This window comes from Pholis gunnellus (assembly GCF_910591455.1).
Source record: "Pholis gunnellus genome assembly, chromosome: 9".
Taxonomy (NCBI): domain Eukaryota; kingdom Metazoa; phylum Chordata; class Actinopteri; order Perciformes; family Pholidae; genus Pholis; species Pholis gunnellus.
Window position 1 is genome coordinate 24,820 of NC_136535.1, and position 144,179 is coordinate 168,998.

The 144,179-nt window shown below is 40.7% G+C and overlaps 2 protein-coding genes across 2 annotated transcripts; one reads left to right on the forward strand and one right to left on the reverse strand.

The window, feature by feature from the left end:
- Positions 1–25,661: 25,661 nt before the first annotated feature.
- Positions 25,662–89,134, forward strand: myo7aa (myosin VIIAa; the record flags this gene model as incomplete). The annotated part of the gene is made up of 47 exons (XM_079165603.1): positions 25,662–25,787; positions 28,494–28,678; positions 28,913–29,034; positions 30,034–30,176; positions 30,913–31,026; positions 31,866–31,934; positions 32,093–32,177; positions 32,604–32,680; positions 33,991–34,110; positions 34,359–34,501; positions 34,759–34,969; positions 36,227–36,362; positions 36,689–36,795; positions 40,126–40,263; positions 42,206–42,364; positions 46,629–46,721; positions 49,603–49,697; positions 49,870–49,954; positions 50,081–50,299; positions 50,844–50,951; positions 51,409–51,618; positions 53,534–53,740; positions 54,041–54,217; positions 54,874–54,963; positions 55,070–55,197; positions 55,724–55,850; positions 56,144–56,263; positions 57,040–57,213; positions 59,586–59,813; positions 65,827–65,994; positions 66,788–66,905; positions 67,733–67,859; positions 68,402–68,571; positions 69,295–69,485; positions 70,564–70,688; positions 71,079–71,225; positions 76,868–77,050; positions 77,297–77,452; positions 78,036–78,141; positions 78,242–78,355; positions 78,503–78,590; positions 78,996–79,102; positions 79,310–79,495; positions 81,537–81,653; positions 87,855–87,938; positions 88,164–88,283; positions 89,042–89,134. Exons 1-47 carry the CDS (start codon positions 25,677–25,679, stop codon positions 89,132–89,134), a joined length of 6,381 nt encoding a protein of 2,126 aa, XP_079021729.1. The 5' UTR covers positions 25,662–25,676.
- An 8,837-nt stretch (positions 89,135–97,971) lies between these two features.
- On the reverse strand, positions 97,972–121,319 carry gdpd4a (glycerophosphodiester phosphodiesterase domain containing 4a; the record flags this gene model as incomplete). The annotated part of the gene is made up of 16 exons (XM_079166512.1): positions 97,972–98,078; positions 99,382–99,461; positions 100,605–100,687; positions 102,413–102,560; positions 105,654–105,811; positions 105,974–106,192; positions 106,815–106,965; positions 108,381–108,463; positions 108,568–108,713; positions 116,841–116,934; positions 117,069–117,167; positions 117,289–117,348; positions 118,520–118,613; positions 119,724–119,827; positions 120,303–120,408; positions 121,258–121,319. The coding sequence occupies 16 exons, from the start codon at positions 121,317–121,319 to the stop codon at positions 97,972–97,974; spliced, it is 1,794 nt and encodes a 597-aa protein (XP_079022638.1).
- Between the last annotated feature and the right edge of the window lie 22,860 nt (positions 121,320–144,179).

Consider the following 144,179-nt stretch of genomic DNA (forward strand, 5'->3'; position numbering starts at 1 on the left):
GTGAAAAAGCAGCAGTGTCCTCTGCGATATGGAGAGAGAAGTGAAAAAGCTTACAGCACCTGGTATTCCCACGCGGTCTCCCATCCAAGTACTAACCAGGCGCGACTCTGCTTAGCTTCCGAGATCTGACGAGATCGGGATTAACTAGAGAGGTGTGGCCGTAGGCAAGTTTGTCTCCAACACATAGTCCTTTAAAAGCTGTTAACATTTGCAGTCTTTTTTTGTCAATTGAGGACATGTTCATGTTTAAGGAATCTCATTTTATGTTCAAAGGGAACCAGATTGAAACAAATTAAGCAGTTTTTTGAATGGTCAAGAGAGTAGGATAAATGGTGAATTTAACTTTACTTTTCTTCACAGAGAACTCTAACCTGATTCTCACATATTTCTCAAGTGAAAAAGCAGCAGTGTCCTCTGCGATATGGAGAGAGAAGTGAAAAAGCTTACAGCACCTGGTATTTCCAGGCGGTCTCCCATCCAAGTACTAACCAGGCCTGACTCTGCTTAGCTTCCGAGATCTGATGAGATCGGGCTTAAGTAGAGAGGTTTGGCCGTAGGCAAGTTTGTCTCCAACACATAGTCTTTTAAAAGCTGTTAACATTTGCAGTCTTTTTTTGTCGACACGTTCATGTTTAAGGAATCTCATTTTATGTTCAAAGGGAACCAGAAATAAACAAATTAAGCAGTTTTTTGAATGGTCAAGAGAGTAGGATAAATGGTGAATTTAACTTTACTTTTCTTCACAGAGAACTCTGACCTGCTTCTCACATATTTCTCAAGTGAAAAAGCAGCAGTGTCCTCTGCGATATGGAGAGAGAAGTGAAAAAGCTTACAGCACCTGGTATTCCCACGCGGTCTCCCATCCAAGTACGAACCAGGCGCTACTCTGCTTAGCTTCCGAGATCTGACGAGATCGGGATTAACTAGAGAGGTGTGGCCGTAGGCAAGTTTGTCTCCAACACATAGTCCTTTAAAAGCTGTTAACATTTGCAGTCTTTTTTTGTCAATTGACGACACGTTCATGTTTAAGGAATCTCATTTTATGTTCAAAGGGAACCAGATTGAAACAAATTAAGCAGTTTTTTGAATGGTCAAGAGAGTAGGATAAATGGTGAATTTAACTTTACTTTTCTTCACAGAGAACTCTGACCTGCTTCTCACATATTTCTCAAGTGAAAAAGCAGCAGTGTCCTCTGCGATATGGAGAGAGAAGTGAAAAAGCTTACAGCACCTGGTATTCCCACGCGGTCTCCCATCCAAGTACTAACCAGGCGCTACTCTGCTTAGCTTCCGAGATCTGACGAGATCGGGATTAACTAGAGAGGTGTGGCCGTAGGCAAGTTTGTCTCCAACACATAGTCCTTTAAAAGCTGTTAACATTTGCAGTCTTTTTTTGTCGACACGTTCATGTTTAAGGAATCTCATTTTATGTTCAAAGGGAACCAGAAATAAACAAATTAAGTAGTTTTTTGAATGGTCAAGAGAGTAGGATAAATGGTGAATTTAACTTTACTTTTCTTCACAGAGAACTCTGACCTTTTCTCACATATTTCTCAAGTGAAAAAGCAGCAGTGTGCTCTGCGATATGGAGAGAGAAGTGAAAAAGCTTACAGCACCTGGTATTCCTAGGGTGTCTCCCATCCAAGTACTAACCAGGCCCGACTCTGCTTAGCTTCCGAGATCGGACGAGATCGGGCTTAACTAGAGAGGTGTGGCCGTAGGCAAGTTTGTCTCCAACACATAGTCCTTTAAAAGCTGTTAAAATTTGCAGTCTTTTTTTGTCAATTGAGGACACGTTCATGTTTAACAAATCTCATTTTATGTTCAAAAGGAACCAGATTTAAACAAATTAAGCAGTTTTTTGAATGGTCAAGAGAGTAGGATAAATGGTGAATTTAACTTTACTTTTCTTCACAGAGAACTCTAACCTGCTTCTCACATATTTCTCAAGTGAAAAAGCAGCAGTGTCCTCTGCGATATGGAGAGAGAAGTGAAAAAGCTTACAGCAATTGGTATTCCCAGGCGGTCTCTGTCACATAAGTGATGAGTGAGACAGGCAGAAGGACAGTCATTTGTACTAAGTGAGTGAGTGAGACAGGCCTACAGACTGTTATGTACTGAGTGAGTGAGTGAAATATAACTGTCACATATCTGATGAGTGAGACAGGCAGAAGGACAGTCATTTGTACTGAGTGAGTGAGTTAGATAGGCATACAGACAGTGTTATGTACTGAGTGAGTGAGACAGAGAGATAGACACAGAGACAGTCATACAGTTAGGTGGAGTGAGTGAGGCAGGCAGGCAGACAGTTAGATGGAGTGAGTGAGTGTGTGAGACAGGCAAAAAGACGTTTTTATGTACTGAGTGAGTGAGTGAAATATAACTGTCACATATGTGATGAGTGAGACAGGCAGACAGACAGTCATTTGTACTGAGTGAGTGCATGAAATATAACTGTCACATAAGTGATTGAGTGAGACAGGCATACAGACAGTGTTATGTACTGAGTGAGTGAGACAGGGAGATAGACACAGAGACAGTCATACAGTTTGGTGGAGTGAGTGAGGCAGGCAGACAGACAGTTATATGTACTGAGTTAGTGAGAGACAGGTAGACAGTTAGATGGAGTGAGGTGTTATTGAACCATCAACATTTTTAAAATAGACCTTGTAGTTACAGACTTGTAGTGTCTTTAGTATCGTTTACAATTTTCGAGAAGAGGCCTAAAAAAAGGCTTAGGAGCTACGGTTATGGGGGTTCAGAGGATTTGTTTGAGAGGTTTTTCGTAGTTTCATCTACATTTAAAGCCTGCAGGCACACAGGTGTTTCTAATCAGCAATGTTGATAAATACACAGACTCAAAGACACACGCGCACATACACTTCTCTCCCTCTATGCGTCTCTCTCATTCAGTCATTCAGGTCTTGGATACTTTTAGAGGACCCCCCCCCCCACACACACACACTTATTCTAATGATACTAATACTTCTACTACTTATAATACTTCTACTACAACTACAGCACAAAAATTCATTTTCTAGTTAAGCTTTTTCCACATTTTTTTTTAATGGGTTTCTCTGGAGAATATTTTCAAATCCTCTGAAACGTTTTCAACTTTCAAATCCTTCTACTTCCTCGTACTTTCAGCTATAGACACCATTTCAACTTTAAAATGTTGAGCTGCAGGGTTAGTCGGTCATTTAAATATAACTGTCACATATGTGATGAGTGAGACAGGCATACAGACAGTGTTGTGTACTGAGTGAGTGAGACAGAGAGATAGACACAGAGACAGTCATACAGTTAGGTGGAGTGAGTGAGGCAGGCAGGCAGACAGACAGTTATATGTACTGAGTGAGTGAGTGAGACAGGCATACAGACGGTTTTATGTGGAGTGAGTGAGTGAAATATAACTGTCACATATGTGATGAGTGAGATAGGCAGAAGGACAGTCATTTGTACTGAGTGAGTGAATGAGACAGGCAACAAGACAGTTTTATATACTGAGTGAGTGAGACAGAGGGATAGACACAGAGACAGTCATACAGTTAGGTGGAGTGAGTGAGTGAGACAGGCAGACAGTTATATGTACTGAGTGAGTGAGTGAGTGAGACAGGCATACAGATGGTTTTATATACTGAGTGAGTGAGTGAAATATAACTGTCACATATGTGATGAGTGAGACAGGCAGATAGACAGTGTTATGTACTGAGTGAGTGAGACAGAGCGATAGATACAGAGACAGTCATACAGTTAGGTGGAGTGAGTGAGGCAGGCAGGCATACAGATGGTGTTATGTACTGAGTGAGTGAGACAGAGAGATATACACGGAGACAGTCATACAGTTAGGTGGAGTAAGTGAGGCAGGCAGGCATACAGACAGTGTTATGTACTCAGTGAGTGAGACAGAAAGATAGACACAGAGACAGTCATACAGTTAGATGGAGTGAGTGAGTGAGACAGGCAGACAGTTATATGTACTGAGTGAGTGAAATATAACTGTCAAATATTTGATGAGTGAGATAGGCAGACAGACAGTCATTTGTACTGAGTGAGTGAGTGAGACAGGCAGACAGTTAGATGGAGTGAGTAAGTTAGACAGGGAGACAGTTATATGTACTGATTGAGTGAGACAGGCAGACAGTTAGGTTGAGTGATTGAGTGAGACAGGCAGACAGTTATATGTACTGAGTGAGTGAGTAAAATATAATTGTCGCATATGTGATGAGTTAGACAGGCACACAGACAGTCATTTGTGTTGAGTGAGTGAAATATAACTGTCACATATATGATGAGTGAGACAGGCTGTCTGTCTGTCAGAGTATTTTAGAGAAAAGGATGCGAACCAGTTTAACAAGTACAGGTTTAATCCAGCTAATCTGTTCACATTCAGATTTTATATTGAGAGGTATCTAATGTACTTAGTTTAACCTTAGTTTAACTTAGAGACACCTGGCTCTCTATAAAGAGACCCAGGTGTCTCTTTATAGCTGGAGACACCTGGGTCCGGTGTCTCCAGCTATAAAGCTCTGCCTTCCTGGCAACATGGTCTCCTCTCCCTTTTCACTACGGGGGAAGCATCGAGGGGACACACTCTTCGCCACCGTGCCGATATTGCTGTTTATATCGAGACAAGCTTCGACTGCCTGAACACAAAACCCAAACTGATCCATACAGAATTTAACTAACACACTAACAGCAGGAACAGCCCATACACAGCTAACATCACTGCAGCCCCGTCCCTCTCACTGCCTAACCAGAACTAGGTAAGCTCCCCCCTAGTCTTCAGGTGCTACTTGTGGTGGGTACTTACGCACTAAAACCCGCAGACCTGGTAAAGCAACAATGAACTGGCCACCCACCTGCAGCCTCGGACGAGACAACTGCTCTAACCACTTTCATCACCACACTATCAGATACTCCCTGAAGAGTCCTCGAGGTGATGACTGTGTGGGTCAAGGACGGAATGTGCACCTCTAGAAGTCTGGCTCCCACCACCGGGTATAACTCACTTCACTTGTGTATAGTGGTGTTATATACATACTTACAGTATATATCTATATATATATTATGTATATATGTATGTATGTATATATATATATATTATATATGTAAATATATATGATATATACGTATATATAGACATGTATTTGTATATTATGATGTATTTATTTATTTATTTAATAATAATAATAATAACAATTTTATAGATTAAGCTGAATAATAGACAGTACACGCAAATAATGAAGTGAAGTGTTCAATATTTGCTTTAAGCATATATGTGTTAATATTTGGTTACAGTGTATTATAACATTGCATTGCTATTTGAGAAAATGGGTTTCAGTAAAACGGTGTCACAAATTGTCTAATATCTTTGATAACTTTGTGTAAGTGAAAGTTTAGAACAGCAATATTTATAATCGAGAGGAACAAGATGAGGCCAAGAAAATCAAGCCATGTTATAATACATAATCTGAGGAATATTACAAATAGTGGATTTTAAATTATATTTTACACGAACATTTTGTTTATTTTGTTGTTGTTTTATGTGTTTTTTGTAAAGCACTTTTTAATGCTGGTTTTAAGTAGTGAGGCAGCTCAGCCTTCACTGAAGAGTCAATGTAGTTCCTCACTCTCACCACTTGATCTCGCTGTCTCTCTATTCTCATTTAGTGCTGTACCTTTATAATGAACGTGAACATTATTACACAGTGTACCCTGAGAGACGAGAACGTTTTTTAATTGAAATAGCTCTCTGCGACATAGAGGCTGAGTGGGCTGGTTATAGTGGGACATACAGGTTGAGTGGACTGGTTATACTGGGACAGAGAGACTTATATAGTGGACTGGTTATACTGGGACAGAGAGGCTGAGTGGACTGGTTATACTGGGACAGAGAGGCTGAGTGGACTGGTTATACTGGGACAGAGAGGTTGAGTGGACTGATTATACTGGGACATAGAGGCTGAGTGGACTGGTTATACTGGGACAGAGAGGCTGAGTGGACTGATTATAATGGGACATAGAGGCTGAGTGGACTGGTTATACTGGGACATAGAGGCTGAGTGGACTGGTTATACTGGGACATAGAGGCTGAGTGGACTGGTTATACTGGGACATAGAGGCTGAGTGGACTGATTATAGTGGGACATAGAGGCTGAGTGGACTGGTTATAGTGGGACATAGAGGCTGAGTGGACTGGTTATACTGGGAAATAGAGGCTGAGTGGACTGGTTATACTGGGAGATAGAGACTGAGTGAACTGGTTATACTGGAACATAGAGGCTGAGTGGACTGGTTATACTGGGAAATAGAGGCTGAGTGGACTGGTTATACTGGGACATAGAGGCTGAGTGGACTGGTTATACTGGGACATAGAGGCTGAGTGGACTGGTTATACTGGGACATAGAGGCTGAGTGGACTGATTATAGTGGGACATAGAGGCTGAGTGGACTGGTTATAGTGGGACATAGAGGCTGAGTGGACTGGTTATACTGGGACATAGAGGCTGAGTGGACTGGTTATAGTGGGACATAGAGGCTGAGTGGACTGTTATAGTGGGACATAGAGGCTGAGTGGACTGGTTATACTGGGACATAGAGGCTGAGTGGACTGATTATAATGGGACATAGAGGCTGAGTGGACTGGTTATACTGGGAGATAGAGGCTGAGTGGACTGGTTATACTGGGACATAGAGGCTGAGTGGACTGATTATAATGGGACATAGAGGCTGAGTGGACTGGTTATACTGGGAGATAGAGACTGAGTGAACTGGTTATACTGGAACATAGAGGCTGAGTGGACTGGTTATACTGGGAAATAGAGGCTGAGTGGACTGGTTATACTGGGACATAGAGGCTGAGTGGACTGGTTATACTGGGACATAGAGGCTGAGTGGACTGGTTATACTGGGACAGAGAGGTTGAGTGGACTGATTATAATGGGACAGAGAGGTTGAGTGGACTGGTTATACTGGGACAGAGAGGCTGAGTGGACTGGTTATACTGGGACATAGAAGCTGAGTGGACTGGTTATACTGGAACATAGAGACTGAGTGGGCTGGTTATAGTGGGACAGAGAGGTTGAGTGGACTGGTTATACTGGGACAGAGAGGCTGAGTGGACTGGTTATACTGGGACTTAGAAGCTGAGTGGACTGGTTATACTGGGACTTAGATGGAAGCCAATCAGAGCAGACTAGGCTTTTTAGGAGGCGAGGCTTAAAGAAACAAGCGCTAAAACGGAGCGTTTCAGACAAAGGGTGATTACAGGTTTATTCAGACAGACAGTATGAGAAAAATCTGTTTTTGAACATTAAAGCATGTAAACATGTTTTAGTAGAAATCCAAAATACAAGTATGTAGCTGAAAATGAGTCAGCTTTAAAGTATGAAAAGTAAAGTAAAATGTTCCTTGTCAGTATTTTACTATTATATATAATGTTTTTGCATTAATATAACTGCAGCATTGTGTATGTTAAATTTTACTGCTGTAGATGTTTTTAACTCCTTTATATCCTGTTGGTTAGTTTAATCTAAAGCAATGCATCATATTCTACGAGATCATCACACGTTTGTAGCATCTGTCCTGTATAACATTGGTTAAAAGTGAAAGTAAATACAAGAACATCAAATTCAGTATTTGTGCTAGAGTAAATGTACTCTATGTACACCACTGGACTGTGTGCGGCAATGTGTCTAATTACAACCTCCTCTGTTGTCTTCATCACCCCCCACTGACTCTCTCTCTCTGTAACAGGGATCAGTGGCAGTGAATGAGCTGCTTGCTGTGTCACCATTAATACCAACAAGAAAAGGGGGAGGTGGGGAGGAGGAGGAGGGAGTCATTTACTCCCACCTCTGTACACCTTCACAGGAATGAGTGAGGGGAGAGAAGGAGGAAAGAACAGAAGAAGAGAATAAGAAGTAAGGAGTGAAACAAAGAGGCAAGGGATCTTCGAGAGAGAGAAGAAGAGGAAGTCACACTTATGAGAGAGAAAAGAGAGAAAGAAGAGGAGATAAACATATGCAGGTCTGAGGTTGGAGAGAAAATAGAGATGAAGGTATCCCTCTTTTTCTTACAGCTCCTCTTGTAGTGGGATTAACTGTCGTTCTCTATGCCGGTTCTTCATCCCTCCATCTGCAGAGGAGGACGTCTTTGGTGAGACCAAAAGTGGAAATCAGGAAGGACGGAAGGCCGAGAGGACGAGAAGAGTTCAGCTCACACTAAAGGGTAAGGACAAACAGTCAGTAGATTTATAGAGGCGCGGTGGCTTTATGCATAATCTCCTTACTGTGTCTGTGTGTGTGTTGAAGGGTATGGTGTATTTTTGCTCTGTGGTCCAGACATATTAGCAGTTAAATATTAGAGGTTTCTCTGGAAGTGTGTAGTGATATGTCAACAATGCAGAGAACAGAGATACAACACACCTTCAACTGATTGCTGTTAGTGATTCAACACTTACTCAAGCAGAAGCAGCACTTAGTATTGCTCGTGTTAATAATAGAAGTTTGCATTATTGTAAGGGATGTGTGTCCATATAATGTAAACACCTGTTTTCCAATCAAAAGTCTGTCGCTTTAAGATTATGACTTGCTTTCTTGATGGGTATCATATTCTGCGACGCTAATAATTCATGAATGAACTGCTTCCAGTTTGTGGCTAATAATAAATTACACTACATGTAACCTCCGGTTCTGCCGAGCGAATCCAATGCTGAAGTATCTTAAAACTTGCATTCTCTCTACTGACCAGCAGGGGACGACTCCTCTGGTTGCATGTACAGTAAGTCACAAAATAAGTCACATTGTATGTCTCTACTTCTCTCTTGATTTATTACCTCAGTAAACATTGTAAACATGAGTTTATGGTCTCAATCTCTAGTTTCAAGTCTTCTTCAATACAGCATGATGTTCATTTAGTAAATTATGGTCCATTTAGAGTCAAATAGACCATAAAGCAGGGTATGCTTTAGGGCGGGCTTACTGTGATTGACAGGTCGCTGCCGCTCCCAGAGACGTATCCGTATCTCTACGTCACTCCTCCACATTCCAAATATGGTCACTTCTGTTCATTGGTTGCGAAAAAACAACAATGCGACCACCGTAATCCAAGATAGCGACTGCAAAATTGCTAAACTCGAGGCTTCTAACAGCCATCCACAAACCAATGAGTGACATCACCATGACTACGTCCACTTCTTATAAACAGTCTATGGTTAATGCCCAACAAGGGGTTCCTCATCAGGAATGAATGGACAACGTGGAGGCCAGAACCATCAAACGTACCACAGAGGTCCAATGAGCTGAAGATCTCAGATGTAGTCTATTGGTTTAGTTTATTAGGAGATACACTGTATTGTGTACCTGTGCTGGTCTGAAGAACATTTTATTGATGGTAGGTTCTCAAAGACATCAATTAATAATCTATTTTTCTACTGATTCTAGTGAGGAAAATAACAAGTTCTCCAAATTTAATGACAGATACATTTTTAACTCCAGAACGGCCCGTTTGGGCATTTTTTTGATCGGACACTACGATCAACAAGACAATAAATGTAACATTTTGATCGTACGTAGGTTTAGGCACGAAAACAATTTGTTTAGTAGTTTGGTATCAGATGATTTGCTTAACTACACTTTCATAATTACTTTTTTTAATTAAACTTTCAGGCTTTTTGATTTTATAATAGGTACAAGGGGTATGAAAATCACACATTTCACAGCAGAAGAAACAGCAACAGTATTGTCTCTGGCAGTTATAATAATTATTATTATTAAAGCTGAATTCATTGATTTTTTTTGGCCTGTGGGTGTAATGGATACAGGTCTGATACTGTCGCTTTAATTGAAACGGTGTGAATGTTTTAGCCAACAGTTGCTTATTTAGACACGGAGAAACAATTGCGATGAAGTCGTGTCAAGTGTAAATGTAATATTCGTTCGTCTTTTAGCTCCGTTTGGGTCTCCATCAACTCCTGATAGAAATATCAGGCTCTTTAGCTGCTAATGTCCCAAAGTCATAGGTAACAAATGTTCCTATTTTAACCCAAACCATGATCTATTTTAAAAAAACTAACCAAGTAGTTTTGTTTTCTAAAGACCAATTAGTTCTGTTTCTCAACAATAACCACATGTTCAAAACTATGACCTTTGGTCACATGTTTATAACTGCCATCATGCAACTGCTTCACAAAGCTAAATAAAACGGTATACTATAGTTTATCTTAATCTTCTCTCACAAACGTTTCTATTTTTCCACTTATCATCCACATTAATTTCATTTTATTTGCCCATATTCCACAAACTTCCAGAAACCAGAAAGTTACTTGTAATCAATTGCCTTTTGTGTACGATATTAGTCCACAGCTGTCCCATTAGAGGGTTTCACTCTGCCAGTCTGCCTCTCCCAGTGGGGGTGGGGTGAGTGGGCAGAGTTAGATTTGGGCTCACAGATTGCGACTTGTAGTGTGGAACATATTGTTCGGGCTAATCAATGAATGTGTTATAAAGTGTGTGTGTGTGTATGCCAGTGGGCTTTCACATTCGCTTCAAGCAGCAATTGGCCAGTTGAAGGTGAGAAAAGAGCCGGGGTTTGAACCCCTCTGTCAACATTGTTGTTTTTTATCCTTTACACATTATTTCTGTCACTATTAATGTGTACGAACAAGTGAAACACTATGAACGGCTTCCAGGAGAGTCTTTAATCTACAGGTATAAAATCTGATATGTATGACAACACACGCACGCACGCACACATACACACACACACACACACACACACACACACACACACACACACACACAGAGGCCATGGCTGCACACAACCTTTGTCCCAGACCTCTGCTGGGGTAATTGGATGCTGAAATATTTATAGGGATTGATTTTGTGTGTGTGTGTGTGTGTGTGAGACAGAGAGAGGCACGTTTGTATTCACGTGTTTGCATTATTTGTGTGTATTTGCGTGCATGTGGTGGTCACTGTTTCAGTTTTTATTATTATTAGACCTTTTTATGACATTTCTTTTCTTTACTGGAGGCTCAACAGAGTGGGAGAGAGAAAGAGAGAGAGTTAGACGCAGCAGGAGATTTCAAGCTAAAATTAAATTCCCTTCTCGGGAGGGTGTTTGTTAAACTATGCTCTGAAATCAGTTGCGCTGGACTTAATGGTATATTTCTGTTAAGAGGAACACCACACTAAATAACTGCAATCAATTTTGCACTGTGCACATGATCTCATAGATTCTTGTTGGTTTATGATGTTAATACAGCAAAATCAAAACAAAAGATTTTGAGCATTTCTAAATTGTTTAAAGTGAGGAGTAAACTATTTTTATGTCCCTTTTATACTTTTGGGGATATATACAAAATGTAATTCTATTCCAATAATCAAATCAAATCAACTTTTATTGACACATGTACACAGCACAGCACATACAGTGAATTTAGCCTCTTTATTTAACCCATCCTAGTATATATCCTAGGAGCAATGGGCAGCTATTACTATACAGCGCCTGGGGAGAAGTGCCTTACTCAAGGGCACCTCGGCAGTACCAAGGAGGCAAATTGGCACCCTGCCAGCTTCCACGCTCCGTATATGGTCCGTGTGGGGAATTGAAGCAGTGACCCTCTATGATAGTGCGAGGAAGGGTGGATGTGACAAATAAATAAAGGACTTTGGTCCACGAGACTTTTGAGTCACTGGTCATGTAATTCGTTGTTCACTGGGTTTGTTGCCTAAACCTGACTTCCTGTGAAGACGGAAGTTTATTTTGAAAAGTATGTAACCAGCGTATATTGACATGCCGTTGCTGACACGTCCAAAACTGATGCTAGAGGGGTATATACAGTGGCAAACCGCCTAAGATTATAGTTTATACTCGCTGTAGTGAAAATGACGTAATCACGGACTTCGTCGTGCACCTCCGAATTTTTATAACTTGGCTCGCGCGATCATTTGACTGTCACAAATAGTTCACAGATAAAAACACTATTTACATGTCTAGACATTATACGAAGAAGGCCAATTCACATTCATTTTGCAGCCAAATCAAATTGTTTGTAGGATATTCAATCATCGTTTCTTCATAATGCATTTAATACTTTACTTTTTTATTAACAGGGATTCTACAAAGGCAATAAAGTAGTCCATGAATATGAGATATGAGTTTACAGATTTTTACAGAATTACAATTCCTCCTCGTCATTGTGGAGGTTGGTGTATGGCTTTTTCGCCAGTTACACCTACAGTCTCTGGGCATATCTCTGAGTTACACATGTTGTCTTTTTCGTTCTTCAAAGAACTACAGTAATAAAGGTTGTTTAATGTCAGTGTTTTGTGACATAATCTTATGGTGGCTGGTGTGTGACAGAGCACCAAACCTGACATTTAAACATCAGCACTTCAAATGGTGTGGTGGTTGGTTGTGTACTGAGAGAAAAGTTCCAGCATGTCTTTATAAGAAACCGTTTGAAGCCAGGTGAAAGCCCTCTGAAAGCCAGCTGTCACTGCTGCCAGGTGTCAAAGGTCAAATGGTCCAATTAAAGCTGGATAATGAGAGAGTAAATAATTTACTGTGGTTAATCCTCATGTACACGCACATGCATTTTGTCACATTGATGAGGATCTGTTGACTGCAATTATTGATTGACCTCATTGACCTCTCAAAGAGAAGCCGAACAAAACATCTAATGAGGTTGAGGTGTCACGGCTGCCATGTGTCAGAAAAGTCAAAGGATCAAACTAAAGCTTCATTAAGGGAGGTTGAATAATTTACTAGGAGACACACACACACACACACACACACACACACACACACACTATAGTGGCTAGAAAGGGTCACGGAGGACGATGTACGATGTGTGATGTGTGATCAGTACAACTCTCAGCCATGTAAACCCACGTGCCTTATCTTTATCTGCAACTGTGCAGAAATGCAGTGTTTAAACAAAATGATTATACATGCAAAGAAAAAGCTGCTTTATTTTGTTTTATTTGAATGTCAACGTCATGAATGAACGCTACAGTCCAATATTCAATAACAGGGTGTTATTTGCCAGGAGCATGGGCGAGCCCCCCCCCCCATATATCTATATTTCTCTGCCGAGTTATTTTTATTCTGATGATTAATGCTACTAAAAATATGTTTAACCTATATCTAAGTATAGCGCAGCAGCATGAGATGCTATAACCTATTTCTTTTTGTGTTGGCAGCATGTTGTGCAACTGCATCTTGTGATTACTAAATAGTGAAGTTAATAAATAAGTGTTTTGGCTCGCCTGGCCAAGCGGCGCTATCTGAAAAGCGGTGCTACTGAAAGGAGTATTTAATTCTGGCATGTTAAATTAGCATTTAACGTTTTGTTTTGTTATGATCGTATCCCCTATGAGGAAAGGACAAGGAAAAAACTGTGAAAATATTGAGTCACTTAATTAATTACATCAAAAAAATCAATTAAAATGTTCCTGCAAATGCAGTGGTTTGAGGTTCCGTTTGATTAACGATCACAAGTCCACTCCAACAGCTGCAAAACATCATAGTCTATATAGGTATAGGCCCCACTGTGGTTTGTGATTTATTTTCAGGAATAACAACGTTTCAAAAACATTGTAATAGTGCTGTGTCAGTAAGACTGCCCCGAATATTTTGAACTTTCATCCATGACCTTGTCATTCGAATTCTTATTTAAACATTTGAATGCTGCTCACGGTTGCTCTTTCTTGGACTTTTGTTCCTTTCATGTCTTTTATGTGTGTGTGTGTGTGTGTGTGTGTCTGTGTGTGTGTGTGTTACCTACAGCGCTTTACATGGATCCGATTAGCAGACTCGGCACAACTATTTAATTTACTCTGAAACCAAGAGCATTTTAACAAGCCCCGTTTTTATGTGTCTGCTGCTCCTTTGAACATGTTTATAGGTAAAACAACACCTGAGTGTGTGTGTGTGTGTGTGTGTGTGTGTATGCCTCTTCTCACACACAAGAAAAGAAAAAAAGTAGGGAGTCCTGGTCATCCCTACTTTTTTTCTTTTCTTTTCTTATTGTTGAATTTATATATATTGTTGCTGCATGCAATTGAATGTAAGATGTGAAAGTCTTCCTGTAGGAGTACACAGTAATTAATGATCTTTAAGAATTGATTCATTCTCTCCGTCTTTCTCAGCGTTCACAGGTGACTGCTGATGTCCAATCATAAGGACACAAACTGGAACCATGGTCATTCTACAGCAGGTAAACACACACACACACACACACACACACACACGTTGACACATAGTTGAACTTTTTCTTAAGCATGCCCACTGGTCATTAGGAATCAGCTGCTCATTATGCTGCATTGTTTCCACCGAACCATCTTTGTAGTCAAACACACGCGTGCACACACACTCATACGTAAACAGGAAGCTGAGTGCATTTGCATGTGTGTGCACTTGTGTGTGTATGCATTTGTGTGTGTGTGCAAGCATGCGTTGACTTCAATGCGTTGCTGAACTTGTCAGCCTTTCTGATCGACTAATCAGCTCTGACAGCGCTCCCCCGCTGTGGAGCCCCAAATGGGACGAGCCAATAGAACAAGCAAACACACACACACACACACACACACAGATCAGCCCCTCACCCCTCTATGTGGATGTTCATCACACACACTCTGACCTCTATCCAAACTGTTCAGGTGTAATCAAACTCTGCTGCCACCGGATCACACAAAGGATTATTTATTGTTTTTGTACGAGAGAAGAAGAAGAAGAAGACAACGATTGTGGATGATATTTGATATTCTCTTTTGTGGCTCATTTTGGAATTTAGCTTGAAAAAGTTAAGCATTTTCTTTTACAAAATGAAAGATTGTCTAAATATGCTCCTGCTCCATTTCTAACGGTTTCCTCTTCATTTAGATTGTTTTGACCGCCGAGCCATAGACATTCTGCATTGGAAGTCTAACGTATTTTAGGATGTCTCAGTGGATCTTTAAAAATATATAGATAACAACTATGCTTGGGAGACCAGTTGTTCCCAATTTACAACATAACATCGACCGATCGACACATCAGAACAAGAAAGAAGAGTTCATTGTTATAGTCGGTGGCCGATCTTAACTAGATGTGGTAACCATGGCAATGAAAATGAACAGGAAGGGATCTGATTGGCCGCTGGAGGACTGGGACGACAAATTACGCCGTCTCAGCTTCAGATACACCACCCTCATCCAGGTAAAAGAATGTAGCTGATTTCATTTTTTGAAAACTTTACAAACACAAAGTATCGGGGCACTCGGGTAGATTTAGACTCGGAGACGACCCCATACTAATGTAGAATGTAAAGTCACCACAGATCCTCGTGCACAGGGTTTTTGATTTGTTTGGGATCCAGTCATACTTATCTTACAACACTTACAACATGTCTTTGGGCTTTTAATAGAACAAGTTTAAACTCTACATGACAAACACGTAAGGAGTGCAGTGTTTGTTTCATTTGTCACCTAACCTCAGTACCGAAACTACGATCTTTTCCTAAACCTAACTAATTACTTTTGTTGCGTAACAACTAAGTTGTTTCCTGTGATGACGGAAGTTTATTTTGGAAAGACTATGTATATCACGAGCAAAAATGGACGTGTGTTGCTGGACTTTCATAGGAAAACGCATACAAATTTAGGAGTTACTTTTTGTAAGACATCATACGAACTGTTGTATGAGGATACGTTGCACACTCAAACACAAAAATGTTAGTTTTTGGGAATACGCCACTGGGCTTGAGCAAGGCATTGGAGTCGATCCCCACACCAGTACCACAGTATGGAACTTTTCACTTGTTATACTGCAGTGAATTGATGAACTGATTGTTTGTCTGGTTTGTTGGAAGACCCCTTTACACCTTGCATTCAAATGTGTATAATGTGAGTGTATAAAGTTGTGATTGATCCTGATTACATTCACACCTGGTCTTAATATGGGTCTCAAGTGTCCACTGGTTCCATTGCTTCCTAAACGGCTTAGTTGTGATATGAATTGCAAAGTATCCATTGTATACTTTCATCAGACCAAATTGAAACCAGATACTTGGTCTCACTCCATCCAAGAGTGCCTTCAATATCTGTTGTGACAATTTGCTTGCTGTGTTTTTTGTTGCTTGTAGCTTAGCTTGCTAACTGGCTATCGGTTGCTTCCTTGTTGGTTTGCAACAGTCGCGCGCAGTTGCGTAACTTTCGCCCACGTAGTTGTTGCTGGTTTGACCTATCGGATCACACTCCGTCCTCAATGCGTTGGGGGTGCATTTACACCTGTACTGTCACGTGGTCCAGCACTGTCCAAAAAGCATTTTATTGCAAAGTGTAAAGGGCCTGGAAGGTGATGAGCCAGAGTTCATGATGGGTTTACAGCAGGCACATTTGAAGTTAAAATCAGAAACTGAAGCTTTAGTTTGCTTTGTTTGTTGAGTTCAAAACAATACAGCAAAAAAAAATAGAATCCACTGAGATGGTGCATTTTTTCATTTCGAAGATCTGCACTGTGGTTTGTTTCAGCTTGTGGTTTTAATAGTGGAACTGAGAGTGCTACCATACCAACAATAATGTTCACACTCACTTTGTTGCACTTGTACAACTTTCAACCCATTAATCCTCCATCCTAACGTTTTTTGAATTAAAAAATATTATAAATGAATTAATGGCATTTAAATGATGCATTTATATCTTTAATTAGTATTCAAAGCAACAACCATGCATCCATCCATAAGGTTATATAAAAAAGTAAAGAAATAAATACAAATTAAATATCATGTTAATCAATGACTTTGGGAGACACTGCATGATACTTTAGTCGTTGTTGTTTTTTCGTATTCACAACAAATCTTATGCCAAGTGATTATACCGACTGTACTTTCAATTACTTTGGAAAACATTTTTTTAAAATATTTCCACAAAGCCTGTTTGTTAGTTGTTTATCTGTTTTGGTTAGTGTTCAGTGCCACGTTAAGTTCCACTGCGATGGAGTGCTGGTATTCATTCATTCAGCAGCTCTCTCTCATTTACTGGACAACCACAATGAGAACTGATGTGTGTGTGTGTGTGTGTGTGTGTGTGTGTGTGTGTGTGTGTGTGTGTGTGTGTGTGTGTGTGTGTGTGTGTGTATTTGATTTTAAACAATCAGTAACAGTAGACTATATGGGGCTGCATAAATAACCAAGTAGCTTTACTCAACTATTTTTAAGTACAATTCCGAGGTAATTGTATGTTAATTAAGTATGCGTTCTTGAATAACTGCAGAGAACTAAGAGTTTTCTAAGTGGTGATTCAGAAAGTGTCATAAACCAGCAGAGGGCAGACCCATACCTGAAGAAGACCTCTGAGCTGCAGTCTGCAGTGGTGAGCTGTGGTCTGCAGTCAGTGTACACTTATATAACTTGTACTGAAGGTAGTACACATCAAGAGTCACGAGATACAAAGCTGCAGTTAGAGAGACTTTAGACTGAGCTGAAATGATAGAATCATGAGCCTTGTGTTGTTTTATTGCAGTATATTTTTTACTGGAGTAAAAGATCTGAATCTCCCACCACTATTTCTTTAATAATAATATTTTCCCAGCATTCTTGCTGTAGCTACTGGCTTTGTCCCTTTGCCATCTCCTGTGCAGGCCAAATAGAGACAAAATGTTAATGTTAATTGTCCACTGAAGCGGGGAGGGAGGGAGCTGGTCTCTCTGTGTTTTATGGGCGAGTTCATTCGGCGACAGAGAACCTTTGACTTATCAAAACGATCAATCTAAATGCAAATGAGGTAAAGATGGAAGTGCCGTTATCAATCACATGGCCTTTTAATAGCTGTCTTGTGTCCCCTTGTCTTAAAACGCTCCTAACTCTAAAGTAATTGGATAATCTGCAGTGTTTCCCACAGGATTTTGTGAGACCAGGGAGGGTGAACCTCGGAGGGTGTATAGGTTCACGCTCCCCCGGTAATTAATGGGGTACACTGATCTGAGTTCCAGTGTCCCATAAAGGTCTAAATGTCCCTTTAGAAGTCGTTTTAGTCTTATAGGAACTAATATTTGGAAACACGCCGCTGCACAATGTGTAATAAGTTTTTTAAGTGGTGATAAAAAGTCATAAAGACCGGCAGACCCGTACGAGAAAAAGACCTCTCAGCTGCAGACAATATTGTACTACAAAGCTGCTCTTAGCGAGACTTGAGACTGACCTGAAATGACAGAATCTTATTTCCTGCTTCTTTCTACTTCTGCTCCACTACACTTATCTGACTCTTGTTACTTTGAAGAGTCACATTTTTCACACCAAGCGCATCTGCCTCTGAAAAAGGGCGATTTGTTTAAACTACACAGCAGTGTATGAAGAATTAGTAGCATCAATATGGCAGGGGGATATGGCTTAAATCATTGTCATGATATTTATACGACCATTTTCCAGTAATAATATAAGTCATGATATCAGCAAATGTGTACAGAGTCACAAAAAAAAATAATGTGATTTATTTTTAATGGAATCAATTGTGTTCTGCATTACACACACAATGCATAACAACATTGTTTTGGTTATACATAGGACACAAACAGTGGTGTCCTTGGTGAAAGTCCTGTGCTTGTTTCACCCAACCACCCCTCTTTGGAGCTATATAGTAACTTTCAGCTCGTTGTTTTGAATTCCTGGCATACAACTTTACTATTTTAATTCACTCTCACTTCTCTCATGGTGTTGATTTTCGGCCACAGCAGGCCGCTGTTTTCAGAGACAGAGCTTTATAAAACCCACTGTACTCCACCTGTTCGGCAGCAAACAGCAGACAGCAGTTAGAGACTAGCTGGTGAACGTAGCGGAGCATTTAGATGCTAAAGAGGCCAAAAACAGAGTGAAGAGTGAATGTTGGACTTACAATGTCCAAGGGGCCATTAACATGACTTTGAATGACTGATAATATTGTTCCATATCTGCTGAATGTGTAAATAGGTAACTCTTTGATAACATGTCAACTTAAAAAAAAGGATTTCACATCAGTGTAAAAAAAATCTTCTCCAGGCTGGCAGTTATACATTTAACATTTCCAGTTAATTTGGGAGAAACAGGAGAAAAACTGGGTAATTACAAAAACACGAAACCAAAACCACTTTCAAAGAAGATATATTTGTATTAGTGATAATAGATGTGTAACAGGGACTTATTGAGAGTGATGGGGAAAACATGCCACAAATGCCCCCAAGTGGATTTGAACTGGGAACATCATGGTTCACGGTCGGCGTCTTAACCTGAAACCACTATTTCTGTCTGTCCTCAGTGTGGTTTGCAACCTTTCCACACAGGAGTGACATTAGCAGGCGTAAGTAAATACCCAGCTCATGTCTGGCCTGAATTATTTACCTGAAGAAAGAGATGATGAGCACCCACGCACCCATCCACCGCAGCCAACATGGACATTACATCACTGCCGTCCTGCTAACACTACACCGACGCCTTGGCTCGTCTCGGTCACGTTTGTCCAAAGCACAGAGTGCGTGCTGTTATAGTAGTAGTTGTAGCCATGGTGAAATCCTTTTCTCTGAATCTGTCCTGTAAAAAACCTTTATGTTCACATGTTTAGCAACATGATATAAGAGGTCTAGGAGTTACAATATTGGTAGGGGAGTTTATTGAACAGGCTTGGGTTCATTCATTATTACAGACTTCCATTCAAAACCCACACTATATGGTTGTGTTATAGCTCGTTTCTGCTATGCAAGGATAAATACATGACAGTGCAGTAGGAACCCACATTATTTCTACAAAGAGTAAAGATATATGTAAAGAGAGATTCTTACTTTTAATTTCAAAGTATTGATACCAGCCATCATTGAAAGACATCATCTTTGATTTTCAGAGCAAATATTTTGAGGGAGAAACATATTTAGATATTTTTAAAACTTCCAACGATGCATGGAAAGCATATAACATTTCATGCATGATGGCTTCCCCCAAAACCTGCTAGCCGTAAGCCTGGGAGCTGAAAACAAACCACTCAGTGGGTCATGAATTACTGCGGCCGTCTCCGGGCTTCATCGATCTTCAAACCACTTGTCTATTCACTTTTTTCACTCATTATTTTTAGAGTTTGTAATGTAACCCCCAGATTGGAGCGGTATTGGAGCGGTCAAAGGTCAAGTGTTAGATCAAAACTAGCACTATCATAACTGTATGGCTTTGAGGTGCCATACAGGCATATTTCGCTGTCAAAGGCCTCAAGAATTTTTTTGCCGAAATCTAGCATGTCCACCCGGGCGTCGTGTTTCCTTCACATCGTCTTGCTCAACAGAAACACAAGTCAATCATCACCTTATTGAGTTGAATTGGCTAACATGTTAGCAATCATATCCAGTAGACACAGAGGAACATCATTTATTTGGAGTTGTGCCCACCAGATAAATATAAAGTAAGATGTCTTCTGTTAGTTTTGGTCTCCACTAAGTCCTGAGAAAATGATAGCTGCTAAATAAATAGTGAACCCAAAACAGCAATGGTAAGAAAACCACCAACACATAAGACTGACACTTACTAACAGTCAACATTGGTTTATTTTAGGCATGACAACGATCGTTCCATATCCTTAATTTATTGTAACCATGACAACAAAGGTCTCCTAACATTAACAACTAAGACCTCCTTACACCTCACAACCTTAGTGCAACCCAAATCTTCCCTGTGTCTCAATTCCATGCTACACACTGATTCTAATGGGGTTGAGTGTGTGGTGTGTTCACACTAGAAAAGTGACAACATAAAGTATACTCAAACCCCATAGAATGCATACTAAATAAGTTGATTTACACTATTCTCCCACAATGCAATGCACAGAGGAAATGGAGGAGCTGTTCACGGCTTAGATAAATTGTCGGTGATGGTGAAACAGTTCCCAAGAAAATAAGTATTCAGTTCTTGGGAAAAACATGTTGCTGTCTCTTTGTAAAGTTGAATTGCCTGTAGCTTCCGAAGTTTCAAGTATTGTCTTATTTTCTTATTATAAAATGTCAAATATATAGATATTTTTGTGCACTAATGTATGTAGTACATAGGCCTACTTCATAGTATGTAGCATGGATTTCGGACAAGGCAAGGCAATATAATCAATATATCATATTTCAGCAACAAGGCAATTTAAAGCACTTTACATAAAATATCAAAAGCATAAAGACAAAGTGCAAAAGAAAGACACTATAAAAGTACATTAAATACTGGACTGGGAATTTGTAACATTTTTTAATAATTGTGTTAAGACTGAGGATCTAACTGAACTCTGTCATCTTACCTCACATAAGCACAGGAAAAGCACTTTAAACCGAAGTCAACACCAAAGTGCAGTGTTGTGGGATGGAGAAAGAGATAGAGGAAAAGACATACAGAGGCACAGACACCAAACAGATCCTCTGTGTTAAATAATTCAACATGTGGTTTCTGATAGTTGGCCCTGCTCGCCCCTGTTTGCTGTGTCACAAGCTGTGTGTGTGTGTGTGTGTGTGTGTGTGTGTGTGTGTGTGTGTGCGTGTGACACAGGTGCTTGGTGGTGTAATGTCAGGTGGCTCAGTTTGCCAGATGGAGTATTTACTTAATTAAACCGACATATATGTAACACACACTCAAAAACCATTCATCACACACACACACACACACAACCCGTAGTGACCAACTCGTCTCATGCTACACACAGCTAGCATTCTTACCGTCTCTCTCTCTTCTTTCCGAAGAGGAAGGGAGAGAAACAAAGACAAAAGACAGCAGCATGCTAACACCATCCCAATGACAATGCTAGCACACTGATGTAACACAGGTATAATGTTAACCATGTTCGGTGTTGTTAGTTTAGCGTGTTAACATGCTAACATTTGCTAATTTGCAGTAAACAAAAAGGACGGCTGAGGCTGATGGGAATGTCACTAGTTTTGCTGGTATTTTGTCCAAAATTCAATACGGGACAACACATAGTTTTGGCAAGATTATTATACTGGATTAAAGGTCAGGGGATCAAAGTTATTACAGTTCATCCTCAGGGGACCACGAATGTGTGAACCAAATGTCACAGCAATCCATCCAACAGTTAAAAAAATCTAAATCTGTTGGTAGTGATGGAAAAGCTGTCAGACAAATGGAGTAAAATATACAATATTTGCATCTGAGATGTAGTGAGGTATAAGTATAAGTTGCATTAAAGGGAAATACTAAAGAAGTACAAGTACCGCGGAAGTGTTCTTTCTACTTCCTAGTACTGTAGGCCTATTTGAGTAAAAAAAGTTCCAACACTTCCTGCTGGTGACGCCCGAGGAAAGTAGATAGTAGAAATGTGTCCTCTGGGACCTGAACGTCAAGATGATCTAATAGTTGACAAAGATATTTCAGTCTTGACCAAAGTGTGGACAAACACACACACTGTGGAAGCAGCTCATCAGGCATTTCATATTTTCTACCTCACCATTGGTCAGGAAAAATGACAGCATAATTACAATTTGTTGAAATGCCTAAAATAAAAACATATATTTACAATTTATTACATGACAAGAATATTTAGTGGTTGTGTGAGTTATGACTCAGAAGTAGAGTGACGTTTTTTAGCGCTGTAAACCGAGGAGGTCAGGGCGAATTAATTGCGCGGTGTTCACCATTTTTGTAATTTGTTCTTGAATATATGCTGACCCCTGGTCGCCCCGCTTTGATAAGTGGCTGACACCTAGAAACGTCCCAAACGCAGCAAAATGAATACAAAAGTGAAGGCAGAGGGCAGGGTCTCAGATTCAGACACCGCCACACACTTCTAGTGAGTCATGATTAAGAGGGATAATTTTTATATGAGCCTATACATTTTCTTTCTGGCTATTGTTCCTTTAAACATTATAATTCACAAAATGCTACAAATAATTACATAGACAGACCATCTTGTGATGGGATCACACTAGCCACACTAGCCACATGGCTCTAGGCATAGTGATCTCGATCTGTCTGTCAGTCTAACATACCGATGTTGAATACACTTATTGTAAGTCGCTTTGGATAAAAGCGTCTGCTAAATGACTGTAATGTAATGTAATGTAATATCGTAAATATCTCAACCATTGGATGGATTACCATGAAATGTTGTACATTCATAACCCCCTCAGGAGAAGGTAACGCAAGGTTCTAAACTTTTAGTTTTATTAGATTGCATTAGTAGTATACTAATATTGTCCTGAATGTTTCTCAGTCTGAAAATACAAACAATTTACCCTGCATAACTTGCAGAATTGACATTGCAGTAAGAGTCTGCGGTGTATCTATCTGTACAGAAATCCAACACCGTACGTAGGACACACCTGAGGAGGAAGTGACATCTTATTGCCATTGGTGACAGGGGAGGTTGTGGGAGGGAGGAGGGGTTTCATAAAGTGTGATAGAGAGAGAGAGAGGGAGAGAGAGAGAGAGAGAGAGAGAGAGAGAGAGAGCAGGTCCATTGTCCCAAAAAATGTTGCTGCATTGGAAACTTTAGAGTGATCTGAAAATCAGCAGAAAGGCTAGATGTTGTTAGATGTTTTTAAATGGATTATCTTCAAAGTGGACCAGGAATATACTGAGAGAGATGGGGCTGGAGGTCACAAACCAGGATGTTTGACCCTGTGAGACTATAAGACGTCTGATATTGGACCTTTTTCTTTAAGATGTGATGAATTTAAGCTGTTGAACTATGTCAGCTTTATGAGTTTTACGTGGATATTTGGAAATTGCTCACCCCGTGTGTAGGAAGCGATCATACAGATCAATTCACACACTTTTCCACCTGTGCTTGTGGATATATTTTTTTTCACGTCAGTGTGGACTAGAAGTCTGCTCACATCAGATACCGCTGTCAGTGTGGGAGAGTTTGTTCTGTGCATGCGAAGATGTACAAGCGCCGGGAATATGTGGAACTTTATGAGAAGGATCTGGCCAAATGGGCGCTGCTACGCAACGTCAACACTGTGATGAAACACAGCACGCTGATGCCGGTACGCATACGCAACTGTGTGTGTGTGTGTGAGAGAGAGAGAGAGAGAGCGAGAGAGAGAGAGTGTTTAAGTTTCATGAGTCATAATTGTATGTCTGCTCTCTGTTTCATGCATCAAATATTAATTATATTCCTCTGCGGCCTTGTTGTGAAAGCTTTGTGTGTGTGTGTGTGTGTGTGTGTGTGTGTGTGTGTGTGTGTGTGTGTGTGTGTGTGAGAGAGAGACATGCTGTCTTATCTAATATTGCAGAACCATGTGCTAACATAATTATGCATGAATCACAAGAATGTGGTTTTCTGTTTTGAATCTGTTCGGAGTTACAAATCATAATTGTATATCTGAAAACTGTGTTTAAGTCTTCAATGTACCTGCACACCCGCGTGTGTGTTATTAAAAAAACGTGGCACAAGGGTAACAATTTGTGGCCATGTTTGCGAGCAACAAAAGCAAACTCTATCTCTATTGCACCTTCAAGGAAAAGGTATATATAATAAATAAATATTAAACCAATGGACCTGTGAACAAAGTACTTATAAATAGCCCCACTTCATTCTGCTTCCACATTAAAGTGATTAATGCATCTTATATTAATGCAATTATAATCCAATATTATAATGTATATTATTCTGAAATGAGTCATTCTGCTTGATAAGTACTTGCTGAAAGTGTGACACTCAAAAGTTTGACTGTATTTAAACACCTCTGATGTAGTAACCCTTCTCTTCTGTCTCGACTGTCTTCTGGTTAGATGTCCTACCGGTCCACCTTGGCAAATTCCTGGTACACATTTTGTGTTTTGTACTTTCCAGAAGCTTCTAGTCCAGGCTGGACTGTCTGCCTGGACCAGGAGATCATCCGGGGTTAATTTCACAGTTTTCAGACTGCACCATTTATGTCAAATACTAGAAAGAATTCACTAACCCTGCTGGGTCTTAATGTAACGGCTTAAATAAACAGAGTAGAGGAAGTAAAGGTAAGTAAGACAGTAAGATGAAATGATCTAACCCACTCTGACTTGAGTTAAAAGGGTTCAAATGTCTCCAGACTGCATTAAGCCTGGTCTAGGTGCAGTGTGAAAACGGTTATGATTCAGTTATTGAAACAAATAAACATGGATTCTAATCATGGGTCTGATCAACTTGCATGTCGTACTAAAGGCACCGTTCATTTCCGGTTCTGATTTATCATGCGGTCTTCCTCATTGCTCTTATTCTAACCTTGATTTAAAATTTTGATTCTGTTATTTGTTTTTTTTCCCAGTGATTCAACTCATTTATAATCCCAATCCTAATCCTGAGTTTGAGTTTGATTTTAGATTTTTTTTTTTCAGGGCGACTATGTCTGGTTGGACTTGAAGACTGGTCGGGAGTTTGAGGTGCCGGTAGGTGCGGTGGTCAAACTCTGTGACTCAGGACAGATCCAGGTGCTGGATGACGAAGGAAATGTAAGCGCTGAAACACTCTTTTTTGCTACATTCAGGAGTTTATTTTTTCTGTCTGTGGGAGCATGCAATACTGTAATGCTCCCTATATATACTACTGCAACTGTACTGTATATAGTGCACTATGATAAACCCTCGCCATTCTATTTAATCGTCCCGAATGTGTGTGTGAAATGTACACACCCCTTCCCTTTTCTCCCCCCTCCCCCCCTAGGAGCACTGGATCTCCCCCCAGAATGCCACCAACATCAAGCCAATGCATCCCACCTCCATCCACGGTGTGGAGGACATGATCCGCCTGGGAGACCTCAACGAAGCTGGCATCCTCCGCAACCTGCTTATCAGATACAGAGAAAAGCTCATATATGTGAGTAGTACTGCAGTACTGTTCTAATACTACTGCTGCACACTGATACTGGTCGACTACAACCTGCCAATCAGTAACAGAGAAAAACTCACCAGTCCACCATGAACCCATTTCCACCAGTTATTAACATGCCTCATCTCGGTAATGATATGTGCTGTGTGTTGTTAACCGTAAATATTTTAATACGACATACATTCTGGCAGAGCAGTAGAATTGGTAGAGTTACTGTACTATAGGTGACCTGTTTTTTTAACTTTAAAGTATGTCCAATTTGTACAGATTTCATTTGATATGCGATCACATGGCATTCAGAACACATGTACACCTGCAACAACATGTCATCCAGATACGGATATCAAATCAACACCAGGTGTAAATCTGAGTTATACAGCTCATTTCACCTGAAGAAATGGTAAATACACTGCTGGATTGCTTACTGGTGAAGTTATTGGTAGTAGTTGGAAATGAAAATATTAGTTTTCAGGCTTTCTCCAACGAAACTCATCGAATATAAAAAACAAAAAAACAATCATTCAGAAAAAAAATATATAGGGATAAAATATATCATATATAAAATATAACTAGTATATTCCTGTCAACAGGAATGTAGTTAGTTTATATACATGATGTGAACAGCTAGTAAAACAGTAAGTGTACAAAGGTAAAGTAACAATATAAAGGTAAATCTTGAATAGTTTCTAAAACTAGAAGTGACCTTAGTCCATTCATAATTACCATCACACCAACACTGCTCCTACATTATCTTTATACCTCTTTAAGGACTAGAGCTTTTTAAACCTTTCTCCAGGGCTTATACCTGCTTATTATTGTCGTCTGCTGGTGGCTGTTTTCCTGCCTCTTCATCTCTTCTCTCTGGCCCTACTCCTTCTCCTCTACCTTTTCCCCGTTTCCTCTGAAGACAAACTGTGGTGGCAGGGTAAGTCCGCTCCCGCACGTCAAGCATGGCAGGAGACAGATCCGACCTCAGCTAAAAAGAATGCGCCTAACACGTGTATTTAGTGCACAAACACCTGCACGGCCTCAGAAACAGCAACATGCAGTGTATTTCCTACCGAACTGCATCTGCAAACTTCACACATGTTGCACGTTTTGAATGTTTCATGTCAGCGGTGTTCTGTCTCATAAATTCCTAAAGCCTCTTAAACTTGAAAGTCATTTTATTTGACTTTGCTCTGCACAAACATTGCATCTACATGTTTGTGATCAGTGACCTCCATCGTCACTTATGGCTTACAGCAAAAACTAAATGGGCTCGCAGGGAAAAGGAGCAATGTTTCTGAATCGCTGAAGCTGTGGTGGTGTCATGTTTTACGGTGCTGGTTCTCCCAGAGCTCCAGCCTGGATGCTGCATGTTGATTTTGTTTCCAACATGGCCGCCTGCTCTCTCGTAGCGAACACTGATACGTCCTCATTGTCATCCCTCACCACCTGAGCTACGACACCCTTCCTCCAAGTCTCTCCCCTGACCCTGCTGTGTGAGCAGACAGCACAGAATCTCATGTGTTTGATGCATGTATGATTTATTTGACTTGATGTTCATTCCAAGAATAAAACCATTTAAAACATGCATACAACTGTGCATGCTACTCCAAGTTTGAAGCCCTCGGAACAGGAAGTACATCATTATTTTTATTTCTTTCTTTATTCATTTATTTACTCACAGGGACAATACAAATACAAATTGTCACAGGTGTAATGTATACTGGGGCTGAAGCTAATTTTCAGCCGTTGTCTCCTCGTAGACTTTTAAATTCAGGTGAAAACAAACAAATGAATGAAGTTCTTAAAGCAACAAAACCGATTGAGTGCATGTGTCTCTGTGTATGCATTGACATATATCAAAATAGATAGAGTGTTACTGACATTTTAATTTATTCAAAATGAGTTTGACCAATACTGATCTATGATACCTGTTCATCAGCTGCAGGGATCAACATTATTCAACATCCACGAACCACTGAATGTTTGGCAGTGGCGGAAAGTAACTAAGTACATTTAATGTTCTTAACTACCTAACTTAAGGTGTTTGTACTTTACTTGAGTATTTCCACTTTATAGTTATACTCCACTGCATTTAAGAGGTAAATATAGTACATTTTACTCCACCATATTTATCTGACCGTAGTTACTTGGCATATTTTGCTGAACATTTGTCAAACAAAACACAAGATTATATTCTGAAACACGGTTCATTCTTCAGTGAAACGAATATCAGGAACTGAGTTTTATTTTCGCACACAGCGCAAGTGTATTAGAAATATTTGCAGACGGTTTTTAATGAAAATCAAGTTGTTTGGACAAACACATTAGAACATTACACTGCACGATAAGGTTGTAAGGACCCAATTATCAACATTATCTATAAAGTTAGATGGTTTTCACAGATTAAATTGCCCAACACCCTGTTAAAGTACTTTAAAAATCCACCTCTGCCAAAAACAACAAAAATGCAGCTCACACATTAATGCATCAGTGATAATATATGTACGGTTTATTATTCTGGCAGAAATCTGGCTAAAACATTGTTGGAAACCATCTTTTTTACAGCCTTTGTAGGTTTAAGGATGGGAATACTTCCACAACGCTGCTGTCCAGTATGTCTTACAGATCATCGGCATGAAATGGCTCAAAGTTGTCTGCATCATCGACCTTAAATCAGCTCATCCTCTTCCTCTCTGTGTGCAGACGTACACCGGCTCCATCCTGGTAGCCGTCAACCCGTACCAGGTGCTGCCCATCTACACGGCCGACCAGATCCGCCTCTACACCAACAAGAAGATCGGTGAAATGCCGCCCCACATCTTTGCCATCGCTGACAACTGTTACTTTAACATGCAGAGGAACAACCGCGACCAGTGCTGCATCATCAGGTAGGAGGGAGTTCAGGTTCAATTCATTTCTCATCTCTAGTATTTCGAATATTTCCCACATTGAGATATTTCCTGATTTATGAGGCAAACTTATGAAACAGATTTGACTGGTGCATATAAAAAGTTAGTTTGGTATGTTGTAGAAAACAGGAAAAATCTGTTTGTTAAAATTAAGGCATTGAGAAAAGTGCAGGTACCAAGGATATGTGTGTGTGTGTGTGTGTGACTTGTTAGTGGTGAGTCCGGAGCGGGGAAGACAGAAAGCACCAAACTGATCCTGCAGTTCCTGGCAGCCATCAGCGGTCAACACTCCTGGATAGAACAGCAAGTACTGGAGGCTAACCCTATACTAGAAGGTAGGAACACACGCACACTTAGGTCTACTTAGGTTGAACTCTGGGACAAGATGATAAAATGTTGAGGTCACCTAGTGATGTGTGCATACCATCTATATTTACAGGTGTACTTTATATCTGAGCAGGTGATAGAAATATGTTACCTGTCGATCCCTCTCTCCATGGGGACGAGAGACGGATGCAGGCCTTATTTACACTCTGATCCAGCACAGTGTGAAATGCCTCAGCTAAAAGAAAAACAACATCACACCAAGCTACATGCATCTATGTCTCAGTTTCCTCTTAAACTCTTTAGGTTAAAGAGTTTACACATTAACATCAGGCAGCAACCTCCGGTTCTGAAAAGTGAAGCCGATCAGGGATCTTAAACTTTCATTCTCTCTACTGGCCATCAGGGGGCGATCCTCTGATAATATAGAAGTCTATTATTATTATTACCTCAGTAAACATGAGTTTATGGTCTCAATCTCTAGTTTCAAGTCTTCTTCAATACAGCATGATGTTCATTTAGTAAATGATGGTCAGTTTAGAGTCAAATAGACCATAAAGCAGAGCATGCTTTAGGACGGGACTACCTTGTGATTGGCAGGTTGCTACCAGAGCCGTGCATCTCTATGTCAATCCTCCAAAGTCCAAATACTATGGTAACTAACGGTCACTGGTTGCAAAAAAAATCAAAGATGGTGACGGCCAAAATCAAAGAGGATAATGGCTACAAACCAGTGGGTGACATAATGACAACTACGTCCACTTCTTATGTTTAGTCTATGATTTACACACAAGTAAGAAAGGATAGAGGACAGAGTCTCAACTGTATCTTAAACACAAAGTGTCAAGTTGTTTTTTACAGGTCTTGATATGGTATTAAAATGTATGTTCCTTTGAAAATTTTATTTTATATGAAACCCCATGAAAACCCAAATACACACAGAAGTACATACCTGCAGCTGAGTTATCCTTGCATCCATATGACATCATCTTCACTGGTTTATCTTCCAGCCTTTGGCAATGCTAAAACCATCCGCAACGACAACTCGTCTCGTTTTGGGAAATACATCGACATCCATTTCAACAAGAGAGGAGCCATAGAGGGAGCTAAGATAGAGCAATACCTGCTGGAGAAATCCAGAGTCTGTCGACAGGTACGGCACACAATGATAACGCCTGTCCACCTGCTCACACTAAACTCCTCAGGATCCAAATAACCTAAACATTCTGACAACATGGCAAAAACTTTTTCCAGCCCAATTTTCTGCTTAAATGTCCCTTTGTGGTTCATTTAATTAGAGGATGCCTTTATTCAATGTTTATTTCAGACTCTTGAGTCCATATAGCAAAAAAACACACAAATACAATTTAGACATTGACATGCTAACATTAGCATGCTAAAGTTAAGATGCTAAGGTGAGTGTGCTAACCTTTGCACACTTTGAAAACAAACTGTGAGGATTATTTAATAATCTTTCTGCATGTTATAAAGTAGCAAACAAAGAATTGTTTTTTCTAATCAGCAATATCTAGATACAAATACACAAACGTAGAATTATTTACTATATTTTGATTGTCTTTTATGCTCTCATTTCTTCCATTTCTCTCTTTACATATCATGTTATATTGTTTGTGTGTATACGTACATAATATTTTATACTATAATATATTAGTATATAATCATACTTATACCTCTGAAGCCAGATTTACAAAAAATAATTACAGTATTGTATTGTATATATTGTATATTTCTTTTTTTTAATGTCATCTCATATTTTTTCATTTTCTTATTTTATTTTGACTTCATTCAAATCGTTATGTATCTGCGTTTTTCCCTCTCAGCCTATGTCTGTGCTGCTGTAATGTGAATTTAATGTTCACTCTCTGCAGGCCCACGATGAGAGGAACTACCACGTCTTCTACTGCATGCTGAAGGGCATGACTGCAGAGGAGAAGAGGAAACTGGGTCTGAGCAAGGCCACCGACTACACCTACCTGACCATGGTGAGTACCTCCATCCTCGTGTGAGCTCTGCCGGTCATGTCGTTAGCAAACGGTTAGCTGCTGCAGCAGTTGAGACTTTGACCTTTTGCAGTGAACGGTCACTTGAGTATCAGGACATTGAAACGCTCAGCTTCACCCTTAAACACTGACAAAACAGAGATGATGGGATAAGAAGTTGGAATACTTCCACTGAGACCAGTACTTAGACGGAACTGTTTTTGGAGAACATTGTGAAAACTCTAATAAGGTTATGAGTGACATCTTTAAGAATAATCTTAAGATAGAGCTGCAGCCTCTGAAACCAAAAGCTAACTGTAAGTAAAACCTTCAGAGTTTTTTGAGAGACCGCTGAAAAGAGGCACAAACGGTGTGTAATGTCAACTTACATGCAGACAGTTTTGGCTTTAACAATGAAAGTGAGAAAAACATTAAAAAGTTGGGGAATAGCTCTGAACATTGGAACAGGAATCTAAACAAATGGGGGGAGGGGGGACAAGATGGGAATCACTGTTTGGAAAAATACAGGAAAAGTCAGGAAAAACCACATGAACTTTCTGTTCCTTTATAAGAGCTTTGAGGAGAAACGTCCTCCTTAAAAACTAACCAAACGGATGATGTGATGAGAAGTTGGATACTTCTTCCAGCTCTACCACAAGTTTGATAACAGAGAAGGTTTCAGGGATGTAAATCGTGTTATGTTTTGTCCTTTACTGTCAAACAGCAAGGAAACAAACAGCTATAACTGAAATATAAAAGGACAAAATACTCAATACAATTGGATGATATTTAATATTTGATCGCCACAAACTGAGTCCCTCTTTCTCTCTGTTTCTCTGCAGGGTAAATGTACAGTTTGTGATGGCCGAGACGACATGAAAGAGTACTCCAACATCCGCTCTGCAATGAAGGTACTTATTTAAACCACACACTGATCATAGTACAGCAAAGAGACATTAGCTCCAGGTGTAACTTTAGCGCTTTCGTAGCTACTTAAAGTCAAATAATACTCTTAAAAAGCTTGGATTTGAAAGAAACTGAAAATGATTGCATGTGCTTTGTTCTGCAGGTGCTGATGTTCACAGACAAAGAGAACTGGGAGATTTCTAAACTGCTGGCTGCTATATTACACATGGGGAACCTCAGATATGAAGGTAAAGTCAAAAGGATTCTTGGTGAATTTTACAACACAGTGTATGAGTTTGTTGCTGCTCTGGTATGTTTCCCTGTTCAGTCTTCCAGTTTCTTGCGTTGAATACCAGTAGACACTATTCAGGACTGGAAAAAGATTTACAAGAAAACGATTCATCTATATTTTAATCCACAGTTAATATTGTCCTAAAACGACACAGTCAAATTTGTAGTAAGTAGGTAGTAGTAAGTTCTTTTTGTAGTAAAGATCTAAAAACAATCAAAAAGTATCAGATATCTATTACAAAGGAAATAAAATATATTTTGGTTGATGCAACACAGAGGTTTACAAAGCATTTCCAGTTTTTGTTATTCTAGCATTATTATGGTATGGCAGTATAACCGTCCCCAACATTGAGTGAGCCGCTTGTTGACCTTTGGCCCTGCAGCTCGTACCTACGACAACCTGGATGCCTGCGAGGTCGTCCGGAGCCCTCACCTCACCACTGCTGCCACGCTGCTGGAGGTGACACACACACACACACACACACATACACACACATGTGGCTGTCAATCTGTTTCAGTAATGGCAGGTTCGTCCATATGCGCTGCAGTATGTAAGTGGGTGGTTTGGACCAGTGTTTTTCAACCTTTTCTGAGCCGCGGCACACTTTTTACATTAAAAAGATCCCGCGGCACACCAACAACCAAAAACGTTATAAAATGACACCTTTTAGCATAATACAGCATATATGTCAAAGCATGGAGTCAAACTCAATCTCAGAGAGGGCCAAAACTAAAAATTGGGACTACGTTGAGGGCCAAATAAAGTCACCATTTAATAAACAGTTTAGGTAGGCTACATTATTTTATGCATACGTACCAGAGCCAGATGTTTGGCATATTTTCTTGGCTGCCAGTTCATTAATATCTGGGGTTGGGTTCTGTGGAAACCCTCAGTGTGGAGTGAAGGTGTGCATCAGTGAGACGACTCCTGTGTGGGTTTTTGTTCATCTTCATCACAGAGAAAAGCTGCTCACACAGGTATGTGCTTCCAAACATGCAGAGCATTTGAGCAGCATGTACAGTAGGTGGAGTTAAGGCATCGTTTCGTAGCTTGGAAACTGTGCAGCGCCCACAGAGTCAAACTTGTGTGTGTGTCATTACGCTGGAGGTCTATCAGCTCCATTTGGATGTGCACAGGTGCTCTTTCCACTTCAACTGCAAACGGATTGCTGAGCAGTTCAAATTTAAATTATATATAATATAAATATAATATATACATATGATTCAAGGGCCTCTGGGTTTGTACTTTTGAGGCCCAGCTACTTTTCAATACTGGCAAATCAAAAACCTTCGGAAAATACCTGTGACCTCAGGTCAGCTAACATTTTGATTAAAAGCAATTTTGTGCACCTTTACAATCAATATCCAGAAATTGTATCTTTCATTTTAGCATGACTTCTAGAGGATGACTTGAGGTTGAATTATCTAACCATTAAACAAAAACTAAAGAGATGGCTTTAAGCAAACCAAACCTGCAATCACAAGTACTCATATTACCTCATCTTTTGCAAATCTGCTACTTTTGTAATGTATTTATGTATTTTATTGTATTGTATAGTATTGCGTTGTATTGTGCTTTACAGTACAGTGTTGTACTATAGTGTTGTAATGTTGAAGCGTACTGATATTAGGTCACTACATTGTAATAACTTGCTTGGGACTACAAATAAACTAAAATGATGATGAATGTGCACTGTCCCTGGTAAATAAATAAATAATACTGTCATACTGAAGGAGATGAAACAGTTGTGTGTGTATGTGTATGTTCAGGTGGATGGTAAGGACCTGATGAACTGTCTGACCAGCCGAACTCTGATCACCAGAGGAGAGACCGTCTCCACCCCACTGAGCATGGAACAAGCTCTGGACGTACGGGACGCTTTCGTTAAGGTGAAACACTTGATCATTAAAACAATTTTTAGTCATCTTTTCTTCACACATGACCTTAAATATAAGGCGAAAAATAAGATCCGTTAATGGAACAGTTTGAAAACATTTGTAGGGATGTGAATTTTAATTTAAAAAATACTCCAACTACTTCATAGTGCTACTTGAGGTCCAACACTCTGCAGGTCTTTAAAGTATTACGTGTGTGTGTGTGTGTGTGTGTGTGTGTGTGTGTGTGTGTGCGTGTGCAGGGAATTTACGGCCGCTTGTTTGTTTGGATCGTGGAGAAGATCAACGCGGCCATTTACAAGCCGATGCCCTCACAGCCCAAAGTTCTCAGACGCTCCATCGGACTGCTGGACATCTTCGGCTTTGAGAACTTCACTGTCAACAGGTACAGCACGCCCCCAAAGACCAGCATCCAGACCTGACACAGACAGGACAGTAACATTTTTGCATTAGATCTAGATTGATTTTTGTTGGGACCAGTTGTGTATCAACTTGAAAAGAAGCTGTTTGTCAAACTGGCCTCTTACAATGTTAATAAATGTCAAGTTATACTTATTCCTCTCACTCGCGCTTATTCCTGACTTGAAGAGCCACCGAGTGTAAAGTAATTCTCTCGTCGCTTCTCGCCCCTCTGTCCCGCAGCTTTGAGCAGCTGTGCATCAACTTCGCCAATGAGAACCTGCAGCAGTTCTTCGTCCGGCACGTCTTCAAGCTGGAGCAGGAGGAGTACAACCTGGAGAACATCAACTGGCAGCACATCGAGTTCACCGATAACCAGGACGCCCTGGACATGATCGCCATCAAACCCATGAACATCATCTCGCTCATCGACGAGGAGAGCCGCTTCCCCAAGGTACGCGTGCTCGGTTGGTTGGATGGTGGGACGCAGATAAGCGACCAACCGAGTACCCCACCGCTCTCTCCTTCCTTTTTCGAGACTGCAAAAACGTGAGCTGCTGAGTTTAAATCGCCTCGCTCAGAGGCCGTCCTCACCATAATAACACTACTTTAGGAGCAAGGGAGGTCAGACTGCAGCTGGCGGTACCACGGTTTTGCACTTTGCGGCTCACGTTAGTTTCACAAGCGTGTGTGAGAACTACGGTGGACTTGAGGTCACTCAGAAACATAAAAGGCCTCTCTTTAAGAGCCAGTGTTTGGTTTGTCCCTTCTGGGCTACTGTAGCATGGCGGAGGACTCAGTGAAGTAAACCTGCTCCCTATGTGGATATGAAGGACTCATTCTTAGTTTCAGGTGATACGCTTCAGAAAACAAAGTTATGAATAGTTATGAATATTATATTTCAATCTGCCAATAGATCCCCTGAAATGCCACACGCTGGCCCTTTAAGTAAATGTACAAAAGTATTAGCACCAAAATCCACTGTGGATTATTTTTGGTCCATTTACAGGCACTGTTATTTAACAAACTCATTTTAGAGGAATAATCAGATTGACTTCAAATCTAGTCAGTATCTTCTAAACACCTTTGCGATGAAAGTTTTAGATTTCATGGAAACAGCGTTGAGAAAAAGCAGAGAATTTACATGATTCACCATCACTTGATGGTGAATCTTGTAAATTCTTACTTTAGCTTTGTGTGCTGCTTATATATTTTTTAATGTTTATTGTTGTAGATAAAATACTAGCTAGAATCAGTATTTTTTTTAATAATGATGTGTCAAATTACAAAGTCAAAGTTGTCGCCTTCAGTGATAAACCTACAGAGATTTATCAGCTGAATCTACAGCTCCTCTCGGCTTTACGGAATTCTATATTGCGTTTCAGCTCTCTTTTTTTATCTGTCTGGCACCAAACTCCATTCCGGTTCACTCTCAGCGCTCTCATAGTGTTGTTTACGGAGAAGAAGCTGTAAAAGGTCACTGTACTATAGCTGCTCAGCAGAAAAGAGTTAGACACTAGCTGGTGAACATAGTGTTGCATTTAGCAGCTAAAGAGACAGATATTTCCCTCTGGAATTGGTGGAGACCAAAACAGAGCTAAAAGAGAGTAAATGTCACACATCAACGTAAAAGGTGTTACCGTCAACTTCACCAGGGGCTTTGAATATGAAAATGTTTCTTTTTGTTTCCGTCTCTGTGTGTGTTCTGCAGGGCACGGACACCACCATGCTGAACAAGCTGAACCACCAGCACAAGCTCAACACATACTACATTCCTCCAAAGAACAACCACGAGACCCAGTTTGGCATCCAGCACTTTGCTGGAGTGGTTTACTACGAAACGAGAGGTCAGAGTCACTTCAGACACACCAGGAGGAGATAATGAAAATGTTCCTGTATTACTGTGGGAACATATAAGATATTTAATGAAGCCATTTGATGTGTTTCCTTCTGTTCTATCTAATTATGGTATTATTTTTTATTATTGCACATGTGACATGTGTTTTTGTTTCATATTTGCTGAGATAGCTGATGATGTGAAACATATGTTATCGATGATTACATGCATCTGTGCTTGTTTATTATGTGCACACTCTGACACAGTGTGTGTGTGTGTGTGTGTGTGTGTGTGTGTGTGTGTGTGTGTGTGTGTGTGTGTGTGTGTGTCCTGCAGGCTTCCTGGAGAAGAACAGAGACACTTTATACGGTGACATCATCCAGCTGGTTCACTCCTCCAAGAACAAGTTCATCAAACAAATCTTCCAGGCTGATGTCGCTATGGTAACGGATACTCACATACACGCACGCACACACACACACACACACACACACACACACACACTATGAGGGGGAGAGAGGGAAACGGAAGCGGAAGTGGAGGACAAGATGCGTGTGTTAAGCTGAACTTTTACAAAACAATTTTGGAACTTTAACATAAGCACTGAATGTGTAGCAGACTTCTGTCTTCTTGATCCGATTTTCAGTGGAAGGGGTCATCTGTGGTGTGTTGCCCCTCTTTAACCCACATCTCTGCACATGTCCAGGTGGGACGGAGGCAAAGCCCTGGTGCATTTACTGAGATGAGCAGCAGACTGTTGAGCGTGGAAATGTTCATCACGTGGCGTAGACGTGATGTCATCTCTATTGTCAAACAAGCATGAGCGCTGACAGTGAAAGTCCTTTTCTGATTTCATAGTTGTTTGCACTACGCTTTACTAAGATACAGTGGCGGGCCATGCATTTTATACCTGGGCCTTTACTGCTGAAATACCACCTTATAACCACATGATAGCACCACAGCTAGGGTTATTATTCGTTTCTTGGGCTGTAACTATATAAAGTTACGTATTTGTATTAAACCGTTTGGTACGAGGCTTACAAACCGAACAACACGTTTGAATAATACTAGTGCATTTGGAAAATACAGAAGCTTAAATTGTAGGAAATATAATGTTTTCTGTGCTCACTAGGAGACAGCGGTCTGTGTGACCTCTGAACCGGAACAAAAAGAACCACAACAAAAAACAGCTGATGCTCCACAAGTGTTCTGGGAGGCTAGGCTAACTAGCTTAACGGAAAAAACAGCAGTAACATGCATTCTGCTACACACTCAAGGGCCATTCAGATATTAATATAAAAAAACGAACCAGTTGATTTACCAAATGCTGATCACATCCTCTTTTCTTTGTTGACAAAGATTAATCGCATGGTTAAATCCCAACTCACGAATCCATTTCTCCTCCTTCAGCCATTGAGTGTTAAAAAACAAAGCTAGGTAAAAAGAAATTAAAAATCTACACCAAGCAAAATGCAAAAAATGAAGCTAGCGTAAATTCATGCAGGACACGGAAGTTATACGCCCCAGCTGTAACCAGCTGACAGCCAGCCGAATGAATCATAGCTTCTGATCGGCCACGCACCAATCACAGCCCACTCTCACATCACGGAGGTTTATTTAAATATGGCTTCCTTCTCACTGATTCATTCTACATCTACGCTGCTACAGACCACACTGCTGGCGAAGCTTCGCCTCCTCCACCCCAGCCTCCACCTCTTTGTTAGTTCATCTTCTGGCAAATGTTTGAAATGTATTTCAAAAATGTACCTCTGTCCTGTAAACCCAGGGGGGTTATTGCTCGTGCTCCCGGTCTTAGCTCAGTAGCTGCTGGCTAATCCGGGGAGCATTCAAAGAGCGGAGCCATTATCTCCAAGTTTAACTGTATTCCATTTGTTGCAATAAATGGTTAAAATCTATAACGAGAGTGTTCCTGACTGAAATATCATAATGCGTGTCAAAGAATGTTAAACTAAAGATCTGATTGGTTGAACACTATGCCAATCAACAATATCGTCCCCATTCACTTAAACTGCACATGGAGGCACTGGGTGAGTCTGCAGGCCTGGGGCCTCTCTTCTTATTAGAGACACAGAGGTGAAATCTGATTGGATAAAAGCTCTACTTAAAACAAGCTGCACTGGAAGCAGAGCAACTGAGGAAGACAGTAGCTGTGCAATGAGAAAATAAGATAATGGGAAAAATATTTTTATAAATTATGATACATGTAGTGTATTTAAGAAAAATTATTAAATTATAAAATAGCTATAACTTTGTGATTCTGTTTAGGCCAGCAGAGAAGGCTTTGCAGGCCCTGACGGCTCGCCACTGCTAAGATATATTCATATATTAATCACTACCAGGGAGGAGACATTTTGTCTTCACTGTGAATACAAATAATTTAGCAGAATGTATAGATCAGGCTTCAAGGATTGAGGTGACATGTTGTAGGCTTGAACTGAATAGATGCTAGCTTCATTCAAAATATTTGAATGTCTATTGTGTTTAACCCCGGCATTTCAGATCATTTGCGGATAAAGATCGGACTTCAGTAATCCGTGTTTCCTCTATATTCATTGTGCATAATGTTTGTAGAATATTACTGGTAGCTGCTTGGGATTGTTGCCAATTCGTGTGATCCCAACATTTCCAATAACTTCGGAGTGTTGTAAAGTCTGAAAGTCAACGTTTATTGAAATAAGATAGATGTGATCTTTTTTTTATTGAAAGAAACTTCAGCTTCAATTCATATTTGTTGCGTTAAGTCTTTTAAACAAACTGTCCCACACAATTGTCCCTCCCTCTTGATGTACACAAAAGGAGGAAACAGTGACAAGTTATAGTGAGTAAAGAAAGTTGATTACTTTGTTGGTCTGTCATTGAGCCATTGAGAGGCAATCAAAATGCTCCTGATCTCGGATCTTGCACGTTTAAAATAAGGCCTGAGAATCTGAGGCTTGCTTCTCAAAAAGGCTTTTTATTAATCAACTATTTTATTTCCAAAATGCCTTGCTTATTATTATTATTATTAATAATATTACTATGTCAAATTACTTTGTTATTATGGTTATTTTATTCCATTATATTTTTCCATTATTTTTAATTGATTTGACGCCTCATTTCAGTTTTGGGTTTTGAAATGTTTTGATCCTGGTTCGACCATGTGAAGCACTATAAAAGTACCATATACATTGTTATCAAATGCTATACTAAACAATACTCAGATACGCTTTACAAAAAAATAAATATTAGTTGTATTAGTATCTGGGGATTTCTCATTAGAACAGTTGGTACACTTGACTGGAAGTGTAACTTTGTTGTTGTGTCTAACATGACATATTGTCATTTAGGTTCCCACTGTGACCACTAGAGGGCAGTAAACACCAATGTTTCTAAATGTTTATGTTTATAAATAAAGTTCTTGTTTTATTTAAGCCCAGAGAGAAAAGCCTCAAATTCTAACATTTGAACCAGCAAATGTTTCTAATTTTTGCTTTAAAATAAATAGAATAGAAAACGATTGACTAATCGACTTGTAATTGACAAAGTTGTTCTGGCTTCACTTTTCCTTTTAACTCTGAACCTGCAACGTCAGCCTCACAAAGACTTTTATATTTAGAGACGGAAAGAGGAAAAAGGTTTGTGTCCGAGCTCAGGAAGAGAGAAAGGAGTCCTCATTGTTTCTGACCATGACACTTTCTGTGCTGCCTCACTTTGTGTGTGTGTGTGTGTGTGTGTGTGTGTGTGTGTGTGTGTGTGTGTGTGTGTGTGTTTAGGGGGCAGAGACCAGGAAGCGTTCGCCCACTCTGAGCAGTCAGTTTAAGAGATCTCTGGAGCTGCTGATGAGAACTCTGAGCGTTTGTCAGCCTTTCTTCGTTCGCTGCATCAAACCCAATGAGTACAAGAAATCCATGGTGAGTGTCTGCACTCTGTATCGAAATAGAATACCATAGAATAGGTTTACTTTGAATGGATTTTAGTTGACAAGCAGTGCAATAGAAATAGAACCATTTGGTTACTAGTCGACTGGCTCTGCAGCAGCTGGAAAGCAAAACATTTCTCAGCAAGTTCACTAACTGTGTTAAAAATGAATTGTGGGGTAGACAAAATATTGTAAATATTTACATGTTTTTAAACTTAGCCATTTGTGTTGAAGCTGTTTTTGATCAAGTGTTAAAATGATTTCCTCCACACGTTGTACTTCTTCCTGTTATTTTGTCCAAGCCTGCGGAGAGATGGTTCATCTGTTTCTGTCTCAGGCTGCAGTGTCGCAAAATTTGGAAATATACATCCATGCACAAACGCTTCATTTTTAAGTTTTTTTGTAACTGAGGAGGTCATCAGTATTTGTAATTTTTCATATCACTAATATGAGGTTGCAGAATGAAATGAATCCATAAAAAGTTTAACATGCTTTCATTTTGACCTTAATGTCTTTTGTCCATTGGAATAAACACTATTCAGTTTTCAAAAATAAAGGAAGTTTCACCCAGTGGTTGAGAATTATAGCCTTTCTAAAGGAAAACCGATCACTTGTACATCAATTACTCCCCCCGTATTACTCCACTCTGTTTTTCATGCCTTCACAGTGAACGCAGAATCTAAAAAACAGAGAAAAGTCTTGATGAGTAAATGGAAGCCGTGCTTAATACCAGCAAAACTATATCCAAACCTTTGTTGACAAACTGCACCTCGTTCAGCATAAGAACAGTAATGTATCATTTATTTAATGTGTATTTGTATGGGGAGAAGTATGGAGCATAAACCAAAGCCACACACCACAGCATTTATAGCCTGAGCTAATTTGCAGTGCCCGTCCCTGATGGGCCTTTTGGAATACATAAAACTGAACCACAGATAAACAAGAGACAGTACAAAACATTAACTTATCCAGTCGTGTGTTCGGTATTTCCCAAACATATGCATTTCCGCTAAAAAACTGTCTTAAACCCTTTGCTACTCGTTTGTAGAGCGCCTGCGCAATCTTCAGACTGTGGCAGAAGTGTTTTAAATAATCAGGTTTTAGCAAAGATGCATGTGTTTGGGAAGTAGTGATAATAACACTGGAAAAGTAAGACTTGGATTGTAATGCACAAGCTGTGTGAGAGTTTGTATGGAGGTTTTGATGTAATTTTGCCGTTGTTAAATGCCGCCCCCATTTAATTCAACTCATCAAGACTTTTCTTCGTTCTTTGATTCTTCGTTCAACGTGGAGGCGTGAAATGACACTAACTATTCAAGAATTCAAGGTAACACTGGATGAGAAAGTAATACACAAATGATCCTTTTATAGTTGAAGTTTTCCTTTATAGTTCCGGTAATGTACAAGAAGGATTTAAATCAAATCCCTCATATTTGATAGGAGTTGTTACTTACATTACAGTCATACAATTCTATCACATTACTAAACCGTAGGCACAGCTACGGGAGCAATTTTGGGTTAAGTGTCTTGCTCAAGGACATATTGACATGCGACTTGTGGAGCCTGAGCCGGGGATCGGACCGCCGACCTCCTGATTGAAGGACAGCCCTGCTATCCACTTCGCCACAGTCGCCCATGTTACTTAATGCAGATTGATTGATGTCGTGATATTATTGCTTACGTAAGCACTCTTCATATTTTGTTTAACAGGAAGCAAAGATGATTCGATTTTGATATAAAAATACAAAGAAATGTATTTTTTGTAATTGTTTTGCATAAATTGTTAAATAGGTGCCCTTTCATCAATAGTTCTTCACCTTTAACAAGGAGTTTCAGATGACGACCTTTAACCCCCATCAGGGTTAGTTGTGTATTTTTACTGAACACCTGAGTCAGTAAACTCACCCTTCCTGTCACAGTGTTTGTGTCTGTAGTTGTTTGACAGGGAGCTGTGTGTGCGTCAGCTGAGGTACTCGGGCATGATGGAGACCATTCGCATCCGCCGCGCAGGATACCCCATCCGCTACACCTTCGTGGAGTTCGTCGACCGGTACCGGGTGCTCATGCCTGGAGTCAAACCGGCGTACAAACAGGTAGAGTGTGACTACAGCTTTGTGTGTGTGTGTTGTTGTTTAAAATGCATGGATTGAAGTCCATTTTTTGGGGAATATTCTGTTTGAAAAAGTAGGGGTTGTCTCACTAGACCAGTGGTTCTTAACCTGGGTTCGATCGAACCCCTGGGGTTCGGTGAGTCACTCTCCGGGGTTCGGCAGGGGTCAAGACACATACAGTATAGCCCGGTTCGCACTAGCAATGTCGGGCCGTTTTTGTCGGCCGTCAAATTGGCAATTGGCAACACACAATTTTTCTTCGCCGTGTTACGCCGGGTTTACACCGGAAGCTTACACCCGCCTGGCTGTTCACATTGGACGCGCATTTCTCCGCGCCGGTGTTACGTGCCTACTGGTTTTTGAACCTACAGGTTTCCCTTCCGTGCGTGTGTTGTGTTCGCTTATAAGCAGCAGCTGTTTTCTGCCTCTGTCGCCTGATTCGTCACACATTCACAAACATATTGCTGGAGATCTATATACCACATCTTATATCAATTACGGGGATTACGATTGTATAAGTGAGCACTACATCACAGCCACCTATGAAGAAATACATTGAAGAAAATATATTTATGGAAAGATCGCAACAACCTGGTTTCGAACCCTGTCCAGCAAAATAATAAAACTCCCGATGGCGGTCGCCCATTGCTGGGCCAAGAAGGCCTTAGCCACTTCCATGCGGAACTCAAGGAACTGCATGATTGCCTTCTTTGGTGTACCACATACAGCAAGATCTTTGCGGTACAGTAGCCAGCTGTTGGCCAATGCCAGATCCATGAAGTGCATTAGCATCCGCAGTGTCCACTTTTTAGTGCGGATGTTCATGCGATAATAGCTCATCATTCTGTCGACCAAGTCGACCCCACCCATCTTGGAGTTGTATTCACGGATAATACTTGGTCGTGAGATAGTCACATATCGTTTCATTTTCTTGTCCCATCGCTTGCAGGTATCTTCCGGTTAAATAGCATGAACAACCGACATCATCAGTACTGGTTTATTGTCATACCACTTCACTACGCCAATGTTTCCATCTCCAGTGGTAACTTCTGCTGAGGTGCCTCTTCCAGCCTTTTTCATTGCTTTGTCAGTTGGTAGCTTCTGCACTGGTGCAGAAACCCGATTCTTCATAACTGTACCAGTCACGTACACCTGCTTCTTCATCATTCGTTCCACACCAGCAATGGTTGTGAAGAACCGATCACAATACAACTTTGTACCAGGATGCAGAGTTTGACACAGACGATCGATTACCAAGCTTCCAAGACCCAGATCTTCTGGTTCTTCAACCTGCTCACGCAGTGCATCTGCACCTTGATATATGTCAAAGTCCAGCACAATGCCATCTGCTGTAGCGCAAACAAAGTTTTTCATACCAACTGGGTTTGGCTTCATTGGCAGATACTGGCGACACGGACAGGCTCCTGTAAATGGAATCATCTGCTCATCGATAGATACGCATTCTGGCCGAGCCTGAGACCTGCAGCCTTTAAGAATGCGATCAAGAAAAGGTCTCACCTTCCAGAATTTGTCACACTTCTTCAGGTCTTCTGGAACGTCATCATCAATGAGCACTTTGAGGGATCGCCTCAGTCTGAAAAAGCTGTCGCGTGTGAATCTTTCGGTGATGGCAGGGAAATGCAAGGCTTTGGACCAGTACATCCTTATTTGCGGGTATGGGACACATGACATCAAAATACAGGCACCAAAAAAATGATACACCTCGTCAATAGTTGTTTTGAGTAGGTTCCCACTTCTAGCCAGTGATGTAGCATTAGAGCAATCTGCAATCATTTTGATCAAATTTTGATCAATATACTGTTCCACATAGTTCAGTGGGGTCCAGCCTTCTCTGTCATGCTCGGTTTCCTCCTCATGCTCAAACTGAACTAGGTTTGGTGTCAACGGAGTAGCAGTCCAGCGCATTCCACGTCCATTCTTGGGCTGTCCTTGACGTCTTGGTCCTGGTGTTGGCTCTTCGGGGCCATCATTTGAGCCATCAGCCTCAACCTGCTGAGTCTGACGCCGATGTCTGCGAGTCACTGAACACTCTGCTTCTTCATTGTCACCACAGTGACGTTTACGTCCCCTGCTGGGCTCACTGGGCTGTGGAATGGGGTCCTCATCCCCACTATCGTCCTCCTCACTGCTGTTCAGCTCCTTTGGTGGAGGTTGATAATCAGCATCCTCCACAGGATCATCGATGTCAGACAAATCTTCCACCTCTGAGTCGTCTCCAACAATTGTCCCCAGTATCCGCTCTGCTCTTGACAGAGGAATATGCTCTGGAAATCCAATCATGAGAAAAATCATTATAATGAATGGATATTTATTCTTCAGATGCTGCTGTTTGGATTTGAACTATCGTAGAGCCATTATGCAACACATTTTGTTCAGATATGCACTGGTATATATTTTTGAATCGCAATAAAAGTCTATCTATCTAGCTAGCTAGCTAGCTTCTAAATTCCTCTGTCCCCGTATGTGGACATCATGTTTAGCGGCATAGTAGATCGTTACTGTCACTAACTTTTGACAAATTTACATGCCATGGCAAACATACAACACTTGTATACATATCTGAACAAGAATCAGCCACGAAATGTGTTTGGTATTTTTACCTGGTCGACGGTTGGGTCGGGAGTGGCCATCTGAAATTTCCGGGGTGTTCCTTGACATCTTGAATTTGACCTGTAATGTGTTTTACTCTTCTGACACCACTAGATGGCAGAGTGATTAGCCTCGTATGTGGACATCAGGCCCCCCTTAAGCAGAATTAAGTAGTATGGTATAGACAACCTAAAATATGATGTCCACGCATGTGGACGGCAGGTGCTAAGAGGTTAATCTTTCAATCTCTTCATACTAACTATGTTGAGCAAAAAAAGAAAGTGGTTGGACGAATACGTACAATTTGGATTCACGTGTATAAAGGAACGTGATGGGAGTCAGCGTCCTCAATGCATGATTTGCAATGCCAAGTTGAGCAATTCTAGTCTAGCACCGGCAAAACTAAAGGAACACTTCCTAAAGAAATCATATTTTATTTTTCCAATTATAAAGGGTTCGGTGAATGCACTGATGAAGCTTGCAGGGTTCAGTACCTCCAATAAGGTTAAGAACCACTGCACTAGACAATCATGTGTTCACAACATCAGATAATGTTTTTGAATGGAGAGAGTACCGCTGTGACACCAGCTCCTACAGAGAGTGTTGCATCATGGAATGTTTTTAGTCTCAATGTTGCTAGGCCAGCGAGTTTCTTCAAGTCAGTTTAACGTGAAGTGCTATAATAAATGATATTATAGAAATAAATGAATGAAAATGAGGACAAAGCTTTCAAATGCAGAAACAGACTGAACTGAATCATCTGCCAAGCAGTCAACAAGTAACACTGTCACAGATTTAATAGGATTTAATTAAACCCACTGGGCACCAAACAACTGAGGCCAAATCAGCCAGGAACAGTGTGTGAGTGTGTGTGTGTGTGTGTGTGTGTGCGTGTGTGTGTGGTTATTATGATACAGTTGTCTGATGCCTGGAACAGATCAGATCAGATGACACCACATGTGTGACACTGTGTTTGGTCACCATGCAGTTTCTTTCCCACAATCCCAACAGCAGTCTGTTTTATTAGAAAACAGATAGAATTATATTTTTCTATATTTTACTTGTTGTCAACAAATCCCATGAAAAGATCAAACCAACAAAGTGTTAGTCCTTCTCTCAATACTGTCTGACTTTGTGTGTCTCTCAGCTCCAAGCTCATTGGTTCTTACTGAAGATGTACCTCTTTAAAAAAACTGCTCACAAATGTAAAGTTTGAATAAAAAAATAAGTCTCAGCGATAAAACTACTCAAGCGGGGGGAAAAAAAAGCACATTTGTTGGGGACTATTTTCAGTGGCGGATTAATCCACATTTGGTGCTTTAGTGAGGACGATGTGGAATTGGGTCAAAATAAACTACGGTGTGTGTGTTCATGGTAATGAAGTCACCCAGTGCAACAGTGTGACTCACTGATGTATTTTAATTGAGCTCTATGGAAGGAAGGGAGACTATATATCAGGCTTTAATACAAATTCATCTTTAGTGTTGGTCTTTTCATTAGAAAACTAATACTTATTCTTCAACCTTACCATTATGAGCATGTTAGCATGCTAACTTTGAGCAGTCAGCTCAAAGTCTCAGGGAGCACACTCACAGTTACAACTCGTCAATCTGTTGTCGTGTCTCTCGTCCACCAGGAGGACCTGAGGGGAACCTGCCAGAGGATCGCTGAGGCGGTGCTCGGCAGAGACGATGACTGGAAGATGGGAAAGACCAAGATCTTCCTCAAGGTAAGACTGCATCAAAAGGCGGCTCCGCTCAATTCGGAGATCTGATGAACGATAAGATGAAACAGCATGATGTGTGGGTGCAGCCTGGAGGAAAACAGAAAAGCCATTCCTGACCTTGAATTAAAAAAAAGACACATCACTATATTGGTGTGGTTTGAGTAAATCCTTTACAGGTTCATGACGCCGATACCAACAAGGAGCTCTTTGCTGTCATGATTGCTGGTATCAATCATCAATATCAGAAGCATTCTGTGCGGCCAAATTCTAAAATGAGATGTCTTGCCAACCATCAAATCCATTCAATTCCAGCAATGTGTACCAAGAAAATATCCCCCACAACATTTATACGACCACCAGCAGCAGCAGTCTCTGACCCGAACATCTGCATGGGGCAGCAGTTGTCACACTTAGCGTACCAGGTAATGTTTTTCCATCGTCTACTGCCCACTTCTGGTTAGCCTGTTCCAGCCGTATAGCCGCGTTATCTTGTTCTTAGCCAACGAGAGAGGAACCTTTGGGTGCTTTTATGCATTGCATTGCTGCCACATGATTGGCTATCTGCATTAATCAACAGGTGTAGCTAATGAAGGGGCTGCTGAGCGTTTCACATTATTATCTCAGCCAGTTGTCCGCCTGGGTAGAAGTTATGCGTTCGGTTGTGTGTGTGACCGCGTGAGTCTGCGAGTCCGTGCTTCTGTGACTGTGAGTGAGCACCTCTGCATCTGTCCATGGCTAATCTCGCATTCTGTTGCAATGTAAACTGCATCATATTTTGGGTGACCAGTTGTGGCTGCATGCTCAAGGATCAGCAGTTTTATACTGCCATTGACTGCCTGCTCTTAACAGGCCCCAGGCCGGTAGGGGCCACTAGTGATAATACAGCTGAGTGCATCAACGACCTGCTCTTCTGAGTGCAGTTTTCTAGCTAATAAAGTTGTTTCTCTCAGCGTTCAACACATTATACAAAGAAAGACTTTGTTTGAACTGTTCAGTTGCAGTTTACTGGGAATAAACCAGTTCATCCCAGTAGTGAGGCTCTGTTGTGATCTAGTTCACGTGCCTGCTGATGGGAAAGTGTGTGTGTTTCTGTTTCCTGCTGTGTGTGTGTGTGTGTGTCACAAGAGATGGTGAGAAAATAACCAAAGGTGTTTAAGTTCCCATCAGGTGTGTATATGTTTCTGTGTATTTAAACTTTATATGAGTATTATTATTGCATATGTGTGAATGTGTGTGTGTTTTGGTTTCCCGCCCAGTGAGGACAGATGTTGTCCATAGGTCACTGGTAAGGCATATCCGTTAGCCGGTTGCCACGGTAACACTATCACTTCTTTCCCCAGAGGTTAAATGAAAATATCAGCTGATGATGATTTAGGCTCAGTTTGTTTTCACAGTGTGTGATTCTGATCGAGCGATGACATGTTTACACACCAAATATGTTGAGTTTTAAATGCATGGAACAGTGTTCATCAAAGTCCCACAATAGCACTAACTAACTAGCCAATTGAGATTGCAGAAGACCAGCAACTCCTGTGTTCTGCAATGTAAAATTACTGTTTTTGTCAATGGAGTGTTGCGGCTTTGGAGAGAGCATAGATGTATGCAATGGCTTCAGTTCCACATCGGAAAGGTCTGTCAAGACTAGACTAGACTGTAAAGAGACAGCGTTGGTTTTAAAAGCAAAATGTTGTGTAGATAACAATAGATTAACATTTTAAAAAACTGGTAAAACAGGGACTACCTACTATTGTTCCTAAGGTATTTACATTGTTCCTCAGCGGTTAGTGAAATGGTCAAAATCTTAAAAGCTGAAACTAGTGTCCTTAATATTCTGAGTACCAGTATTAAAATGCAGCAGCCACAAGTGATGCGTCTTCCCTGGATAGAATGATGTGGGTGGGTAAGGGAGAAAGTTTAAGATTTTCCATGTTTTTATTCCACTTCCTGTGTGCAAAAAAAAAAGAAGTCACATTAATGAACCGGGTGAATCTACGGCTCCATAGTTAGCGGAGATTGGAGGACACTTTTCTGTATCACGCCCCTGCATTGTGTTTGAAGTTGATTATTCAGGTCTATTTTCACACAAATGTCTTGGCTCCTCCGGATTTAAGGCTAATCTCTATCAGGCCTTACCGCTCGGCTGGACAGGAAGCAGAACAGGAAGTAGAAAGTGCAGGGGGGTTGAATGCAGGGCAGTACCCACACTTCCTCCTACAGGACGGATGGACAGGAGAAGTTTATGGTCTGTTAGGTGTCGTGTTAGCAAACTAGAAAGCTGTCAGATCAAAGCATGTTGGGGGAAAAGTGCTGTAACTACAGTGTTTGGTTTACTGTGTCCTGACTTCAGAATGACAAACAAATCACTTTCAACAATTTGGGAAGCGGATATATTTAGCTATTTTTAGTGGAGTTACTCTGGGGGGGACAATGCTAGACTAAAATATCTTAGCAACTATTGGATGGATTACTATGATGTGCAGACATTTATGGTTCCTAGAGGCTGAAGTCGTATGACTCCGGTGACCTCCATTTTGTTTTTGATTTTTTTTTTATCTCTCTATGGAATGATGTTAGCTAATTATCTAGTTATATAATTAGGCAGCTGTTGGTCATTTTTTATCAATTTGTCTGATGAAATTGTGAAACAGAAGTGCAGTATTTTTGAGAATAGTTGTGGATATTCAGTGATAATCTTTGCTTTTGCTGGGTTGTTTGTTGTTTACGCTAAAATATCCAAAGTTTGAACCTTTTGTTTCTGCAAACAGGGTTAAAAAACTTTGATTTTCTGTGGATGCAATGTGATTTTTAGTGATTAGACTCTCAAAACTGATGAACCAGAGCATTTCGTGTTTGTTATAAACGAGTTCTCTCTCTGGCTGTTTAGGATCACCACGACATGCTGCTGGAGATCGAGAGAGACAAGGCCATCACAGATAAGGTCATCCTCATCCAGAAGGTGGTTCGAGGTTTCAAGGACAGGTAGGCCTTAAAAATCCAGTCTGGTGAACTTTTTGGATGCGCCTTGCATGCTCTCTTAAACCCCCGATCAGATTTTGATGAATGCAGTTTTTTTTTTTTTGGGTGATAAAATATTTTGTCATGTAAGTATTCAAATAAGAGTGGTATCTGGTTTTTCATTTCCTGTCATCAGATCTAACTTCCTGAAGATGAGGAAGTCGGCTGTGTGGATCCAGAAGACATGGAGAGGGTACCAGTGTCGGAAGAACTATGGAGCTGTGAGGACTCACACATCAATTCAGCATGATTGTGATCTATGATGCAGCTCAGCTCGAGTAATTCATTATTATCAGAAATATTATCTTCTTCTTCTTCTTCGTTTTTGTTCCTGTGCCCCCCTTCAGATGCGAGCGGGCTTCTCTCGCCTCCAGGCTCTGGTCCGTTCCAGGAAGCTGTGTGCGTCGTACAACGTAGCGCGTCAGCGAATCACGGGCTTCCAGGGCCGCTGTCGGGGCTTCTTGGTGCGCCGGGCGTTCAGACACCGACTGTGGGCTGTCATCACCGTCCAGGCCTACACCAGAGGCATGATCGCTCGCCGACTGTACAAGAGGCTGAAGGGAGAGGTAAATACACACACATGCACAGTAGTGGCATGTGTGGCAGATGGGCCACAGCAGGATGAAGCGTGTGTTTCGTCTGCATTCATTCAAAATCCGGCACCTTCCTGCAGGGTTGTGTCGAGGTGTGAGTGTGTTTATTTGTGCTATAGAAACAAAACCTCTTTGAAACGTAAAGTAAAAAAAACTTTTATTCTTCTGATTCACTGCTTTGTTTGTGCCAATGCAGCTCCCTCTCCTCATTCACCCTCTAGCTCACTCAACCTCTCTCTCTCCCACACCTGATGAGCTGATGAGGACGGGTGAACTTTGAATGCTAGCTTTTATTATTATTTTTTCACTTAATTTCTTAATTCAATCCCTTAAATTAATGTTATCCCTGCCACTTCAGTTGTCCCCACCACCTCAACACTCTCAGTGCTGTTGACTTGAACACAGTTTAAATCAGATTTTTAACTGAGATGTTAAAGCAGCCCACTGGGGTTGAGCCCGTGTTGTTTTGGTATCTAGTCATTCTTTTCTGACAGTGGACTCTCCCCCCCCCCCTCAGTACCGCAGGAGGCTGGAGGCGGAGAAGATGCGTCTGGCTGAAGAGACCAAACTGAGGAATCAGATGTCAGCGAAGCGAGCGAAGGCCGAGGCTGAGCGCAAACATCAGGTGGGAGTTCAACAAAGAACACATCGAAGACATTTTCAAAACATCCGTTTATGTATCTTCTTTAAATGGATTAGAATGCATCATTCAAGTTTGTGATATCTTGACTTTGTTTGTAGCAGACACCCACCTGTCTTAATCAGTATGTTTAACAGACAACATTTCTGTATTTTAATTTGTCACATGCTTGTGTTTCCTGCTTTTTCATATCTTTACGCATTTTTTTATGAATACTATATAGTATTACTGATGTTTTTCCTCAGTACAGATTGACCTGGTTACTTAGGTGCATGTGACCACACTGGTTGTGAGCTTTTTGAAAACTTTAGCGCCCTCCTCCTGTTTTGAGCTGTGAATCGTTCCAGCAGAGGAAACCAAGTGGCCCAACGTGTAAAATAGAGTACAGATGCCTGTTTTGTCTACAGATATTATCCTTATTATTACACTGTGGTTTTCCTAGGAGCGTCTGGCCCATCTGGCCAAAGAGGACGCCGAGCGGGAGAAGAAGGAGAAGGAGGAGGCCCGGAGGAAGAAGGAGATGGTGGAGCAGATGGAGAAGGCCCGTTTAGAACCTGTCAACGACTCCGACATGGTGGACAAAATGTTCGGCTTCCTGGGGACGACGACCTCTTTCCCGGGCCAGGAGGGACAGGCTCCTGCTGGCTTTGAGGTGGGTCAACGAAAGGTTTCCGTTGTTCGTTGGCGCAAATTGTATTGTCAGCGCGATTATATGTATAAAAGAGTTGAAAAAGGAATCTTACAATTATTGATATTCCACGGATTTATTCTAAGTGCAGGTCCTTTAAAAAATATCCCATTACCTCTTTAAGTTATTTAAATACCCCTCAGATTTGTTTTGGTCATGAAAATTCATTGTGATGACTAATTTTTTCCCCCTTGTGCAGTTTAGAAATGTCCTTTTTCAGTCAGATTTAAACTTAACAAATAATAAATTAATAACAAAAAGTCTTGCAGTTACTTTTGCTTTAAATGTTTGGACAGTGTTGGGACAGTACAACAAGTGACAGAGTTTACATTTATTCAGCTGTATGTATACTTAAAAAATAATTCTAGGTTATTTGAAAGTGGAGAATGTACGGCAAATAGTTTAGGGGAAAATTAAATTGAATTACTAACTGTATTGCGTTAACAGGTTAATTACATTATTTTGACATTTGTCTGAGAGGTCAGAGAATTTTCTCGTCACTTAACCTTTAGATCCCGAGCGGAGCCCAATTGGAGGGGGGGCGAAGAGTGTACACATGTAGTACAAATCACTTTTGAGAACGAATTAAATGATATTTTAAAATATTTCAAAAACGTACATGACGAAGAGATTCTGATCAAATGGACCATGTAATCTATTTTAATCACTCAAAAACATATATATACACAAAGTACTATAGCCGAGCAATGTTCTTCGTTATCGATCCAGCCGCGACCTACGGCACTTTCACACACACACTTCATACCCAGCAGCACGAGCAGAACACACTATCGAACTATCGCCTCCAAATTATTCTACTTTAAACCGTTATAAAGTTACTATCGATCTGCCACAGATATCAACTCAGCCCATCATCATAAAAATTGAAACGCTCCGCACCTTTTAGATGTTTCCTGGATGAAAATCGAAAAAATAAATAAATTAATCCTGCCGCCATTACGAAGCCGTCTCTCTCCTCTGCTGTGAAAAAAACTGAGTCTCTGCGACGTACTATGACGAATGAATAATAATTTCAGTTTTGGCCAATGGGTTTGACCCATGGGGGCGGATCAGAGTTTTCGATTATTTTACTGGCTTAAAATTTGGTCAAACAACTCAAAGAACGAATGACTACAATGCCCAGAGTCTCCCGGATTCAGAACTGTGGGAATTGCGCAAATCGGCCGATTACAGGCTGTGTTAGGTTCAAATACATCCCGTAAAACTGAAATTCTGACGAAAGTTAGCCATATTTTACAGGTTTTTATATAGCACAGGCTCTCAAAATGATGCCAAACTGCTGTATTAGATAGATTGAACACTATTAGTGATACAATAAGTGAAATAAATAGTTATATAGTATTTAAAAGTCCAATAAAAGAGCTATATTGGCTGTTTCTAAAATCAGAATTGACGTTGGCTGACCAAAGCTGACCTGTACACCGGCATTGATTTCTCAGGCATACTTCACTCTATCAAAGCCAATTTTTTTTTAAAAAGGACAAAAGACATCTTGTGATATGATTTGAGAGAGTTTAAGCCTTGGACTGCATCATTTCAAATCAATAAAAGTGCTTTTCTTTTCAGGCGAACCTGAACATTTTTTATTTGAGCTGTGTGTTATATTCATTCAGCATTAACCAATAACATATACACTGATAGGTACATATATTAAAAAACTATCACAAGTGTTAGTGTTATAATACCATTGAAAGTATTCAAATAGACCTTGTAGTTAGCGAGATAAGCCCCTTAGAGTGTGGGTATGAAATGTTCGAGCGGAGGGCTCAAAATAGGCTTAGTGGTTAAAAGTTAGAGAAGACAAACACCAAAGTTTCAGTCTGGAGAGTCTCACCTGAAGCTCCTGTCTCCTCTGCAGGACTTGGAGCGGACCCATCGGGAGCTGGAGGAGGAGGATCTGGACGAGGCTCTTCCTCTGCCTGAGGACGACGAAGAGGAGGATCTATCGGAGTACAAGTTCGCCAAGTACGCCGCCACCTACTTCCAGGGCACCACCACGCACACCTACGTCCGACGGCCTCTCAAACAGCCTCTGCTGTTCCACGACGACGAGGGAGACCAGCTGGTAGGTCACCTTTGACCCCTGATCCCACGGCAGACTAACCAGTTTAATACAGCTGTGCAGATACTTGTTTGTCTGAAATAGGCTTGTGTCTGGCTAACAAATAATTTTTTTTAAACCTGTCCCCAGCTCTGAAATTGCAGCCAAACAAACTTTGTGACGATGCATTTTTTCAGTTGATCTGAAAGGCTTTTTAAATAGTTTATTTTGCTTAAGAAATAGGAGAATGTCCTCAACTCGAGATAAGATTTCATCTGGCAAACTTGAATGAATAAAAATGTATCTTCTGTGTCCTGGGCCCAGGCTGCTCTGGCGGTGTGGATCACAGTGCTGAGGTTCATGGGAGATCTGCCGGAGCCCAAGTACCACACGGCCATCAGCGACGGGAGCGAGAAGATCCCCGTCATGACCAAAATTTACGAGACGCTGGGGAAGAAGACGTACAAGAGAGAGCTGCAGGCGCTGCAGGGGGAGGGCGAGGTAAGGGGGAGGAGAGGCGGGAGGGGATTTATACAGTTAAAGTTTATAACTAGAGCTGCTCTCTGATATGCTGCTGTTAGTTCATCAGCCATGTTTCCTACCTCCCTAAGTGGAGGGACATGTGATGTACACCCACAGTATATTTTCATCTTGTCCATGTTTAAAATTGTATATATGCTTTTAAACTTTACATTAGTAAGTTCATTTTTTTTTTGGGTGAGGGTGCAGGTCATTTATTAACTGTTTCCATAACTTTTAAGAGTATAAAGATTGTTTTCTAACTGGAGATATCTAAAAACAAATGCAATTTCCTGCATTCCCTCTTTATTTCTTCACTCGCTCAAACTAACTTCTTCTCTTCATTTGATGTGTTGAGATGTAAAAAAAAGCCATCCATGAGAAAACAAATAGGAGAAACATCCCGCCAAAACTGAAAAAAAACCTGCAAGAAAGTTGTTCTGGAGAATGGCAGATCTTTAAATTAATTTTAATTTAATCCTCTTGTCCAGTTGCATGTCAAATGAGTCAAGTCAAATAAAAGCCAAGTTTTTCTCACGGCGAATATCCGGATGTTGGGGTTCTGGACTCTAGACGGAGAGTCCCATTTGTACGTATCATGTGAGCATCTCTGATCAGTTGTCTTGTTCTGCCCTCAGACGCCTCACACTGACAGCCACAAGAAGAACAGCGTCCGACACAAACTGGTGTCCCTCACCCTGAAGAAGAAATCCAAGATCACTGAGGAGGTGAGAGACAGAGAGACGGCGGGATTATAAAAACTACCTTTCTAGTGGATTCATCTCTAGGCGGCATGTTGCCGAAGTAGAAAAGTCACAGTCTGATGCGTTTCAGGTCACCAAGCGCCTTAACGATGGCGAGCACGGTCTCCACGGCAACAGCATGCTGGAGGACCGGCCAACATCCAACCTGGAGAAACTTCACTTCATCATCGGCAACGGGATCCTGAGACCAGGACTGAGGTACACACACACACACACACACACACACACACACACACACACACACACACACACACACACACACATTTACGTCATCATGAGGCTGTGGTTTTCATAAAATAACATGGATATCACTGCAATGAATTCATTACATGCATCAATACATCAAAGAATGTTGTGTAGCCTGAATATAATGTGTGCATCTATGAAACCCACAAGATGATATCTTTGCTGTTATTGTGAAACAAAAAGAGTCTCCTAAATTATAGCAGCAGCAAAGAAGAACAGACAATTCACATTTCTATGCATCCAAATGTGTCTGGAAAAGATTTGAAAGCCTCTCAATCACAAATGTAAACTTTCTCTTAAATTTAAGAGAGCTCAGGAGACATGTTGTGGCTTTATAATCACTTTCCATCTTCTATTTCTGAACTTGTCAGTTAGTAATTGGATTATACTTGTGTGTGTGTGTGTGTGTGTGTGTGTGTGTGTGTGTGCGTGTGTGTGTGTGTGTGTGTGTGTGTGTGTGTGTGTGTGTGTGTGTTAGGGACGAGATCTACTGTCAGATCAGCAAGCAGCTGAGTCAGAACCCGTCAAAGAGTTCTCACGCTCGTGGCTGGATCCTCATCTCTCTTTGTGTCGGCTGCTTCGCCCCTTCAGACAAATTTGTCAAGGTCAGGATATCCAAAAGTTATGGATTTTTATTATCTATTCAATTGAAATATGCAGGAGGAAGACATCTTAAAGTTCACATATGTTTTTTTTTGTGTTTGTTTTCTGAATTGATCCTCATTTAGACATACAGCAAGAGGTTTTAGTTTTTCTGTGAGTAAGCTAATACGTTTAAATTTGCGTACAACCCGATCGATTATCTGTCAATTATTGTTACTTATTATTTTTCTTATATTGCCCTCTGGATGCTACCTCAGGGATTTACTCACTTTTTGTTTTGTATTTCTACCTACAGTACCTGAGGAACTTCATCAACAGCGGGCCGCCGGGTTACGCTCCGTACTGTGAGGAGAGACTGAGACGAACGTTTGTCAACGGGACGAGAACACAACCTCCCTCCTGGCTGGAGCTGCAGGTACAAACACACACACACACAGGTGGGATTGGTGTAAGAAAAAATATCATGGGAATGTTTTTTTTATTTTATTTAATGTTCCTTTATTTAAAATTAGAAGGCTTTTTTCTCTGAATGCGTCAGTGTTATAAATCATCACAGTGTTCTTGGATATCCACACCCTTCAATGTTAAATAATTCTAATCCTGTTTATATTTCGAAGATATATCCAGTTTACAGCTTTACAATCAATGGTAATAAACTTGAAATCTCACACACACACACACACACACACACACACACACACCTTAAACACAATTTGGCTTTATGGTTTTTAACAATGGGACTAAACCCATGCTATACTGTAAGTACAGAAAATCGAAAAGACTGTTTCATATTGTGTTTAGGTTGATTAAAGCAGAAAAAGACATGAAGTATAGTATAAAGTAAAAGAATAAGAGATACATGGCAGTGAAAGAAATAAAGAATTATTTGATTTAAAACAGTGGAAAATTTTAAAGTAGAGGGAAAATTGAGTGGAGTCAAAGAGCAGTGTGCATGACAGTCTGAGTAATAAATAAACACAATATTGTGGGAGTCAGAGGGAAAAAGAAAGAAAAAAAGATGACTTAGACCTGCACAAAGGAACTGTTAATGTGACGGTGTGAGCAGAACGCAGTGATCTGTTGGTAACAGACTCTGAGGAGGTCACTGATTTGAGAGCGAGGATGTGAAGTGATTTCAACAGGTTTTTCATTTGGAAACAACTCAGCTTAAGTTCTGAGATCTCTCTCCAGGCCACCAAGTCGAAGAAGCCCATCATGCTGCCGGTGACGTTCATGGACGGTACCACCAAAACACTGCTGACGGACTCCTCCACCACGGCCAAGGAGCTCTGCAACGCCCTGTCCGACAAAATCAACCTGCAGGACCGCTTCGGCTTCTCGCTCTACATCGCACTGTTTGACAAGGTGGGCACACACACACATGTGAGGACCATCACTGGCACTGAGGAGCCACTAACCCTTAAAGCCCCCAACAGTCATCTGCTGAGAGTGGAAAGTTTCTCTTTGCTTACCTTAAATCTGAGTTGAACAGCTGGACCAGATGATTTTGTGACATCACAACTAGTTTGCAGTCAATCCAGGTTCAATATGCACTTTACTCCAGTGTGACATCACGTTGAAACCTCGAGCACACATATGCCAGATTGGCTTTGCAGTGAAGCAGGAGACATCTAAATTCAACACTTTTTGATGAAAAATATTTACATTTTCATAAATTGTGGAAGAAGATTGAGAATTTTAATGAAACTTTCTGAGACCCAAGCTTTTGTTTGATATGCATTTTTATTTCTCTTAGCTATTTGGGATCAGTAGGACCTAATACGTTTAAAACCTAAGCATTGTCTTTGAACAGGAAGTATTTTTCACAAAAAATGAATTCCTCATATGGGGACATTGGGTTTATTTCATTGTAACAAGTATACAACTTACTTTCAATGCCTAAACATGGCTGTGCAAAAACAGAATTAGGAAGTAGTTTTCACAAAGAAGATGGGTGTATTTTAATGCCTAAACATGGCTGTTCAAAAACAAACAAAATAGTTTTTTTGACCATGGCTGTGCAAAACTAAAATGGCAAATATTCCAACATGAACTATCTCAGTCAAGGTGTCGGTCAATCAGGTAGGGTGTCCGTTTTGTCTCCAGGAACTTTTTTGTCCCTTTTTCTTCTTTCAATCCTATTTTGCCTGTGTGAAACACTGCATAGCAGTTGTGCTGATTGTGAGCAGAGGAACAGATTGCATGTCATACATCTGCATCTCAATATTTCCCAGAGCAGCCTTTTTCTCTGCAACGCATTGGGTTTTTCAGGTTGACCCTCTCTGGAAGATGTGCAGCAGCAGCTGTGCGGACTGAGACTCTGGGTTTTAAATCGACCTGATGTTTTTTTGCGTTGTTGCGAAAGGAATGCGTTCTCCTCTTGTACGTGTTCGACATCCGCGTTAAACTTGGTCAGGTATTCCTGAGCCACTTCTGTGTGAAACTCAAGGAACTGCATGAAGCCCTTTCTTGGTGTACCACGCTCACGGTTGTCTTGATGTTACAGTAGCCAGATGTTGGCTAGAGCGGCATCAGGGAAGTGCATCAGCATCCGAATGTTCTACTTCTTGGCCACTCCTATCTTTAAACAATTCGCCTCTTGTACCAACTTTATTGTGTTTGTACAAAGTTTCTAAATCAATATGAACTGTGCCAGCATACCATCATATATTACCTACTTTCTGAATGAAACTGCTACCCGAATGGGGATATAAAGGTCTTTGGAAATTTTAACTTTTTCTTCCCTCATCCTCTGTGAAATTACCGAGGAATACATTGCTCCATCACTAGGTCATTTTGTTTTGAAGATCTCATCAGAGAGCAGTGAACTTGCCCTTTAAATCTCAGCAGTAGATGCAGAATGTGCATGATTGTGCTTTTAAAATGATATTTTCAGACTGTAGTGTGCAAATGAGAACTCAAGGATTCAAGGATTCAAGCATCATTCATTGTCATTCTGCAACTCAGTGTTACACAACAAAATGCAGTTGTGCCATAGTCCATTTATGCCACACAACAAAAACAACAGTGCATTCCTGTAATGCAGTTTCTGCCATACGTGCTCCAGTAATAAAAACAAAAACACAACAAATTCAGACAAAAATGTAGCAAAGTTAATAATAGCTACCGGCCTCCGTTGCCATTAGCGCTTGTCCCCTGATTTAAACATCACACAAAGCATTTCATATTACACGTGACTGCAGTGAAGCTTAAAACAACCGATCAATAAACATAACATAATTTTTATGTATTTATTTTGTTAAGAAGTGAGAAATATTACTCAAAAAATATAAATTATCTAAACGATCTCTAAAAAACCTTCAAAAGTGGTAACAGTGTCTATTATAGTAGAGCTTGGAGTATCTAATTTAAAAATGATAAGAGATGAATTTTGAAATTTTTAGTTGCACTGGGTTTAATGGAAGTCTTGGAAAAACCATCAGATGCTAAATTATTATTCAAAGCCAAGTATCTTTATGTGTCTCAATGTCCTCACCTTCCCAAAATGTCTTCACTTTCAAATTGTAAAACTGAAACTGGTCCTTTACAATTATATTAATAATTCTTATACATTTCGATAATGATAAATGAATATAGATTAAAAGTGCAGATTACAAACTGTCTGTTAAATATACTATTTGATTTCCCACTAGTGAAACTAAATCCCATTAGAAAATAATAATAATCCTCAAAATCATTGTGTGTAGTAGCAGAAATGAATGATTGTCTTCCTGCAGGTCTCGTCTTTGGGCAGTGGGAACGACCACGTGATGGACGCCGTGTCGCAGTGCGAGCAGTACGCCAAGGAGCAGGGAGCCCAGGAGAGGAACGCCCCCTGGAGGCTGTTCTTCAGGAAGGAGATCTTCACGCCCTGGCACTCCCCCACCGAGGACCAGGTCGCCACCAACCTCATCTACCAACAAACCGTCAGGGGTGTCAAGTTCGGAGAGTACCGCTGTGACAGGGTGCGTTTTTTTATGTCTTGTTATTTACTTTAAAGAATTGACATTTTGTGGATATAAGATTAAATTTGCTTTCTTGCTGAGAGTTTGATTAAGACAAGTATGAAGCTGGAGCATAGAGTGTATATTAGAAGTGAACGAGTTTGGCGATTTGGCGCCATCTTAAATTACGGCCGTGCCCATGTTGGTTTTTCCGCAACCAATGTACAGAAGTTAGCATATTTGGAATGCGGAGGAGTGACGTAGAGACGCCGTACACGTCTCTGCTGTATTGAAGAAGACTTGAAACTAGAGATTGAGACCATAAACTCATGTTTACTGAGGTAATAAATCAAGAGAGAAGTAGAGTCATTTTCTCATAGACTTCTATACAATCAGACTTCTTTTTGCAACCAGAGGAGTCGCCCCCTACTGGTCAGTAGAGAGAATGCAATTAAGTTTTAAGACAATTCAGCATTGGCTTCACTTGGCAGACCGGAGGTTCGCCTGAGCTGGAGCTAGCAGACAGTTAGCTTAGTTGAGCACAAAGACTAGAAACGGGTAATAAGCTACTCTGTCCGTAGTGCACAGATGTGAGAGTGGTCATCTAACTCAAAACAAATATGATTATTTCCCAAAATGTTGTAATATATTTGTTTGTGAGAACTTAAGCTAGGGAGTAGTAGAAGGCCCTTTGCAAATATATATTTAAGTGACAGTTTACTTCCTCTCTTATAATTACTATAATTATTTTTTATTATAATTTATGATAAAAGATGTTAAAAAAGTCACCTTGGATATATCATAAAACAGGGGTGTCAAAGATACGGCCCGCGGGCCGGATCCGGCCCGCCACGTCATTTTATGTGGCCCGCGAATCTACCAGCAAAAAAAAAAAAAAATGGAAATCGCGCACGGCGGAGCTCCTCCCCGATCCGCGCGCACACACCTCCACCAGCGTATGTGGCAGCAGCAGTCCGCCGCCGCCGCCGACGAAGGAGCAGCAGCGCACCCCCGCCGACGACGGCGAAGGAGCAGCAGCAGCAGCAGCACCCCCCCCCCCCCCCCCCCACCCCCCACCCCCCCCCCCCCGGCGACAACCGGCCCTATGGGGGCAACCATGATGCCGATGCGGCCCCAGAGCAACAATGAGTTTGACACCCCTGTCATAAAACAACATATCTCATAGAACAAATATACACGACATATATATATACACACATATACATATATATATATATATACACACACACATACACATATACATATATATATATATATATCGGCAAAAGTACTGTAATTCTACAGTGAATTGCGGTTTTTGGGTACTAATAATAGTTCAATCAGGAGAGACTTGTTTTATAGTTTAACAATGATTTATTACACATGCAAATATGAAAAGTGCAAAGTCTTTGGACTTTTGGATTGGACTCCATCATGAAGTACTATCACCGAGGGTAGGGATACTGAGGTCCAATAGGCCTAATCCCCCAAAAGAAATGTATTTATATGAATAAATAAATACCTTACTATACTGCTGTGGTGAATTTCCTAAGAACATAGAAAATTAGTCAAAAGGGAATTGAAGGCTAGAACATGAGTGAGTAGATGTTAGACCAGAGGTAAGAGGTCAAATTTAGTCAAAGCCAAGGATAGAGGAATGTCACGAAGGACTGCAGACTAGGACAGGTTGGGTCAGGTTAGACCGCAGATACAGGATAGTGCGGGTCTAGACAGCCCATAGTGAAGTATGGTAGGATTTCAACAGATCCCGAAATATATGGTGGGGTCGGCCCTGCGGAGGGCCAGAGCGCAGGACGGGATAGGTGAGGGTCAAGCTAGACCGCAGACAAGGATAGGTTGGGTCAGGCTAGACCGCAGTTTAGGATAGTCGGGGGTCACGTTTAGACCGCAGAGCAGAATAGGGGGGTTCAAGGTAGAACGCAGAACAGCATGGTTGGGGGTCTTGCTGCCTCAGCACAACCAGACCGGGCCGCCCGGGAAACTAGAACGTATGTCAAGCTTTTGACAGGTCTCACAACATTCGGACCGCGAAACTAGAAATGATATCATTCTGACTGCGAAACTAGAAATTGTGTCCTTGGACCGGTCTCTTTTCACTTAGACCAGGAAATGAGAAATAGGGCACCTCAGACCCATCTTTCTTTTAGGAATGGAAAGCGGTCCCGTCGGACCAGGAAACAGACACGTTAAGCCAGGTCACGGTCACCTAGGAAACACAATTACGTTAAACCAGGTCACGTTCACCTAGGAAGCACAGTCACGATAAGCCAGGTCACGTGAGACCAGGAAATTGAGAAACAGTGTTAGACCAATCAGATGGGGAAACGGTCGAGTCACACCAGAGGAAAATAGAGTAAGGTAAACACAGCAGGGAGGGCACGGTATTATACCGTGATGAGAGACTATCCATTAGCACGCTAGAGAAATATCTTTAGTGTTATGAGCCGATACTAATAATGTGACCTACCAATAATATAACAATCAACGTGAACATGTCACCACCACCAGTTATATGCATTCCTTACCGGATTTTAAGGCTTCAATGATCGTTGATTCTCAAAGATGGTGTTGAGATCAGAGTGGACGTAAGACGTGAAGGCAGAGGATGACCAACGACCCAATTTTGTAGGGTAGTAGAGGAGATGCCTTGTTAGCTGCCGAAGTAGCGGCCCTATTCTAAAAGAGTGCCCAGAGTGTAGCTGAGGTGAGAAGTTGAGTCTAGTGAGGATAACCTCCAACTGCTACCACGTTTTGGATAGAGGAATGTTACCTGGGGTAAGAATAGTGGAGCAACTAATAGGTCTTACCCGGAGGAACTTAAGCATGGATTTGACAGGGCAAAACCCAGAGTCTATCTAAGCCACAACTACTGTGCAGCACTTCCGCATTTGGAGTGTTTAAGCCATGAGTTACCAGCCAAGTCACGTACAAATTAGACCATAATGGTGTGAGTCCAACAGACTTGAGAGCAAAGGTCTTATACCGTGATGCGAAGATCCACTTGAACAATAGAATGCGAGAGGTAGTTTTAGAGATAATATAAAGAACATTTTGCATGAATGAGATAATGCTATTAGACAAATTAAATGACATGCAAAAATGCCAGAAACAAAGTCAACATGACACCACCACCAGTTATATGCATCACTTACCGTACATATTAAGGCTTTAATGAGCTTGAGTTACCCTTTGTGTCTAGCAAACCACAGGCCTTGACAGCACCCCCAAAACCCGCGGATGGCCTGCATCCGTGTCGACATTTTAGTGAATCAGCGAAAATCACCAGCTTGTTTGTAGAATGTTACACCATTCCAGTGACTGCACAGCGATCTGACACGCAGGTCAGCGCAGCACCTGTCATCAAGGTAGATTGTGCATCTTAGGAAAAGGAAGATGCCATATCCAACGAGCAGGAGAGGAAAAGCGCATCCCTAGGGGACGAGCTTGAATTGAATTGAAGCTGAATTGAGGCAATTAGACTTGATGTATAAATGTCCAAGGATGTTTTGCCACTAATCCGTCCCCGTAAGGAGTCACAAGAATGCGGTTGTGGCAGAATACTGGATCCACAGCACCTGGTCCTGGAGCTCTGAGGAATAACAGCACTACTCCAGTGTTGCTCTTCTGCGCACATCAACTCATCTCTGCCAGTTTAAACTTAGATTTGGTCTTTTACTTCCGCTGACCATGCCCCACACCTCATCACGCACGCATTCTCATTACCGACACACTTCACCATCGGTAGCCGTTCTTCACAACTGGCAGTCTCCAAAACACAGAATGTGGACATTTTAATCAGCCTTAACCAATATGGACAGACTCTTACATGTTCATTCCACCCCTGCAGTTTAACCCAGTGTGTTTCATATGTCCAGAGACCATTATGATTATACAAAGCAGCCAGGTGAAGCGCCACTAAGCAAAATCTTTTGAGCAAACGCACCCACTCACTCCAAAATAATAGAGGCACTGATATGAGCTACGAGCCCAATAATCGGAATCCTATCGCATGATTTCACTGCCCAACTATGATGTAAAAAGAGGAATAGAGCTGAACCAAGTGGTCTAAACCACAAATAACGTTGCTGCACACAATCCTCTTTAAGATACGATGTAATGTAAATCATCACGCACTTTGATGTTCCGGACCTTTGCATGAGGAACTCTCAAATTGGACTTTGTTGAACTCTATTTCAATACCCAGCTCTATGCGTTATCATTCTCTAAAACACCAGAGGCGTACCAACAACATGGCTGTGAAGAATAAAAGACGAGTGTTAACCATAGATATACCTATAGAATGTTGGTATAGCTAACACAAGCCATGAACCAACCTCCACAATGCCAAGGAGGGATTGTAGTCAGCTGTAGCCTCATATTCATAATAATACCTGCCGCGAGTACACATCGCGCCCATCACTACGGAGATGATAAACTAAGTTTAACTGCTGCTTAGTTGTGTTTCCGCTCATAATGATTGTAGTCTCGTGAATGCGCTCCACTTCCACTACTGGAACAGGTGCTATCATACTGATTAAATGAGTGATGCTCCGGAGCTCCAGACGTGTGTCAGACCCATGATTTCCTCATTTGTCGGGAAATGACGAGGCGCGGAAACAAAGTCTCTGTTAAACCGCGAGGAGCCTGAACTGTCCTGTGGAGCTGATTGGCTACTGGTTGCCACATGGAGTCCTGGTGGCGCCGATGTTAATATAATAGAAGCAGCATCGTTTACCAGAGATTGAAGACCAGCATCGATGGAGTGGATGAAGCTAACCAGTGGAAATTACGTTGTTGTCTGCATTGGAGGCCAGGAGTTGCTGGTGGAGAAAGAGTACGGGACGCGACTCTGCCCGCGGAGCTCGGGATGAGCCTGATTCTTCCAGTGTGCCCACCGGCGATGGATCGACTTATCGCGAGTAACTGTTAGCCTTACTCGGATACCACCGCGAACTTCTAGCTGAGCCGAGAGGGCCTCTTGCTCGTCTGTGGGGAGCTGCTGCGCCGCGCTGGGCGAGTGCTCCTGCGCCGGCTACCTGGCGGGCTGAATGCCGGTGTTACGTCCCTACTGGTTTTTTAACCTACTGGTTTCCCTTCCGTGCGTGTGTTGAGTTCGCTGTTTTCTGCCTCTGTCACCTGATTCGTCACACATTCACAAACATATTGCTGGAGATCTATAAACCACATCTCATATCAATTGCAGGGATTACGATTGTATAAGTGAGCACTACATCACAGCCACGTATGAAGAAATACATTGAAGAAAATACATTAATGGAAAGATCGCAACAACGTGGATTCGAACCCTGTCCTGCAAAATAGTAAAACTCCCTCAGGCGGTGGCGCTACGCTGCTCTCCGCCATTGAGCTTGGTCGACATTTATTCATTTATTCATTAAGTCACACCTCGTCAGTGCTCAGGAAACGTTTTGGTTTAGGGTGAACTGAAACAACTGGTTACCTGGGGGAGTATCTTCGAACACTTCCAAATGTATCAATGCTTCCAACTGCTTTCCCAACGGAAGGGAAACCAGTAGGTTCAAAAACCAGTAGGGACGTAACACCGGCTCCGGCTAAACATCGATGTTGAGACCCGACTCTTCCTGAAACGATCAAAGTCGGGATCCGTCATTGTCTCAGTTACCCACAACTAGATGTTTAAACAGGTAAGGGGAATTGTATCGCTTCGCGTCTGCTTAGCTGAAATGACAACTGACAGCAGCAGAGAGAACACTTTTAAAGTTGACCGCACCGATATGATTGGCTTAAGGAAACTGGTTGGTTACTTAAAAGTGCACGCCCCCAATCAGCTGATAGAGTAATTCCAAGGAGAGGAGAGACAGAGATTATGAGTGAGTGTCTTCCTGACTGAACTTGCGCTTGAGCTCCATTAAAAACAAGTCAGAAGACAGACAAGACAAAACAAAGTTCATATTCATGTTTCTCAGTTGCCTCACATCTAAAAATAATCCTCCAAACAAACATACCGGTATCTGTCTCTCTGTGTCCCCAGGAGGACCTGGCAGAACTGGCCTCTCAGCAGTATTACATCGACTACGGTTTGGAGATCCTTCTGGAGCGCCTGCTGAGCCTCATCCCCTCCTACATCCCCGATAGAGAGATCAGCAGCTCCAGGACGGTGGAGAAATGGGCTCATTTCATCATGGCTGCACACAAAAAGGTGTTCGTCACTGGGACAAAGTCTGTCAACGTCCTCCCAGCGAATTTATCGAGAAGGGAACCTGCAGGTTTTAGCCAGGCCTCTAGTCCACCTCTATGATTTAGACTCAAATTAGACTTAAATGGATTGACATGAAATGTTCAGACTTTCATAGTCGTCAGAGGAAGAATCCATTTTCCTTTTGTGATCCCTTATCATGTCCTCGAGCACCACCAGCTGCTTGACATTTGGGTTTTTCTGTAAAATGTTGAAGCATGCTAACACGCTAAACTAAGATGGTGAACATGGTAAACATTATACCTGCTTAACTACACAGAACAGCTAGCAGTTTGGCTGTATTTGAAAGGAAATACATTTTTGTTCATGGATACTTGAGAATATGTTTAAAAATATATGAATTCGCACTTTTGCATATAGGACGTTACTTGGTGATGCATGTATGTAGATTAATTAGATTAATGATTTTTGTATTTTTGCCTATAAACATTCTCAAGTACATATTTTTCTTTGCATAATGCAAACATTTGATGTTCAGATGATCTGACTGGTTGAGCTAAACCTTCAGTCAAATCCAAGTATTTTAATATTTTTGTGAACAGTTTTTTATGGGCTTTAAGTCTACAGGGGATGTTCTGCTTGCATTCATATTGGAGGGCAATAATTAGAAAAAAGAAAACCATTGACTGTGTGTAACACCATCCGCCCCCAAAACACCTCAAAGTCATTTATGTCTCAATTCACACATGAACATAATAAAACATCTCTCTCTCTCTCTCTTTCTTGGGCTGCTCAGGGCATCTACACACAGAAGAGATTTGACCCTCAGAAGGTGAAGGAGGAAGTGGTGGACTTCGCTCGACACAAGTGGCCTCTGCTTTTCTCTCGTTTCTACGAAGCCTTCAAGTTCTCGGGTGAGAATCTACGACCTCTTTTAGTTGATTGAGTCCGCTAAACTTTCGCTTACATAGAAAGCATGATGGTCATTGTACAAACATTAAGTACAAATATAAGCAACCAAATCATTATTTCACCTCAATTTCAGGCCTTTATTGTCATATTCATGATAATTATAGAGATGCAGGCATTGGCAAATAATTCTTAGATCTAATTCAGGTCTTCAGATTCTTATTAATATGTATAAAAATGAAAAATCACTCAAGTAAAAATGAGAATTTACGATGTGAAATAGGGCAGAAGTTAACATATTGTGATTCAAACAATAAAGGAATAATATATATTTACGGTAGACGGGTGTATAGTAATTGCAAAATGAATAAACTGTAACGTAAACATGAATCAAGTAGATGTATATGTGAAGTGAGAAGTAATACTGTAATACTGTATACACAGAGAAGTAAACGGGTAGTTAACAGTAGTAAAAGTACTATTATACCACGGTTACGTGAAGGCAAGAAAAACAAAGAAATGAAAAGAAAAAGATCCTGCAGATGAGGAAAACTACCTGTGGAAATATGGATAAGCTAGAACTGCAGCATGAAGTAGGAAATAGTCCAAATCTAATGAAATATTAACAATAAAGTTAATAAAAAGACAATTGTATTACAACACAGTCCCTTCTAGGAGCCTTCCTAAGAAATGAGTTAAATATTGACGGTTATTAAAATCTATGGGACCCATATAATGCAGAGTATGTGAACATAATGTCACGGATATTGTCACTGGGACAGTGAATCCTTCAGGTGTGAAACCTTCATCCTCTCCTCTCTGCATCTCTCAGGTCCCACTCTGCCTAAAAACGAACTGATCGTGGCCGTCAACTGGACCGGGGTTTATTTTGTAGACGAGCAGGAGCAGGTCCTCCTGGAGCTCTCCTTCCCAGAAATCACTGCAGTTTCCAGCAGCAGGTGAGGCATGCTGGGAGCTGTAGTCACTCAACGGTCCTTTCTTTCATTCCATCTTCATCCACTTCATTTTATCTCTTTCAAGTTCAAGCTATATTAGTACAAGTCCATTTACTGTTTTCAAACTGGCTCCGGTTTCTCTCTTCCAACAACTTTTAAATTCCCTATGAGGACATTTTTTTTCTTTCAAGTGTCTTATACAGCTGGTTGGATTTAAACTCGTGAGGTGGCCTCGTTATAAAGTCAAAGAAGAAGTCAAAGTTTGTTTCTTTTAAGTAGTTTATGCAACCCAAACAATAATCTCTCCCTAATGTTTACCAAGTCATCTTTGTGCCTAAAGATTTATCATCAGCATTGATTGGACAAGCAATTTTCCCCTTTAACTAAACCTTATTTTCAGTTGTGTATCACATAAGGAAATCGGTTTTGGAGGGCACAAATGATGTTGTGCTGCTGGTCAGAAAATGCTTAAATGTGTCCTTCTGCAGAGCGCTGATGATCAGTTTATTTTGTCGTTTGATTTCGAGGACTTGTTTTGCTTTCAGGGGAGGAAAGTTACAGAGTCAGAGTTTCACTTTGGCAACCATCAAAGGAGATGAGTACACCTTCACCTCCAACAACGCGGAGGACATCCGGGACCTGGTGGTGAACTTCCTGGAAGGCCTGAGGAACAGGTCCAAGTTTGTGGTCGCGCTGCAGGACAACCCCAACCCCAGTAAGTCCTGAACAGTGAAGGATATACGAATGTATACAAACATATATGTATATACTGTATATATATATATATATGTATGTAATACTGTGAACGTTCACAGTATTACTCTGTAGGTACTAACTGAAAATCTACATGTGACATATATGAAATCTACTTAAGACAATGACAACAAGTTTTAGCATTTTGAAATTCAGGTTAAAAAAAATTCCTAAAATGTCTGTAATAGTGACAATTAAAAAATATTTGTTGTGCTTTTAGAATAAGAATATAAAATGCAGTCCAATACGCAGAAATATTCAGTTTAGTATCACATACAGTATGACAAAGTTAGACAACAAACTAATGCTAATGTTTGGCATGTTTGCCTGAAAAATAACTTTGAAAATAAATCAATTAATGATTGAAATTGTTGTAGATTTAATTTAATTTTCGATGAACTAATCAATATATATACAAAAATGGATGATTGCAACTAATCTATAGTCGTAAGTTCGTGGTGGTTTGCCTTATGTGTGGAGTGAGTGATCCTCTTTGGACTGTGGCAATATTTTGGTAGTTTTGGCTCATAATACAATTTTCACATAAAAATAGTTCATCTGAAACAGTTTGCAACACTATTGTACTTTGAGTACATTATACGTTAGAGAGATTTCCAAACACCAGTAGTAATAGAAGAAATGCCAGTTAGTCATCTCACCTCCTACTGTGTTTCTTTTTCCACAGCTGGAGAGGAGTCCACGTTCCTGAGCTTCATGAAGGGAGACCTGATCCTGTTGGACCAGGACACCGGCGAGCAGGTGCTCAACTCTGGCTGGGCTCACGGTGTCAACGAGCGGACCAATCAGAGAGGAGATTTCCCAGCTGACTGCGTCTATGTCCTGCCCTCCGTTACCCGACCTCAGCAAGAAATAATGGTGAGAGAAAAAGACATTACATCTAAGAGCATTTATGACATGAACTTAGTTGTCAGAAGGAGACTCGTCTTTACAGCACTGACTTCCTCCGCTTCTCGTTACTTTTAATGGTGAGAAGCTGTTTCCTGTTATGGGCACAGCTCATTCTGCAGGAAGATGGAACTTCATTTCAGAATTTTTTATCCAAAAGTTTTTTTAGGTTGAGTAATAATTTGCCACAGTTCAACCAAAAGTTTCAGAACAAAATATCTGATTATTAGTGAAGTTTCTTTTCTATTCTCTTATATATCTATAAAAAAATATAACAAATAACAGAAAACAACTGAATCCAAAGAAACACATCAGTAAAGGATCAAAATGAACAATGTAGAGATTTGATGTTAGTTTATGTCCATGACAGACAACAGGAACAAACATATGTGTCAGCTGACATTCTACACACAGCAGCAGAAAGCTGAATAAGCAAGTTTGTAATTATATTTACATTCAAGACATTAATCAAAGAAAAAACAAAGTAAGCTGTTTAAACCTGTGATGCTCTTATATTTTTCTCTCACACCATTACTTCTGTTTTTTTGAGGGAGTATCAAGAGTACTTTTCTATTTAATTTAAACCCAGCACACAGTAGACTTTAAAATAACACATCACAGTCACTTGAAAGGAAGTTGACGATTAGAATTTGACTTTAATACAAAACGAGACTTACATTTTCTTATATTAAGGGAATTTGAGTTACTTTTCCTTCTGTGCAGAGATTTAAAAGATTCCTGTGCATTGGACAAAGAACAAAGAGAGATTAAGAGCCAATGGGGGCACAAAATGTTGTATTTTTTTAATGTAATAAAATACACTTTTTAAAGAGTGCCTTGCGTTTTTCCAATCTCATTTTGGTTTCCTGCGTTTTGCACACTTGGATGTCAACATTCAAAACTTGCTAACACGTTGCTGTAACAGTTTAAATCTGATCTGATTTAAACATCCGTCTCTTCCTTTTGTGAGAACAAACCTACTGGAAGTCATTTTTGATAAAATCCTCAATGTCAAATGAATGTAATCTGATGTGATCCAACCAATCAGGCGCTGATTACCATGACGCCGGACCAGCGACAGGAGTCGGTTCGTGTTTCGCAGCTCGTCCTGCCGGAGAGCGACGACAGGATGAAACCCTACACGCTGGAGGAGTTCTCCTACGACTACTTCAGGTACACACACACACACACACACATTAAAATGAACTTATCCGTGAAACATCCTACTGTTTTAGATTATAGTTTTGCCCATTATTCTCTGAAAATACTTTCAGACACAAGCAACTGTTAATCCTCCTGAAGTTATCTAGCAGCTCAGGGATCAGTCCTCAGCCCTTTAGTGTTCTTCATGTACCCTTTAAATAGAATCATTCAAAGTAATAAAATCAATTGACTCACGGAATGAATGATTTTAACAATAGCACGCAATTAAGCGAGATCGTCTATTTGGAAACTTGAAATCAGACAGTTCAGAAGTTATCATCATCGCAGGTCCTTTTGTGACCAGTAAATTTAAATTTGATCGACACGCAGTCATGTCAACATGTCGCCTGCTTCTTCCAGGCCTCCTCCCAAACACACCCTGAGCAGAGTGATGGTCACTAAGAATCGTGGGAAGGACAAGATGTGGAGCTGCACCAGAGAGCCGCTGAAGCAGCCGCTGCTGAAGAAGGTCGTCAACCACGAGGAGCTGGCTCAGGACGCCTGCATGTCCTTCATAGATATCTTTTGAAAAACAGCTGACGTGACGCTGTTTAAGACTGATGGTCTTGACCATTTCAACATACTCAGGCTCCTGTGTGGCGTCAGGCTTCACTAAATTGTCAACCAAAACTGCTCTAATCCTAACCCGAACAAAGCTGGTTTCCAAATGTACTCTGTTAACTCTGTGTTAACCGGTTTAACTGTGAGCTTGTCAATGTGACAGAGGCCGGTTTGTGACTAACAGCCAATGCAACAAACACAGATCCAGAGCAGCATATTCATTCATTGCAAGGAAAATTATTTTTGAAATATGCTTTGGTACAAGAGACCGGTTACATTATTGCTGTGTTATACTTTATTTTATTTTAATGTGCTATTGCTTTAACAGAAAAAAAACTGAGCACTATAAAGCAGCAACATAAGAAGCTGAAAATAATAAAGAAACCAAATACTAGAAGCATAAGTTAACCTCACAATTTACTTTTGATCTATAATCTCGAAAGAAATAACTGCTATAGGTTTAGTTTACTGTGTCGGTTACCACAACAGCACATTCGGCCCCGTTTTTATGACCACAGAAATTCTTAAGTTTGTAGTCCAGTGTGTGTAACATACTTTTAGTGAAGTAAATGAAACCCGCACAAAGTGTTAAAGATCCAAATGTTTCCTCGTCTTGATTCTACGTCAGCTCATGTCCGTGTGTTGCAACCCTTTACCCTGACGTTAACCCCATGATATTCAGCCAAAACAAATCTTAACCTGAATTATATATATATATTACTGTAAGGATTACAGATACTTGAACCCAAAAGCACAACTCGGAGACAAGAAATACAAGTTAGCTTTTTACTTGTTTTCAGGCAGGGTCAAAACCAGGAGGTCAGTCCGAACAGGCAAACAAATCCAATAAGGGGCAGGCAAAAATCCAAGGTCAAAAACAGGCAGACAGGGTCGGAACAGGCAGAACAAGAACAATATAAAGATACGCTGGAGAACTTGGCACTAACACACAAGACAATCTGGCAGGGAACAAGTGCAAGTGAGGGGTCCTAAATAGAGAGGGCTAACGAGGGAATGGGCTGCAGGTGAGATGGGTGTGGAGGACCAGGTGAGGGGAATCAGAGGTGAATGGTAGGATCTGAAATGACAGGAGAGTTAATAAAACAAGCAGACATGATAAAAACAAACTAATATGAAGGGGAATTCGTGACAGAACCTCCCCCTCTAGGGACAGCTCTCGACGTCCCACCGGGCTGGTCAGGATGAGCCTGGTGGAAGTCCGTGATCAGGGAGGGATCAAATATTCTGCAAGCGGGGACCCATTCATGCTCTTCGGGACCATAACCCTCCCAGTCCACCAGGTATTGCAATCCCCTACCCCATCGCCGAGACTTGAGAAGGCAACGGACCGTATAGGCAGGTGCCCCATCGATGAGCCAGGGGGGCGGAGGGGCCCTGGGGAGGGCTGAAGGGGGCTCTCCTTGACGGGTTTAATCCTGGAGACATGGACGGTGGGATGAATTCTCATGGATGATGGCAGGCAAAGACGGACAGCAGCAGGATTGATTATTCGAGACACAGGGAAAGGACCCACGAAGCGAGGAGCCAATTTCCTGGATTCCACTCTGAGGGGAAGGTCCCGCGTAGACAGCCAGACACGTTGTCCTGGGGCATAACGGGATGCAGGAACGCGGCGTCTGTTGGCAGACCTTTGGTAACGGTCGGACGAGCGCAAGAGTGTGGTGCGGGCCTGCCTCCAAGTGCGTCGGCACCGCTGGATGAATGCCTGGACTGAGGGGACGCTGGCCTCTTGTTCCTGCTCCGGGAAGAGTGGTGGCTGATATCCACGGGCACACTGGAACGGTGAGAACCCGGTGGCTGAACTGGGAAGGGTGTTGTGGGCATACTCGACCCACAAGAGCTGCTCAGACCAGGAGGAGGGGTTGCGGGAGCAGACACAGCCTAAGGATGTCTCCATCTCCTGATTCATCCGCTCAGCCTGCCCATTAGACTGTGGATGGAACCCTGACGAAAGACTGACCGTGGCTCCCAGCAGCCTGCAAAACTCTGACCAGAAGCGAGAGGTGAATTGTGGTCCCCGGTCGGAGACCACGTCCATGGGCAGACCATGCAGCCGGAAAACATTCTGCAGTAATATCTTAGCAGTTTCTTTGGCAGTAGGTAACTTTGGTAGTGGAATGAGCAGAGCAGATTTGGAAAATCGATCAATGACCGTGAGAATAACTGTGTTACCGTCAGAAGGGGGTAGGCCGGTTACAAAGTCCAAAGCGATGTGGGACCAGGGACGACTAGAAACTGGCAGAGGATGAAGAAGCCCAGAGGGAGGTTGGCGAGTGCTCTTATGCTGAAAACAAACCTGGCAAGCACCAATGAACTCCTTGGTGTCTTCCTCCATGGAAGGCCACCAGAAACGCTGTCTGAGCAGTGCTAGTGTGCGTCTGATCCCAGGATGGCAAGCTAGGCAGGAAGAGTGGCCCCACTGGAGGACCTGAGGACGGAGATTGACAGGAACAAACAACCGGTTATCAGGACAAGCACTGGGGGCAGGGTGTTCGGCATGGGAGCGCTTTACCCTGTCCTCCACCTCCCAGGTTACCACACCAATAACGCACTCAGGACGGAGGATACTTTCAAGATGGGAAGGAGAGCACTCTCGCTGGAACTGCCGAGACAAGGCGTCGGGCTTGACATTCTTTGAACCTGGTCTGTATGAGAGTGAAAACTCAAAACGGTTAAAAAAAAGAGCCCACCTAGCTTGACGAGAGTTCAGTCGCTTGGCCGAATGGATGTACTCTAGATTTTTGTGATCTGTCCAGACCACAAACGGCTGCTCCGCCCCCTCTAACCAGTGTCTCCACTCCTCCAATGCCAGTTTGACCGCCAACAGCTCCCGGTTGCCAATGTCATAATTCCTCTTCGCGGGGGACAGCTTCCGGGAGAAGAAGGCACATGGGTGAACCTTTTGGTCCTCAGCCGACCGCTGAGAAAGGACCGCTCCTACACCAGTGTCCGAGGCGTCCACCTCCACAATAAACTGCCGGGCAGGATCTGGGAATATGAGGATGGGAGCAGAGGTAAAACGTGACCTTAACTCACCAAAAGCCCCTGCTGCCGCAGAGGACCACCGGAAGGGCACATGCTGGGAGGTGAGAGCGGTGAGGGGAGCAGCCACGGAACTGTAGTTCCGGATGAACCGCCGATAGAAGTTTGCAAAGCCCAAAAAGCGTTGAAGTTCCTTGCGTGTGGACGGGGAGGGCCAGTCAGCAACTGCTTTGGTCTTGGCAGAGTCCATCTGGATATTACCAGCATTGAGAACAAACCCCAGGAACGATACCTCTGTGGTGTGGAACTCGCACTTCTCCGCCTTTACGAAGAGGCGATTCTCCAAAAGCCTTTGGAGGACTTGGCGTACATGGACCACATGTTCCTGTTGAGACTTCGAGAAGATAAGAATGTCATCCAAATACACGAAAACACAAACATTGAGCATATCCCGGAGAACATCGTTGACCAACCCCTGAAAGACTGCAGGGGCATTGGTGAGACCAAATGGCATAACTAAATACTCATAATGTCCACTAGGAGTATTAAAGGCAGTCTTCCACTCGTCCCCCTCTCGGATTCTCACCAAATGGTAAGCATTGCGGAGATCGAGCTTGGAAAAAATGGTCGCACCTTGTAGCAGCTCAAAGGCAGAGGCAATAAGTCGAAGAGGGTACCTATTCTTTACCGTAATGTTATGGAGTCCTCTGTAGTCAATGCAAGGGCGCAGGGATTTGTCCTTCTTTCCGACAAAGAAAAACCCCGCTCCCGCTGGAGATGAAGAAGGTCGAATGATTCCTGTAGCCAATGAGTTGTTAATATATCTCTCCATAGTCTTTGTCTCAGGAGCAGATAGGGAAAAAAGTCTACCTCTGGGAGGAGATGTACCCGGGAGGAGGTCAATGGCACAGTCATACGGGCGATGAGGCGGCAACGAGGTGGCCCGGGATTTGTTAAACACCTCCTTAAGGTCAAGATACTCCTTTGGAACCCTGGAGAGATCTGGAAACACAGAAGAGACGGGCAGACTAGGGGCAGATGATGAGGCAGATTTTAGACAGACAGCATGACAATGAACACTCCACTGTAATACAGTTCCTGACGCCCAGTCGATGTGCGGGATGTGTCTCTTAAGCCATGGATAGCCCAAAATGACCGGTTGCTGTGGTGCATGGATGAGATGGAAGGTGAGCATTTCATTGTGATTACCTGACATTGTCATTGGCAGAGGAGTGGATTGATGGGTAACCCTGCAGAGGAGACGACCATCTAAAGCTGTGGCGTGGATGGGTTCTCCCAGGGCCACCTGCCTGATCCCCAGCTGGGAGGCCAGCGTTCTGTCCATAAGATTAGCATCGGCTCCAGAGTCAATGAGGACTGAGACAGTGCGATTATTCCCTGAACAAAACAGCTGAGCATGAATCAAAGGGCGAGAGGGCATTTTTAAGTTCACATTTCGACTCACCAGCGCCCTCCGGATGACTGGTGAGCCATCTCTTTTACCGGACAAGAGGTTACAGAATGGCCGCTCCGGCCGCAGTACAAGCATCGATCCTCCTGCAGGCGGCGCTGTCGTTGTGCTGTGGAGAGCCGGGTCCACCCCAGCTGCATAGGCTCAGGAGAGTCGGCCGGACCGTCAGAGACCCGTTCCGAAGGAGACCCCCGAGGATCGTCTGACCGGCGATGTGGCCTTTGTGGAGCAGCCGACAAGTCCCTCTCTCTTCTCCGTTCCCGCAGACGGCCGTCGATACGGATGGAGAGAGCGACCAACTCGTCCAAGCCAGCAGGTAGATCTCGAGCTGCCAACTCGTCCTTGAGGCGGTCCGAGAGACCGTTATGGAAGGCATCGAGGAGCGAGGGGGCATTCCCTCATCAGATGATCCCGGAGAGACTCCATGCTGCGCTCGTGACGGACGCTCATAGCCTGCATAGCTTCTGCTAAGAAGGTAAGCTGCTGCTCGTGGCTTTGCAACATGTTGGTCAGAGTCAGAGGTTCCGTCTCGGAACGTGCAGAGTCGGCTGGGTTCATGTTGGCCAGATTGTACTGTAAGGATTACAGATACTTGAACCCAAAAGCACAACTCGGAGACAAGAAATACAAGTTAGCTTTTTACTTGTTTTCAGGCAGGGTCAAAACCAGGAGGTCAGTCCGAACAGGCAAACAAATCCAATAAGGGGCAGGCAAAAATCCAAGGTCAAAAACAGGCAGACAGGGTCGGAACAGGCAGAACAAGAACAATATAAAGATACGCTGGAGAACTTGGCACTAACACACAAGACAATCTGGCAGGGAACAAGTGCAAGTGAGGGGTCCTAAATAGAGAGGGCTAACGAGGGAATGGGCTGCAGGTGAGATGGGTGTGGAGGACCAGGTGAGGGGAATCAGAGGTGAATGGTAGGATCTGAAATGACAGGAGAGTTAATAAAACAAGCAGACATGATAAAAACAAACTAATATGAAGGGGAATTCGTGACATATTACCACAGATTTTCTTTCTATGCTGGACTCCTAAGGTTGATGAATATTGGTTGAATTCAAGCTCTCACATCCACGCCCATTCTCTCATTGTATTTGAGCCAATCAGGTTGTTTTATTCCTTGATGTTTGTCCCACCTATGATGAAGTACATGGGCGACTACCCGTCCAAGCGGACGCGCTCCGTCAACGAGTTGACGGACCAGATCTTTGAGGGAGCGCTAAAGGCTGAACCTCTGAAAGACGAGATCTACTGTCAGATCATCAAGCAGCTCACCGACAACCACGTCAAGTATGTAAACCGACCGCATTATCAGTTATCAGTGCACAATATGAATGATGATATTAATTGTAAGGTTCACACTTACATTAAAACTTTTCAGTGAAGTCACACAGCTTCTTATGAATCTACTTCTGAGTTATAACGAAACACAACCAAGGTTTTTTTCATCACTGTGTCTGCACTATTGAGCAGGAAGAACCAGTAGACATTCCGAAGCAGACTCTGAACATGAGCGTTTTTGTTCTGCTGCTGCAGGTACAGTGAGGAGAAAGGCTGGGAGCTGCTGTGGTTGTGTACTGGTCTGTTTCCTCCCAGTAATGTGCTGCTGCCTCACATCCAGCGCTTCCTCCAGTCCAAGAAACACCACCCCCTCTCTGGAGACTGCATGCAGAGGCTGCACAAGGCTCTACGGTACAAATAAAGGCTTTCATTTGTTTCAACTGATTATTGCTGAATTTCAATTCAATTCAACATATTTTTGTATAGCCCAAAATCACAAATCACAAATTTGCCTCAGACGGCTTAACAATCTGTAAACATACAACATCCTCTGTCCCGGGACCCTCACATCGGTACAGGAAAAACTCTCCCAAAAACAACCCTTAGGGAGAGCAACAGAGGAGGATCCCTCAGTCAGGATGGACAGAAGTGTGATAGATGTCATGTGTACAGAATGAACAGCATAACAGAGTTATAACACATTCAATGCATATGATAGAAATGATTCATATAATGAAAGTAGTAAGTATAATAATGATGGAATAAAAATCACGACTACTAGTAATAACAGCAGAAGTGGATAAAGTAGAATAACAATGATAACAAAAGCAGTAATGGTAACGGTAATAGCAATGTTACTAATTAATATTTATAACTTCAGAAAGTTATTAAAACACACCAAACACACACACACACACACACCAATAATCGGAAGATTGGCGGTTCATCCCCGGCTCCTGAATTTTGTTTTGTTTTATTGTTGTCATGGTAACAGTAACGGATCCAGGAAGTACCCCCCTCATCTGGTGGAAGTGGAGGCGATCCAACACAAGACAACCCAGATCTTCCACAAAGTTTACTTCCCCGACGATACAGATGAGGTCAGACACACACAGACACACACACTATCACTGTATATATTTCCTCTTATCAACAAGAAAATTGACAAATTGAGCATTCTTGTGCTCTCAAAACATACAGGCGTTTGAAGTGGAGTCCAGCACCAAAGCAAAGGATTTCTGCCAGAACATCTCAACTAGACTGCTGCTCAAATCCCCTGAAGGCTTCAGCCTCTTCGTTAAGATCTCAGACAAGGTCAGAGGTCAAGGAGTGTGGCTCAGAAAGTATCTATATAACATCATTGTTTCATTAGGCTCGATTCGTTTTTGTCAAAGTAGAAATATTTAAATGAAAACTGTTTATTACCATATACATTATGTGATAATGTGTGTGTGTGTGCAGGTGATCAGTGTGCCAGAGGGAGATTTCTTCTTTGACTTTGTCAGACATTTAACGGACTGGATCAAGAAGTCTCGACCTGCTAAAGATGGTTGGTACCTCCATTAATCAAACGTGTCCTCGCATGCTCTGAAAAACCTCCTCCTGCTGCCTTTCAAGTAACTACCACTTGGTTACCAGTTACTTGAAAATAGGCACTTGACTACTCACTAGTAAAGCACGTTTGGGTAGTGGGAGTCCCCTCACGACACTTGGAGACACATTTCAAATTGAAATGTGAGCATTCGACTTCACTCACTGTTCCAGTCAGAAGCTCTTCTTGTTTATTCAGGTTTGCTCAACATGCAGGAAGTACAACCACCAACTGCAGGGTTTTTGAAAACATCATGACTTATGTTGGCTGGACAAACCTGCAATTAAAAACATATGAAACTGATATAACTCAGGGATTTAAAGTTGATCACACTTAAATTTCCCCCTCTTCCCATCCTAGTAGGAATCGTTCCCTCTCTGACCTATCAGGTGTTCTTCATGAAGAAGTTGTGGACCAACACAGTTCCAGGGAAGGACTCCTTCGCCGACTCTATCTTTCACTACTACCAGGTCGGTTGTAAGGGATGTGAAAATACTTTTACCACTTTCCTGTCTTTCCTACACTTAAGTACATTTTTGTTCCACCTGACATCGTGTCATCCAAAGGTTTTTTTTTTGTTTAAATTGTTATTCTGCTATATTTGATTTATACTAGAACTGTACCTCTGTACAAAGAATGACAACACTTCTTCCCCCTCATTCTCTTCTTTTAATTAGGAGCTACCTAAGTACTTGCGTGGCTACCATAAGTGTTCACGGGAAGAGGTTTTCCAACTTGCAGCGCTCATCTACCGCGTCAAGTTTGAGGATGACAAATCCCACTTTCCTACAATTCCCAAGATGCTTCGGGAGCTGGTTCCCCAGGATCTCATTCGTCAGATGTCACCAGATGACTGGAAAAGGGTAAACCTGCAAAACTCCACTGACAAAACAATCTCTTTTGTAGCCATACTGATATTGAATATCTACTTTTAACTAACTTTTTTTCTTTTACCTCGCTGTATCCTAGAGTCAAATTATATCTGTAATTCTGTTAGTATTGGATGTATTATGATTGGATGTATTATAACGGATATAAAAGTAAAGTAATTGTTACTAAAGTTAGGTATTGTGTGTACCGTCTACCGTCTACCGTTCAAAAGTTTGGGGTCACCCAGACAATTTCGTGTCAATTTTCAGTTTCTTCGCAATTTCTCGCATGGAATAGCTTCATTTCTAAGAACAAGAATAGACTGGCGAGTTTCACATGAAAGTTCTCTTTTTCTGGCCATGTTGAGAGTATAATCCAACCCACAAATGTGATGCTCCAGATACTCAACTAGCTCAAAGGAAAGCCAGTTTTATAGCTTATAACTGTTTTCAGCTGTGCTAACATATTTGCACAAGGGTTTTCTAATCATTAATTAGTCTTCTAAGGCGATTAGAACACTGGAGTGATAGTTGCTGGAAATGGGCCTCTATACACCTATGTAGATATTTCATTAAAAACCAGACGTTTCCACCTAGAATAGTCATTAACCACATTAACAATGTATAGAGTGTATTTCTGATTAATTTAATGTTATCTTCATTGAAAGAAACAGTGCTTTTCTTTGAGAAATAAGGACATTTCTAAGTGGCCCCAAACCTTTTTTAATTACAATTCAATTACAATCAATTACAATTCAACAAGGTCCATTTAGAGAGAATTTCCTCATGCAAAGGTCCAGAACATCACAATAATGTCTAACTTGTGCTATGATTTAGTCCCATATATATTTATATTTATATATTTATATATATATATTGAAGTAGCCAACAGTTGTAACGTCTGTTTGTAGTCAACAACTCAAATCAAATCAGAAAGTTTAATTGAATAATGTCTCAACAATATTTATTGTCTGGTTTCATTATGAACTGGATTAAATATAAATAATACATACTCTAATAATTAATAAATGTTCTTCTCTCATTTCAAGTAAATGAGTCAATTTTAGAAAAAACATTTTCACTGAATAGTCCTGCAGCTTCAAATTCAGTTAATTCAGGTGTGAAGTGATGTCACCCAAAAAAGCCACGATATTATATTCTCCTCTTCTTCTAATAAGAGAAAAATGTGTGCAGGGTGTATATCTGTGGTTATTAAAACCACTTGTTTCAGCTCTATTCCTCTCCGTTAATATCATTGTTGGTCAGTGAATTCATGTGTTAGGATTCTGATCATATTAGTCTCTTAGGTTTATTTTCTCTGCCTTCATTTCAGATGTGGGTGGGTACGTTTGCTCAAAAGAGTTTTGCTTTGTCTCGTAGTGACACTTCACATTGCCGCTTTTAATAATTGCCTCTGAACATATGAGACATACTGGTCAGCCTGGTTTCCGGACCGTGGTCCGCCTATCAGTGACCCCTGATATAGTAGGAATAAGATGCAGGGACAAACTGACCAGAGGATTACTTAAGAATTTTTAAAACATACAGATGTATGTTTCACAAATTCAAAGAGGTCAAAGAAACATTATGTGACACAAATGTTTTCTGTAAATGGGAAACAAACAAAGTGGCAAACAGTGCTAACAGCATGAACAGTGCAAACGGTGCTAACAGAGCTAACAGTGTTTACCTGAGGGGTAACTGGAGGGTGGGCACTACGCTTTCGACGTTGAGGGCGTCGATCAGGACAGCGTTATCAGCTGTAACCGCCGTGTAAGAGCCGTGTAAGAGCCGTGCAGAGCGGCGTCCGTTAGATAGCCAGTGGGGGCTTACATCTGTAACATGCTCGCCCCTCCGGACCAGTCATGTCAACAAAGCACAGAGAAGCTCAGATTATAACACACACAGAGAGAGGGAGTGACTTCGTTCTCTGCTCAGGTCGACACTATAGACTCAAGTCACAACTCACTGAAGTCATTTTTGTGACGACTAACCGTGGCGACAAATTGTTTTTGTATGTGTGTGATGGTTGCAGTCTGTGGTCGCATTCTTCAACAAGCAGGCTGGTAAATCAAGAGAAGAAGCCAAACTGATGTTCCTAAAGATCATCTACAAATGGCCGACCTTTGGCTCCGCCTTCTTCGAGGTCAAGGTAAACCCACCTGGAGCCTGTCACTTCCTGTCAGTAGCACTGGGTGCTTCTTATTTGTCTTATTTTTCCTGATTATTCACATAGTTCAGTAACAATGCAATCCATGCAGGACATTAACTTTTCACAGTGTGGTATTAGTAATTTTGCTCACGTAAAGGATCCGAGAGACTTATTTCACCATCGCCGTTTTCCTTTTGTATTCTCCTCATAGAGCCCACTGAAAAACTAGTTTTGTCTTCTGAGAGCAGTTAAGGCCAAACAGGTCGTAAATGGTGTGGATTTAACTAACTGGAAATTTCAGCAGCGCCACTCATGTTAGTTATAGTTAGTCCTCACACCTAAGAGGAAGAGAAAATATGGGATGAAGGGGAAGGTGGACACACCTGATTAGCGAAACGAGACGTGCTTATATTTAACAAACTGTGAAGAGAACCTTTACTACTGTAGTATATTTCATTCGGCAGTGATGTTGAAGTGGTGATCGAAGGAAGCTCCGCGGACACTGTTCTTGATAGTATAATGAAGTTTATTACAGCAAGCAACACATGTCATACGGCCGGTTAACACGGCCGGAGAATCCTCAGTCAAATCAAAAAGGTTCTAAAGTGCGGAGAATCCTCAGTCTCCTTATATCCCGCTGATGCCCATCCCCAGAGGTTAGAGAAGATAACTCACAAGGAGCGTAGCATGTTGGCCGCTCCAGGACCCCTAATAAACATGTCTCGGACATGGGCCCCTGGTCCGCCACGCACCCTGCTCCGATAATAAGGAACATCTGGACATGTCACCGGGCGCATAAATTGAGGACATGGCTCCTACACTCCCTATCTCTGCTCCATGCAAAGGACATGAGTTCAAACACTTATGCTGTTTAATGTGTAGGCGGAAAATACACCACATAATCCCCCCTTCGAGACTTACACAAAGTCTCGAAAAAATCAAAGAAGAGAACATACAGGTGCATAATCATGACAAACAAACAACCCGTCATACAGCATATTTTTAACATTAAAGCAACTGTAAGGAGTATAAAAGTGAGAGTGAAAAACCTGTCAGGCAGCTAATTTTTCTTGAACAATGTAGACAGGAAAATTCCCTCACGGTCCCTCTGCCAAGGCAACCATACATAGTACTCCATATCACTGAAATGACGAATTTAAACGAATTGTGTAAGGAAATGACTTAAACAAATACATATGGAACTCTCAGCAAATCAAAAACAATGTCCAAAGTCAGGCTGGTCGACCCATCGCACCTTTCGATGGACCTTTTCCTGCCTATCCCCCTGTCCCTAAACATCGAAGAAAACAAAGAAAACATCCGAGGTCCCATTACATTTAGAAAAAATCATTTCCCAAGTATTTAATACATAAAGAAGAAAATTCATTTTTTATTTGACTAATGTAACCTATAAGAGAAGACATAAGAATGTATATCACTGCAGTTTCTCAGCAGCCTTGACTCTCAGTTGTAGTATCGATGACGCCTTGAATCTGGATGTTGTATCGCCAGTCCACGTTCAGAGTCCTTCAGACCATTCGTATGTTCATGTTTGAAGTGTCTGAATCCATTCAGCCCCTCGGAGTCCCTGACCATCCACCACCCTTACAGTGGTCTTCTCCCCATATGTACTAGAATGAAAGAAAAGAAAACCAGTATCCTTTGCATACAGAACAGATACAGATCAAAACATCACTACAGAATAAGAACACTTCTATAAGTAAAATGTGAAATTAAAATGTGAAATTATAAATCATATTGTCCCTTTATCATATTGTTCATTTGTTTCTATACCCCCCCCCTTCGAGACTAAACAAAGTCTCGAAAGAGTAAGACAAAATCAACACTACAAACTACCCAAGCTATAACAGAGGTTAATAATAGGATTATAATAGTGTACGATTTTTCAGAACACCATTCATTCTTTCGCACATCCCTTGACTTTGCAGATGATAGACTGCACCAAGACGCTGTTTAACTCCTAATTTTTTCAAAATCAATTTCACCGTCTTATCCACTTAATTCCTAGTTTTTTTCAAAATCAATTTCACCGTCTTATCCACAAACTCTTTTCTATTGTCTGAGGATATTTTATCTGGAAGTCCCCACCTGCTTGTGACCTTTTTTGCATAAGAACTTGGCAACCGATTGAGCACCTTTTTCCTTCAATCGGTTTTATCATGTCAACATAGTCCACAACGAGTTCACGCATAGGACCCCTTGGAGTTGGGATGTAACCAGGAGGAACCTTCACTCCCCTCCGAACATTGTTTTTCAGACAGATTACCTGCCTATGACATAATCAATCTGTTCAAGCAAAGCTGGTGCCCAAAAACCATACTCCCTTGCAATCTTTCTCTTAACTTCCCCCCTGCAACGTGAGCTAACCCATGCGCCTCCAGAATCATCAGACCCAACAAGTCTGGAAATTTCCTCCTGACCTGTTGCACTCGCGGGCAAAATGGCCTAGTTGTCCACAAGTATAACATTCGTTTGATTGCTGTTGAAAGTTTGGATCAAACCTTCCTCCTCTTCTGAAGTTTCTTCGATCTCTTCCTCTCCAGGACTGCGCTTGATCAAAAGCTGGCGGTGCCTTCACTGGGTTCATATGTGAGAACACTGAATTGGTGTCTTTCATCAGTTTTTCTGTTAGTTTTGTATTTTGTTTTCTTTCTTCTGCATCTTTGTCCCTCTTATCGTTTGCAGCTTGGATCAGTTTCTGTCCCTCATTTTCAAACAACTGGAGAATGCCAAGCTCCACTTGCCTCTTCTCTTTGCGTTTACTCCCCTTTTTTCCCTTCTTTTGCTCTGCCTTGTATGTGGATACAAGTACCATCATTACTTTAATTACATCTGGGTTAAGCGTACCCTCCACTGGCCATGGTTGGTCAATTTCAGGCCAGCGTTTCTGCCATTTTTCCGATATTTTTGCAATGTTTGCGATGCCTCTAATTAAAGGATTATTCTTCTGTACTACATCAACAGGAGTGATTACTTTTGGATTTTTAGTGTCCTTTTTCCCCATTATAACGGCTTCCTTATGTTCCGCTATTGTACTTTAAGAAGTAATTTCTAAACTTAAAACTACTCAAGGCTATTTAGATTACTTCCTCCCCCCTTTTTTTTCTTTTTTTTCAAAAAATCAATTAACCAATTAACCAAAAAATCAATTAAGCAATCAATCAATCAATCAACCAATCACGAAATTTAAACAATTAAGCACTCAAGCAATCAAGCAATTAACCAATTAACCAATCAGTAAACCAACAAATCAATCCATCAGTCAACAACCACATCAAGACCCAATCAATCAACCAATCAACCAACTAACCAACAGTCAATTAACCTATTAACAAATCAACCAAACAACAAATTACCCCATCAATTAATTAACCCATATATCAATTTGACAATGCCAAAGGAGCAAGAGCTCATTAATGCAATATCACAACCCAAAGTCCACTCATAATGTTTGACAAAAGATCACGCGCTCCCACAAGTGACTGATTGTCACCAAATGTGGACTTGTCTCTGTAAGACAATCGTCTAATTATCACCCAATATTCAGCTCAAATCGTCAAACAGTCACAATACTGAATGTCCACTACAGCACAGATCAGAGCAAACCACGCACAAATAACAAATTGACATCTGCAATCGCCAGCAGAGTTTAGACTAAACAGTCATTCGCCATTAATTAATTAAATGCATTAGCTGGTCAGTCAGTTGCCAAGTTTTCTATTTATTTACTTATTTGTTTCTCCTAATTGTTTAGAGCATGTATTCTTTCATGTGTGTTTGAGCAGGTTAGTATCCTTTTAGGCTTATAAATGAAAGCAGGTTAAAAATGTGTACCATCCCTATTAATTACGACTGAGAACACATACACATATGGAAAATGCAGGTTTTGTTTTTGAAGAGTTTGTGGATAAAGTTTTACCGGCCTTTTGTGGATTGAAACAGAAGTCTCCCAGTGGACGTCAGCAAGCCACACTCCGTGAGGCACCGGCCCTCTGTCTTGTATTCAGTCTTAATTCTCATTCATCGTAAATGACATAAAGACAAGAAAACAGGCAATGATTTAGTCTCTTATGAACCCTTAGGTCCCTTTAACAGCATCATAAACTTTATTCCTAAATGAAACCCCTTCCTTATGAAACAAACAGTTCAAACGGCAAAGGAATTTTCTGTATCTCCCAAGAAAGTTTTATTGTCACTTGAGCACATTCACACACACACCTTCCGACCTCTGTCTGGAGGGACTTTTTAGGCGTGTGAGGGGGGTTCGGTGGGCTACCCTTCTGAAACGAAGTTCATTGTGTACTCAATAACTCATTTGTTATATTACGTCCCTCTTAAGAAGAGCTCATGTTTTATTTATTAACTCATTTAATTCCTTACGTCTTCTCAAAAGAAGCTCATTTTTATCCAATACCTCGTTTAATTCATTACGTCTTCAAAAAGAAGCTCATTTCATTTTATTAACTCACTTTATTCATTACGTCTTCTCAAAGGAAGCTCATTTCATTTTATTTATTTTTTTTTTTTTTAACTTGCTTAATTCAATACATCGGGCAACATATCTGTCCTTACAAGTTATTAAATGTCCCGTTCTCAAATCACAACCGTTATATGATTATTCAATCATAATGTGTTTTTTCTTTTAACTTTAAACATGTCTTCTCCTCTGCAGCTCTCACAGCACACAGCTGGAACACATCAGCAGCCAGATCTCACACACACACACAATTTCACCCGGTAGCAAACGCACACACAATTTCACCTAGCTCTGCTCCAAAGTAAACACCCGATATTCAGAGCACACACACATTTCTCTATCCCAAGAAACACCACATTTGCACAACACAGACACACAGCATGCTTTTTGCCGCTTTTTTCCTTTATTTTCTTATAAAATTTCTGCTACCTCTGAGATGTAAATATCCGATGAGAGGCTGCATCAGACACCATTCGTCAACAAATGCCAGAGTGGTAACAGTCAATCGAATTTCTATTCTACATTCTCCAGTTATCAAACTGACCATAAGGTGTTGTTCCAGGTTTTGTCGGCCCGTACTACAGCTCCTTCACTGAGGGCACTACCTATCTGATTTGCGGCAATTCTATATGATCATTTCCTTTAAGCTTATCCCTCTCTCATTACTCTCTCTTATCCCTTTTTACATTTATTTATTCAAATTACCTGGATTCAGGTTTCCCCAATTTTGTCTTTCTAACTTAATTCCTGACTATGTCAAAGCCATCGTTACACAGTGGCTAATATGCATGTCGTACCATTAAGACTGTGTGGGCCCACTCTCATTAATCTAGCACAATACTATTTAGCACCCTTATCGTTACAATGAAGCTATTCTAATTCATTCCTTATTTCTCATACTTCTTTTCTTCACTTCTTATCTTCTCTATATTCATTCCCCCCATTTGCGTATTCCCTTACGCAAATAAAATCAAATTTAGCACGGAGTTTCACTTCAAACATCAAACCAACAGCACATGTCCCTAAAGAGGTTCTTATTTTACGGTATGACCAAGCAATCAACATACAACAGCCCCAATGACTGATCAGATCGAGGGAGCTTACCGTATATGAAGTTGATGGAGGAATCGCAGGTCACATCCGAGCTGCTCGTGACGCCAAGTTTGTAGTATATTTCATTCGGCAGTGATGTTGAAGTGGTGATCGAAGGAAGCTCCGCGGACACTGTTCTTGATAGTATAATGAAGTTTATTACAGCAAGCAACACATGTCATACAGCCGGTTAACACGGCCGGAGAATCCTCAGTCAAATCAAAAAGGTTCTAAAGTGCGGAGAATCCTCAGTCTCCTTATATCCCGCTGATGCCCATCCCCAGAGGTTAGAGAAGATAACTCACAAGGAGCGTAGCATGTTGGCCGCTCCAGGACCCCTAATAAACATGTCTCGGACATGGGCCCCTGGTCCGCCACGCACCCTGCTCCGATAATAAGGAACATCTGGACATGTCACCGGGCGCATAAATTGAGGACATGGCTCCTACACTCCCTATCTCTGCTCCATGCAAAGGACATGAGTTCAAACACTTATGCTGTTTAATGTGTAGGCGGAAAATACACCACACTACATTACAACTAGAAATTCTAAGATATAGTAGATGGATATCTAGATGTCATGACAACCTAAATCTGTCTTTTGTCCATAGCAAACCACAGAGCCCAACTTCCCAGAGATCCTGCTGATTGCCATCAACAAGCATGGAGTCAGCCTCATCGACCCGAAGACAAAGGTTTGTGTTCCTATAGAAATCCTCCCCACCTGTCTGATGTTGAAGGATTTACTTCAATGGTCAGTTTGGACCATGTACACGGTAAACCCACTCACCTGCAGGCTGTTAAGATGGATTTATTTTATTTACCCATTGATGCCACACCATTAACCACTCAAGTATGCATCGTCGATCAGAGGACCCTGAAGGTAACAGAGGCCTACCCCTCTCCGTGTATTTGTGCAGGACATCCTGACCACTCACCCCTTCACTAAGATCTCCAACTGGAGCAGTGGAAACACCTACTTCCACATCACCATCGGCAACCTGGTCAGAGGAAGCAAACTGCTGTGTGAGACCTCGCTGGTGGGTGACAGCAACACACACACACACACTCAGAGATTCTGTACATTTTCAAATAAAAGCAGGTATCAAATTAAAGGCCGAGGTGTGGAATACCTCTTGTCTACAACAACGGCTCACATGATAAATTCAGTCGGTTACAGTTCTATCAGTGCTACAACTGTCATGTCATACTTTCTTTTTTAAACACAAATTATATTCACCTTTTAATTCCAGTTGCTTATACCTATCAGTTTTTCTTGATTGAAACCACTACTGATGAAACTCAATACTTCCCATAGATTTTTCACATTAAAAGCCTCCTAAAAATGTGTTTGTAATTGTGCTTCGGCTTAACATCGAGAAAAACAGCAAAGTGGAACGACTATAATTTATTCTGTTAGAAAAGAGAAACTCAGAGCAGCAGAGTGGTGAGTATGACATGTATATGGAAGTAGTGCTGGTGAAACGTGCACTTTACTTAATTTATCAAGGAAAATATCAGAAAACTGTTTATTAAACAAAGAAAATCTGCAGACTAATTGACATTGAATGCAGCCCTAAAACTGATAACAGATCTATAATACATTCATGTTGACATGAATTATGAAACTATTAAAAAACAAGCTTAAAAAATGTTCACTTACATCAATGGACTAAATATATGCTAATGTGTAATTTGAACGTGTATTATTGTGTGTGTGTGTGTGTGTGTGTGTGTGTGTGTGTGTGTGTGTGTGTGTGTGTGTGTGTCTGTGTGTGTGTTTCCATTTGACCTGCAGGGCTACAAGATGGACGACCTGCTGACCTCCTACATCAGCCAGATGCTGACCACCATGAACAAGCAGCGCTCCGCGCCGCGCCACAGCAAGTGAACTTCTTACTGGCAGGAGGCCGCTGAGCTCGTTCGTCTCTTGCGCCCTATTGGCCAACACTGCAGCTGGGGGCGGACCTTTGCCAACCAGCTGTGGACGATGAGCCGCAGTCCTTCTGATAGCTCGGAAGGGTCAAATCTCACCGGGGAGAGTTCGACTGCCAGCAACGACGACCCCGGTGAAGGCCCCAGCAGCTATCACCACTACAACCCCGATGAAGATGAGGATGAGCCGTCCAGTGAGGATGACTACCTCTAAAACCTCCAAACTCTCCATCCCAAAAGGTCGGTCTTCCTTGTGTGGTTCAGGATTCAACAGTGAGACCTGCTCGTACAGAAACAGTGTTCAGTCATTGGACATAACACATGAACTACAAGTGAGACTGGTGGACTACAGTAACTAGGAAGCTCATCGACTCATAATGGACAAGTGTTGAGTTTAGCTAAAACTATTAATTCATTTCATACCTTTATTAATGACTTACATTACTAGGAATTATTCATATATACAGCTGGGAAGTACTGACAAAAATGTAATATTATTGTCAATAAATACATGTAATAAATAATAATTGTAGGCCTTATTGTCGCTACTGTTTTTCCATCTTTCTTTAAACCGGAATGATTGTGAAAAGAGTATTACATTTAATACTAAATGGTATTTTTAAAAGGTCTTCCATTTGATTTGGTGAACACTGCAGAGACCCTGGTTGACCTCAAGGAGTTAGACCGTTACCACGCTAACGCCAGCATTCCTCTCAAAGCGTAGCTTAGACATTAAGCTCAGTCTGAAAAAGAGTCTCAGCTCAGAAGGTAAACACATTTAATGTGGCACCATCGTCAGGCTGGACATTCACCAGTGATAAGGATCTAAAAATATTTTCATCCATCCGACTATTTTGTTTTATGTGAGTGTAATTAACATTACAGCATCACAGGAGCTTTAGTCAATCTGTAGACATTTCGTCACGTTCTTTCTGTCCTTGTGCACCTTTAAATACGGACAAAGTTGTTGACTTTGCGTTCCTTCTACTATAGACTGGCTGTAGTTTCCTCACAGAAAACAAAGTTCAGCTTTTACGTCTTCTGTTCTGTCTTCTCGATGGTTTTAAATGTTAATCTTTTGAATATTTCTGTTTGGGTTTAGAAACCTATAACCTATAAAATCAAAAGGTAGCATACACCAATAGTTATTAATCAGCGTGACGATTGCTTGCAGTTGAAATGCAGTATGATTCCACTGCTGGTACCTCTGTTAATAGAACAGTGATACAAAAATGTATTAATCTATTTGGTATTTATCACAGTTAATATTCAATCAATAAATATTATTTTACTTTGATTTGGCCCAAAACTGAAGTTATTTCCACGTATCCATCATTATGGGACATGCAGTGTCAGACCTAACTGCAGCTTTTGAGTATAACATTTAAATCTGCTGCATCAAGCTTAATTAAAGTGTAAGCTGTCAAACTGTTGGCATACAGTGGTAAAATAAATATTAACTTCTGAATTCACACAGTTAGTCATTATCTGCCAGCAATTTTCTCTTGCCTTATATGCAGCAACAGTGTTGCTTTTTCTTCGGTCCATTTTGTGAGGTAGAGTCAAATGACGCCAAACGCCCCTTTTTATGGGAAGACGGCCTCGGCTAACAAAGCAAGCTGGACCATCTTCATGGAACCCATATTCCCTGACTGGGGCTTTAGGTTTTGTCAAGCCAGCTAAGACAAAGAGAGCCTGGATTTATAGAACTTGCTTCATGGGACACCCCTCTGATTCAGAACTGTGTGATCACTGGAAAAAGAGTGTTTTGGGCCCCAGGCTATAGCTTTGCTATTCATGGCCTATACTGTGTGTGTAAGTTTAATACAGGGGGTTCGTTTTTTAATACTTCATTCATGGTTTATGTTTACACATATTTTGTTGAATGCTGGAGATTATAATCAGCCGTTTTTGTTTAGTTTTACATTTCATGGCTTAATTGTTTCCCTATTTCTGTTGAGACTGCATTACCCAGCATTCCTGTGGCATGCGGCTGCTGATCTTATGGGGCTTTTGTAACATTTCTGTAATTTGACAAAATAATCTCAACTCACAGTCCACATACTAGCTTTTTCTGGGGCTTTTTTGGTCGCGTGAAAATAGGTGCGAACATTCACATTCGACACAAATACTCTATCCAGTGATGAAAACCATCGATGCGCCAAAAAAGCACTGGACAAAGCGAGTAAGTGGACCTCTGGTTAAGTCTATTTAATCACACTCTCACACTCAGCAGTCCTGTAGTTTCTGTTAGTTATTACGGATGAAATGTATTTAACGAAGTTTGCGGATGCATTCATAAGTCTGAGATCTAGATTTTCCATCTTCGTGTTAGAAGCACTTTTTTCAGCACAGTTGCCTAAAATTCTCCTGTTTACGAAGAAGCTACATGCTGAAGTATTAGCAAACCTTTAAAAAAAACATTGACTTCACAGATCTCCGAAGACTGTCTTTCAAGTGCATTAAAACAACTCAAAAGAACTTCAAAAGAATAAGAACACATCCCTCCACACCAAGGCTGAGCTGGCCTTGGAGACTCCAAGTCCTACTTTTGACTAAAGATGTTTTTAAGCATAAGTCAAAGTTCAGGATCATTCTTATTTATACATACGGTTTTGTTCTGTAAAGGTTTCTGAGATTAGACGCAAAATAACTAGCCTTTAGCTCAATAGAAAAAGTAAGACGGAGAATCTGCTGTAAAGCCAGATTAACACTTTGAATATTTTAAAATACACTCACCTCCACCGATGGCCTTACCTCCACTACGATTGCTTAGATGACCAGTTGTTTATCAACTAAGCCTGTGATTTGTGGAAGAAGTGGGTTTACTTGTTCGCTCTAACCCTTTGTGGCACAGAGAAGCAAGCATCTTATTGATCAATACATGGCTATTGCATCATCAAAGTTCATGAGCAAATGAAGTGTTTAGCTTTGAAAAGATTCAACAGGTTATTGTAAAATGTTCCTCATGAAAGTGGTGGCTTGTAAATTTCATAGTAAGAAATCATATAAAAATAATTTGTATGCAACTCTTCAAATACAGACATTGTGTAAAGGTTCTAGAAAGAAGAGCCAGAACTGAGCCTGTTTGTGAAAATAGAGAAATAACATGTTCCTTTGAGTTGACTCATTAAAACAAAAGTCTGAGCCACAAAGAAATGCAGTTTTATTTTAATCCTTCATTGTTTTGGTGAAACTCTGGCCTGTCAGTGTGAAATCTGCCTTGTCTGTGCATGTGTGTGTGTTTTTTTCTTTTTAACAAATCCTTCATCCATTACCTTGCACGGTTTCTTTTTGTTTGTATGATGAATAAATACACTGGTATTTTAACAGTGCCAACCATTTTATTTGATGTTTTTCTTTGTGGACTAATGTTGTGTATTGTCTATTAACTTCCTGTAGTGTTCTGTGTAATGTGTGCTCCCACTTTTGTATAAAACATGAAATACATTTGTTTTGATTTGACTGATGTATATGAATGAATAGTTCATGTTGTTCACAATCTATTTAATAGTATTCCATACAAATTAAGAAGAAATGGCATAGTATACACAAAACCTTCATGAAAAGGTTATGTCATAAAATGTCATAATATATGACATAAACATTTTTTTAATAGGTTACAAACCATTTTTTATACATTTTCAAACATGTTGACACATAACAAGGCATCCTATAATAGAATCACATCACTGGTGATCAAACATGTACATCACATGTATCACCTGCATTAATGTGTCACCTGTGTGTGCTTTACATGTCATAGCGCTATCTTGTGGTTGAAATAGGAACTACAACAAGTTGTCTCCAAACTAACTAGTAACAGTTGAATTTAACATCTGAGGATTCATCTCAAGTCTCAATGTTTGTGGACTCACACATGAAGAAGCTGGTGAACGCTTTACCCTCCGACATACAAGACACACTGACATGCTGCTGAAGAGCAGCAACTCATTGTTGATGAAGGATTCACTAGTAACCATAGATGTGGATTCATTCTGCTCCTCATGAGAACGCTTTCACATACTTTCTGTCCATTGATGTGAACCAAATGTTGTCGGTAGATTTTGTGGTCAAGAGAGCTGAGATGATGATGTGCTTATAAAGCATTATAGTCATGAGCTCAGGTTGAGGCGGCACTTGCAGTTTGCTGGTAGAGGCTGTAGATGGAGGTTTGACCTCAGCTGTCTGCCAGAATCGCATAGTACAGGAAGTCGAAAAAAGTCATAAAAAAGTCATGAAAAAGTCATAAAGACGTCACAGTATGTCGAAAACAATAATAGTTTAGTAAAAAAGTCCTGTATAATATTTCAAAAAAGTGATTAAAGTCAGAGAATAGTACTTTGAAAATGTAGCAAAAAAGTCATGAATCGTAAATTGATAAAAACAAATCATAGTATTATATAGCTTATCAAAAAAAGTCAGAGTATACCATATCTAAAAAAATCAGAGAATGTGATACAGCATGTTGAAAAAAGTGAAAGTATAGTATGTCAAAAAAGTAAAATAGTATAATTTGTCAAAAAGAATGTACATACTGTGCATACTTGTACATAAAAACTGTCTTTTCATAGAAAAGTCACAGTATAGTATTTAATAAAAATGTTTAGTATAGTATGCCATAAAAATATCATGAATATAATATTTGTAGGAAAAAAACATTGTATATATCATAGAAAATATAACTGTATAGTGTGTTATAAAAAAGTTATAGATAGTATATCATAAAATGTCATTAAGAAGTCATATGTGTCATAAAAAAATGTCAAAATATAGTATGTCTTAAAAATATCATAGTACAACAGGCCATAAAAAATGTCATTGTACAGTATTTCATTAAAGTCATAAAATAATGCGGCCCGTAGGTCAAAGGCAGCTCTCAGACGCATTTTGTGCAACACCTCGAAGTATTTCATTTCTTATGTACTTAGTTTAGCAACAGCTAAATGTTTTCATACTAAATTGATAAAAATATGATTATTATCAATTTAGTATTTTAATTGCCACTAGAGATTTTGGAGATTGAATAAAAATGACGTAAAAATGTTTTTGCTGAATAACGTATTACTGAAATGTAATGAAATAATACATAAGCTATTTATGTCTGCACACTTCAGGCATAAAAAACTCCACAGACTTCACCAAACATTTCTTCTATTTTTTATTACCAGATGACAGTAGCATTTACAATCAGAGAAAAGTTACATAAAAAAATAAACCAAAAATCGGGAATGCTTCTTTAAAATTGTATTTTTAAAAAGGCTGCAAAATGCTTGTAAAATGCTACAGAGATTTAACAATTTGAATGGCAATGGACTATAATAAACCCCATATTATCATTTGATTCCATTATACCGTAGGGTATTGTTCCTCAGCACCAAGTACTCCAGTTCATTATTCAAAGACAACGTTGAGTGTTGTGCATTTAACATGTTTCATAAAGAAATGTTGAGAGTCACTCTTTTTTACAGATTTTGTAGTTAAGAAAATCAGATTTGTGTTTTATAGCCACGCTAAAGGGTTCCAGCATTAAACCATGTGTCATAGAAAATGTAACTGTATAGTGTGTTATAAAAAAGTTATAGATAGTATATCATAAAATGTCATTAAGAAGTCATATGTGTCATAAAAAATGTGATGGAGGACTCAAACGCAGACCAGGCAGAGTAGCGTGAAAAAGGTAATTTAATGAACAATAATCCACAGCAGACTTTACAGGACTCGGCAGGGGATCCACTGAACAGACAAGAGACGAGCGGGGGAAATCCAGCAGGAATGAGACAGGGAAGGCAGACTGGAAAAACCGGGAACAGGACAAGCCGAACGGGCGGGTAGACATTACAAGGATCTGGCAACGAGTGACTGAGGGGCAGGAGTTTATGTAGGGGGAAGAACAGGTGAGAGGAGTTGTGCTGATGAGGGGGAAGTGCTTGATTACTGATCAGAGGCAGGTGAAGGGAATTAGGCTGAGGGAATGACTGACAGGTAGAGTGGAGTAACATAAAGACACACAGAACACAGAGGCAAAGCCTAATCATGACACCATGAATCCTAAATCAGACCACTGACGGAGCCAAATCTAAAGCACTGCTTTGATACGGAGAAAATGTCCAATTCATAACTCAATTTAATAATTCCATTACACAGACATTGATTTCGAACATACCCTGTAAAAAAACAGACAGCCTTGCTCTTAAGTTTTGCCAAGAAACAAGAAAATCTTGGCAAGTGGCCAGTCATTTTGTTCACCAGTCTGGAACGAAGGTGGCTTGTGCTCTCAGGGCGTCAGATAAGTTTGCAAAAATATCTTTCTTGGTTGGCTGATTTGCAAGTACCAAATATGTACGTAGTTGGCTGATTGACTTCAGAGAGAAATAACATGTTTAAAATGTAATTGTTTTGTCAAAACACGACTAAAACAAGTCTTCAATGTAGGGTTGTCTGCAAATTAGCCAGTTGGACAGTGAAGAAGTATGTTGTACTGGAGTGGTTTGACACATTTCTATGGATGTTTAGGAGGAAACAGGTGCACTTATCCTTCACTGAACTACAGTGGTGTGCTCTGCCCTAAAAAATCAGCTCTCCGGAGGTCAAACCAGCACAAGAATAACCTCATGTGTTGATCATATATACAAGTCATATGCTGACAAAACTATGAAGCTCTCAGCATATTGTTTTTTAACCTCCTGGAGCGCCACCTCTTTACCGGGCAGTGCTTTGGACACCATTTAAGAGTCTGTTAGTAAAAAGACAGATCATGGGTAGAGAATCACTTTAATAAAAGCATCTATAAAACAAAAGTCGGACGAATCCAACACATGCAAGGCTCGAAATGTAACGCATCTCCAAAAGTAACCAGACTCGCTCACTTAAAAAGCTCCAGCGGTGGGAAACATCATATTCAATAGAATAAATACAGCTGTGCAGCTATTATGATTGCAGCTAAAATGCTTAGCCTATTATAGTCTCAACAGGAACACAAATACAAAGTGCTAACCTAATCATATGACAATACAATACAGTACATTAAGTTGCTCTGTTGCATTCGCAGTCTTAGACAGTCATGTGATTCTGCACTGTGATGACTCAGCTTCCTTTTTCTGACTCCAGGACTGAGGGATGCGTTGACCACGATCTCCTCCAGAGGTGGTTTTCAGGACAAAACAAATAGTCCAGAAACTTAAAAAGTCTAAGGATGCTTTAGAGTGAAAGGCTAGCTGGGCACATGGATTCAGACTGCGGTTAAATGTGATGCAAACAAAGCCATCGCTTTTTTATAATGGCACTTACTGCAGCACGTCCTGCCTTGTCTCCAACACCGTGCAGCATATTGGCAAAAAAAAACCTCAGAAAATCTAACTTTCATCATTAATTTTACACCTGGAATGTTGAGACAAGACACTCTGGATTTCAGATCTAAAATCAGTTTGAGTTAGGACAACATAGCACAGACAGACTTTATAGTCATCCAGAAAGTACTTGAGGGGGAAAGCAGATGCTGCCTGGTGAAAAAGAGCAAGGTCCGGTTTCTCAAAAGCATCTTTGTCTTTATGCGGAGCAACTCACAAAAACATTCCTCATATGCTTTTGAGAAACATGGCCCTGGTTGTTGATAATACATTCAATTATTATACTATTTAGTACAAAACATAAATAGTAATTCACAACGCCTTCTCAAGCCCTCTGATATACATTCATTCCGTCAGTGTACAGTTCATACACCGCATACAACCCCTCACAGACACAGAGGGACTCACATTTAAGACGTGGTCTAATGCACCCGATATCTGCACAGCTGAAAATAAGAAATAAAAAGTGTAGAGTCAATTTCATCGTCGTCTGCTGCTCTTCATCTGACAAACATTTTGTTTTTTATCAACTAGAAGCATGAGACGGACAGAATGAAAGCGACTCATGTGTTACTACAGCAGTGTATGTTCATTGGTTTCTTCGCTCTTTTGGGAGGTTGTGTTTTCTTGCGTCGTTGAGCTCAGCTGGTGGTGTTGAATGATGAAAATGTTCTCAAGCATGTCAGCCTCTGGGCCAGTGATAAACTGTCCTCGCCGGCTCCAGGCTCTTTTTAATGTTTTTTAATGTAATCTATGAGATTATAGTATATAGTATGAAAATGGCCTCTAGTGCTCCTGGGCTCCTTGTCCAGAGTCTCTCCGCTCCGTCCCAGATTGCGGATCAGCGGATGAGGTTTGGTTCGGCAGTTCAGGTCGTCCCACGGACTGAGAGAGGAAGTGGAGAGAGACGAGAGTCTGCTGTCTCTTACTCTACATCAATGTGTTACTCTCTTCTGTTCCTGGTCCGCTTCGTTCTAAATTTTGTATAATTACAAAAATCTGCCCATTGTTCTTGTCAAGTTGCTTTGGATAAAATATATGTAAATGTCTTTTTTGAAGCCTCCCTTATCTTCATGTTTCATCTAAACACATTTTCTCAGTCAGCTTCTTACTCTGAGTGATGAGTTCCTACATGAACACAAAATTTGTTCTGTCAAAGAGCGTTTTTTGGTTATTTGTGCATTTCTCTGAGCTTTTCTCACCATGCAGGGCTTAGTTGGTGGTGTCACAAAGTTAACTATATTTGAATCAAAATCATGATGACAGTTGTGGAGTCAAATCGCAATCAAACCACATCTAGTTTTTCAGTGTTAAACTATTACTAAATAATGACCAAGAACACTTCTATCCAATTTGATTTGTTGCTTATGAATTTAATTTAATGTTATCGACAAATACTTAAGATTTTAAACCAAGTTTTCAACTCTCTCTCTCTCTCTCTCTGTCACTCCTCTGTGATGGTGGGCAGGTGAGGGGTACTGGGTGAACCGGGCACACTCCGCAGGTCGGGCCGGACGTTGGTGCTGGAGATGGACCACACATCACTCAGCTCTGCAAAAGGGAGTAGGGCAAAGGTCAAAACTATTTAGAGTTTATACCGCCACATGTCAAGGAGTGGCATTGTGGGTAATAAAGAGGAAATACTGGAGGTGACGCAAGGGTGCATGACAAACAAATATGATGGGCACGGTAAGAGCAGGTGATATGAGCATTAAAGTACACATTAATGATAACCAGGTGCAGCCACGCATCAATACATGTAGACAATACATAAGATAAAGAGGAAGCAACTGCTGAGTTTGGTGCATGATTCACGGACACATAAACGGTAGTAAAGACTTATAGGACTTAATCCCTACAGTCGTTTAAATCACACTCTCTCTCTCTGGGCTACATCGAGAGCTTGTGTTAGGTTTCTACGGGACACGTGAAAGCTTGCACAGTTCAAACAGGGTTCATACAAGGTTTCCTGCAGGGCTGACATGCAGGGCTGACATGCAGGGGTGTCATGGGTTGAAGACCAAGGGGAGGGAGGTGATGAGGGCTCCGGCAGGGGGGGTCGGAGCGGAGGGGGCTCCAGCGAACACAGATGATCTCTGAGGAGACTGACACACACACACACACACACACACATACACACACAACAATAACAGCGGGAGATCAACGCATGCAAAGACGGAAATTATGAAATAATGTCTCCGACATTTTTTGGGAAATATGATTGCTCGCCGACGTCGATATCAATGACATCGCTGTGTTCAGTACAGAGGGTTAGCTTAAGCTAAGGGACGTGCTAGCACTAGCCGCGTTTTGAACCGTCAGCTTCCCTGAATAAAACTCTTACATGTGACTCTGAGATGCTTAAGTGTGTTGGTGGTTAGCTTGCTAGCTAATGAGATGAGACATTTACTCAAGACTTCTAACCCGTTGAAAAGTGTGCACTGATCAGCAGGGATGAAACTGATATTGATGTCCTTATCTAACTCCCATACAGACCGCACACAGGAGTATTTCCCAAAATGTACAAGAAGATGGCCGAGACACTTTCTGTAAGTCCCAACTTGTAAAACAGACCAATGGACAAAATGTGTCAAATTCACAAGTCATCTTAAAATTCAGTTTTAAGATTAACCTTTTTTTTAAATCTGTTGATCAGATGCAAACATTTTGGTATGTTGTCCATATATCAACAACAGCTTTTTCTCTAATAATGAATGTGGCTTTTGCAAGGAGGCGGGACTAACTGGCTAACTGCCTCATCAGTAACGACCCCACATCACAGTAAACAGATTGAATCTCAGCGGGGACGTTTAACATTTGTCCACAATGACACACTTTGGAAAGACATACATACCCGTCCTGAACTTGCTGTATGGTCCGTTCTCGTGAGTCTGACGGCTACCGGACCAGAAGGGCAGGCCTCTCTCTCTCCACCTGTGACACACACACACACACACACACACACACACACACACACACACACACACACACACACCAAAGGGAGAGATCAGAGCAGCAGAGAATAACCAGGTGTGTTTCTGTGTTTACCAAAGTGCTTTGAGACTGCCACATGTGCCACTGTAACTGCTTTGATTGTGCACTGAGCGTGCATGAGGATGTGTGTGTGTGTGTGTGAAGGGGTCCAGGTGAGAGTGGACTAAAGCCCAGGTATAAAAGGGAGAAGAGAGCAACTGATGATGAAGAGACGATGCGATAGCAATAGATGAAGTAAAAATAAATCCACAGAGGAGGCCATGAAAAAAGCCCTTTGTGATGAAGGGATGAATCTCACTGACATTTGCACACACTTTGGGTTTTATATCCTCAGGCTAAAGGCCTGGTTGTGTGATAACCATTTAAATATGGCATCTCTCCTGGAGGACATTCATAGTGTTGACATGCAATAATTGACAGTAAACCCTTTTTCTCTTGCCAATCGAAGTGGGTGTGAATGTCCGATCGTCGCTCCCTGTTGAAGCATATTGGTATCTTAAGAATGTGTTTACATTAAGGTCTTCATCTTGATTAAGCTAAATTTACTGACCTATCGACAACATTTCCCACCAATGTGTTCGTTAGTGTCCCTTGACTTAATGGAAACCGTGAGAGAAATAATTAAATAAATAAAATATTGCAGGACAGGGCGAGTGTGTTCAACTCTTTGAGGGTTAATCTGAACTTTTTCACTTCTCTGATCACTTGTGTTGTGGTGAACTCCAACCCAAAGCTGTCTAGTGTCTGCCCGCAATTAAGCTTTCTAATGGCAAATATTTAAATATTTATATGATATAAATGATGCTAATACTCCACGAAAAAGTACCAGGTTGAAAAACAAATGAGAACGTCCCAGCTGGGATTTCTCTCCATCCTGACATTGATAAAGCACACATTGATCTTCTCTCTCTTCACGTCATACAGCCACCGTGACATCTCAGATTAAATATTAATGCATTTATGAAACCTAATCAGCAGCCAGGATGACTCACCTCCCCAACACCCCAACACACACGTTACAATTAGCAGGGAAAGGAAAATCATGAGAGAAGTGTGTGTGTGTGTGTGTGTGTGTCTACGCACCAGTGGAATTTGAAAACTGCAATGATGAGGAAGGCCGACACAGCATCAGTCAGAATCCACATCAAATTATAGTCCGCTGGAGTCTGACAGAGAGACAGAGAGAGAGAGAGAGAGAGAGAGAGAGAGAGAGAGAGAGAGGGTTGATTACATTCGTTGGAACAAAGTGTGAACATGAATGTCATTATTTCATTTAGTGACCATTAGGTAATGGGCTTGGACCTGAACACTCATTTGAAGTTGCGCAGACATGTAGGTGTTGAGAGAGAGGGTTTATGTAACCAAAAGTTCACAGACCTAGTCTTCAAAACACCCACGATACCCACTGAAGAGATTCTCAAACTGATACAGAAGCTCCTACCTGCCGACTCATTGAAAGTCACGGCGGATCAGAGAAAAGCCTAGATGTCGGACAGAACAGAACATCCTCAGGCCAAAAGCAGCCACTGCATGACGTTAGGAGAAACTCTCAAAAATAACGTACACAGTTCTAACTTTGAGATTGCTAAGTTTAAAATGATGACTCTAAAACGATGCATACATTTAAATAATTCAATACCATACTGAACGATGCATCCATTATCTTTAACTGCTTATCCTGTTCAGGGTCGCGTGGGGGCTGAAGCGAAGGCAGGTCATCAGACTCTCGCAGGGCTGACATATAGAGACATTCACGCTCACATCCTACGAGTCAGCAATTAACCTAAGCTGCAAGTCTTTGGACTGTGGGAGGAAGTTGAAGAACCCACGCTGTCAGGGGGAGAACATGCTAACGCCACACAGAAGGCTCGTCCTCTTGCTGTGGGCTGCATGGTGCTATCACACCACCGTGCTGCCCACAGGCTACGACAAAATCCTTAAACATCAGGCAATTAAATCAAAAGCAATTAGATAATAGATGAAAGAACATTGAATTTAAAATTATTTTTTATTCATGAATTAAAACTGTAAAAATTTGACATGATATACAGTAATCATCTGCAACATCAGTAACAGTTCAGACTGAGAGTGGAACCGCAGTACGGGAGAACACGAGAGGCTTCCAAAACAAAAACCCACAAAATGAGATTAAAGATGAAGTCCTCTGAGAAGCTGATCAGGGAACAGCTGCTAGAATCATGAAGAAACCAGGTAGCTATAGAAAGTGAAGTGTCGTGTCGAGGGCCGCCCCGACCAAATAACTTGTTAGTTGACCAACACTGATCGATTAGTTGATTTAATTTCTCCACAAAGAATCACACAAAAGCACCACTTTAAATATTCTGTTCACCAGAAATGTGTTCAGAAATTTCTTGGAAATAAGTGATTCAGCATGAAATAAGTTGACAGAAGACATTTAGTCGACTAAGACTAAAACGACTAAGAGGGGGCAGCCCTAATGAGTCAGTTTGTGAATGTAAAGAGATTCTGTGAATGTAAAGAGATTCTGCTTTTTGTGTTCGTCCACTGTACATTACTGAGAAACACTGTAAGGTATTTTTAAAGGTTTTTTGAACGATACAAACACCGGCTCAGAGCAGGACTGTGCAGCCACTGAGCAGTTCATGACCTGCTTACTCTTCTTTTCAACTTCATCCGTCTGGTTAGAGCAACCCGCAGTTTTTTTACTTCCCACTCCAGCATTGCGCTGCATGCACGCACACACACACACACACACACACACACACACACACACATGCAAACAAACACGCACACAAATGCACACACGCACACAAACACTGCACCACTGTCCCACACGTGAAGCAACTCATAGAAAATAACCTACAGCACTTATTGAAGCACTCATTCTTAAAGGTACCAAATGTGCTCACCATGAGGAAGAGCGGCTTGTTGATGTTGGACAGGATGTGGACGGAGTTGGTGGTTACGGACTGAGCTCCGGCACACCAGGCCAGAGTGTAGAGCCATGGCTGGCTGATCACATACAGGTTGGTGCTGATGTTCACCGACTGGTACTTACTGGAGAGAGAGAGATAGGGGGGAATGACTTCACTACCTTGAATATGTATATTGATGTTTTTTCTTCAGCAATGACTATTTTAACAGAGAAAAAACAGAATAATTCGTATTTTTTACATGTGAAATAATTTTCGCCCCAAAAGAAAAAGAGTGAAATGATTCAAACTTCCATCTAGCTGACGTCCCCTCAGTGTTACATGACGGGAGAGAATACTGTTGAATTGGATGTAGAATTAGTCTTCAGTGACCCTCCATCATTACTGATCTGGGCTCTAAATGTCTTTCTTTGGGCCCTCTGCAGTCTACTCAGTGGTTAGATTGAAGAGGTTTAAACTGGGATTTGTCAGTTCATAGCATGTTAAGCTGATATTCCAACAGTGCTTTTGTGATTATTAATCTATTTTATTTTTGTTTTAATATAAAAAACAATTGAAATATAATTTCTTAATCGTATCTAATTTAGCCTCATTAGGATTAGGAGGGAAGGGTGGAGAGGAGGAAGAGAGTGGTATTATTTATCACAATGACAGTATTGAATTCACCTCACTCTGAAACACACACACACACACACACACACACACACACACACACACACACACACACACAGGTATCTCTCTCTGTATGCCTGGCAGACTGTCGGGATGAAAGTGTCCTTTGAAAGTCTAATGACCATCTGTTGAGAGGTACAGAAATTGTTCTTTGCCAGGTTGTACAGCCTGGAGTTGTATAATCCCCAGGAGTTGTATAAACTGGTTATTATTATTTCTGAAGGGTCAGTTCAAAACAGCTTGTTTCAAACGGTACGATTTCATCTTAATCAAAAGCTGTTGATACAGCGAGGAGCCCCAGCTGCATGCTTGATCAGCGAGCAATAGAAGCTAACTCTGTTTTGCACTAAAAGCTACGCATATATTTTACCGTAGCTAATTGGGTTTCATTTGGGACGCACCAACACTGATATCAGTTATCGGGCCGATACTGATTCAGATAGCTGAATCAGATATTGTGGTGAAAAAAGTCAGGTCTGACGTTGCCTTATACATAAAATAATGATCCCAGTCTCCTCCACACAGCGAGGCATACAGCTTATTAATGAAACACCGGTACCTGATCAGAGGGTTGTGTTAAACATCACCAACCATGTGTACTCACAGGTACCAGTATCAGGACTGAAAAAGTCAGATCGATGAATCCTAAGGTTTAATTTATTACTTTGTTTTAATTATTTGTGCTTTTTAAATTTGTATACCTTCCACTTTTACAGACTGCTATGAAAGATGAATATGAACATGTAACATACTGTATGAGCCAATAGATTTGACTCCTTTCAGTCATTGTGGTCACCTTGTAAATGGTCCACATACAATGTACGGCAGAGTACACAAAACATGAAGCTTGAACCATAAGGTTGGTGGTTTCGATCCCCGGCTCCTAATGCTTAGGTTGGGCTCGGGTACCTGTATATGCATATGATATTTCTCTAAAGCTTACTCTTTTAGTGTGCTTACGAATCGTATCATGACAAAAACAAAGAAACAGCACCGATACTGATCGGGTGTATCGCACAGGGTTATCCTACTTTAATTTAAATGTCAAAGTTTACAGTGGTATGTTTTTTTGAAGGCATTCTGTATTACAAAGACACCACAAAAAGATTCAGTGTTGTTGATAAACTGGTATCTAAATGAAAGCCTGTAAGTGAGAAAAGGTCTTGAATGATCCAACTCTAGTAGTGAAACACTACAGTTTGAGACAGAAAAGAATCACCATGTGATCACAGCCCTCTGATTATAATAATCACAAAAGTGCTTCAGAGCACAACTTTAAGACAACTGTTACCCCACAATGTAACACCATGATTCATCCAACCGTTGGTGACAAATATGGCACCACGAAAGCTGATATTTCCATGTTTTCAATGAGATATTGCAGTGAAGATGAATCACCAGCAACAAGGGGAAACTATTTCAGTGGACTGTGTGAGTTGTGTTAAAAAACATGTCAACGTGAGAGTCACTCAACCATCTTTCTCTCCAGATTGTTCTCCCACAGCTTCTGGTTATGTACAAGTGCTAAACCTCCCACTTGTTTCTCTTGTAGGCCTGCTACTCATCAGCCTCTCGTACCCTCTTCTCTTCTGAAGCAACTCTCTTCATTTCAACTCCCATCTGCACCCAGTGTGTACCTCCTCCACTGCTTCTCCTCACTTCGACCACTTCTCTCCTCTACTGTTTTCTCCTGCCATGAACTTCTCACCCAGGTGAACTTAAGGCTTTGATAGGCCTTGCATCCTGGTTAGCTATTTAAAGTAAATAGTTTTTGTAAATATATATAATCTATAATAAACGGACAGACAGTCACTCGTAGAACCCGGGGTACTAGCAGCATGGTGTCACACATATGAGCCATTTAAGTAAAACTTCCACTCTGCGGCAACGCCCGATTTGGTGTGAACACAGTGAGATGGAGTCACCGTGTTGACACACACACAAACAGAGGAGACCATTGCATAAGCTCACGGTGAAATGTCACTTTTCCCTTAGCCAGTATAAACAGGTAAATACAACTGCACAATTGAGTGCTTGAATGTACTGTATGGGTACATTTAGGGGATATTATTTTAGTTTAATTATTTTGAATCTGTGAATTAATCAGGATTTGTTTTGTACATTACAATGCAAATGTCCACATTTGAATTCAATATACTCAAATACATTTCCGCAGTACAAACACACCACAAATGTAGTTTCATTATTTCATGTTTTTCTCTAGTGCATAAATAGGAGCACGTCTGTATTCTCCTCATTTCTTTTTCTGTTTCTATTAGTGGTATTTCTGTACACTGTGGTGTTCAGTAAAAAAACAAATATATTGCAACTTTTGTGCGAGGTTGTATCATTTTGGTGAAAATCATTTCAAACCAATCTGGGAATATTTAGGTGACAATCTGTCAACAACGATGAAAGGGTTCGCTGCAAATTGTGCATGAATCGCTGTTACATAAATGCAGCAATCACAAACATTTTGCTTGAAATTGCCTAAGATGTTTGTTTTTTTCATAGCGGTTATTTCTCTAAATGATGGTGTGTGTACCTGAACTGTTGTTGTGACATGGTGCTGTAGTGCAGGTTCAGTCTGGTGATGTGGCCGTCTGTCAGCTCCTGAATAGAAGCCTTTTCTCCAGAGGTCTGCTGCAGCTCTGGGTCCACAGCCTGGACCAGCTCTCTGTCCTCAGCTGGCAGCCACATCACCTACACACACACACACACACATACACACATGGCACATGATTGTAAACAAACACACATCCATGTATGCACAAAATACACTTTCACCACTTGCAACAACAAATGGTAAATGAGGAAAAACTACTCTTGAGGTTGTTAAAGCCAGGGTTGGTGGGTTGGGGTTACCTGTGAGGAGTTGATGTGGGCCTGGACCACCTGCAGAGTGGTGTTGATGTATGACTGATAGTAGGGATGTCCGTACGATGGCCTGTGCAGGTCAAACAGCACTAGTTTATCGCTATAGGCCGCCAACTCCAGAAACTGGGCCAGTGAGGGAACAGACTGGTTCCTCGCCTGGGAGCAGTCCGCCTCGGACAGGGATGACACAGTCCCAAAGGGATCCCTCTGTAACAAAAAAGATGCTTAGTCATTCTGAGAATTCATAGAATTGTTTTTATTAAAACCATTTATTTTTGTTTATTTTGATTATTGAAAATCTACAGAAAATTGCAATTAGAAAAAAAAATACTAAATAGAAAAAGAATATAAAACTCTTGTTGATGTCCACTGGTATAAACACATTCATTCAACTGTTTTGTTTCACTTGGAGGAACCCATTTATTCTTCACTTTCTCTTAATAGAAAAAACAAGAATGAGAAGTTACAGTGCATAAAAAGGTGTGACATTGATTGTCCAAGTAGCTCTATCGGCGCTTCTGCATCAACCTAAAGGTAAGGCAGATTTGCATAGTTGCTGTAGAGATGGAATTTCGAGATTTGTTTTCATCCAGCAACAATACTGTAATTTAGTGTTGAGAAGAAAAAAGCAAAACAAATGTACATATATACAAGAGTCATACCTGTTTTTACTTTACATTTATCTCTAAGTGAAAAAGACAGATCTTTACATAACATCAAAATTCTAACATTTTCAAGGTTACAATGTCAGCCATTCCATTACACTTCACTTCTGTAGTACTGCATATTTTTGAGCTAACAAAGCCACGTCTCAAACTAAAAGCCTCACCGATAAGAACCAGTCGCCAGCATTCAGCTGCTGCAGCTCGGCCCAGGTGAACATGGAGGCGTCGACATGTGTTCGATTTGGGAAAACCTCTGCGACATTGGTGGTTCTGCTCAGAGTGGAGTCGTGCATCAGGAAGGGAACCCCATCATAGCTGCAGACAGAGGTGGGAAGGCCAGGACACAGAAATGAGAGGTAAGTGGTGATAAGGTGAGTAGGAATAAAAGGATAGGTGAGCAGAGAGGAGTGAAAAGGAAAGGAAATGACACAAGGAAGGGGGACGAGATGACGAGAGGATGATTAAATTCAGCAATAAGCATTTAACTCTATAAGTCTCTGTTCACCCCTCAAAACACCTGAAATCAAATTAAAGCCATCACACACACACACACACACAGGAACTACCAGTCTCACCGGGGTCACCAGCAGCATGGGATTAAGCTAACCCACTGCTAATCCGCCCTGTTTTCAGGCTGTAAAACAGTGTGCTAACCCCAGCTGCTGTGGGCTAATGGCAGGGCTAACGGCTCACTGGATTAGCATGGCAGTAATCACTTTAGTGCCCACTAAGCACGCTAGCATGCTAGCGTCTGATCTGTACAATTAGCACCAGACTGACTGCTCTGCTGATAATTGTACATGTTGCAATCTCTCGTGTTATTTAACACTGTTAATGATTTCATAATTTCACTTTTGGTGAAACAGAATATTTTAAAGATAATAATCATGATCTTTATTTTAAAGATTGATTTTTAGGGCTTTTATTTGTTTTATTAGAGCTCCTGGAAAATGACAGAAAAGTACTGTACCTAAAAACAAATTTGTGGTAGAACTTCATACTTCTACTCCACAACATCTCAGAGGTAAATATTGTACTTTTAAATATTGTACTTTCCACCACAAAAAGTTGACAGCTTTACTGACTTTGCAGATTACAATTTTTCATAACTTTCTTGCCCAGTGAAAACCACGTATCTCCAGATCTGTTGATGTTGAATCTTTGTGATAAACTGAAGGATGAAGTGTTCCTTTACTTGTTGAGAAAATCCTCCTAATTCTTCATCTAAATAAACTTTTTAAAAAGCCTCTTGGATCAGCTGGAAAATGCATCGTCACAAAGCTAAAAACAGGACCGTTTATCTTTTTAGAGATACAAGGTTCTCACAGGACATCATACAAACATATGATGATCTTATAGAATATGATGCATTGATGTATTGTAGATTAAACTAGACATCAGGATACAAAGCAGTTAAAACATCTACAGCAGTAAAATGCAACATACACATTAATGCAGTAATATTAATCTAGAACACTGACCGGAAACATTTAACTGCAAAATGAATACTTTTACTTGTAGATGAGTATTTTCACAGTGTGGTACTAGTACTTCTACTGAAGTAAATGATCTGACTGGAAGAAGTTCCGTCATTGTTTATGACAGATACAAGACTGAAAACACACACCAAGTTGATCTATTTACTATTATTTATCACTATTTTACACACACACACACACACACACACACACACACACACACACACACACACAGGTGAGAGCCGTTATTACCTGATGGTGACGTCAGTCTCCAGTCCTTCTCCTCCAGCTTCCACTGCCTTCTCAAACGACATCACAGTATTCTCTGGAGCAAGCTACACACCAAAAACGTTCCCAGAATAATAAATAATAAATACCATAACCAATAAGACTGACGAATTAAGACAGGTCCAGCTGTCACGGTTCGGTTCAGTCTCACCATCGGAGCTCCTCTGTGTCCGATGAGTGTTGGGGCGGGTCCCAGCGTTCCTGCCTCTTTAATGCAGGGCGAGTACATTCCCAGAGGGACCAGGTAGAGGGAGAAGAGCACGGAAAGGTAGAGTCCCAGAACAGTCACCTGACGCACTGAAGAACACACAAAGAAAAAAAAACATTGACCGGACACACTTTTTATTACTTTCTTAATACAAGTTATGTTTGGCTTTTTCCAATCCAGGAGTTAAAGGAGTAGTGTGTTGGATTCAGGTGGATCTATTGGCAGTATATATATATATATATATATATATATATATAAAATATTCATAACTGCGTTTTTGTTTATCACCCGAAACTAAGAGCTTCTTATGAAATCTGTGCATCACATCATGTTTTATAATCAACTCTGCACAAAACACACACACACACACAGACAAGTCCATCTGCAGTACACTGACTGCCACGCACACACAAACAAATCCAAAAAACAACAACAGATACACCTCGGAGCCTTTAAATATGGCCCAGTTGAGGGTTGAAGGAGTACAAAATTACAGTAATCACGATGAGAGTACAGTAAATCTTTCCTGATAGGATCAGCGTGGTGGTCTGGTGCTGATCAGCAGGCAAATGTCTGGTTTGGAATCAAATCCGCCCGGGAATCTACATGTCTTCTATAAAGTATCTTGACCATTATCATTGATATTAACAATTGTTCAAACATACAACTGGAAACATGAAGTTCATCCATGAAAAACTAATATTTACCAAACACTACATTTCTGCAGCAGGGTGAGAACTTAAACCACTGGGGTCACCAAATGAAGATTTCTTAGGGGTGTTATTATTTCAAGAAAGCTTATTCATATGTAAATGTAAACCACTCTAAATATGGAGCTTTGACTGAGGTTCTGTTCCATTTAGCTGACTTACATATATAAGTTCTATATAGCATCTACTTATATCACTAAATGACATAGTGAAAGGATAAGAAGGGCTCAGGGCAGATTGATGCAATAAAATAAATCAGTGGCAGTGTGAAAACTGGTACTGCTTATTAATCAACAAACTATATAGTTATATTGATTATGTTCCCTGTGCTACTGAGCAAAGCAATGTACTGCTGTGGATGGAGCAGCACCAAAACGTATTGTAGACACCTTCAAAAATCACTATTAGTTGAAATGTATGCTATATTTAGATTATTATCACTGCTTTACCTTGCTGTCAGTCAGCCCTGTCTGACTGAAGCTGTTATCGATGCTCCCTTCAAAGCCACCAGACTCAATTGACAAAAACAGTAATTCTACCTCCCAGAACACAGAGGTTGCTGTTCTACCGCTGCCTCGATCGGTTTGTTTAAAACACCAAAGAAATTAAAGCTGCGAGCAGCGATGAACGGGCCCTCGCCTCCCCCGGCGCGTCGGGGGTGCCGGCGGGTTCCGGCCAGGGCGGGCGAGAACTTCCGCGACTGTCGGACAGCGCGTCCGCGAGTGAGACGTTTTTAGTCCTGCTGGAAATGATGCTTTGCAAATAGTCCAATACTTCCTGTATCCGCTGCCTGGCGCTACAGAACACGTGCAAACATGCATTATGTTGCTCTATGTCAAATGTAAACCACATTGTGTAAAAGTCATATAAATCGCATGGTGTTTGTCAGAAAACGCAGAGTATCTTTCGCCAGCAGGTGGCGCTGTGAGTTCTAGTGAAAATGAAGTGGATCTGACAAAGTCCCTAGGAGGAGTTCGTTAAAGTATAGCGACTACAAATATGCCAAAATCTATGGAAAAATGACAAAAAGATCAAAATGGCCGACTTCCGGTAGGGTTTAGAGCATGGTCCCAAGAGACTTATTTTTAAGTCTCTATAGGATACATGTTTCAACCAAGTTTCATACATGTAACTCAAACGTAGCGCTGGGGCTGGTCTTTTGAAATATTGTAGGGGGCACTACAGAGGCAATATGAAACGGCCTCGGCCAAAAATCATACAAAGTATTTCTTCCAATGCCTTTGACACATTCCAGTTCCATGCGTTTTTGAGCATTTAAAGCCACTAAAACATCAGCTTCCTTTTTCATGGCGAACGATGCGTTGCCACGGCAACAGCGTTCAATGAAAACTCACAATATTTATGGCGATTCTTCATCAATGTCCTAAGACTATCCTTAGCGAATTTGAGACTAATCGGGTCACCTGGCTAGGAGGAATATATAAAAGTATAAAATGTGTTATTTCCTTCAGCCAGTAGGCGGCGCTATGAGTTATTGAATTTTCTTCAATTTAAGTATGCTCAGGCTTGAAGTGGCATCATGCACAAGAAGTTTTGTGCGGATTGGATATGTACCTTGGAGTTATAACAACTTGTTTTTTCATAAAAATGATGCAAAATGGCCGCCACGCCACGTCAAGGTTCTTCGACGAAAACTCTAGTTGTTAATCAGTTTTAATCACAAAGGTCTTAAGAGCATCCTGAACAAATTTGAAGTTGATCGCATAAATTCTCTAGGAGGAGCTCGTTAAAGTACGAAGGCTGAAAAATGGAAAATGTGCCAAAAAACACAACTTTGCGGGTTTACTGTTTCTCTTTGTTGCATTCAACCAATAGGGGATTGGTTGAAAATTGCAGGGTATGTTACAGTATGCGATGTGCACATATGCTGAAAGTTTCGTGAATTTTCGACAAATGGTTGAGAAGTTATGTGTATTGATATTAAGTCACGCCCCTAGGAGGTTCATTGGTCCATATCTTTTCAACGCAAAGAGATATCAAAAGGTTTTTTAATAAATCTGAGTGACCTACATACACTAATGATCCACAGAAAATTTGGTAGCAATCAGAGCCAGCGTGTGGGAGGAGTTTGCAAAGATGTGTTTTACACTAAATTCAAGATGGCGGAAAATCTAAGTAGGCGGAGCTTAGGGGTCTGAGAGGCTTTTTTTTAGATCTAGCGGATTTGGACATGTGTGTTGAATTTCAAGTCAATCGGACAAAATGGCCGAGGGGCGTCGCCGGTCCGCCTTGAAGGGGGCGCTAGAGAGCCATTTTTTTTCACACAAATGTGGCACCTATATCAAACCCCAAGTTTCACCAGACCTGACAAGTCTGCAAAATTTGGTGAGTTTTCATGCATGGCAAGTACCCCAAAAAGCTCCATTCCCGGCAAAAATAAAAATCACGAAAAAGAATACCCCTTACAATTTCAATAGGGCCTTCGCTGGCCCGACGTTGTCGGTGGCTCGGGCCCTAATAAAACATAACACAAGAAACACAAGCAGACTAAGTGAGCAGCAGCAGTAGACCAGCAACTCCAGTGCAATGTAAAATGACTGTTTTTGTCAAATGAGTCTGGTACTCCTGTCTGTTTTTCCACACTGGAGGCGTGCCGGCCCACTGACTGTGGATAAGTACCTCATACTTCAAAAGATCCAGACTATCCCTTTAAAGCTCTGTTTCCAGCTTAAGCCAGCATCCATGAAACTACAGGCCTGGGTGGGCGTTCATGTCAATACAGCAGAACAGGAGAGAGCTACAGTATATTACATCCTGAGCAAATCTCTCTTTCACCTTTTAACCTCTAAGCCTATTTTGAGGCCTCTGCTCGAATATTTCATACCCATATTTAAAGGGGCTTAACTACAAGGTCTATTTGAATAATTTCAACGGAATAATAACACTTGTGATAGTTTGTTAATATGTGTACATATCAGTGAATATGTTACTGGTAAATGCTGAATGAACATAACCCACAGCTCAAATTGAAAATGTTCAGGTTCGCCTGGAAAAAAAAGCACTTTTGTCTTTGAAATAATGCAGCAGTAAGCCTAAAACTCTCCACAATCATAGCACAATATGTCAGCAGTCCTTTTTAAAAAAGAATTGGCTTTTATAAAGTGAAGCAGGCCAAGTTGATAGAGGTTGGAGTACAGAGAGTTCATGCCAGGTCAAGCCAAAATTCAGAATTTTCCGAATTTTGGAACCAGGTTTCCAGCTGTTCTATTCTAATTTTATATACTATATAACTATGTATTTCACTTGTTTTATCACTAACAGGGTTCAATCTATCTAATACAGCAGTTTGTCATCACTTTGAACCATTTTTGACGTCTCAGGGGCCCGATCTATGTGTTTTATGTGATTTTTTCGTCGCTCCCTGTGCGTGTATTGGCAGTTTTCGAAGCCTATGATTGGTCGATTTGCACATGTGATACGTCTTAGAATGCGGAAATGAGGTGATTGACAGACTTTTTAGCCACTAAAACTCCAAAAGAGTTGCGCAACAGACCGAGCGTCGAAATGATTCGCTGAAAAGTAAAAGGAGGATTATATATGCATAAATGCCTTGATTATCTCTATTTTACTCTTAAACGAAAGAGAGGGACCTGCGCATATGTAGCAAAAGGATTTAAGTGAATTTACAGAGTTTTTCGCCCAGCAAACCAGCTCAAGGTATGGTGCGTTTCAAATTGTTTGCTCTGTGGTTGGTTGATCTTGTGTGTGTTCCACGGTGTAACGTTTGAACAGTTTGAAGGAGAGAAATATGGAAGATATGTGCGGATTCAAGGTGGAATTCTCATGCTTGCTAAGCTATCGTTCGGCCATGACGGTCTCTTTTTTTGTGATGATATCTGCATTCGGAGTGCGTAGCTCGCTGTATCGCCGAAAAATACGTGGTTTTGTGCTAGAACTTGGTAGTTTATATATTACTTTGTGTATAATTGTGTTCTGAGTGAGTAAAATGACTTTTTTTGTATTGTTTCTCAGAATCTCGTCGTTAAGTAGGTTATAGCATGTGGGTAAAATTCATTATATTCGTTTCGGAAAAGTGATTTATATGACGCTCTTCTTCGCAAAACACTCTCGCGACGCTCTTCTTCGCAAAACACTCTCGCGTCGCCCAATTGGGCTTCGTTCGGGATTAACAGGTTAACCCCTGCCAGGAGAGACCCCCAACATGACTCAGCATCACTCTACCCTGCTGAATCACCATGGCAATCAGGGACAGTACCCATGGAGACCGAGACGTACAGGTCAGAGCCAATGCAGTGGAGAGGGAGTCCCAAAGACAAGTAAGAAGAAACAGACTGCAGCCAAATGGGCAGGTCGGGTAAGAAAAGAGGTCAGAAGGATGAAGAGGCAGAAAAAAAAGGAGTGAATGAAAGAAGACAGAAAGCATCAGGGAGACAAGGGGAAGAGCGTGAGAAGGAGAATGAGACATTGATTTTCTGTTAAGAGGAAGAGGAGGGGGAGAAAGAAGGTTGGCAGGGAGGTCTACAGCTGTACAATCCATGCCAGACAAGTGCGTCACGGTGCTGAGGGGTACGTTTATCCCCGGCGGGCGGGGCAGCTCAGAGCCACTACAACTGAAGCCTTTAAGGCCATAACCCTTCACTGTCTGCCAACATGTTGTTACAACAAGGTCCTTCAGCTCTTTGTTCCCTCCAGCTACTGCTGTTGGTTGTGCTGGTCTCTAGATTCATATTCTCTATAACATTCCCCAACATCAAGAATTTAGATGTACAAAGAGTTTAAATTAAACAGGTTTTATATAACATTTTATATTACAAGTGTATTTTCTTTTTGTTTAGCTTTAGTTATTCCAGCAATAGCTATATAACAACTTTTTATATGTTACATATTTATCTTAAGAGCACCACAGATAACACTGTCTGAGGTAAGTGAGTGCAATTTTAATTTCTCCACCAGCTTTTTGTCTAAACGGTAGGACTGTAAAAACCAAAGAAAATCTAAGTTGACTAACGCTCATAGGATTTTGTCAGCTAATCGTTTAATCAATTAATTAAATGATTTAATTGACAGATCTGTAAAACTGAGTTCCTCCACTAACATTAAGACAAAAGCACTACTTTAAATCTTGTGTATACCAGAGATGTGCTTGTTACTTTCTTGGTAGTAAGTCATTCAGCATGTATAAAAACAATAAAAACTGCTAATGGACTAACTTAGTATAACTAGAACATTTCGCAAGACATTTTGACAGTGTGGCTTCTACTGCCCGAAGACGTCGCAATATGGAGATACACACGCCAATGTTACCGGTAGTATCGTTGAGGTTCGATTGAGATATCGCTTCTCTTTTCTGCATTTTAGATCCATACTCTTGGATTTAATCTTGTATAACGGTTTCAATTTCCTGTACATATGAATTTTTCACATACCAAGATGGAACAACTGCTGTCTGTCTTCAACAGGCAGTTAAATATGTTGTTCCCCGCTACAGGTGTCGGCATAGGAGCTCGTTTTTTTGTGTGTATTGAGAGAGACCCCTAGTCATGGTCATAACTCTATAACAATTAACAACCCACAACTAACACTCTTTAACAGAGCAAATCACCACGATAAAACAGTCTGTGACACAAACAATTTGTAACACTAATAATTTTACATTTATAAAATTACACCGCCGAAATGCATGCTGGGTACAGCTCACTCGCCTGCTAGCACAACAGTTTGCTAACAGCTGGGAGAGGCTCTGTCGCTCCAGTAACGTTTTTCACATGATCTGCTCTTCAACTCACCCTTCCTCTCATGTATTCATATCAGAGCAATAGGAGCTACGGTTATGAGGATTTGTTTGAGAGGTATTTCTCTGCTTTTTCTCCATGAACAGGCTGCAGGCGCACAGGTGATTGTGACTGAGCTAATTACTGAACAGAGACTCACAGACACACAAACACACATGACTTAGAGATATACGTGATGCAGCTCAGCCAATCAAATATGGGTATTCTGACAAGTTTCCTGATTCCAGTGAGATGTACACACACCACACAAGTGGGCAAGACGAGGAAAGACTTGGCAGAGCAGGACAATAGTTAGGTAAGCTGTAAATATTTAAACTTTGATCGATCTCTGAATGAGAAAGATTGTCAGAGAGATCAGAGTCTTGAACAAGGAATGGTTAAACTCGTATAGGCACATTTCTCCCACGGACGGTGTTTGTGAGTGAGCTAATTTGTGAACACGCACACATAATTTAAATAAAGAGCTTAATAATTCAAAAAGTTTAAAGATTACAAATGTGAAAAGTCATATCACTCTTCTCCTGAAAGAGCTGAACATTTTAATATTTGAACTGTTTCTGTAGCTTAAAAAAGGGAAAAGTCCTCTCAAAATCTCTAAGACGTGAATATGAGAGAGAGAGAGAGAGAGAGAGAGAGAGACTGAGTGAATGAGTGTGAGAGTGAGAAAGACAGACAGAGAGAGCGACAGACAGACAGACAGTGTGTGTAACTGGTTGCCATGGTGAGGACGCACCTGGTGTTAGAGGCAGACTGATTAAGAAACGTTACAGTAAACAGTGATTTTGAACAAAACTCCTGCCTCCTTTTAACAAAAAGCAATATACAAAAGTGGTACCGTCTGCTTTCTTTGAGAAATGAGTGGTCAGATTTAACATGGAGTCTAATGGAGCAGAACGTTGGTTTTCCTCTCAATTAAGTGATTTTCTGCCAAATGTGTAAATCTGTGGGATTCCACAGTCACTTGACTATGACACGGACAAGATAAGCTACTTTTACATCCAAAATTATGCATGAAGAGTGAAAATTGTGGAGTCAAAGGCAAAAGACAAATATTTTTTTCACAAGAATCTCAAGCTGCTCTTCACTCTAGCAGTGACATCACGCACTCTAAGCTGCGCAATACACACCCATTATAAAGGCAGAAAAGGACTGAAAAAATCATAAAAGTTAAAATGGGACAGTTCAAAAAGTATAGAAGATATCAAAACAATTATAACATACAATAGTAGCTCAGGGTTTTGTCAACATTTTAAAGTTGAAATGGTGTCTGTAGCTGAAAGTATGAGGAAGTAGAAGGATTTGAAAGTTGAAAAAGTTTAAGAGGATTTGAAAATATTCTCCATAGAAATCCCATTCAAAAGAAAATTGCAAAAAGCTTTCAAAATTCAAAAAGTTTAAAGATTAGAAATATAAAGAGTCATAGCAGACATGAGCTGAAAGAGGTGAACATTTTAATATTCGAATGGTTTCTGTAGCTTAAAAAATGTGGAAGGAGATAAGTGCCAAAATACGTATGGAAGAAATATAAAACGGCGGAATAAAGATTTGAAGAACAATAGTTGGAATGCTTAACAGCATTCCAACATTAACCAAAGCAACCGATTAGTCGACTAATTAATCTAAAGATGAAATGTTTGGTGAGATACATCTACAACCGCTGCGACTGGCCATTCTTACAGAGAGCCAAAGTCCCACCTCACCTCCAAAAGATAAAACACATCAGCTTGCTTACCTCTCTTGTTCATGCGGAAGAAGTGCAATGCTATTGGCCAGGAGAGGATGGCCATTAGTGAGACCGCGGCCACGTGGAGGAACGGCGCTGTCACCTAACGATAAAAAGAGGAAGAGAACAACACGGTAAAAGACAAAGGATTGTCCAAAATGTCAATCATAAAGCACAAATTACCGTATGTGTAAACAAAGAAATTCTCTCCTGGCTGGTGTGTCAGGATTCACAAACCTGCAGTGAGAGGAGGAGAGTCTTCCATTCTTTGCTCCAGAGGTCAGACAAGATTGCGGTGGCTGTGACGGAAAAGGCCAACGCCACCACGATGCCAGTCTGACAAAAACACAGGAGGACGAGATACCACCACATGTGATACCTTGATGTGTCAGTGTTTATTCATAAGCATTATTATTATTATTATTATTATTATTATTATTATTATCATCATCATTACCTTGTGGCTCCAGTGAAGGTACAGCCTCTGTCCCTCAGAGAGCAGACACACTGCCAGCACCTGAACAACATTTAGATATTCATCAAAAAATGTTACATAAAGCTGCTTAAAGTCATTTGCTTCTTTATTGCTTATATTTTGTTTTATTTGCACTCTACATGTTTGCACTCTTTGTACTTTGTACTGCAACTGCTGCGAAACAATTTCCCTCAAGCTAAATAAAGTACCGTCTTATCTTCTATCAGTTTGGACCGGTCCAGAACATATGTGGTTTCTACTCAACTAGAGCAAACTGAACATTGTTAAATCACAATTTATTTTTTGATGAACAATGAAGTCCTTGGCTTTTTATGCCTTGTTGATATCTTAACACTGCTGACAATATTGTTATACGCCTCAGACTTCTCTCTCTAAGGAGAAAGTAAACTCTGTTGGTGCAGATTTCTCCTTCACTTCATGTGTGTGCGTTTTTCTGTATCATATAATAAGTCTAACTGAATATTTGTCACCTCAAGCAAGCGGACAAGTACCTAAATACCACACAAAGGTTTGGAGAGTTTCATAAGTGAAGAGATAGACAATCGGTAAAACACCATCAACAAATACAGAAAAAGATTTCTAAACTCAGATTTTCTAAACAGAGTTTTTCCTGTATCGATGTGAGGGTCCTGGGACAGAGGATGTCGCATGTTTACAGATTGTAAAGCCCTCTGAGGCAAATTTGTGATTTTTGGCTATACAAAATAAATGTAATAAATTGAGATTTTAGAAAATATTCTGAAACAATAAATGAAAAATGGACTGGATGAGTTGCCTGGCCCTCAGTTGCTACAGAACTAATGAAGATGGGATCACAAATGCTTTTCATTTATTTGTCAATTAATTTCATGTACTAAAAATTGTGATTTTACAAATCTTTTTTTGTATTTGTGGAAGGTGCTTTTCATTTACAGATTGCACATTGACACACGGATTGTCGATCTATTCACACAAATAATTATGAGACAAATCTTTCTCCATACAAAGGGCTGGGAGGGTTGATGGGCTAATGTGAAACACATTGATTCTAACACTAAACAAAATAAAGTGGCACTACTGCTCATCTCTGATAGAACAGAAGCAGAGAGGCCAAGCGTCTTGCTCAAGAACACTACAGTAGCTGTAAAGAGATGACAAAGGTTTTCTCAGCACATCGATTCTAGACAGGCTGAAACCCCATCCGTGTCCGTACCAACAGTAGGGCGATGTATGTGAAGAGAGCAGCAGCAACGACCAGCAGGACCAGAGACCAGGGAAACCAGAAGCCCAAAGTCCCAAAGTTGAACCTAAAGAGGCACAAGAACAACCAGTGTGCTTCATGATGCCAATCAAGTTTGAATGATGGGTTGGTCTTGTCATGCAGTCATGTATTCACTATTAGGATGAGCAATAGAATGCTGCAGGGATGACGGGGTTTTGTTGGTCAACCCGGAAGTTAGAATCTCACTTTGTTCCTAGACGAGAAAGGAAACAATTTTTTTTACATTGGACTTTGTATTGCAGAAAAAAAGCTCTGCGGCAAACACAAGTTTATGATTCTTATATGTTTCATTCAGCAAGATAATCTTCTCAAATGAACACCACTTTTATGATTTCTGAAGCATAAATACAACTGACAGGAGTAAAAAGCATTAGGCTACAAACAAACTACACCACGGTCGCATGACTTCAACGTCACCACCACTAAGCTTCCAACTTGTAATTTGATTTCACGTGAAAACCTGTGTAGTCTCATTTAGCCACTAATTAGCAACCGTCTTGCATAAGAAACATTAAAGCTTCAACAAATTCATGATAGGGGTATCTAGAACGAAATGCTAAAATCTCTTCAGCTTGTTTTAACCACAGACCATATCTCAGGCATCTAACCAAAAAACCTTTCAATGAACCCACTGACTTAGGGAGGAGGGAATCGGAAGTAGGAAACTGCATAACTACTGCATACATACCTGCACCACTCTATTAACTCATTCCTTTATGTCTAAGACAACTGACCATAACAAGTATCATGGACATAATCATTACATTCTGTATTAACCATGCACTCCCACACTACTACCTCAGGTTTCATACTGTAGATACTCTACATACACATCTACAGGTATATGCTACCCCACGATATTTGATGACACAATCATTGTATATTTTGTATTGCACCATATTTGCAATACTTACTGTTATCTAGGTTTTTTTGCAGCTATCGTTATCTTGCATTTACACTCTTCCTACTTTGCAGTGCAACTGCTGCACAGTAATTCCCCCCGGGATAAATACAGTTTTTTTATCGTATCCCCATCACAATGACAACATCATACCCTTCAAATCCCAAAATCACTCCAACCAACAGGAGACTCTGTGTGCACTTGCCAACTTGCATGCGCTGTGCTGTCACCCACCAGTCGAAGTCGATGTAGTCGTTCTGAGCTTCACTCCAGAAATAGAGGAACAAAAAACTCAGGAAGAAGGTGAGGATCAGGAGGCCAAAACTGCCACACTCCACCTGTAACACACACACACACACACACACACACACACACACACAGAAGTCATGTATTATGTTTGGTCTAACCAAACTACTCACTTCTACCTGGAGAAAGTCTTTATTTTATATGTTACTATCGTTTTTAACCCTGTGCTCCAGTGTTTTGGGAAAATAAAGTTTTCTCATGTTAACAGGATTTATAGTCATAATCGGACTCCCTGATGCTACTCAATCTGGCAGATACAGAGGAGCTCAATCATATTTCTGAGTGCATATGGAGGCAGTATATTTTGATAGAAGCTGACAGAGTGAATATGCGCTCATATTTTTCAGAGAAAAGCAGTAACGGACTGTTGGAGTCAGCAAGACGAAAAATCTGTCTGGGGAATCAATACTCTCTGCTCGATCAGCAAACCGACCGAACTCAACTCACTGCTGTGTGTGTGTGTGTGTGTGTGTGTGTGTGTGTGTGTGTGTGTGTGTGTGTGTTTACCCTGCTGCAGCAGCACTCTCCTGGCTGGGCCCGGGCTCTCTGGTATCGTCTCCATTGGCAACCATAGAGGCCGGCCAGGCAGGACACAAACGGCTGGTGTTCATACCTGATACAGTCAATTAGGAATTCAGGTTATTGAAAAGACTAGCTCCATGTTTTATAATTTAAAAGAAGTTGAGTAAACCTTGCTGATCTGAAATGTGCAGGAGCTTCTATAGTGAACCGATTGAGCTGCTGTCAGTTTCAGGTCTTTGAATCCTCCGGTTCCTCTACATTAAAGCATATCAACCGAATAGTTCTGAGTCAGGACCTCCTGCTATTTGAAACATGCAGCTTGTGAAAAATAAAGAGTTCAATGACTCAGATTCCATCAGGATGTCTTTCCTTGCATCAACATTAAGTAGGCTGCCACTCAAAACTTACTTTTAGCTACTTTTAACTGTAGTCACAAATGTTGAGTTCAATCAGTCAGGTTTAAAGTAGGTTTTCCCCAACAAGGAATTTGCATTGGTGGTTTGGTGCATAAAATGAAATATAGTCAGAGAAAATGATAATCAAGTACAACAGTCAAGAAACATAAATAAAATGAATCATTTGACAATACAAAAAAACAAAATAAAAAATGTAAATATGTAAAAGAAAATGAGAGAGATGTACAGTATGCAGTATAGAGACTAAGGATAAGATAAGGGAATCAAAAAGGTTCAGATTCAATAATCACATATGATCCCGTATTTGACAAAATGCAACCAACTTTCAAACTTTCATAAACATACAGTAGTCACACCAAATTGCCAGAAAAATAAGAAAATAGCCCTCTGTAGATGATGCGTTCAGGTTCCCTCTGTACAGAAGCACTGTGTTTTTTAAATAACTGTCACAAACACAAGTGTCTTCAAGGCAGCGTGAATACATATAAAAACTGATGAGGGCATAGGTTTGTGTTGTTATGTACCTCTGCAGCAGCTGCCGCCGCACCACCTTTAGCTTCCCCAGCTTTAGTCTGGTCACAGGCATACACTCACCCACAGCCCGGCATCACAGAGGGAGGGAGGGAGAGAGAGAGAGAGAGAGAGAGAGAGAGAGAGAGAGAGAGAGAGAGAGAGAGAGAGAGAGAGAGAGAGAGAGAGAGAGAGAGAGAGAGAGGAGGAAGGAGGAGGAGGAGGACAATGGGACAGGAGAGAGAGGAAAATCAGGCACCACCTTCACCTGGAGGGAGAGAAGAAGGTTTGAATCAATTTAAAATGCATTTATAGGAAAACTAGACTCAGCAGGACTCGTGTGTGTGTGTGTGTGTGTGTGTGTGTGTGTGTGTGTGTGTGTGTGTGTGTGTGTGTGTGTGTGTGTGTGTGTGTGTGTGTAGTCCTGGTTTTATTAATGTGGCCTGTTTAAACTAACCCAGAAGCTACAGAGTCTCTCTCAGAAATATACAGTGATCTACATCTGGTAAGATTGTGAATACACAAGTCAACAGACCCCAAAAGAAATCTTTCTCATTTTACAGTGAAACGGTACACTAAAATATGTTTCTGAAATCTTTTGAGGGGAGAAATAGGCAACGCAGTGAGAGAATCTTGATTCATATTTGATCGGCGCTTCCTAGTCTGACGGTTAGGTCGGAGTTGACGAGCTCCACGAGCAGCAGCTGCATTAGAGACTTCTCACCTCTGATTGGCTGTTTTACTTTTTCTCCCAGATGTGCCATTAACACCTCAACAACAACAACAACGAGAGCAGCAGTGTGGTGTATTAAGATTAGTTATGCAACAGCTCTACATACACTGCTCCACTGAACCAGATAGCACGGCCACCCGGCTCATCATCAGAGAAGCAGGCCACAAGCTGTGCAACATTTAAACCAACATCTCATCAAGATAATCACAAGTTTGTTCAACTTTGATCAAACACATTAATTAAAGCTGCAAGCAGCGATGAACGGGCCCTCGCATCCTCCAGCAAGTCGGGGGTGCCGGCGGGACTCCGGCCTGCGTGTCCGAGAACGTCGGAGACCGTTGGACAGCGCGTCCGCGAGTGAGATGTTTTTAATCCTGCGTGGACTGCCTGATGCTGGAAATGATGCTTTGCAAATAGTCCAATGCTTCCTGTATCCGCTGCCTGGCGCTACAGAACACGTGCAAACATGCATTATGTTGCTCTATGTCAAATGTAAACCACATTGTGTAAAGGTCATCTAAATCGGATGGTGTTTGTCAGAAAACGCAGATTATCTTTCGCCAGCAGGTGGCGCTGTGAGTTCTAGTGAAAATTTGCTTGTAGACATCCTCAGGCCATGAGTGTTATCAAGCACGTGAAGTTTGGGACCGTTTGGAACAAGTCTAGTTGAGTTACATTAGTTTTTTTCATGGGGAATCACGTAAAGTAGCCGCCCGCTACGGCTAAGCCATTCCATCAAACGTAAAGCTTTTGATACATTTTAATCACAACGGTCTTGAGATTGTACTGACAAAATTTGAAGTGGATCTGAGAAAGTCCCTAGGAGTTTGTTAAAGTATAGCGACTAGAAATAGGCCAAAATCTATCACAAAATGACATAAAAATCTAAATGTCCGACTTCCGGTACAGTTTAGAGCATGGTCCCAAGAGACGTATTTTTAAGTCTCTATGTGGTACATGTTCTGACCATGTTTCATACATGTACGTCAAGCGTAGGTGGCGCTATGAGTTATTTAATTTTTTTCAATTCAAGTATGTTCAGGCTTGAAGTAGCATCATGCATAAGAAGTTTTGTGCAGATTGGATAATGTACCTTGGAGTTATAACTTCTTTTTTCATAAACAATGAGGCAAAATGGCCGCCACGCCACGTCAAGGTTCTTCCACAAAAACTCTAGCTTTTGATAACTTTTAATCACAAAGGTCTTAAGAGCATTCTGACCAAATTTGAAGTCGATCGCATAAATTCTGTAGGAGTTCGTTAAAGTATGAAGGCTGAAAAATGCTAAAAGTGACAAAAAGCACAACTTCGCCGGCTTACTTATTGGTTGAATGCAAAAAAAATCTCAGGGTATGTTACAGGATGCAATGTGCACATATGCAAAACATTTAGTTATTTTAGGACAAATGGTTGAGAAGTTATGTGTGTTGATGTACAAGCCACGCCCCAAAAAGTTCATTGGTCCGTATCTTGTAAACGCTAAGAGATATCAAAAAGCTTTTGATAACTTTGTGTGATCTACATCCAATAATGATCCACAGCAAATTTGGTAGCAATCGGACTCAGCATGTAGGAAGAGTTTGCAAAAATGTGTTTTTCACTAAATTCAAGATGGCGGAAAATCTAAGTAGGCGAAGCTTAGGGGCCTGAGAGGCTTTTTTTTTTTTAGATCTAGCGGATTTGGACATGTGTGTTGAATTTCATGTAAATTGGACATACTGGCCGAGGGGCGTCACCGGTCCAACTGGTATGGGGCGCTAGAGAGCCATATTTTTACACACAAATATGCAACCTATATCAGATGGCTAAATTTATCAGGCCTGAAAAGTGTGCAAAATTTGGTGAGTTTTCGAGTATGGCAAGTCCCCCAAATATGCGCCCGATGTACTATGTGTGTTCGAATTTCAATAGGGCCTCCACTGGCCCGGCATTGTCGGTTGCTCGGGCCCTAATTAGGGCTGCGTGTCTTTATGACATATCCTCATGTTGTTAGTTTCATCCAACCAACAGTCCAAAACCCAAAGATATTCAGTTGAACAACTAGGACACGCTCCAACGTGTAATGGCTGAATGGTAAAAAGTTGCATGAAAATCGGGCCGATAGTTTTTACGTAATCCTGCTGACAAACAAACAAACGGAGTAGAAAACATAACCTCTTTGACGGATGTAATCTTATAAAACCAAAAGTAGCATTTGGGAAGCTGGAGGGAGACCATTTTGGAACAATTGCTTGATGGGTTAAACCAATCAATTATCAAAATTGTTGCCAACTCTAAAAGAATTAATTGTTTCAGCTCTAAAGTGATTCCAGATCCCAGATCAGACCAGGTAAAACCACTGAGCCTCTTTCTTTCTGTAGTTCTACTTACGGTGGACCTGATGTACAGACCCAGATAGGTGACCTAAATCCCATCAATAGGTCCAACACAAGCTTTTAAACGGTGTGCCAGAGTTAAGAACAAAGAGTTCAGCTCAGCGGCTTAACACACACTCTCCATCATAAATACTCCATTGACCAGGATGCAGTTGTAGGGCTGACAGATGGTAAGCACACTGTTGTGTTGATCCCAAACACACCGACTATGTTGTTCCGGTACATCAGGACTTAATAACAGATGTCTCTTCAAACAGCAACAACATAGTCTACCACTAAAGACAGTTTTTTTGTTTGAATACCAATAGTACCAACAATTTTAATTCCAACAGTAAAGACAAAGTGACGTGTCCAAAGTTATCTTCTGTTTTTGGCAAATACAAACTATAGAAATGAAATTAATGAATAATAATAAAACATCTTTGGTACTGTGAGTCATTATGCTACTATATGTACCGTGTTCTCTAATATCATTAGAGTATACAGACCACATCATCAGAGTACTCATTACAGACCACATTATCTCTACTAAAGCAAATGTAAGTGTATCATCTTACTACTTAACTCTACTTTTTTTAAGTCAATAGTTCTGTTTATTTCTAGAATCTTATTATTGAAATGTATTGGTTCACGGGTCAATAAAAAAGCCAAATAAATTGTTTTCTAATGCAGCTTTGCACATCTGCTCGTATTTATTTATTGAATTGTTTTTGTATTAATGTCATTTTATGTGAGTATGTTTTTATGTTGTTTTTGAGCCCCTTACCGAAGACAGCTTTATATCATTATGTGAAAGACAATAAAGTTTTATGAATGTTTTTATGAACATGAACTACTCTACTATATACTATAGGTTTGTTTGCACAGCCTACAGTTTGATCCAAATCCATGTAGTTGTGATCTGGTTTGATAAATACTCTGGTATATAATGATCCATTCATTGGTGACTGACGTCTGCCACCAGTCAACCAGCCGAGTCATCACACGGCCACCATGGCAACGGTGACATCAGATCTGTTATTATTGCTGCAGCAAGAAGGAAGAAGGGAGGCGGGGCGATAAAGACGAAAGAGCCAGATGGAGCAATAAAAGAGGGAGAAATCACCATCAGGGGTCATCACAGCTGTTCTGCACACATTCTGCAGGGTGAGACGTGGAGCCCTGTCTCTACACGACGCCCCACACACACTCATGGGGAATGGATGTATTTTAGGGTCAGCACACAGCAGGATAAAGTAATATGAGAGACGGAGACGGAGACGGAGAGAGAGAGAGAGAGGGAGAGAGAGAGCGAGAGAGAGAGAAAAAGCATCTGCATACTGACATTTAAGTGAAAAGGCAAATGTCACCGCTATTATTTCCATTTTCATTCATGATGCACAGGACTAATGTTGAAGTCAAAGGGCTGGTAAGCTACTGCAGCGACACTACGAAATAACCATTTTGGTTTTCAGCTGGAACAAAAGTGGTTCAAGGGTTTCGTTACTCTTTAAAGTCAACGGCTATCAATGTTGTGTCCATCTGGAGTTGTGTTTTAACTGCAAAGCGATAAGGGCTTAATTTATTCAACGCTGTGAGAGAAGCTAGTAAATAAAGGCTTACTGTTGATTGATTGATTTGATTTATGTAAATTGTAATATGGTATCTTTAGTGTGGTAATAAGTAGATGGATCATAAAACTCAGGATTCGGATCGGATCACGGATCAGAGTCACAGATCGAATCAGCACAAAAGAAAAAAGAGAGCAAATAGATAATTGTTGATCCTTGATGATCCATATTGGCAGATACACATCCCTTTGTTGTTTGATTATAGCAGCTGGTCTACAAGGATCCAGACTATTTTTTGCCATTGTCCCAAAAAAGTTTTCACACTACATTTTACGAGATTACATTTGAACACATAATGTTAACGTTATAATTTACCTTTGCCCAATACTCATTCTCACTGAACAGCAGTTTTGTCACTGAGCCGGAAGCCGGTGTCGTAAAGTGTACAGACAAGGTTATTTAAAATAGGACCAGTGATCTGAAGTCACTTCAGGCGTTTTTTTTTTTTCAAGTCACAGCAGAGACACTCTCTAGCTTGCTTCCTCATTTGTGTTTACAACAGTTTTGACATTGACGAGTTACAAAAGTCAGAGCAGCAGTTACATTTTGTAGTGAGTTTTTTTGTCTGTATTTAATGTTGTAAAAGTCAAGCTGATTAATGGACTGAACAAAAAGGGGCTTCTGACTTATGGATTCATGGATTTCTGCTCTGAAAGTGAGCCAAGTCCTTCGTGTCCTTGTGCATGCTGATAATAGTGGTAGCTATTAGCTGTGAACGTCTCCCTTCACCCTTGTGGTGTATTTTTCTGATGATTATACTTGTCTCATATTACCTGCCTGTATTAATTTACCGTGTGTCTAGTTTTATCCAGTGTGGGATACATGGGAAACACATGGGAGGGATACAATGAAGAGTGGAACGAAGACAAGCTACACACACAAAGGTGGTATTGACGTCTATAAATGTATGTGATTATTTACACTGACCAGCCCTCGTTTTGCTGTATTATTTTTGATGCACAGTGAATCTATTATTGCATTGAACTCTACTGAATCCAGTGTGTTTCACAGACATTGAAAAGAGTGCCTCCTTTATTATAAGATATTAATGTCTTGGAGGACTTAAAAACTTCTTGGCTCAGTTGTGTCTTAGCACCAAGTGTCTCTCATCCCACCCCCCACCGCTTCTGACAGCTGATGAGAGGGTTTCCTTTTTGGACATCTTTACTTTCACTGCTTTATAAATCATGACTTTTGGACCCAAAGTGGGCCGGAGGCTTGACAGACATGAGGAGAGCGCTGAAAACACTTTAAGGACTCTGAGCTCCTGAGGTAAAAGGAGAGAAATTTCAAAAACCCTGCTGTTCATGATGTGAGCACGCAGAAACCAAAAAGATGAAAGATTGCACTGCACAAGACTGCAGTTTAAAACACACACAAAAGTTCCTCTATCTTTATTTTTGCACCTACCCCTTCATTCTCTCCCGTCTATTTTCCTTACTTCACCAATTCACTTTGCCTCTCTCACCTAATTGTCTTTATCTTGTTTTTTCTTCCTCCCCCTCTCCATCTGTCAGTGCTCCTCTTCCTCTCTGGAAACCGGCCAGTGCTCCAGCAGCTTGACATCAAACTACATGACTGGACAGCACTTCATTCAGTCAGCTCTTTACAGAGAGAGCCAAAGTCGGCTGAGGTCAGCTGTCGGCACACTTTTCTATTTATACATGTGTGTATTTATAAGGGGCGCTTGCTCAACAATGAAAGGCCAAAGAAAATGTTCCGTGGACAGCTAAAACAGTTAATTTGCAAATTAAGAGTCCTGAATTTGGCAAAACTTTCCTACCAGCTCGGAGAAAGACAACACGTACAAAGACCAACTATTTATAGGATTTATGGTTTGTGACTATGTGGTCAGTGTTTCATGATCAACCCAGAAAAAATGTTGGCATTGCAGGTTCCTGCCAACCACGAGATCCATTTAATGTTGATGCTTCTGAACCAGCCTCGTATCACAAGCACACAATGTGTTTAATGTTGTGAAAGGATTGGTTAGGTTAAGGCAACAAAACTTCTCGGTTAAGGTTAGAAAAACCATGATTGTTTGTGTAAAAATTATAAGGTAAGAACAAAACCCACAAACCTTAACTACGTGAATAAATAGCTGTCTTTACTCAACTTTCTTACGTAATATTCAGTGACAAGCATAAAGAAACATTTTGGTTTAACATGGGACACGGACACTGATCTCCTAGGTGAAAGTCCTGTGTGTCCTGTGTTTACCCTTTGGGGACTCTGTGACTTGTTATACTCGTTATTATACCACCCAACTTTCACACCACGCAACATTCAATAACGGCTGCTTTCTGTACTGCAACACTTGCTCTGACTGAACGAAACAACGTCTACATTCATTGTGTATGTGTCCAAACTTCAGACTGGTTGTGGACTGGCAGCTCTGCTCATTCTAAACTGTATTTACCTCCCACATCCCCACCTGATTGAGACTGATTGAGCCATTCACCTCTACTTCTCTCAACTTCTACAAACTCTGAATGTTTTCTTGTTCCAATTATCATGACTTGCTGCTCTGACAAATGGTGAAGTGAACCTACGAGGTGATTGATCATTCGCTGTAAATCTGCTACGTCTGATCCTGGTACATCTCATCTGGCTTTCAGTTTAGAAAATGGATGACACTTTGCCTCATGTCTCCTTTTTCTATGAAGGTCAATGTTATATTTAATTTATCTTAAAAGGTAGTGGTGGCAGTCTTTATTTCAGGAGAGGCAATCTGCCCCTGCTATAATACGCAGTGGGAAACCCTGTGTAATCACTAAAACGCAACAGAACACAAGAAACATACTGCAGAGCCCCGGGTCCTTGAGGCTGTGAGCCAACAGCTGTAACCAGTGAACCAGTGAACCACTGAACCACTGCTGCGCCATGCGAGCGCCATGACGCAGGTTAGAGTCTGTGTTTGACACAGAGTCAGACGTCCTCTGGTATATCACACCGACGGGGAGACAGACAGACGGGGAGGTGGGAACCCCGCCATATGTGCCTCGTTCTGAGTGCATCTCTAAACAAGACCGCACACATTCGAGTACATTGACACACACCTGAAAATCACGGGCAAAAACATCAGACACATGGTTGTTGCCGCGACGCCCTTGACAACATCTCCAGTGGCTGCCGGGCTTTACTTCATGTGTAATGTAGAGGGATTAAAGGATGAGTGTTGATATTCAGAACACCTCATGTACGGTGCTTCCACACCCACGAGCACAGAGGTGTTCAGAAACATTCTAAATCCAATATTTCCCAGGGGAAACACTTTAAGCTCTATTCTACATTTGTCTTTGTCACACACTCACACACCACCACTGAGCCAAGTCAAAGTCTATTTAAACAGTAACCGTTAAGAGCATTTAGAGAAAATCAAACGGTAACAATTTTCAAAATCAATCAAAAAGTAATTGGGGTTTGGACTGTTGATTGAAGAACACAAGCAATTTAATGTGGAAATTGTAAAGGGCATTTTTTCAATTTACTGATTATTGGACAGAATGACTATACGTCTCACTTGATTATTCCCTCAGTAAACATTGTAAACATGAGTTTATGGTCTCAATCTCTAGTTTCAAGTCTTCTTCAATACAGCATGATGTTCATTTAGTAAATGATGGTCCATTTAGAGCAGTGGTCCCCAAACTACGGCCCGCGGGCCGGATGCGGCCCGCCTCCACATTTGGTCCGGCCCCCTGAACAATACCAGAGACGCATTATGATTTTTTTTCAGTCTGCACAATTGATCGAATTTTAATCAGCCAACCACCAGGGGGCGAACGAGATGAGAGCTGTCATGCGCGCACCCTGTAGAAGTAGAAGAGTAGAAGAAGTAGAAGTGCCGAGAGACGGGAGCTTGAAGGACGAGTACTTGTGCATTTATTTACACGCCGGCATGTCATGTCTGTCACTACATGGTCGCGCGTTTTCAATTCCCCTGCTCTCTGTATCGCGCACGGCGGTGTTCCGATCCGCGCGCACGATGCAACGGTCGCTCACCTGCGAGTACCACCCCCCCCCAAAAAGCTGTAAACCTATAGGGAAAACACTGAAAATAATTAATGAATAATCGTGATAAATAATCGTGATATCCATGATCGGGCCCTAGGTCAAACGATATGTTCAGTGATGTGGCCCTCACAGGAAAAAGTTTGGGGACCCCTGATTTAGAGTAAAATACTTCAGGGCGTGGCTACCTTGTGATTGACAGGTCACTGCCACGGTGTTGTCCGGTCTGGGAGTTGTCTGCGTTTTTGTCTTTGACCCTTTTTTTTTGTTCATGAAACATTTTGGTTGACTATAAATGTCTTCTTCAGTGTTCGGTTGTAATTTGCTGCATCGTCTCTTGTCTGGTTGGAAAAAAAAAAACGGCAACGGCTAAAATGCCAAAAATAAAGCCTTTGTCAAAATTGAACAGTAAGTCATGTCTGGAGCCCAGTTGGAGTTCGTAGAGTGTCTCAAATAACAAACCTCAATTTCTTATCATCCCACATGTTAATAAAGACATGGCTGAATTTTTTTAAAAGAGACCTAAAGGCAAGTTTGAGAGTAAACAAAGTTTAGGGTAAATTTGAGGGTAAAGTTGAGTTGAGACTGTCTTGAAGGGAGATGGAGTCTTATTTAATCTGTCAGGGAGACAAGCAATAAAATGATTAATAGGAGAGAGAGGAGGGAGAGCTGAGGTGTGAACTCAAGGCCTCACAGCAGCAGGCCACAAACTAAAGGGAGACGTCACGATGACTACGTCCACTTCTTATACAGTCTTTGCTACTGACACAGGAAAACAAGAAAAGGACGTGTTTCACAACTGCTCCAGTTTCCAAAAAAGAATGATTAAAGAGAATGTGTTCAGTGAACAAAAGTGCACCTTTCTCCTCCGCTGAGACCAAGGAACTGACAATATTTGGGTCAAATACAACAAAGGAATTCATCATGAGGTCTATTTATCTATCTATCCTTCCATCCTTCCATCTATCTATCCGTCCATCTATCTATCCATCTATCTATCCTTCCATCTATCTATCAGTACATCCATCTATCTGTCAATCTGTCCCTCTATCCATCCATCTATCTATCTATCTTGGTTAACAAAGACGTTTTACTAGAACAGGTTTAAACTTCAGAGGCTTCAAACTATTCTTGCCATATCATATATAATGGGCAGCCATTATTACAAAGCATGATGAGGGTAGGGCTGCACAATTAATCAAATTTTAATCGCGATCAGGATTTTGGCTGCCTCAATTAAATGAGCATGATCGTCAGCGATATTGACGTTTAAAATGCATGCTCTGCTACATATCAAATCCCGATCCGCGCCCACGATGCAACAGCCGCTCTCCTGCGAGTAGCACCCCCCCCCAAAAAGCTGTAAACCTATAGGGAAAACACTGAAAATAATTAATGAATAATCGTGATAAATAATCGTGATATCAATATTGATGAAAATAATCGTGATTATGATTTTGGCCATAATCGTGCCATTACATTACATCCGACGGGATCACCGACTGCCTCGTGTCCCCTCCAAAGAATTAAATTATAACTCGACAGGGCCGAGTACAACTGGAAATATTGCACCGATTCACGTGGAGCCTCGAGGCTAATGCAAGGTCTTGCAACACCTTGACATGAACACCGGTGGGATTTATTCCACTGCTAAGAAATCAAAAAGACCCTTCTTATGACTTCAAATCTATCCTCTGAGTCATCGTGTTCAGATGTGATCCAGAGATTGTAGTCTTGATTGTCCACTGTATATTTGTGGGAGAGAGACCATTTTGGATGCTCATCAAATCCAGGTACTGGACACAAAATCAACACCTACACAAGATAATGTAAGCTCATAGAACAAGACCACTATCGTCAGCAAAGGTGCACACAACCATGTAACTGTGATACACCCTTGTGTACATTAATCAATATGAATTACCAGACTGCTATCTGGTGAGGGGCAATGCGATGAAAATACAAACAAGCAGGCTCTGTTCATTAGATTAACCAGGACAGAAGTCAGAGTGAGAGGCTACTAAAGGTGCAACCATACATGTAGATATTTATTCATTGAAAACTGACTGTGTGTGTGTGATGGAAAGAGAGTTGTGTCTATCTATGGCCAATGAGGAACAGTAACCGACGAACACAAAGCTTCTTCAGTTATGTGTGTGAATAATGTTACATATATACCCATATCTAATGTGTTCATCCCACTGCAGTCCTCTCAGGACAAGAGGAGAAACATAAAGTAAGTCAAGCACACACGATTAACTTTCAGTGGTCAGACTGACAGAAAACGCCCAATGAACATGATGCGGCTCGTCAGCTAACTGGCTCTTTTGCAACTTCCGTTTGTAAACCAGGTCTTCCTCCGACACAGAGAGCAGCGGCTTGTTACTGCTTCGAATCCCCAGACAGTTTTTTGGAGTGCCCTTTAAAGCAGGCACTTAATCCCTGCTGCTCCCGTGGAGCTGCTCCACTGTGGTTTTAGAATGTGATTATGCATATAAGATTAGATTAAGCTTCAATGATCCTCTCGGGTACGACTGTGAGATGTCTGCTTGTGAAGCAGGTCAGTGCTGAAAAGGAAGGAAATATGAGAATCTAAAAAACAATTGAGATATATTGTTGAGTAAAAGTTCATGTCAAGGAACTACAGTGGATGAATAAAAAATGTATATAAATAGTGGATAGTACAGAGATAAAAATGTGATATAAAGATTAGAATATAATGAGAGCATAAAACTTTGAGTAGTATAAACAGAGTATAAAGATTAAGAGTAACATGAAGAGTAAAAAGTGTAGAGTAATATAAAGAGTAAAAAGATTAGAGTAGTTTAAAAAGTATAAAGATTAGAGTAGTTTAAAGAGTATAAAGATTAGAGTAGTTTAAAGAGTATGAAGATTAGAGTAGTTTAAAGAGTATACAGATTAGAGTAGTTTAAAGAGTATAAAGATTAGAGTAGTTTAAAGAGTATACAGATTAGAGTAGTTTAAAGAGTATACAGATTAGAGTAGTTTAAAGAGTATACAGATTAGAGTAGTTTAAAGAGTATGAAGATTAGAGTAATAAAGAGAGTATAACGATTAGAGTAGTTTAAAGAGTATAAAGATTAGAGTAATAAAGAGAGTATAACGATTAGAGTAGTTTAAAGAGAGTATAAAGATTAGAGTAGTATAAAAATAATATAAAGATTAGTGTAGTTTAAAGAGTATAAAGATTAGAGTAGTTTAAAGAGTATAAAGATTAGAGTAATAAAGAGAGTATAACGATTAGAGTAGTTTAAAGAGAGTATAAAGATTAGAGTAGTTTAAAGAGAGTATAAAGATTAGAGTAGTATAAAAATAATATAAAGATTAGAGTAGTTTAAAGAGTATAAAGATTAGAGTAGTTTAAAGAGTATACAGATTAGAGTAGTTTAAAGAGTATACAGATTAGTGTAGTTTAAAGAGTATAAAGATTAGAGTAGTTTAAAGAGTATAAAGATTAGAGTAATAAAGAGAGTATAACGATTAGAGTAGTTTAAAGAGTATAAAGATTAGAGTAATAAAGAGAGTATAACGATTAGAGTAGTTTAAAGAGAGTATAAAGATTAGAGTAGTATAAAAATAATATAAAGATTAGTGTAGTTTAAAGAGTATAAAGATTAGAGTAGTTTAAAGAGTATAAAGATTAGAGTAATAAAGAGAGTATAACGATTAGAGTAGTTTAAAGAGAGTATAAAGATTAGAGTAGTTTAAAGAGAGTATGAAGATTAGAGTAGTTTAAAGAGTATACAGATTAGAGTAGTTTAAAGAGTATAAAGATTAGAGTAGTTTAAAGAGTATACAGATTAGAGTAGTTTAAAGAGTATACAGATTAGTGTAGTTTAAAGAGTATAAAGATTAGAGTAGTTTAAAGAGTATAAAGATTAGAGTAATAAAGAGAGTATAACGATTAGAGTAGTTTAAAGAGTATAAAGATTAGAGTAATAAAGAGAGTATAACGATTAGAGTAGTTTAAAGAGAGTATAAAGATTAGAGTAGTATAAAAATAATATAAAGATTAGTGTAGTTTAAAGAGTATAAAGATTAGAGTAGTTTAAAGAGTATAAAGATTAGAGTAATAAAGAGAGTATAACGATTAGAGTAGTTTAAAGAGAGTATAAAGATTAGAGTAGTTTAAAGAGAGTATAAAGATTAGAGTAGTATAAAAATAATATAAAGATTAGAGTAGTTTAAAGAGTATAAAGATTAGAGTAGTTTAAAGAGTATAAAGATTAGAGTAGTTTAAAGAGTATAAAGATTAGAGTAATAAAGAGAGTATAACGATTAGAGTAGTTTAAAGAGAGTATAAAGATTAGAGTAGTTTAAAGAGAGTATAAAGATTAGAGTAGTATAAAAATAATATAAAGATTAGAGTAGTTTAAAGAGTATAAAGATTAGAGTAATATCAAGAGTCTAAAGATTAAAGTAATATAGAGAGTATAAAGATTAGAGTAATATCAAGAGTATTCAAATTAAAGTAATATAGAGTATAAAGATGAAGGTAGTATAAAGAGAGTATAGAATAGTATGAAGAAGGACACATGTGAGGGAAATATATTGTTGAGTGAAAGTTAATATAAAAGGAACTACAGGGGATAAATAAAGCTTTATCTCTTTGCACGTCAAATGACAGAAACTACATGTAAATACACCAATGAGCTCTGTTTGCCAGACATACCCATCAGCTGATCTTGAAGCTGTGATTGGTCCCAGACTGCCCGTTGTAAAGCTAAGAGAGGGCCGGTGGTGACGACACAAAACAATCACAGAGCTGAATACTGAATGCACAGTGCTGGAGGCTGCCTGTGTGATGCAAAGCGTGTGTTCAGTGTGAGAGATGATGCAGAAAAACACACAACACTGGAGGAGAAAATGTTTTTCCACTAAATGTGCAGACAACGTGGAGGTAAAAGATATAGATGGATGAATATAGATAGATATTAGATGGAGAGAGGGATAGAGAGCAGGGAGACGGTACGCATGAAACAATGCAGCCCTCTGTATCCAGACCAGCTCTCTGCTGTTAACTCACTGTACCACACATCACACCACAGCTACCAGCATCAACACTTAAAAGGCATGGGCTCATGTCAAAGGGTCATAGTATAGTCGTTCCTTGTGTATAAAATGGTGAAAACTACATGTGAACACAAAGTAACATAAAACACACATCTCAACCAAGCCTGCACAACCCACTACATTTCTTATTGTTTGACTTATGTCAGAAAGCAGGAAAGTGGACATGCACTGTGACAATCACTTAACAAATAAAAGTAGGCTAAACTCCTCTGGAAAAGAGGTTATAACTTTTGAGTGGGAAGATAAAACGTGCTCAGCGTCTGATACTGACTCACCGAGTCTGCATGAGATGCACCAGGCTTTTAACCAAATCCAATGTACACCCATCTGCGTCATTTACAGACTAGAGAATAAAGAGAATATAAAGATAAAGATAAGAGTAGTATAAAGAGGTCCTCTAAGGGAGGCGGTTGGGCTTGATGGTCATGTCAAAAAAGGCGGCAAACTCCGGTTCTGAAAAGTGAAGCCAATGCAGGAGTGTCTTAAACTTACATTCTCTCTACTGACCAGCAGGGGGCGACTCCTCTGATTGTATAGAAGTCTATGAGAGAACAAATATAACAAATAATGATTTATTTTCACAGTCCAGTCAGGATTTCTCAGCAATGAACAGCTTGTCCTCTTCTGGCATTTTCTCCGTCTCACCACAAAGTAAACCACGATATGAAGAGGAAATTATGTTAATGTGTCATGGCAGATTAATGATAAACTAACCAAACATATTGATTTATTCATTTAACTGCTTGTTACATGTTGTCATCATCACGGCCACTAAGACAGCCTCAGTGAGAGGGAAATAACACGTATGAGAGGGCCATTTCATTGCTTTTTTACTGCTGGACTGGAATTCCTGTCAGCCTGTGGGAATATTCGGTCACAGTAATAAAGCACATTTAATTAACTTGTACAGAATATTTAAACAAGACTTTGAAAGCACCTATTAAAAACAACACACATGGGAATTCTGAGCTTTTAATTCCAACTGTGTTGCTCAACATCAGCATTTAATTTGTGCAATATTAATATTTGTTTACTTTTGTCTTGTACAAATTTTCCTGTGACGAAAACATCGATAAAAAAACAAACATCCACATGTCAGCAGCTCAGAGGTCAGACCGCTGGTTGGTCAGACAGATTGCAGAGCCTCTGGGCGAGACAACCATGCTGCTGCGATGCAGACGATGAGAGACTAATCTCTCTCTTTTCAACAGGTGTTTCATGATGTTTTGGTTATTGCAATATTCCCCAAAGCAATAAACACCTAAACTGTTCTTTAAGAATGCGTCTTTCTGGAGGTTTTTCAGGTTTCAGGAGGATATAAAGCATTGAGACAGCACCGACTCAGCAGTTTGTCATTGGTGGCCCAAAGCAACATTACAGGGATTTACTAGCATTGTGCCTTACAGGGTCTAAAGTCACTGCTGCACCTGATGCTGAGCTGCAACCATTAGTCAAATATGGACAAAATATCTTGATAACCGATTCAAGTCATTTTTCATGACAAAAATTATTTTCAGCCTCTCAAATATGGAGATTTATTTGTTTTATTATTAAAGTTAATATCTTTGGGTTTTGGACTGACAAAACAATACATTTAAAGACCAAATGATTTATCGATTAACCTAGAAAATAATCAGCAGATTCATCTTTAATTAAAATGAACATGGCTTATTAAATATATATATATTATATATTTTTACTTTTAAAGCAACAAAGCTGCAACTTGAGTTTAAAAAAAAAAGTTAGAACAAGAGAACAAGTTCCATAGTCTAACAAAGACCCAGCTAAACAGTGATGATCCTCAGCCCACGCTGTCAGTCCGGTCATCTTTGTTTCACTGCGTCATTGAGCACACATTTTTCATTCAGGTGCATCTCGGTGAACTCAAAATTAAATAATTTGTTGTAGGAAAAACTAAAATATGAGACAGACTTTAAAAACATTGTCAGTTGACTTAAGTTCAAACACTCAATCTGAAATTTCTGAGCATATATGATAGAAACTGATAGTTTTTGCTGCTTCTGTTTTTTGATTGCGATGGTTTCTACATTTTTGTTCAAAATTGGACTGTGTCTGTAAAAGGAGAAAACAGCTGTCTGCTGTGCTGGACCCTTTAAAGATGGAGCAACACTGACGTCATCCAGAAGCACACAGGGAGGCTCACATTGGCCCCTCTGACGGGGTGTGAAGAACTTCAGTGTGGGTCAGGAGGCTGCACTGCAGGGAGAGGAGCTGTTGCATCACGACACTCTCTTCCCGTCTGCGTGAGCGTTAACATGACATCTGCTCGACTGTACCACACAGTCCGATTGCAAACTATTTATTAAGACACAGACACACACACAATGCAACTGTGCTCATCATCAGCACACATAGCCAAACGCGAATTACATGGCTTACGGATGCAAATGTGAATGGTGAAATAAAACCAGGCACCGAACGCAACACAACATTTAAAAAGCCCTGAGAGCCGCGGGACTTAAGAGGATCACGAGCCAGACTGGGTTGTGAAATCAAGACTAATCATTCCAGAAATATTTCACACACCTGAATCCTGCAGTGGTGAGAAGTACTCCGATCATTGGATCAGGTAAAAGTAACAGAAATACTAGGTTACAAGTCCTGAATTCAATGTTTTACTTCAGTAAAAGTGCCAAAGTATCAGCATTGAGGTACAATTAAAGTACCAAAAGTAAAAAACAATCCCAATGCAATAATGTGCGTATCACTTTAATTTTGCAGCTGGTACATGTGGGGCTACTTTAAGTACATTATCTACTGATGGGTAGCTTACTATGATAATATATCATACTTTAATATTTAGTATTAATAATCTAAATCTATAAAGTAATAAACTAAATCTATCAGATAAATGGAGTGGAGTATAAAGTAACATATCTTCCTCAGAGATTTAGTGAAGTAGAAGTACAACATAAAACGGTATCAATCGAGTTAAGTACAAGTACTTGAAAGTTGTACTACAGTTACTTTCCTGTGACTTTACCTGATGGTGGTTTAAGTATCGTGGCTGTGCTTAAAAACTGAGCTACTTTTGTGATGTGTGACTCGTCAGTTTACCAATTTTCTCCTTTTCTTTTTTCATCAGTGATTTGCCTTCCAATCACTCGCCCCTCTACTCTACCGGCACACTTAAACAACTGTACGTCCTCTTCAGTATGTTCCACTGACCTTTACCGCTTCCTCCAGAGGTATGCGCACTGCTGATTAATGTCACTGCTCTGTGCCACTTCTAAACGACATGCCACTCAGATAGAACCACTGAGAGAACAAGAACAAAGTGAGCGCCTTATTCCATCAGACACTTTTGAAGTCTGATGTTGGATGACGTGTTATCAGTTGGCCAACGTGATAAATTAACTAGACCTGCACATGCAGCATGAATGTGAGCGTCTGTCCTTGTGTCAAGCTGGGACTGTTATGGACCTCCGTTCCCCCGCAGTGACAATAAAAAACAAGACCTCGTCCTCCACATGCACTATCCCTCACAAAGCTGTAACTCCATCAGCTGACCTTGGCCTGCGGGGCCATGAACGCATATATCTAACGCTCCTTGTTGAGTTGACAGGAGAGATTCCCGTCCAGCGTGCGGTCGTCTATCGGTTGGTATTGATCTACGGGTTAACAACGAGGCGGGCTGACAGAAGCGGGATTCGCCGTTCAGTAAACGCAGACGCGGTGAAACGCAATCAATCACAGCAATGTCACTAAATCAACTGTGGAGAAATGCAGTTTGAGCTCAACACCGACGGGACAATCAACAGCGTGGGACAACTGCTGAGCCACTAACCGAGGCCTCTGTCTGCTTATAAAGGAAGAGAAAAGAAGAACTGATCCTCATGAAATGGAAAGCACAATGATATTGACAATGACTATAATTATACTTGAAATAATCAACAGCCACTCTTTTAAAAGTTGTTTAATGTTTCACTAATTTATAGTTTGAGTTAACTGTGGGCATCTTAAAACAAGAGATAAAAAACATTAACAGCAGTACTAAAAGCTGGAGAAGGCAACTTTAGGCTTATTTTTGGGGAGGAAGGATTGAAGTGCCCTCTCACCTGCATGCCAAATAACTTCTTTCTCAATGGTTGACTGTCGCCCCCCCCCCCCCATCAAATAAGACCCACCCTACTCTGCCTCTGATTTGCTGGTGCTCATTTCCTTCTTAGCAGAATTTGTTAAAGTTTCTCTATATAATAATCAGAATATTAACATAGCCATCTTGGATTAAAGCCGTCGATGTGTTGTTTTTTTGGCAAACAATGAACGGAAGTGACCATATTTGGAATGTGGAGGAGTGAGGAGCCCTAAAGCATCCCCTGCTTTATGGTCTATTTGACTCTAAATGGACCATCATTTACTAAATGAACAGCATGCTATATTGAAGAAGACTTGAAGAAGAAACTAGAGATTGAGACGATAAACTCATGTTTACAATGTTTGCTGAGGGAATAAATCAAGAGAGAAGTAGAATAATTTTCTCATAGACTTCTATACAACCAGAGGAGTCGCCCCCTGCTGGTCAGGAGAGAGAATGCAGGTTTTAAGTCACTTCAGCAGGTTGCTGCCTGGTCCTAGTGTGCTTTCAGTGCACGTGAGCGTACCCCACTAGCTAGCTCACAGCCTCTGTTCTTTTTGTGGCATGTCAGGGAAGCGAAGCACCCACCCTCCGGTTCCCCCTCAGGTACAAGCACTGTTAGTTCTGGCCAGCACTGTTGCTGTCGTTTGAGCTGTTAGCACCGTTAGCTGGCAGCAACCGGCTCAGCCTTCACCATGTTAAGAGCCGATGAGAGGCAATAGAAATTCTCCCAATCACATCTATTGCACCCTACAGTACATTACTGATGAACAAGATTGGTGGAGGGTTTGTCGGGTAAATCATTTTTACTTAGATGTGGATGTTTTCACGAGGACAGCAGCCTCCATGTATAGCGCTCATATATAATTACAAAGTCATGATTAAAGGAGAAAATTGTTTCTTTATTATTGATATGCAGGTTGCCTACATGGATGGAATAAAATGAAAGATCCGCTTGGTATTTACATTTTGAACTTACTGTTAACCTAAATATTGATATTGCACATTTAACAAGAAAAAAGAAAAATGGCACTTCAAATTAAAAAGGTTGCTGGCGCATGCTCTACATTGACAACACCTGATGTTAACAGTATATTTGAGAGAAACGACCAAATGTAACAGAAAGAAGAGAAGTAGCCTACTGCGCCAGAGGGAAGAAGAACAGCTGGCTTCAACCTAAAGTGGCTCCATGATACTGAGACGCTGCTGCTGTCTGATAATGACTGCATTTCACATTACAACTACTGTTTGTATTCAGTCCAATCGGCCGCTAACTGATATCTACAGTAAGACACGTAAAGGTCGTTCAAATACTCAGCGAGGAGGTACATTTTCTTACCTGAAGGCTGATTGTTTGCCGCTCGTCTGTCCGTTTCCTCCGTCTCTCCGTCGTTCGGAGGCGCGAGCCGTGATCTGCTGCTGCAGTGTAGAGCCTCGCGCAGCAGGGCAGCCTCTCGAGCTCCCGTGTGTCGCTGCTGCCTGTGTGAGTGAGGACACGGGGATGTACAGTACCAGCACGCGCTCCGGCTGAAGAGGAGGGGAGGGGAGGGGGAAGCTGCAGGCACGAGGCAGCCGCGAGGGGCTTTAACTCACCTGTTGCTTACATTAGCGAGGCGCGCTCCCATGTCTCTCCCACTCTGGTAATTATAATCAACAAAAACAGGAAAACAAATAATATATACAGAGAGAAATTACATATATTGTGGACTTTGTAATATTTGCACTTTTTACTTTGTAAATTCAGATTATCAATAAAAAGTATAAACATTATAATACATTGGGATGCATTATTGAAGGTTAAGCTATATCCGGCATGGTATAAAGTAAATTAGCTCCACTTTTACCAGCTGCAACTTTGGGGTGATGTACAAATTGAAGAATCGCTAATTGTAATATATCGTATTTATTGATATATACTTTTCTTTTACTTCAAGTACATTTTCATGCTTAATATTTAATATTATTGATTATTCTAATATTTGTTTTTGCTGTTCAAAACCGAGATGATACATTACTTTGAAGGACTACGTGGAAAAACAACAACCTCTTGAAAGCCTCTTTTTAGTTCAAATATTTATGTTTAAAAAAAGAGAGATATTATATATGTACCTAAAAGCGAAGTTAATATGTCAATGAGTTAAAAACATCTACAGCAGTGAAATGTAAAATATTAATGCAGCAGTAACATTAATCCAGAAACAACCTCTGGCAGCAGACTGTGAGAGGCTGTGTGAATGTGAAAGCGGGGCGCTGTCGGGAAATGAACAATTCGCTCTGTTAAATTCCCCTGGATGAATAAAAAGGTTAAAAGAGGGACAGACAGCAAGTTATCAAGAATTCCTCAAGAGATACAAATGTCAAACTCTTTCGGATTGAGGTCGCCGATCTGCAACACACACACACACACACGCACACACACACACACACACACACACACACACACACACTGAGTCACTGGGGCCTCCACTCTCTGATTCTCTTAGCAGAGTGTTGCCATGGCGACTCGGTGCACCTTTAATCATAATACTTTGAATCTGGTCAATAAGGCATGGGTCACCATGGTAACGGAACCATACGGCAACCTGTACCACACACACACACACACACACACACACACACACAAACAAGTAACAGCTTTATTGCACTGCATGAGTGATGACAGTCAGTAAAAAGACATCTGTTGTTCACTGAGCAAACAATAAGAGATGACGGTCACACACGCACACACACACGCACACATTTCTTTGGGTGAAATGCAGCTCTATTGTGACTCTGCAGACACATTTTAACATTTGGTTTGCATCTAATGTATTGTTTGAACTCACACAAAAACAAACTAAATGAGAATTGAGAAGCTGGCGTGGTACAAAAATAAACTACCAAAGATACACCAGAAAAATGAGAGTTAAATATTTATCCTTTCCCGTGATGAGTTTGTTCAGCTTTCTAAGCTGCATTCCGTTCGATTTTTTTAATGGATCCTCACTGACAAAACTACAAGGCCCACATGTTAAGCAAAAATAACAACTCGCCCATTCAGTGCACATGGTGGAATGTATGTTTGACTAGCGATGCAAATGCTTAGCTTAGGGAAAAGTGAAAAAAACATGACAACAAATCATTTTAGTGATTTTTGATTCCATCTGCACAACACAAGAGTAGGCTATAGTCAAAACTGTGACTTCATGTCCAGCTTCTGTAGTTCAATGCAATCTCTCATTCAAGCCTTGTGTTTGGCAGGACTTTGAGGAAGAAGTAAGGATCAAGGAGAAAAAAGCCAACTATAACAAACATACGAGGAAGAGAGAATGAGAATGACTTTTCTTCCTGTACTGGCTTCAAAAGTGACGATATACGTGAAATACAGTTTTGTTTTTCTTTTTATGGAAACGAAGTGTTAGCTTTAATATTAAAGTTAATGTAAAGACATCGGTTTAAAATCAACTCAAGTATAAAATGTTATGTTCTACAATGAATAACACTATTAAGTGTCACTTGTTTGCATGGATTAGAACACCATCTGGTGTGCACACATGGATTACTCAAGTAGTCCCTTACATGTGGAGATGTGGTTATTCTGTATGATGACTTTCAGGTGAAATGCACCAATCCATGATCTGTACTGTCTGAAGCAGGGAGGAAGTTCTGCTGCTGGTGGATGAGCTGCATCAGAGAAATCATATAATATTTAATATATAAATAGACTAACACTAGCATTAGCTAACGTGTTATTCATCATGGCCAGTGTCAAGTACTTCTGTACAATTTTGAGGTTCCTGTACTTTATATTCTTGTATACTCAATATTCTACTTTTTACTTCACTACACTTATGAAATACTCTTCATTGATCCCTTGCTACCCGGCAGTATAGTAAAAAAAATGCAACATTAAAACCTGCACGTAAAGCTTTGGATGGCGAGCTACAAATGGAGATTTCTTTGGACCACAATTCCCTTTCCTTCCCACAAGAGGTGTGGTAGGAACAAACTAAACTGACTCGATGAACTATATGAGAAACTAACTGAACGGAGAACAATATGAGAAACAACCTGAATGGAGACTCTATGAACTATATGGAAAATGAACTGAACTTTCTGAACTGTTGTTTATATTTTTTGTATGTAATTAATTTTTGTTTGGAATATAATCACAATACAATTCTTAGTCAAACTTATCTGTGACTCAGTGGTGGTTCCTTTAGCGAGAATTGGGCTCTGTAGACAAGCCTAGAATCTATAACTGTTTACAACTGGTCCTTAAATTCCTTTTATACCTTAAAAGAAGAAGCACAAGTTACGAAAGTCGCGAGCTAGCTAGGAGCCCAATATGTGTGGAACCATTGTTTTGTGGTCTTGATAAGTTTGTGCTAAATGAGTATTGGTTACCAAGATGGATTACGTTCAGCAGTCTGGGGTGGATGTAACTAGGTCTGTGATTATTAGTGGTGGTACCAGTACAGATACAGAAGGGGAAATTATTGAGTGTCTAAAACGATATGGGTCTATTAAGAAAGTTATTCCAATTGATGATTCCAGCAGTAGATATCACAAAAACCTGATCGTTGAATTTTCAACTAGCTCTGCTTTAGTAGCTTTAGGGCCGCTGTTGCCGTACACACATCCTTCACAGGATGAGCCAGATGTTATTTTTTGCGTAAATTCGCTAACAGATGAGTATACAGCTGCAATCAGTGGTAGCTGTACAACAAACTACCTTAATGAGTTAAAACAACTAGCTAAGGATAGTGGAAAACACTTTGAAGAAATATTAAAAGACATGATGAGTAGAATTGGTGAGGAACTGGAGGAGCGAAGAAGTACTAGCAGTGACAATGAAGAGGAGCCATCAGTTCTAATATTGGACCCCGCACTACCACAAAGATCGGTGCTTGGCCAGCAACCAAATTCCTGAGTCCCAAATACCAGAAGAACTGTCTCTCTCTCTCTAGATGAATTAAACCCACCTGGCATACAAAAAGTTGTGGTTGAACATATTGTGAGAAATGAAGAC